This window comes from Caloenas nicobarica, chromosome 24 (assembly GCF_036013445.1).
Source record: "Caloenas nicobarica isolate bCalNic1 chromosome 24, bCalNic1.hap1, whole genome shotgun sequence".
NCBI classification, from domain to species: domain Eukaryota; kingdom Metazoa; phylum Chordata; class Aves; order Columbiformes; family Columbidae; genus Caloenas; species Caloenas nicobarica.
Genome location: NC_088268.1, coordinates 1631628 through 1736081, shown reverse-complemented (window position 1 = coordinate 1736081; position 104454 = coordinate 1631628). Strand labels below are relative to the sequence as shown.

Genomic DNA, 104454 nt, shown 5'->3' with positions numbered 1-104454 from the left:
TGGGACGTCCCATGTCAAGGTCAAGTGCGATGAGAGCAGCAGGCAGGGCTGGGCAGGATGGGGTTGATGCGAGGGACAACTGTGGCTCTCCAAACCCAGGAGAAGCCAGGACCAGGCCAACAGTACCATCTTCTGGCCATGACGAGGCCTGCGATGGTGGGATGAAGGCCATGAAAGCCGAGTGTAAAACAGAAGGGAGGACAGGGGGGTGCATGGGGGGGTGTTTCCAGAGATCTGGGATTGGGCTGATCCCTACAGACGTGGTACCGAGCTGCAAAGGGGGAGCCCAGTCCTGGGTTTTGGGGTGCTGGAGGTCCTGGTGCAGGCTGGTCACGGTTGTCCTCGCAGCAGCAATGCCAGGAGGATGAGGCAGGGGAGCATCCTGCTCACCCCTCATCTCAAGCCCAGAGATGCCCCTGGAGGTGGTCGACCAGCCCAGGTAGCTATGGTCCCTTGGTTGGGGGACTTGATGGCTCTTACCTGCTCTTTTGGGCCAGACCTGCACGACTCAGCGCTCGTCAGGCCACACCTGGAACATCGTGTTCGGTTTTGGTCCCCACTGCACGAAAAAGATGTGGCCAGGCTGGAGACGGTCCAGAGAAAGGCCAAGAAGATGATCCAAGGACTGGGAGGCCACCATGTGAGGAAAGGCTGAGAGAACTGGAGTTGTTCAGCTTTGAGAAAAGAAGGCTGAGGGGAGACCTCAGCGCCATGTTCCAGTATTTAAAGGTGGCTACGAAGAAGATGGAGGCGCCCTTTGTACAAGGAGTCCCATGGAAAAGACAAGGGGCAATGGGTACAAGTTACTGCTGGGGAGATTCCGACTGGACACAAGCGGGAAATTTTTCAGGATGAGAATAATCGGCCGTTGGAATAATCATAGAATCGTCAAACCATTTTGGTTGGAAAAGACCCTCAAGATCGAGTCCAAACATAACCCAGCCCTGGCACTGCCCCATGTCCTGAGACCCTCATGTCCGTCTGTCCGACCCCTCCAGGGATGGTGACTCCAGCACTGCCCTGGGCAGCCTGTTCCAATGCCCCACAGCCCTTTCCAATGATGACAAGGCCACCTTGATGTCTTCGTGGCTGCGGGTCACTCCTCACGGCCTTGACCATGGCTCCCAGGTGGGACATCTCCCAGCAGAACTCACCTGCTTTCCGTTCCTCCCATGTTTTCAGCAGGAGAAGTGGATTCCCTGCTCCAAGTCGGAGTAGAAACTCCTTAGAAACAAATACACAAACAAAAATACTCCATATTCCATCCATGGCATTTGTTTTCCCTTCCCAGAGGAACAGAGGGAGGATGAGGAACCCTCTTCTCCTCCACTGCTCTTCTCTTGAGGTTCGCACACACCATATCCCAATTTTTACCCATTATCTATTCCGTGTTTTCCTCGTTACACAGACCCTGAACTCACACGCGTCCCCTGGGAAGCGAGCTGAATGCCTCTGAGCCGCAGATGATAAGCAAACACCAAGTTATGTATAATCAATCCCTTGATGAGCTATTTACCATGCGACATTACCAAAATATTTCTGTTTTGGAACTATGTTTATCTTCATCTGTTTTCCAAACTCATCGCAGCCCTGAAAATCCACGTCCCAGGACTCCAGACATGAGCTTTTGCTCTATAATCCTGTGGTTTACACTGTGAAAACTGATTTACCTACAGAAGCAGCTGATTTACCCACAGAAGTCCCACATTTCTTCTCCTCCTCACGGCTGAACACATTAAAACGCGTGCACGAGGAAGCGATGGACTAAATGAGGAGTGGAGTTAAACCTGGAACTCATTACAGCCACCGAGAAATTCAGCAGCACTGAAAATGGAAATCCAATCTCAGCATCTCAGAGGCAAAGGAATTAAGATCCTTCCATCAAGACAGACTCTTGGGTTGACCTTCACTGCGGCCACATGACTTCAGAATTGGTCTTCAGATCAGAAATTCTCCGTCGAGGCAGAGAGGGAGAGCACTGCCCTTAGGGAACCTTATTTTGGGCCATGCAATCTAAGTCTAGGAATGCTTTTTTTTGGATGAGGAAATACTGCCTGGGTAGCTCTTAACATCAAGAAACGGTAATTTTTTCGTGGACCTGCAAATTCAGGGGGAAAAAATGGAACAGTGTGATGTCCTGCTTGGGTGTTTTCCAGTGATTTGAAATTAATTAAGAAAAAAACCCCTAAGTCTGAAGTCAGCCTTAATATATATATAAAAAATTAGCCCTGGGCACATGTTGAAGGCAATTATTGGAACGCTTCATTTCTAGAATGCTTTTTTAAGGACTATTATAGCAGGGAGCAAGCAGCCACCACGTAATTTGAATTGGCAGGTAAAAGCCTTCATGTATCACAAGTCCAACACCAGAAAAATGGTGAAAGGAGACATGAGAGTACAGGGACTTGGCAGCATCAGACACGGAGGTGGTTAAATGAAGAGAGAAGCTGCAGGTGATGGAGAAACATCAGCAACACCCGACCCGCGATGCGCTTGTCCCTCAGCAAAGCTCTCCGAGCGCTGCGAGGTGTCCTCACCTCCCACAGGGCATGGCCAGGTCCCAGCCGGGTTCTGGGGTGGTCAGGAGGCTCTTGGTGGTCACAGAAGCTCAACCACCATCACCCCAAGGTGCAGCACCCAGGGTGGGTCATAGAATCACGGAATTCCGGGTTGGAAGGGACCACAAGGATCATCTGGTCCAGTGTTTTTTGACAAAAGCATGATCTAGACAAGCTGAGTAGAGGAAAGCGTCAGCTCTCTCCGGCTGCTGGCAAAATGTTCTCTAACACAGCCCAGGCCACCATTCACCTTTGCAGCAAGGGCACATTGCTGGATCATGGTTGACCTGGTGTCCACCAGGATGTCAGGGTCTACTTCTGCCAAGCTGCTTCCCAGTTGGGTGTCCCCCAGCACGTACTGGTGCCCGGGGCTGTTCCTCCCCAAATTCTTGTTGAAGGTGAGGGGTTCCCAAAACCCGATTTCTGCCCAAGCTGCCTCTTTAGAAGGTTGGAGGTCACCGAACAGCTTCTGGGCCCCCTCCAGCCCTGCTGGTGCCATAGTTATCCCAGAAAGGGTGGCCCAGGTGGGGAGAAAACCTGGTGCCAGCTCCCAAAGGGTGGACGCAGCTTGGGCAGCTCTTTCCCTCCTCTCCCAGATAATTTTTTGGGGGGAAAAAATGAGCAGCACAAGGAGTGCAGAGATCCTCGTTGCTTTATTGGTGAATGTCTACCCCAGGTGGCCATGCAGACAGGAGCACTGGCTCCTTGCTAGGGACAGCAGGCGTGGCTGTCCCCACACCAGAGCTCATCCACAGGAGAGGACCCTGGGGTCTGGGTCTACCCCAGGCTGGTGGGGTCATGGTGTGAGCTGCTGGATGAGGTTTCATCCCCATTGCTCCCTGCTCCTCGCACACCAGCTGCTCTAGGTGGCCCTGGGCTGGGGTGGCACGGCCACGCTGCTGCTCGTCTCTGCTTCTCCTGCGGCCACAGAGCTCCCATCTTCCTCCTCCTCTTGGTTCACCAGCTCCGAGGAGCTGTGTCCTCGTTGGGGCAGAGACCCGGAGGTTTGGTCCTCCAGGCTGCAGCCTGGCTCTGCGGGCAGATGGACAGAGGGAACGGTGAGGAGATGGCAGAGTTCAACCTCCCTCCTCTGCTGGAGGGACATGTGGCACCCATGGGCCAGGTCCCATGGGGATCAGCTCTGGATCACACATGGATCCCACCACTGATGGGTGGGATGTGCCTGTTCCAAGGCTGCAGAGATAGCCCCTTGGGGATGAGGATGGAGAGGAGCTTGGAGCAGTAATGTCACACCGGGGACAGGTCCAGGTGTTTGGTGGCAACAGGACAGATTGGAGCAAAAGTGGGAGAAGCTGCACAGGAGCAGGAGTCGGGGGTGGTAGAGCAGAGGATGGGTTGATGGGATGCACTGGGGATGATGCATCACGGGCCATCACCTTCCTCATCCTGACTCTCTGACACTTTCCTCTCCGAGTTCTGGGACAGCAGGGTCAACCTGTTGAGGGCCAGCAGAGCTTTGCCTGTTTTCTGGAGAGAAGAGGAGCAGCGCTGAGCCCCACCAAAGCCATCCCCATCCCCACATCCTCATCATCCCCCCAGGTACCTGCCACTTCCGACGTGTCAGGAACTGCTTGATCCTCTCCTTGGACAGGACCTTCGTGCTGCTGGGCTGGGGCTGCTGCAGCCAGGGGTGCAGCAGAGCCCCCATGCTGGACAGACGGTGGCTGGGGACAGATGGGGTGGTCATGGGGGGCTGCACCACCTCAGCAATTCGCATGGCCACATGGAGCATCCCCTCTGCCAAATGCATTGAGCATTTTCCCCCCATCCCCCTTGGCACCCCAGAACCCAGCCCAGCTCTGACCCCACAGCCACCCCCAGGTCCTACCGGGGATCCTTCTGCAGCAGTTGGCAGATGAAGTCTTTGGCTTGTTGGGAGATCTCCGAGAAGGTCTCCTCCTCAAAGTCCCACTGGGCAGCTGTGATGTTGCTCAGCGTCTCCATGTCATTGTCCCCTTGGAATGGGGACTCCCCGCTCAGCCTGGAGAGGTGACACGAGGACATCAGTGAGAGCTCAGCCCCCTCCAGCCCAACCTGCTGTCCCCAGAAGGCCACTCACAGGATGTAGCAGATGACACCAACGCTCCACATGTCCGTGGTGAAGCCCACGGGCTCAAAGGCGACCACTTCAGGAGCCATGAACTCCGGGGTGCCGTACAACACCGTCACGGGGGTGTCCGGAGCTGCGGAGAAGATGGAGACCCTGGGGCAGGTGTCCAGCTAGGACCTCCCCAGGGCAAGTGTCCCCCTGGGACTCCCTCAGGGCAAGTGTCCAGCTGCATCCCAACATGCGCTGGGTGGATAAGCACATGTCTAGGTGGAACTGCCCCCTTCCAGGACCCATCGCAGGTCTTGGTGATCCCCTAGAGCACCTCTGGGTACTGGGCACCCACAGGGCTGGAGGTCTCAGGTGTCCCCACCTCAGAGGCAGGGCTGGGGACATGAAGGTTTCCCCAAAGCATCTTCAGGTCACCAGGATATGCCCTGATCTGGTGCCACGGGGGTGACCATCCCAAAAGCATGGGCAGAAGGATGTCCAGCTCCTTGTTCACATGCCCAGTGGGATCACGTCCCTGTGATGGTGACAGTCCCTGCCCTGGTCCCCCAGGACCCCCCATCCTCACTCACCCAGCTTCTTTGCCAAGCCAAAGTCAATGATCTTGATCCTGTGGCTGCCTGGGCTGACACAAACAATGTTCTCGGGTTTGAGGTCAAGGTGGACAATGGCTTGGCCATGCATGAACTGCAGCCCCTCCAGGATCTGCCGCATGTACTGAGTGCTGTTGGGCTCCGTGTGCTCAAAGTCATCATCCACAATGCGCTCAAAGAGCTCCCCGCCCGCCACGCTGGGGGAGGACAAGGTGCTTGGGACCCCACTGGGGTCTACCAGCCCAAGGAGGAGCAGCCCCACTGGGGAACCCAGACTTGGTGCTCTGGGAGGGTCTCACCACCCATAGCTCCAGGGCCTGCAGGTTTTCCATGTACCCTACATCCCACGCCAGCATCCCATGTTGAAGGGACCCCTCCCCATCTGCCACACTCTGGGAGGACAAGGCGATGGGGACCCTGCTGCGGTCTACCAGCCCCAAGAAGCAGCAGCCCCACCATGGAACCCAGAGTCATCGTTCTGGGAGGGTCTCACCACCCATAGCTCCAGGGTCTATAGGTTCCCCATCCATCCTGCACTCCATAACAACACCCCATGGTGCAGGGACCCCTCCCCACCTGCCACACTAGGGGAGGACAATGTGCCGGGGACCCTGTTGAAGTCTACCAGCCCAAGGAGGAACAGCCCCACCAGGAGCCCAGACTCAGAGCTCTGGGAGCATCTCACCACCCATATCTCCAGGTTCCCCATCCACCCTACGTCCCATGCCAGCACCCCACGGTGCAGGGAACCCTCCCCACCTTCAGTGCTCTTCCTTGCAGGGCCCAGCACTGTCCCCACCACCCAAAAACGTGACTCTGCCCCCCTACTCACTATTCCATGACCATCACCAGCTCGGCGGGGCGCTGGAAGGCCGCGAGGCACTGCACGAGGCGCGGGTGATGCAGCAGGTTCATGAGCTCCACCTCGGCCCGAGCCGCCTGCTTCTCTTTGGCTGTCCGCGTTCGGAAATATTTCCCAGCGCGGATTTTGCCGGTGGCTTTTTCCTGCAGCCGGTACACCGTCCCAAATTTCCCCCTGGGACAGAGCGAGGATGAGGAATGGAGGAGCCACCACCACCACCCCACAGGGACAGCCACCCCCAAGAGATGGGGACGTGGGACCCCCACTTACTCTCCCAGCTTCTCCAGCTGCTTGTACACGTCCGAAACCTTGTCCTGGGTGTTGATGACCACATCACAGTGTTCAAAGGTCTCCTTGTCTCCTGGGAGGGATGGAGCGGGGTGGTTCATGCATGGATCCCTCATGCTTTGGGGACCAGCTGCCTCTGCTTCTCTTCCAGTATTTATTTCTGTGCCCCACTCCCTGCCCAGTTCCATCCAGGTCTGACCACCCTCCCCATATGGTGCGGATGGGACCTGGGAGGGACACGAGCTCCTGGAGCAGCCCAGCACCCAGCAAATCAGGGTTTGGGGTGGAAGGTGCTTTTAGAATCGAAAATCCAAGTGAAATGGGGCGATTCAACAGGATGGGGTGCAGACTAGCACTGATTTTGGGGGGTCACACCAGGACTGGGGTCCCCATGCAAAGCCTGTGCTTCCCCTGGGACAGACCGAGGGCTCAGCCATACCTTCTGCCTGGGACATGTTGGTGCCACCAGCTCCTCGCCGGGTGCTGGCACGGTCAGGACAGTGCTTGATGTGTCCCCAAGGCTCCCGGCAGCCCTGCCCTGGGACAGGGGGACCGAGACAAGCGATGTCCGTGTGTCCGCTCCCCAGAGCCCCGCACCTTCTCCCTGCCACAGGAGACCACCAGTACCTCTCCACCTCCACCCAACCGCCTCGCCCTACCCAAGAGCTGACATCTTCATGGACCCAAAGACACCCAGCAAGGGGCCAAACTCGATTTTAAAGTAGGTCCCTTCTCGTCAGGTGGGGACAACCTCAAGTCAACAGCAACTTGGGCTCAAAACTGCTGTTTTTCTCATGCCCCGTCTTGCATCAGCCAGGAAATCCCCAGGAAAAGCCACATTTCAAGGGCAAAGGACCTGTTTCCTTATTTGCATCCCCTCCCCACTCCATCTATGCGAAGGATAGGGCGATGACACCCAAGGGTGCTGGGCAGCAGCACCCAAACCCCAACAGCCACAGCACTGACCTGTCACTGTCCTGTTCTGTCCTGTCCCAGGCCACCAGCAGGTCCCTGATCCCTCCTGGTCACCACGGAGCCACCACAGACCTGGGTGGGGAGGAAGGGGCGATGCTGGGGATCAAGGACCACTAGGAACACAGGGATGGGGAGGTCTCGGGGCACAACCAGCAGCATCCCCCCCACTGCAGCGCTGGGAACAGCCCCGGCTCTCCCCTCCCTTTCCTTCCCAGCGGAGTTTCCGGACTTGAGGAATAAACAACCACCAGCATCATCCCTCCCCAAACCAGGTCCGGCATCACAGTCCCAAACCCCCCAACACCCCATTTGGCACCACACAGGGATGTGACACGGGGGGTCAGCCAGAAAAATCCCAAGTGGGGGGACCTGCAGAGACCTGACACACCTCACGACACAGCAGAGAGTTCAGCCCTCCCAGGACAAAGCCAGGCTTTGAGCCTTCTCAGGAGATAAATCCCCATTCCCAGGCACATACCATGCTCTCCCCACCCACGGGTTGGCTCCCACGGAGGGGCTGAGCACCCACACCTGCTCCCTCCCAGCTCCACCTGCAGCCAATATCCTGCTGGAGCCACCGCTCTCCCCAAAACCCGTCCTGGGCTTTGGGCTTCCCCAGGTGAGCTTGGCTCAGGGGAGCGGGGTGTAACAAAACTCCTCCAAGCTCTGGGCTTTGGAACAAAAATGGGGTTTTCCAGCATTTCTCCCCCAAAAGCGGGACCGCGCGGTCACCTTGGCAGCCGCCACACTGCCGTGCCTCAGTTTCCCCTGCTTTAAAATGCTGTGATTTCCTCCTGGAGCTGCCTCCAGATCCGCAGATGGGGCAGTGATGCCACAGGGGGACCCGTCCTCCCTGGGGAGCCCCATGTCACAGCCCCCCCCGAGCAGAGGGGCTGTCACCCTGGTGTTACCTGCTGTCCAGAGCCGGGTCTCACGGGCGATCTGGGGCTCTGCCAGCGCTGGCAGACATGTCACTGCCACCACCGCCGCTCCCACGCTCGGCACAAAGTCCACAGCCGCCGGCAGGGTGTCAGAGACAAGCGTCCCCAGCGCCAGGGCGGTGGCAGGGCCACCACAGCTGTCCCCGTGACCTTGCCCCCGGCCGGGGGGTCCCCGCGGGTCAGGGATGCAGCGGATGCTCCCAGCGCGGTGATGCCGACAGCGCGTTCGGCTCGGCCTGGCTGGGATATCGACTGCTGGGGACGTCGGGACAGGAGTAGGACACTGGGATGGCCTGGGAGGGGACAGGCTGGGTGACGATGGGGGCAGCTGTTCGCACCCTGCCCGCTGAGGGGGATGCAGACCCGGCCGGGGAGGTGTCGGCACTGCCGGACGCGGCTCCTGACCCCGCGTGGGCCCCTCGCTGGGGCAGGGTGGGGACATGCGGGTGACACCGGGCCGGTCACAGTGCAGGGGGAGGCAGGATTTGACCCCGATGTGCGGGGGGGGGTCTCAGGAGCCACTCCATGCCAGCGTTGGCCTGATGCTCATCCTGGTGATGAGCAGTAAAAACGAGCAAAACAAAGGGCAGGAGAGGAAAAATGATCTGGAGCATTGGGGGACCAGTGCGGGGGTGGCAGCACCTGCTGTCCCCACGGGGACACACCGGGATCCAGCGCTCGGCCGGAGGGTGGATCCCTCGGGAGCTGCTGCCCATCCCTGTCCCACCCGTCCGGGACCAGCCGGGGTGGAGGCTCACACGGGGACACCCCGGTGACACCAGCCCGGAGTCCCTGGGGGTGCCGTGGTGACACCTCGGCAGCGACAGGCCACCACCACGGGCACCACCCGGGCACTCGGGGGACGTGGGGCGGATACGGGAGACATGTGGGGACACCCAGGGGACCTGGGGACACCCAAAGGTCAGGGGGACACCCAGGGGACCTGGGGACACGCAGGAGACATGGGGACACGTGGGGACACACGGAGACTCGGGGGACACGTGCGGCCCCATGTGACCCGGCCGAGGTCACCCGGGGGGCGGGGCCACGCCCCGGCTGCGCCGCTTGTGGGCGGGGCTAAGAGCGGGGGCGGGGCCAATACCATTGCGTGACGCAGTGGGCGGAGCCAGAACGGTGTGGGGTGCGGTGGGCGGGGCTATAGCCGCCAGTGGGCGGGGCCAAGCGGTGGTGCGGGAGCCCGGCTCTGGCGCCCCCCTGTGTTCGGCACGGGGTAGCAGCTCGTACTGGGAGCACTGGGAGGTGGGAACTGGGAGATGGGTGCTGGGAGACGGGTACGGGGAGATGGGTGCTGGGAGACGGGTGCTGGGAGATGGGTACTGGGAGATGGGTGCTAGGAGACGGGTGCTGGGAGATGGGAACTGGGAGATGGGAACTGGGAGATGGGAGATGGGTGCTGGGGAGATGGGTGCTGGGAGACGGGTACTGGGAGACGGGTACTGGGGAGATGGGTGCTGGGAGATGGGTCCTGGGAGATGGGAACTGGGAGATGGGTACTGGGGAGATGGGTGCTGGGAGATGGGAACTGGGAGATGGGTACTGGGGAGATGGGTGCTGGGAGATGGGAACTGGGAGATGGGTACTGGGGAGATGGGTGCTGGGAGATGGGTGCTGGGAGATGGGTGCTGGGAGATGGGAACTGGGAGATGGGTACTGGGAGATGGGAACTGGGAGATGGGAACTGGGAGGCGGGTACTGGGGAGATGGGTGCTGGGAGATGGGTGCTGGGAGATGGGAACTGGGAGATGGGTGCTGGGAGATGGGAGATGGGTGCTAGGGAGATGGGTGTTGGGAGATGGGAACTGGGAGACGGGTGCTGGGGAGATGGGTGCTGGGAGATGGGTGCTGGGAGATGAGAACTGGGAGATGGGTACTGGGGAGATGGGTGCTGGGAGATGGGTCCTGGGAGATGGGAACTGGGAGACGGGTACTGGGGAGATGGGTACTGGGAGATGGGAACTGGGGAGATAGGTGCTGGGAGATGGGAGATGGGTGCTGGGAGATGGGAACTGGGAGATGGGTACTGGGAGACGGGTACTGTAGAGACGGGTGCTGGGAGATGGGTACTGGGTGATGGGTGCTGGGAGATGGGAGATGGGTACTGGGAGATGGGTGCTGGGAGATGGGTGCTGGGAGATGGGTACTGGGAGATGGGAACTGGGAGACGGGTACTGGGGAGATGGGTGCTGGGAGATGGGTGCTGGGAGATGGGTGCTGGGAGATGGGAGGTGGGTGCTGGGAGATGGGTACTGGGAGACGGGTACTGTAGAGACGGGTGCTGGGAGATGGGTACTGGGAGATGGGAACTGGGAGACGGGTACTGGGGAGATGGGTACTGGGAGATGGGTACTGGGAGATGGGAGGTGGGTGCTGGGAGATGGGTACTGGGGAGACAGGTGCTGGAAGATGGGTGCTGGGAGATGGGAGATGGGTACTGGGAGATGGGTACTGGGGAGACGGGTACTGGGGAGACGGGTGCTGGGAGATGGGAACTGGGAGATGGGTGCTGGGATGCTGGGAGCTGGGGTGCTGGGTGATGGACACTGGGTACTGGATGCTGGGAGATGGAGAAACTGGGCTACGGATGCTGGGAGCCAGGTGGTGGGCACTGAAGTGCTGGGAGATGGATGCTGGATGCTCAGGTGCTGGAGAGATGGGTGCTGAGGACTGGGGTGGGTGCTGGGATGCTGGATACGGGGAGCTGGGTGCTGGGAGCCGGGCGCTCGGTGGCCGTGGGTGTGAAAGCTGTGCTGGTGCTGGGAGACATGTCACATCAGCTTCAGTCTGAAGAGAGACACAGAGCAAAGCAAACCGCCCTGGGTGACAGCCGGGTGACAGGCTGGGGCTTCTGTGCCCTGGGGACAGCACCGGGGGATGTGTGGGCACACAAGGGTTCCCAACTGCAGCGTGTAGGCAGGGGTGCAGGCAGGTGGGCCCCTCATCATAAGAAGGACATTGAAATACTACAGAGAGTGCAGAGGAGGAGACAGAGCTGGTGAGGGGCTGGAGCACAAGTGTGATGGGAGCGGCTGAGGGAGCTGGGGGTTCAGCTGGAGAACAGGAGCTGAGGGGAGACCTTCTGATCTCTGACCTGCCTGAAAGGAGCTTGGAGCCAGGGGGGGTCGGGCTCTGCTCCCCAGGAACAAGCGCCAGGACCAGAGGAAACGGCCTCAAGTTGCGCCAGGGGAGGTTGAGGTTGGATCTGGGGAACAATTTCTTCCCCAAAGGGCTGTGGGGCATTGGAACAGGCTGCCCAGGGCAGTGCTGGAGTCACCATCCCTGGAGGGGTGTAAAAGGCATTTAGACGAGGTTCTTAGTGACATGGGTTAGTGCTGGAGTTGGGTTATGGTTGGACTTGATGATCCTGTGGATCTCCTCCAATCGAAATGATTCTATGATTCTAGGTGTGCAGGCTGTCCCCGGGCTGTCCCCAGAGCAGGGCTCTGTGTCCCGGCCATACCACCCGCTCCCTGTCCCCGGTGCTGCCCACAGTGCCCATTTGCCTGCAGCAATGACAGGACAGGCAGGTTTGGGAGCTGGGCCTGGGCTGGGGGCTGTTTGCAGCCGCACTGGGCTCCCCTGGCTCCACCTCTGCCCCAGCACTAAGAGTTTTGCTCAAGCTCCGGCTGGTCCCAACACGCAGCTCCCTGCCCCATCCAGCCCAGCCGCCGCTCTGCCTCACCCGCAGCAGCGCAATCCTGTGGCTACGGTGTGAAAAAACCCCCTCTGACTGCAAATCCAGCCCCAAAACTGCTCTGGAAGGAGACATCCCCCCCCATGTAACCAGTTTAAATCCAGCCTGGGGTGCTCCTGGTTCCTGCAAAGCCTGCCCGAGGGGTGGGGGCAAACCCAGCCCAGTCTGCCGGCCTGCGGGAGGCCAGTTCTGCAAGATGAGGGTTGTAAAGTGACATCTGGTGTCCCCAAAATGTTCCTGAGGGGTGTGGAAAGGGCCACAGCATCCAGACTGTTGGGTGCCATGAAGGGTGGGAGGACCCATGGGTGGCAGATGGATCGGTGGCTGCACCCAGACCACTCAACTGGACACCCTGGGGTGTGGAGGGGGCTAAGACACGCTGGAAAACACCCAAATTCATAGGAAAAAAAAATCAATGTGAGGCTATAAACCACAAAAACCTCTGGCACCAGCAGTGTGAGAGTCAGCCCTGCATGGGGTTTCTGCCAAATCCTCCAGCTCCTCCATCCAGCCTTGACCGCGGCACCACCGGGACCTGAGCCCGGGGACAGCGGAGCCGCTCGGGACAGGACCGCGGAGCAGCCGGGGCAGCGGGGTTCTGCCTCCAGATCCTTCCAGCCACCCTGTGGGCTGCCAGGGCCAAAAAATAACGGCGCATTGGCAAAAAATAATGGCAACCTCGCTGTTGCTCCTGCTGTGTCATGTACGAGGTGGATGGAGCTGTGCGCTGGCTGATTTGGTACAGATGTGTGGCTCAGTTGTCCTGGGACGGCTACGGGCTGGAAGATAAGTGCAGCGCCCAGCGAGGTGTGTGTTATCAGCATGTCAGGCTGTTCCCCTGCTCCTGCAAACCCCTCCATGTCCCTGCCTGGCGCTCGGTTGTGGGTGTGGGGGTCCCACCGCGAGGACACCCCTGACCCAGGGGCTGTGGTTGGGCTCTGAGCCTCTGAAATCACAAAAATGTGGGAAATGGGACACACAGGGAGGCAAAACCCCTTGCACCAGTTGGGGACTGTCATCGCCTTGAGTTGCCAAGGTCACAGCTACCGAAACCTTGCACAGAAACCCCCACAAAATGGGGATCCTCTGCCCTGTAGGGGTGTGCGGGCACCAGGAGCTCCCCATGAACTCGGGGAGCACTTACGGAGGATGATCCCCAGTGCTGACAAAATAAAGAATGCTGCTTAACAGTAGAATTGACTCTGCTGTTAAGTGTATTTCCCTGTTTGACCCGAAGGGGAGACGTCTGCTAATTGTGATCCATTACTGCTAATTGTGACCTGTGTCTCCCAGTCGCCATCCGGGGCCGGTTCTGATGCAGGATCAGGGCATTGAAGAGTTAAGCACCTGAGGGTTGAAGCAGAAGGCCGGGCCTAGAGTCGGGTACCGCTGCAAGCCGGGCGGGCCCCTCGGAGCAGGGCCCCCCGCCCCGCACAGGCCGCTGCAGCGAGACCACAGCCCCCCAGTGTCCGGCCTCTGCAAGGCCCCCGGCCGCGTTAGGCCCTGCGGGAGCGCTCCCCGCCTCGCACCGCATCCATCCCCCCGCCCCCGCCGTGAGCCGGGCCGAGCCGGGGCCGCTGGCGCTCGGCAGCGGGACGGGCCCGCGGGCCGGCCCCGCTCCGCCCGTCGCCATGGCAACGCGCTCACCCGGATGCGGCGCTCGCCGCTCAGCATCATGGGACAACGAGTCTGCAGCCGCCCCTTCCCCGCGGCCCCGCCGGAGCGCGGGACCACAACCCCCACAAGCCCCCGCGGCGGAGGCGCTTCCTTACGAGTCTCGTTTCCATTGGCTCCGCCAAGCCGACCAGCAGCAGCACGGCGGCTCCTGATTGGCCGCAGCGCAGGCGGGCCGAGGCACCGGCTATGGCGGCCGAGCGGGCGGTGGGGGAGCGGCGCCCGCCGCCATTTTGTGTGTGTGGAGCGCGGCTCCGGGCCGGGCCGCCCGCCGCGGAGGGGCCGGGGAGCGGCCGGGGAGCGGCGGGGGGGCCGAGCCGGCAGCGCGGGGCGGCCCGGCCGGGCCTCCCTGTCCCCGGGAGCGCAGCGCGGCTGTCCCCGCCGGCCCTGAGGCGGTTGGCGGCGCCGCGCCCGCCCCGCTGTGAGGGCTCGGGCGGCGCGGGGAGCGCTGGCCCGGCCCGGAGCGGCACCGGCGGCTCGGCCGGCGGCTCCGCGGCCTGTTCCCGTGCCGGCCCGCGCGTTCCCGGCCCCGCTCTGGGCCGCGCTGGGCGACACCTCAGGCAAAACCTGCCTGGGCGGCGTCCGGCCGTTGCTGTGGAGCGGAGCCGGTTCGGCCCGCAGGGGTAGAACGGGGCAGAACGGCGCAGGTTTCTGTCAAAAGTGAAATTTGGGCTCGGAAACACGTTTCCTGGAAAGGGCGGGAGCCGCTCGGTGTCGTCGCGCCATCGCGCAAACACCCTCACGTACAAAAAAACAGCTCGTCGGGTTTAATCCTTTTGTTCGGCCGTTCCAACCGGGTTCCCGGGGGGGATCTCGGAGGGATCCAGTGGATCCCGTGGACGTGACCTCCAGGGGCAGACGGGAAAACAAAAGCGTTGGTTGCGGGGGCTGGAGGGGCAGCCCTGGGGAGCCCAGAGCAGCCCGCAGCCCACCTGGTGTTGGAGGCGTCGGCGCCGCCGCTGGGAGCGAGGGCTGTGGAAATGGCGAAGTGGCGCTTCTTCAGTGCGAAGGCGAAAAAAACCTAATAAAAAAACCCCAAACAACTAATTTTTTTTTTTTTTTTTTTTTTTTAGAAGAACTATAACGGGGGAGTTTTCTTGCCGGCGGTTCCCTGGTGAGCCCGGGCCGAGCTCCCGGTACCGGCTGAGTTTCCCCCAGTGGGTGGCTGGGCCGCGATCTCTCCCCTCTGCAGATAATGGCGGTTCATCCCCCGGTGTTAACGAGACTCAGTTTTGACATAAACCCATGAGATTTTGGGGGCTGCTGGTATAAGTGCAGGTTGTGCCATCAAACGTGGACTCTTCACTTAAAAACCAGGTTATTTTACATTTCTGCACTTGCTGTTCTGTTTATGAAGGAAGGTGCTTAGTTGTGACGACTGCTGACAATTTTTGACTCCCATGTTGCTTTATTAGGTCCTGATCTCCAAAGCTGCTTATTTTTATCAATTGCCGCATTATAAAAACTGGGAGGTTTATCATGTGTGTCTTTGTGTGCGCGCGGCAGCTGAAGATCCGATTTCCAGTTGATTTTGCCAAACTCCTCGTGGTTCCGCCTGGTCATCGGGGGTTTGTGGAGCGAGAGGAGGACGGAGCGAATGCGAAGGGGCTGATCCTCACTTTGATGTGTTGCAGATGGGCCCAAACCGGCAGCTTTTCGGCGATGGCGTCGCGGGCGAGCGCAGTGAAACCTCTCGCCATGACGCAGCTTCTCCTCTTTTCGTACCTTTGCGATGTGAGAATCGCTGGGACGTCCCGACCGGCGCTGTGGGTATGTCCTCGGAACGCCACGCTAACGAAATTAAACGCAATTAGCTGAGTCGTGGGCAGGAGGACTGTTACTGTCAGCACCATGTGTCTCTTTATAAAACCTGGCACGTCAAGCAGCCGGGTTTAACGGCATTTGGGACCTGCGGGGAGCCCGGCTGCGCCTTCCGCCGTTCTTTGGGGTGCGATTCGGGTTTCGCTTACCCCAACATTGCGGCGTTAACAGGTTTTCACCCAAACTAGTTCCTTTTTTTTCTTTCCTTGCAGCCAGCAGCGTTTTCAGGGACCGGCGCCGCTTCGCCCCTGCGTCAGAGAACGGCCGTAACCGAAGCTTGGGTGTTTTACCCCCTTTTCTTTGCCTTAGCGCAACATTTCTACCTCTCCCCTGGAACAAATACATGGGTTTTTTCCTTAGCAAGTAGGAAACCCTTGTGAGGGGGAAACTTTGAAACCCTGCAGCCCAGAGTGTCTGCCCCGTGGTGCTGCCGTGCCCGCAGCCATCTGTGCTCACCGGAGCAGCCGGGATTAAGGCAGGAAAACTGGAATTAAGGCTGGGAAAGCCTAAAGTGGGGGCAGGAGCGAAGGGACATTCTTCCAGGTTTGGCGGATGAGCCCTCAGCTCGTTAAGGCAGCGCTGCCCCCTCATCAGGAGGCACTAATTGGTACGGTGTTGTTTCTTGAGCTGTGTTGAGCTCTAGGCCCGGCTCTGAGCTCACGGGGAGGCTCAGGTAGCGAGCTCTGCCAGGGACCAGCTCTGCGTCCCTCACCGACCTGCCCAGACGTCCCCAAGGTCCCCGAGTGCCATCGGGGCCGTGTCTGCCAGGCGGTTGGGCTGCAGGAGCTGGAATGAGCCTTTGCGAGGAGACGGGCTGTTGTTAAACCCCTCCTGGAGCGGGATCAGCGGGACCTGGTTTGTATTAAGACTCAGCTTTGTTAAAACAGGCTAAAGCAGGAGGAGTTGGTGGAGTTGAAGCAGGTTGGAGAGTTGATGATTATGGTGCTTTTAGGGTAATTTTAAAGTCCTATTAAAGTATTTGCGGATAAATTATTATTCTTAGGAGTTAAATGTAACAAATTTGGGGTAAGTAGACAGAGGGCGAACCCCATGGGTGCCCTAAACCCGGTACCAGCCATCGCTCCGTGACAATCCTGGCGCTACATGTGACTAATATTTCCTGTTACAAAGCTTTTCCCATTAACCAGGTGCTGAGACCTGCGATTCGTGACCCCGGTGGGCGCAGACCCAGGGTGGGTGTCACCGAACACGCACCCGTCCTGCCCCAGGCACGGAAAACGAGGGGCATCACTCGCTGGGGACATGAATCGCTGGGAGGGCGGAGGACGCAGGGCTGGAGCAGCCGGACCCCTGTGCTCAGTGCTGCGGCCGAGGTGGGGGGAGCCTCGGTGGCTACCGGGCCCCTGGGCAAGTAGCCCTGGGTAGTTGCCCTTTTCCCTCCCCATAGGGCTGTTGGGTTTTGCCAGGCTTGGCTTAAAAATAGGGTGTGAGCCTTAAAACTGAGTCGTGTGACCCCCCCCCATTTCATGCCATCCCCCCCAGCAGAGCCCAGAGCTGGGGACACCTTGATCTCCTCCCCCCAAGATCTCAACCCCCCTGTTTATTTATAAAACACCTTTAATAAAACACAGCTTTTTCCCCTGTTGTAGCATAGTCGGAGGCAGGGGGGGCGGGGGTGCCCCAGCCCATCCCCAGGTATGAATTTCACTCCCAGTTCTAAACCCAACATAACCACAGCACCAAGCCCTGCAGCCTCAGCCCCCCTTACCTCACCCTTCATTTTACCTGTTTTTCCCCCGAAAAAAACCCCAAATCTCACAGCCGCCTGGAGCTGCTTCTGCTTTTCTCCTCCCCCCCAGGTAGAACAGGAGAAATCGAAAGGTTCGGCTCCCACCCCTCGTCAGCCATTTCAGAGCAAAGCACCAACAGCCAAAACTTTTCCCTGGGCTGCTCCAAAACTTCACATTTTCCCCCCCTCGTTTGTGGTTTAAAAGTCCATTTTCAGGCAGTTTTTGCCCTGATTTCATTTAAACTGACCTGGAAGGAAACAAGAGTTGAGTTTAACTGAGCCTTTAGGCAAAGAAATTGATATTTAATGCACCGGAGAGGTGTGAGCACTGTCCATTATACAAATTATATCAAGAGCTGTTTTCCCCTCTTCCAGGTGTTTTAACTATTTCAGCTCATGGAGCAGGATTAAAAATTAAAATACAGGCAGAAAAAAATAAAATAAAAAGGGCTAAGTGGGAAGTTCTAGCTAATTTTAATCAAACACCACCGCAGATGAGTTAGACCATCATGAAAACAATTCGAAATGTTTTCCCTCCTGGAATGCCATATTTCCTAGAAATCACACCAAAACAGTTACAGTTACAAGTAATTAAATTTATTAGACCTCTATATTTTTTTTATAGTCAGTTTTGGCCAATTTACAGCTTTCCTGGGGATTTTTTTCCTCTTTTTTTTTTTGGTTTAGACACAAAAAAAATAAAATCATAAATCAAATATCACCAATACATCACCCCCCCCCCCCCCCCCCGTCACAGCCCCCTAAAGAGCTGGGCAGCCCCACCAGGGCCCCTGCTCCCCTTTATTCCCGTTAAAAAGGGTCCGTGGCATCTCTGTACAGCTCCATGTCACACCCCCCCCCCCCCAACTGTAAAAAGTCGTGTGTGTCCCCCAGTGTCACTCCCCCAGCTCGCAGGGGTCCTTGTCCTGGTCCTGCCGGGCCAGGTCCATCTCCCGCAGCAGCTGCAGGTTCTCTGCTCTCAACCTGTCCACCTCCAGCTCCAGCTGCCGCACCCGCGTCGCCTCCGCCGGGTCCCCCCCGTGTTTTTTGCTCTCCATCCTCAGCCGGTTGTTCTCCTCCTCCATGCGGGACAGACACTTCTCCAGCTCCAGGTACTCCTTGACCAGCTCCTGCTTGCTCATGTTCTGCAGACTCTCCACATGGTACCGCTCGTAGGTCTCCGAGAAGTCCCTCTGCAGAAACTCGCTGCCGTCGCCCCCCATCCCGTCGCTGCCCCCGTCCTCCTCAGCCGCCTCCTCCAGGAAATCCTCCTCGCTCGTGTCGTCCGACTTGGCGGCCGCTCGCCGCGGGTACAGCCCGGTTTTGAGGTCGGGCTCCTCCTGGTCGTGGTCCTCCATGAGGAACTGCGTGGTGTTGTACGGGGCCACCGGCTGCCCCTTGGCGAACATCTCAGCGCGCAGCCGGGACGCGCGGTGGCTCTGCCGCTCGTCCAGCTCCTGCTTCTCCTCCCAGCTCAGCTTCGAGTAGGGCTTCCAGCGCCGCTTCTTCTTCGACGGCCGCCGCCTGTGCTTCTTCTTCACCGGCCACCGCTCGCTGCGACCGACCGCTGCCCGGTACCGCGGGCCCAGGCCGGGACGCGCCGCTCCGCCCGCCGCCGGCCGCCCCTCGGCGCCGCCCGCGCCCTCCGCTGCCGCCGCCTCCTCCGCCCCGGGGGGCGGCAGCCGCTCGGCCTCCCCGGGCGTGTCGCCGCGCTCGGGCTCCGCGTCGGGCTGGGGCTCCGGCGGCGGCTCGGGCTCGCAGCGGGGCTCCGCTTCGCACTGGGGCTCCGGCCCCGGCTCAACGGGGGCCTCGTCGGCCATGGCGCTCGGCTCCGTTCCCTCGGGCACAGGCGCTACCGGCGCCACATGGGGCCGCCCCCGTCCCCTCTCCTCCCCTCAGGCCGCCCGGGCCATGGCGCGGGGCCGAGGCCCCGGGGGTCACCGCTACCGGTCGCGGAGGGGTTAACGCCGCCGGGCCCGCCCCCCCGCGCGCATGGCACACGCCGCCGCCTCCCTCCGCCGCGCCCCGCCCCGCGCTGCCACCCGCCGCCGCCGCCGCCTGCTCCGAACTGCCGCTCCCCGCCCGCTCCCGCGCCTTAAGTACTCGCGCGCGCCCCGCCCCGCCCCGCGCAGGCGCGCTGCCGGCCCCGCCCCGCGGCACGCGGGGACCCGCCCCGCCCCGCCCCCGCCGCGCGCCCGCCGCCGCCGCTACGGCGCTGCGCACGCGGGCGGTGCCGCCCCGCCACCAATCGGCGGGCGCGGAGGGCGGGGACACCCGCTGGGCCCCGCCCCCTGGCCGTTGCAGGAGAAGGATCGCGATTGGTGGCGACGGACGTCGCTCATGCGCGGCGCAGCCAATCGACGGAGGCGAGGCGGGGCCGGGCCGTACCACGCGCGGAGGGGCGGCCGCCGTGCGCAGGACCGCGCGCGCCCGGCGACCTTCAGGGCAGCGCCCCCGCCCCCCCCGCGGCGAGCCCGTGGGGCGGCCCGAAAGGAGGCCCCGCGGCGCGGAGGGGTCTCCGGGTTGTGCTGCGGCTCCTCGCCCCGGCCCCGCACCGGGGGGATGTAACGGGCCGGGCGGGGGGGGGGTGGGCACCGGGCGGGTGGGGGCGGCGGAGCTGGAGCGGGAGGGGGCGGGCGGAGGAATCCCGGGACTGAGCTCGGTGCGGCGGCTGTAGCCGCGCGGAGGGAGATGTAAACAAACCCGCGAGGAATGAAGTCCCTTCTTAAAGCCACCGCGCCCCTTTTCCGGGGAGCCGCGTTCACCAGCTCCCGGGGCCGCCCGCGCCCGCCTGGGGGGGTGGGCCGGGGGAGCAGGGGGAGGCGGCACGAGGCCTGATGCCGGTGCTGCCACCCCCAGTGCCACTGTCAGCCCCCCCAGCCGCGATGTCACCCCCGCAACGGCCCCCGGGGCGGGGCTGTGGGGGGGACACATGGCGGGGGTGACCCTGTGGGACACACCACCTGGGGTCCCACGGACCGAGTGGGCCCGTCCACGGGGGACCCGCGGCCGAGGGGGTGGTGACAGCCCCGGGGTCCCTGCCCGACCCCCCTACCCGCGGGGAGGCCCCTGGGGACCTCGGGGTGGCACCTGCCAGGCCCCGGGGCGAGGGGGGGTCCCCGCCACCCACCCACCCCCACGGGCACGGGGCCACCGTGTGTGTGCCCGTTTGGAAGCGCGGCCGGGGTGGGTCCCTTGGTGACACCCCTGCCGGGTCACCCGAAGCGGGACGGGGTGCTGGCAGCCACTGGTGGCACCTGAGGCCTCCTGCCTGATCCTGCCCGCGCTGGGTGCCACCAGCTGCCCCCTCTGCGGTGGCACTGCCACCTGTGTCACCAGGACCCTGCGGATGGGCGCACCAGGGACCCGGCAGGGCCAGGCAGCTGCCAGCGTGTCCCTCTGTGTCCCAGTGGGGTGGCCAGGCCGGAGCGCGGTGACCGTGGTGACACCACTGTCCCCTTCCCGCAGCAGGGCAGGCCGGGCTGGGCTGGAAAGGCAACTTTAATTCAGGCAGGTTCAGATGTCCAAGCGCTTGATGCACTGGGTCTGTGGGGACAGGGACGGTGACAGTGTCCCCACGCTGTCCCCCTGTGCGCAGCAGTGAGGGGATCCCCTGGGATCCCATTTGGGGCACGGGGACAATCCACCCCCCACAGGCGGCCGGTCCCTTCGCCATCCCGGCGGTGCTGGCGAGACCCTGAGCGTGACGGTGACAATCGGTGCGCGGTGGCTGCTCCTCCGGCGGGGCCGGGGTCCCGGCTGGGTACGGTGACACCCGCGTTGATCCCGTGGATGCTTCCCCGGCTCGTGACAAGCAGGATGGGGAAGGAGCGGTGGCAGCGGGGACACGGCGGTCACCTCTTCCTGCCCTGCCAGCGGCGCAGCAGCCACTGGGTGACGAAAGGCCAAGTGAGGAGGAAGAGGAGGGTGCGCGGGGAGATGGCCAGGGGCCACGGGGACATTTCCTGGCAAGAGGACAGAGAGAGGTGGGTTGGAGAGGGGGACAAAGGTGTCACCAGTGCCACCAAACATCCCCTCAGCCCTTTGCAGAAAGGGAGGTGGCAGCAGGCGCTATCACAGCCCAACAGTCCTTGTCACATCTACCATCCCACGGAGAGCTTGCGTCAACATGGTCGTCCCCGGTGCCTGGACACTGGGGATGTGTCCCCAGGGATGTCACCTTCTCCCCAACTGAGGGGCCCAACCTGTCCCCTGCATGGTATCTGCAGGTGCCTGCAGGACAGCCGAGCCCCGGGCGGGCAGTGGGGGTGACGGGGCCGGCACCCGTGTCACCTCCGCCTCCAGCTCACCTGCTGAGTGTGCGGCTGGCCTGGGTCGGTCCCAGCAGTGTCCCCCTGCAAGACAGGAGAGGTTTGGGATACAGGCAGCACTGGGCACCCCCTTCCAGTCCTCACAACCCGAGAGGGAGGGAAGGGGCAGGAACAAGCCCACGTGGGGCTCCTGGCAGGGATCTGGGCGCTGCAGCAAGGCTGGGACACAGGGGCCATGGGGACGGTGAAGCCAGTGGATCCCTGCCTGCACCCTGCCTGCACCTCAACTCCCCGCCAGTACCCCAACTGCCTGCACCCCGGGGCAGGTCAGAGCAGCACCCACCTCTGCCCTGCCAGGACATGTCACTGAACCCACCGTCCCTCCACACCTGGGCCACCCCAGGCTGCCTCTTTGCAGGGCTGGGAGCCAAGCCCTGCGGCCTGGCCTGCTCCGGCACGGGCACATGGCAGCTCCCAGCCCTGCCAGCCCCACGGCAGCTCCTAGCACAGGAACTGCAGCCCTGCCAGCCCCACAGCAGCTCCCGGCACAGGAACTGCAGCCCTGCCAGCCCCATGGCAGCTCCTGGCACAGGAACCGCAGCCCTGCCAGCCCCACGGCAGCTCCCGGCGTGGCACAGTGCGTACCTGTGCGGCAGTGAGTGTCTCCAGCTCGCTCAGGCGCTCCAGCACTCGCCGCATGTCATCCTGCAGCGCCCGGACGGTGCCAGCCACATGGGCCTCCAGCTCTGGCGGCAGCTCCAGGGACAGCTCAGGGACACTCCTGGCATCCTGCTCCCCCCCAGCGAGGCACAGATCTGTGGGGTGCAAAGACAGGCAATGCCGAGGCGAGGGGGGCAGGCAGTGCGTATGGGAGTGCTGCCCGTGCAGCTCGGGCTCTCCAAGGACCCTCGGCACTTGCTGTCACCTGTGTGCTGTCACCAAGTCCCCGTGTGCTGTCACCAAACCTCTGTGTGTTGTGACCAAACGGCCAGCACTGGATCTCATCAGTGGCTGCCCAGACGCTGCTGGCTCCAGGCAGAGCCGGGAGCTGCCAGCCCACCCCAGCATGTCCCCCCTCCACCAGCCACCACTGGGCCTGTCCCCAGGGACACAGGCCACCACGTCACCCCAGTGCAGTGGTGGTGGCAGTGGGTGACCTCTGGCTCGCCGATGCAGTGGGTGCAGCCGTGCATGTGTGTCACCTGGCTTCACCTGGCAAAGGTGGGACACTGAAGGCCCCACACCAGCCCGGCAAACCCCCGGCTGATCCGTGACATGAGCGAGGACTCAATGCCCGTCCCCTGTGCTGGCAACCCCCTGGACAGCCAGGCTGAGGGGACAGCCCAGCCCTGGGGACAGCCCAGCCCAGCTCCATCGGCCTCACCACACCTGAACTCCCAAGGTCAAGCAGCCAGGTTGGTCCCCAAACGCCGGCAGCAGTGATGGGTGACATTAAGCGAGTGGTACTGCAGGAGCAGGACGTCCCCGTGCCCAGTGTCACCCTCTGTCCCCAGCCCCATCCAAAGGCACTGGGCAGACGCTGGCAGCGGGACTGTGGGCAGGAGCCGGGTACAGGCAGCGGAGACCCACACTCCCTGCTTGGCAATTAAAAATTTAGATAATTTAGCACCGTTGTGAGAAACTGGCAACCCAGGGGATGTGTCCTGGACAGGTAATGTCACCGAACAGCTTGGGGACCAAGTGACGAAGAGAGGGGGCACTTAGGACTTCTTGTGGCTACAGAACAACCCACCCCGGGTGCTGGAGCCAAACGCTGTCCCCTGTTGGGGGGCGCAGCCCTTGCCCCTCCGCTCAGCCCCCCACTTGCCAGGAGGTGAGGGGAGCAGCGGGAGGTTGGGGGAGCCCAGCGCTGCACCCACCTCTCTGGGAGCCACGGGCTGCAGAGCCAGCGCTGCTCCTGCCCGCGCGTCTTCTGCCTTCGCCCCGCTCGCCCTGCCCAGCGCCACGGGGCACCAGGGGCTCAGGCCCGGCCGTGACGCCGGTCGGGGACAGACCCAGCGGCTGCCCAGCCTGCGCGGGGGGAGAGAAGCACCCTGAGACCCCCGCTGCCCTCCCCGGGTGTCTCTGCTCCTGCCCCGCAGTGGCATTTTTAGTGGCAGAGGGCGCGTGGGGCTGAGCAAAATCAAATCCCACCGGTAACACCATCGGTGTCTGGTTTGGGAGGCAACAGAACTCCAGGACCCCAAAGGAACATGAGGCGCCCAGGCTGGAGATGGCAAAAAAGCTCTGGGGAGTAGCCAGGCGGCCCCTGCCTGCCCCCCGGGTCTGCTGGGCCTCTCCGGTGCCAAACGGTGCCAGTGCTGGCCCAGCTGCACCGTGGCAGGGAGCAGAACCAGGGCAGGGCTGTGAGAGCAGCTACTGCCCATCGGGGGCTACTGGCCCCACTCCCGGTGCCCACCAGTGCCCCACAGAGCCACACCACAGCAACGAGGGGCTGCGGGTGGTGCCGGGGCGCACCAAGGGCTCCCCAGGTGATGGGGACCAGGTTCTGCAGGGATACAAAGTACAAAAGGTGCAACTGGGTGGCCCTGTAGGTTTTGGGAGGCTCGCTGGGTGCCCAGGATGGCAGTGCCATGGTGCTGTGACAGTGCCGCGGTGTTATGGCAGTGCCATGGTGATGCACAGAGCCGGGGGAGCCGACAATACGGAGGGATCTGCTTCCCAGCCCTCCGTTACCTGCTCCGGCTCCATCTGCTCCAGGGAATCACAGTACACATCCCCCTCGGAGTCGCTGGGCACCTGGTGACCCTGGTGCGCCTTGGCGGCAGGAGCCAGCCCACCTCCTGCAAGGGAAGCACACGGCTCAGCCGTGGGCAGCGCCGGCATGGCAGGGAAGCGTTGTGGCCGTGTCCGCAGGGCAGCAGAAGCTCAGCACAGCCGCAAGGCAATGGGTTGGCGAGCGGGCAGGAAGGCGTCGGCATGCACAAGGTGAGGCAGGAGAAGGAAACTGAGGCACAGAGGGGGAAGGAACCGGCTCCGTTACCATCACCCAGGTTGTTGCTATCAATCGGAGGACCAAATTCCCCCTTGTCCTGCCTGTGGTGTCAGGCATGCCCCGACACGGTGCCATTTTAGGGGGTTTCCTCTGCCCACACATGGCTCCCACCTGGGGAGGGGGCTTCTGCAGCGGCCAGTGAAACCCCAGCATGGCAGGTACTGTTCACACAACACAAAACAAGACCAAGGCATCAGCCACGGCACAGGCCGGGAGAGCTGGGGATCGGCACTGCGGCTCCCGGTGCTGCAGAAGGGGCTTGAGCGATGCGGGACACCCCCTCGGAACACAGACCTTCCAGGGCGATGTTTTCCCAGTCCCCAGGGAAACCCCCTCACCTTCCTGCTGTGGTTTGGCTGAATCAGGGCCCTTTGCGCAGGTAAGAGCAACACAGAGTCAAACCACCACGCCGGGGGTTACCCCAGCTCCAAGAGCCAGACGCACGGAAAGCTCTGGCTCGCTGTTGCTCCGCCGACACCCCAGACACCAGCGGGCTCGGACCCATCGTGCCTGAAGCCCACGGCTCTGTGTGCGGCAGAGAGCCCAGCCCTGCTGCCGGTGCCTCCTCTGCGGGGTCTCTGCCGGGTGCCGGCCACACCAGAGAGACCAACCTGGCGCGTGCTGCCCGTCCTGCTCCACGGACACAGCATCTTCGGGGCGCTCCGGAGCCAGGCTGCTCACTGGCTCGTCCTGCCCAGGCTCAGCCATTGGCTCCCGGCTGCCTGCACAGAGGAAAGGGCAGAGAATTAAAGTGTTACAGGGGATCCTTGCAGCGCTGCTCTCTGCAGGCTGGGTGCAGCGCTGCTCCTCTGCCAGCGTGGCTTGGGGACAGGGATGCGGGGCCACCCTCCTGCCAGCAGCCCCTGGACATGAGAGGGAGGATTGTTGCTGTTTCGTGACGGCTGGGAATTAACGTGAACTCAACCACTCTGCAGGATCTACCCCATGCAGAGCGTCGCGCTCACCAAGGGGGTGTCCCCAAGCCCCCGTGGCAGCAGACAGAGGGACGAGCATGGGCCAAAAGCTCGGCAAACGTGGACAGGTGACAGGCACCATCCCCTGGCAGGGCACAGGGCACACCCACGCTAAGGAACAACCAAACACAAGAAGCTGGGGAGAGCTGCGAGGGCTCTCAGCAGGCAGCAGCACCCTGAGGGGACCCGGGGCCTCCCTGGGGATCCAGCCCCCCCACCGCCCTGCGGAGCCCACGGGGTTAAACACAGACACGTTCCCCTGGGACTTTGCTCCCTGCTCCTGGCCAGGCAGGTATGTGGCAACACCGCCCTGCCTGCGCCCTGCCTGCACATCTCCACCATGGGACCCCCCCAGCGCCCGGCCTACGTGACTGAACCCCCTGGGGTGGGGGGGACAAGGGCAGCCCCCACCCCACAGAGGAGTTTGCACCAGGGCTGCTCTGCTCAGGGACTGTTGCCGTCCCCAAATCTCTCTGTACAGTGTGTGCTGTGACCCCTGGGCCTGCCCCATGGGGTGGGTGGCACAGGCAGGGTCTTGTCACCTTGCATGTCACCATCGGGCTCCAACACCAGCCCACCCACGCCTGCCGGGCTGGCAGAGTGGCATTGAGCCAGAGCGTTAAGGACTTAATTGTCAGTTCCTTCTTACTCCAGAGCCTTGGCCTGTGTGTACAAGACGCTGGTGAAATCTCTGCTGACTGGAGACCCACTGGGACACTGAACCGGTCACGATTCGGGTTCCAAGTGGCACTTTACAACCTGTTGTCTTTGTAAAGACAAACGAAACCAAACCTGCCCGGGCTTCCTCCACACAGCACTTCTGTCCCCAAAAGCTCCACGGCCGCCGAGTGCCCTGCGCCTGCCATGCTTGGCCACAGCATCTAAAATCACCCGTTTCCTCTGAATTATCAGTGACAAAAGCTGCAATCGCACAAAATCTGAGGCAGGTTTGAGAACCTTTAACACAAATGACTCAACAGCTGCAGAAGTTCAGCGGTTTAAACCACCATTTCAGGCACTTCAGGCTCATTCGCTCTGCAGATGCTACCAGGTTTAGATTTAAGTGACAGTGTCATTTATAAGTTACGGTAGTGCAGGGTGGCACTCCCAAGCTGGTAACAACCAGGAGTTTAGAGCCAATTTTTACATTCTAAAGAAAAATTAAATCTATTTTCCTTTTAAAGGGATTCAACATCAAAACAGAGAACAAAAGCGCCCTGGGACCACGTGAAGGTGCAGCCACCCTGAGGCCAAGCCCTATAGGCCACGTGTGTTCGCATCCTGAATGGAAGCAGGGGGTGACAATAGCTGTCAGACGCAGGACAGATGCCTGGGGCAGGCGGGGAGCGAGTGTATTTGCCAGTGCTCTTCCAACATTAGCAAAGCACTCACAGTTTACAAATACACCCAGAAAGCTCGTCTGCTGCTGAGCTAATCTACCGGAGACGTGGCACAGCCAGACGTGCAGCCAGCAGGTTCGCTCCGCAGTAGCTGACACCTTTCTGAACAACCACGCCCAGCCCCTCGGACAGTTGTCACAAGTCAGAAGCACCAAGGACAGCCCTCCTCCGGGGATGGGACAGGTTCCCAGCCACCCCTCAGCACGAGGTGGCAGCCACAGGCACAGAATTAGCTGGGAAGGACTCAGGGCAGTCCCCGTACTCCTGTTTTCAAGCCCAGTTTCTCCATGTCCCCTCCGCTGCAAAAACTGGCTGGCCTATCCAGATGTTTACATCAGATGACCTGCAGTCTCTGCCCGGCGATGGGCCAGCGCCAGGAAAAAGCGCAGCCTCCCCGCTGCGGCACCTGCTCTACCACGTAGTTTGGAAGCCGTTTGGAAGCCAAATCTCAAGTTCTTGCCTCAAAGTTTTGCGGGGACGCCCAGAAACCTGCGTCACTTGAAGAGACACTTGTCCGCTGGTGCCCAAACAGGCAGCGCAGCGGTGGCTGTGCCACAGCAGGGGAGGCAGATGGGACGTGGTGTGTCTGTCTGCACTGGTTCCCTCTAAGGGAGCAGAAGGATGTGCCCTGGAGAAGTGCAGAGCCCAGAGGAGACAGCTGTACCAATGGAGAAGGGAACAGAGAACAGTGACGTTCCAGGAGAGAACAGCGTGGTGGGCAGGCGAGGGATCTGCTGGGCACAAGCGGGGCGCAGAGGCTCCCACTCACCCCCTTTCCTCTTGAAGAAAGCCTCGGGGGGCCGGGGCATGTCATGGATCACCTCGTAGAGCGGCTCGAAGTACCCGAACATCTCTTCTGTCGTCTCGTCCATGGGCACCGTGTCAATGATCTGGGGGGGGCACACGCAGCTCAAAACGGGTGCCACTGAGCACCCCGCCCGCTCTCCCCCTCCCCAGTACCTTCTGGGCCACCTTCTTCATCTCGGCCACGTACGCGGCCATCGCCTCCTCCTTTGACATCTTGCCCAGGCTGTGCCAGGCGTCCCTGCGGTGACAGCGGCCGTGGGGTGGGGGTGACCCGGGGGTGACCCGGGGGTGACCCGGGGGGTGACCCGGGCCCCAGCTGGGACAACCCGCCACCCCCCGCAGGCCTTACCACTTGTACCGCCCGATGGGGTCCCAGAAGCCCGGCCTGGGGCCCTGGCAGCGCCCCGCTGTCGCCTGCTTGTAGTAGCTGTAGAAACGCAGCATCTCCTCATAGGAGGGTCGGTACGAACCTGCGGCGGACGCGGCCTCAGCGGCGCGGGGAGCGGGGCCGGGGCCGCCGCCGCCGCCACAGCCACAGCTCCCCGGCCCCGTTCCTTACTCACCGCTCCGGGGCAGCCCCTGGATCACCTGGACGGCGGCGCGGAACTGCGCCCCGCACTCCGGCTCCTCCATGGCGCCGACACCGACACCGACACCGGCCCCGACACCGACACCGGCCCCGCTGCGCGTCCCTCTCCGTGAGGGGAGAGCGCGGCGACCAATCAGCGCCCGCCTTCCATCGGCCCCTCCGCCCCGCACCCAATCAGCGCGTCGCTTCCGAAACGGGCCCCGCTGCCCCTTTCCCGCCCCTTCGCTCCCCGCGGGCCGCAGCCAATGGTGCGCGCCCCCTGCTGGCTGGATGGAGCGTTCGCACCGCGGCGCCCCCCTGTGGACTGCCGGAGGGACTGCAGCGCGGCGGGGACACGGCACGGGGCGGAGCGACGGGACAGCGACCTGTGCACCGGGACAGCGACCTGTGCACCGGGAGAATGCACCGGGAGAATGCACCGGGACAGTGACCTGTGCACCGGGAGAATGCACCGGGAGAATGCACCGGGATAGTGACCTGTGCACCGGGACAGCGACCTGCGCACCGGGAGAATGCACCGGGACAGCGACCTGTGCACCGGGAGAATGCACCGGGAGAATGCACCGGGACAGCGACCTGTGCACCGGGAGAATGCACCGGGACAGCGACCTGTGCACGGGGAGAATGCACCGGGAGAATGCACCAGGGCAGCGACCTGTGCACCGGGACAGCGACCTGTGCACCGGGAGAAGGCACTGGGACAGTGACCTGTGCACCAGGAGAATGCACTGGGAGAGTGACCTGTGCAACAGGTGACCTGTGCAAGAGGACGGTGACCTGTGCACCGGGAGAATGCACCGGGATAGTGACTTGTGCAATGAGAGAGTGGCCTGTGCAACGGGACAGTGCATCTGTGCACTGGGATAGTGACCTGTGCAATGAGAGAGTGAGCCCATGCAACGGGACAGTGACCTGTGCACTGGGACAGTGATCTGTGCAACGGGACAGTGCACTGGGACAGTGACCCTGTGCACCAGCACAGTGCACCTGTGCAATGGGACAGTGACCCTGTGCAATGGGACAGTGGACCAGGACAGTGAGTCTATGCACTGGGTAGTGCAACAGGGCAATGCACTGAGACAGTGCACAAGGACAATGCACCAGGACAGTGCACTGAAGCAGTGCACAGAAACAGTGCTCCAGTGCACCAGGGCAGTGCACTGGGACATTGCAATGTGACAGTGCACCGGAGCACTGGGACCGCACTGGGACAGTGCACAGAGACACCAGTGCACCAAGACAGTGTTCCAGTGCATTGGCACAGTGGACTAGGACAGCACACAGGGACAGTGCAGTGGGACAGTGCACTGTGACATTGCACCAGGGCGCAGGGCAGCACACAGGGACAGTGCACAAGCACAGCGCAGGGAGACACTGCGCTGTGCAACCCACCGCAGCGATGCTGTGGGGTGACACAATGGGGCAGCAGGGCTGTGCTCTGGGTCAGCGGGGCAAGGCAGCGCTCTGGGGCACTGGGACAATCATCTAGACGTCCCCATGGGGACATGTGTGGGGACACCGCACATTGTGACATCGGGACAATGGATTACGACAATGCACCAGGTGTGGGGACAATGCACTGGGGCCAGAGGAATGCACTGGGGGACAGGGACATTGCAGTGGGACAATGTCACCAGAGCACTGGGCAGGGCCACTGTCCCATCGCATGGGGCAGGGAACAGCTGAGTCTAGCAGAGCAATTGATTACTATTAATTATTATCAAACTTTATTAATTATGATACTTAAGAAGGGGCAGATTTTGGGGTCCCTGAGCCCCCGAGGTGTAACTCCTTCACCTGCTGCTCCGAGTGCCTTCCTTGAAGGCAGGATGGGGACACGGGTGACGTGGGGACATGAGTGACCTGGAGGTACAAGGTGCCCTGGGATATTATGGGGTTCCCTGGGGAGCCTGGGCTGGGTGCTGGAGCAGGATGACAATCAGCTTTTGGCATCCCCATGCTCCAGTTTTCCTGCATTGAGGGGAACTTCCCTTAATCCAACCTCTAAATCCCAAATCCAAGTGGGGGAAAACGCCCTCAATCTCCCTTATCCCCATCCCAAGTTCACTCGGGAAATATTCACTGAATAAATTCGAGAACCAGCAAAAAAAATTTTAAAAAGCAGCAAGGCTTTTAAAACCTCCTGCCGTTTCCAAGCTCTGCCACAGGATTTCTGCTCCGGCCGGCGCGGTGGGGCCTCGCTGGCTCTGACTCACTACAGAACCCAACCCGAGTCCCGAGCGCTGATTCAGGGGACACGTGCTGTGCTATAAGCGGCCGGGAATGCGAGTTGCTGCTTTCCATGGGGCTCCTTCCAACTCGCTCGCGGGCGGGAGAAAATAGCAACGCCACGGCAGAGGGAGAATCGCAACCGGGATTTATTTTTGCTGTGGATTTTGCAGTGAGAGGTGTTAATCCCGGTTGTTTCACCGGGTCGATGCGTCCGTCGCTGAATTCCTGGCAACGCAATTCCTGTGGGAGGAAGAGGAATTGGAGCAGAGCCCGGTTATGAGTTTGCAAGTGCATTTTTGGGGTGCTTGCTTTCTCTCAGGGTTTTCAGCAAAGTAAGATACATTTTGCATAAGTAAATTCAATATATTTTGCAGTTCCTGGGGTAGAAAAAGCCTTGACCCTAACAGGATGGGACATTGCCCTGGGCTGAGCCATCCCTGTGAAAAATCCCCGTGTCCCCAAAGGATTCAGGGACAGCTGTACCAAGCTCCTCACCAAGGGGCTGCCCATATGTGGCCCCAGCTGTCCAGATGCTGCATGGACAACCAGGTCTTGAACTGCAGCGCCCAGATTTTGCCCTTAGTGCCCAGATGTTGTCCCAGGATACTCAGATATCACCCAGAGTGCCCAGATGTTTTCCTAGGTGAACAGATGTTCCCATAGGATATTCAGCTACCACCCAGAGTTCCCAGATATTGCTCCAGGTATGCAGGTGTTGTCCCAGGATACTCAAGTGTCACCCAGGGTGCACAGATGTTACCCCAGGGTGCTCTGATATTGCCCAGGATGCCCATGTGATGCTCCAGGATACTCACGTATCACCCACAGTGCCCAGAAGTTGCCCCAGCGTGTCCAGATGTTGCCCCAGGGTGTTCAGGTATCACCCAGGATGCTCGGGTACCACCCAGGATGCCCAGATAACCCCGGGGTGCCCAGATATTGTCCCCAGCTGCCCTGCCACCACCCCCGGGTGCTCCACTGCCCCACGCTGGTGTCACAGCTGTTGGCAGTACCACCGCTGTCCCGGTCCCAAGGAAAGTCACCTCCCGCTGTCACGGTTTCTTCTCCCTGTGCTGCAGCTCCTGGTCCCCATGGCCCAGCCAGACGTGGAGTGGCCTCTGTTGCACTCCCCTGACACCACAGATTTTTGCAAGCAGCCGTGTTGCACAGTCAAAAATAACTTCTTGTCATGGAATTGTAGAATCATAGAATCATTTTGGTTGGAAGAGATGCTCAAAATCACTGAGTCCAACAATTCCCCCACCCCTGGCACTGCCCCATGTCCCTGAGAACCTCATCTCCGTCTGTCCAACCCCTCCAGGGATGGTGACTCCACCACTGCCCTGGGCAGCCTGTTCCAATGCCCCACAGCCCTTTCCATGTCAGGAAATCAGAGCCCGGCTCTGCCTCTGCTCCATCACTCATCGCCCTGGCCAGGCTGTGGGGATGGGGACCCTTGGCTGGGGACAGGGGGTCTATCCCCTCAACCACTCATCTGTCCCGTCCCCACCTGCCCTCAGCAAGCAGGGGCTGTGGGAAAGGTGGGATGTGTAAAACTGAGGGGATTTGGGGTAAATTCATGCACATGCTCGCATAGACACGTGTGCAGGTCCAGCCACACAGGCGGGTGTGTGGGGCTCTGGGACTGGGGACAAACTGGTGACACTGCCCTCCCCTCTGCCCAGAACCTGCTGCTGTCCCAGCAGTGGGGACAGTCACCTGGGGGGTCACACTGGCTGCTTGCAGCCCCTCAGCCCCAGTGCCACTGTGCCCATGAGGTGGGGACACAGTAGGCTCGGCAGGACTGGTTCCCCAGCTGTGATGGCAGAGGGGGGTCCCCTGGGCCCCCAGTGCCCCCAGGTGTGATGGCAGAGGGTGTCCCGAGGGTTCCCCTGCCCCCAGGCTGGTGGAGGGGGTCCCCTGGGTTCCCACCGGTGACATCGGCAGCCGTGACCCCGCGCACACCAGGGTTTGCTGACAGATACCGGGGTGTCCCCTGGTCCGGTCCCCGGTGCTGGAGGACCCCCGGGGGGTGGTGGGGACCCTCGGTCCGTTCCGGGGCGGACCGGCCCTTGCTCCGTTCAGAACGGGAACGCCCGTGCAGAGCAACTCCTCCGGTGCACTCTCGGCCCGTTCCCGGTGCAGCCCGGACCCCTGTGCAAACTGAATCCCGGTGCAGCCCGGACCCCAGAGCTGCCCCGTCCCGGTGCAGCCCGGACCCCGGTGCAGCCCCCTCCCGGTGGAACCCGGACCCCGGTGCAGCCCGGTCACCAGTGCAGCCCCGTCCCGGTGCAGCCCCGTCCCGGTGCAGCCCGGACCCCGGTGCAGCCCCCTCCCTGTGCAGCCCGGACCCCGGTGCAGCCCCGTCCCGGTGCAGCCCCGTCCCGGTGCAGACCGGACCCCTGTGCAAACCGGACCTTGGTGCAGCCCCGGCCCGGTGCAGCCCGGACCCCGGTGCAGCCCCGTCCCGGTGCAGCCCACCACCGGCAGCCCCCGCTCGGCCCGGGCCGGCACAAACGGTTAACACCACCGGGCTGAAATGTGGCTCCTCCCGGTACCTCCCCGCGCCCGGCCCCGGTCCCGGCGGGGCCGCCCAGCCCCAGCCCAGCCCCGGCCTCCGCCACCGCCCAGCCCGGCTGCACCGGCCGGGGGCACCGGAGGCATCGCCGACACCGGGAGCATCGGGTGTACGGGGCAACCGGGGAAAGCGGGGATCCCGGGACACCGGCCCCGCACAATGATCTGCGGCAGGAAGGCTCGTCCCGCCGCCGAGCAGCCCCGCTCCCCGCCGGCTGGCTCCGGTGGCCCCCGCCGGCCCGGGAGAGCCTTGAAAAAAATGGGTGAGTCCCGGCGCCGGGCCCGCCGGGGGGGGACCCGACAGGGCGGGCGGGGGGAGCCGGGCAGAAACTCCAGGGGGGCTGCGCCAGCCGGGGACCTGGGCGGGTCTGGGTGAGTGGGAGGGTCCCCGAAGTGGATGGGGACCCCCATGGCAGGGGTCGGTCCCCGTGGCTGGGAGGGGTCCCCAGGATAGCCGAGGTCCCCATGCGGGAAAATGTCCCCAAGGTTGGATAGCTGGGAGGCTCCCCCATGGCAGGGAGTGTCCCCGAGGTTAATTGGGCCCCCCATGCCAGGGAGGGGTCTCCCAGGTGGATGGGGTCTCCTATGGCAGGGAGTGTCCCCAAGGTAGCCATGGTCCCCATGGAGGAAATTGTCCCCATGGTTGCGTGAGGTCCTCACCATGGGGAGAACTCCCCATGGCCATGAGGGTCCCCATGCCAAGGAGTGTCCCCATGCCAAGGAGTGTCCCCAAGGTGGATGGGGTCCCCCATGGCCAGGAGAGCCCCCATGGTGGGGGGTGTCCCCGAGGTTAACGGGGTCCCCTGCAGCAGGGAAGGGTCCCCATGCCTGGGAGGGGTCCTCAAGGTAGCCCCAGCATAGCTGTGTATTGCCCCAGATGCTGGGGGCCAGCGGAGTAGGGGTTCAGCCGCATCATGGGTGACAGGAGCCCTCCTGCTCAGGGTATTTATTGTCCCCAAGGCTCAGCTCCAGCTCCCTGGGACCCTCACCTAACACCCTGCCTCAGTTTCCCCACACAACAGTGCTGCCCGCAGTGCTGCCGGCTCAGGGCCCCGCTGGCCCTGAGTGGTGGGCAGGGGGAGCGGCTGCCTGGACGGTCACGGTGCTCCCGTGGGGGCAGCCGGGCCCAATCCCGCGTGGGAGCAGCGGGCAGGGCTGGGGCCGGCACCGTGCCACAGGGTTTGGCTTTGCTCCCACCGCTGCACAGCCCACGCGTGGTTTGGACCTGCGGCTGTGTGCCCGAATTTGCAGGGCTCGATGTGTCCGTGTGTCTGCTGCAGCTCCGTGTGTCCCTGTGCCCCCATGTCCTACGCACCTGTGGGTCTGTGCATCTGTGTGCTTGTGTGTCTGTGTATCCACGTGCCCAGGTGTCTGTGTGCCCTTGTGTCAGTGCACCCATCTGTCCCTGCGTCTCTGCATTGCTGTGTCTGTACATCCATGCGTCCATCTGTCCATGCATCAGTGCATCCATATGCCCATGCATCCGTCTTTGCATCCATGTGCCTATGGATCCATACACCCCTGCATCCCTATGTCCATGCACCTGTGTGTCCATATGTCCATGCATCCATATGCCGGTGTGTCTGTGTGTCCTTGCATCCATGCATCCGTGTTTCCACACATCCCTGCATCTGTATATCCATGTGTCCATGTATCCATACACCCCTGTATCTGTATTTCCATGTGTCCATGGATCCATATGCTACTGCATCCATGCATTCACGTGCCTGTGTGTCCTTGCATCCATGCGTCCCTGCATCCATACATCCCTGTGTACCTATATCCATGTATCCATACATCCCTGCATCTGTATAACCATGTGTCCGTATGTCCATGCATCCATACACTTGTCCATGTGCCCAACTATCTCTGTGTCTGTCCATCTGTGTACCCGTGTGCCTGTATCCATACATCCACACACCCATATGCTTCTGCACTATGTGTCCATACCTGCCCTCTGAAGGTGCCCTCAGTCCTGCACTGCAAGCAGCTGTGACCCTGCAGGATGTGGTGGCAGCTGGTGCCGCGTCCCCAAGGCCATGGCCAGCTCGGGATGTCCCTGCTCAGCCCCAAACCTGCCGTTTCCCAGCCCGGGAGCAGCGTCTCGGGCCGGAGCGCAGACGCGGGCGCTGAGGCTGCTCTTAGGGAGCAGTTGCCAAAGCAAAACGGGAGGAAATAACTACTAATAACTGCTTTTTGGAGAATGGACGGAAAAGTCCCTGCCCTGCTGTGAGACCGGGCGTGAGCCCGCATGTCCCCTGAGGCTACCCTGTCATCATTCCTGGCCTGGCCTCTGCTGCCAGCACCGTCCCAGTGCTCCCCACGTGGGATCTGCGTGGCTTTGCTGGGATTTAGCAGCTGTGCTGTGCTGTGTGAGCTGGGCTCTGCCACCGCACTGCTGTGTCCTGTCCCCTTGGCCAACTGCAGTGGCTTGTCCTGCATGTCCTGTCCTCTGTCCCATCCAGTCTCATCCTGTCCTGTCTACCCTGTCCTGTCATGTCTGTCCCATCATGTCCCATTTTGTCCTGTCCCACCCTGTCTGCTCTGTCCCATCCCATTCCCTCCTACCCCATCCCATCCCATCCCATTCCCTCCTACCCCATCCCATCCCATCCCATCCCATCCCATCCTACCCCATCCCATCCCGTCCTGTCCCATCCCATCCCATCCCATCCTGTCCTGTCCTGTCCCATCCCATCTGTCCTGTTACATCTCATCTGTCTCATCATGTCCCATCCTGCCCCGTCTGCCATGTCCTGCTCTGTTCTGTCCTGTCCTGTCCCATCCCATCCTGTTTGTCCCATCCCATCCCATCTCATGCCATCCCATCTCATGCCATCCCATGCCATCCCATCCCATCCCATCTGTGAGATGTACAGGGGTGTACACATGCAGATGTGCATACAGATGTGCACCAAGCCCCCACTCAGTACACCAATACACCCCCAGAGCCTCCAGTACCCCCAGTACCCGCACAGTACCCCACGGGCTTGTCCCCGCAGGGCTGACGGAGGATGAGGACGTCCAGCGGATGCTGCGGGGGTCCCTGCTCCAGAAGGTGAAATCCCGGGGGGGACCCAGGGAGCGACTCTTCCGCCTACAGGAGGATGGCGTGACCGTCTGCTTCGAGGGGGGCTCCAGGCGCAGCCGCTCCCGGCAGAGCTGTGAGTGACACTGCTGGGGACCGTCCCCCGGGGGCTTGGGGACCCTGGACTGCGCCCTGCACAGCCCCGAGCTGCACCGAGGGGTTTGGACTGGGGCAGTGCCCCAAACCTGCCTGTGGGGACCTGAGCGTGAGCCGGGACCCAGACCCCCACCCAGACCCCCAGTCAGGACCCAGATTTCCCCCCAGGTCCCAGATCCCATCCCAGGACCCAGACCCCAGCCCAGGATCTAGCCCACAACCTGGGACCCAAACCCCCACCCAGCACCCAGGCCCCCACCCAGACTTCCTCCCAGCACCCAGATCCCCACCCAGGACCCAGACCCCAATCTGGGACCTGCACCTCCAGCCTGGAACCCAGATCCTGACCTGAGACGTGGACCCCGGTCCAGAACATTTACCGCCCCCGCCAGGACTCTGACTCCAGCCTGGGACCCAGAGCCCCATCCAAAACCCAGACCCACACTCAGACCCCAGCCCCCTGCACCCGGTGTCTCCCAGTGCCCCCCAGGGTGGGTGCCCAGAGCCCACACCCTTCCCCATCCCCCTTGGGACCAGCACGAGGTTCCGTCTCCATCCCAGCCAGACCCTGTCCCCACTCCCCAGTGTCACCCATGTCTTTCCACCCCCTCATCTGGGATGGGTGCCCAGAGCTGGCGCTGCTGCCACACAGCTCCACCCTCCCCGGTGTCCCTGTCCCCATCCCCGCAGGGGACAGCGGCCTCCACCCCGTCTCACCTGGGATTAGCGGGTTAAGCCGGGCTTTGGCATTGACAGCATCCACTCCCTGGTCCCTGGGATGCCCCTGGGGACACGTAGGGTGGCCTGGGTGTCCCTCAGCAGCCGGCGTGTCTTGCAGGATGCTCAGGGGGTGTCCCCATCACCGCGGTGTCCCCGCAGTCTCGGTGACACACATCGAGGGGGTGCGCGAGGGACACCAGTCCGAGGGTCTGCGCAAGCACGGAGCCGCCTTCCCCGCGGGACTCTGCTTCACCCTGGTCTTCAGGGGCAAACGCAAGAACCTGGACCTGGTGGCCCGGGGCGAGGAGGACGCGCGGCACTGGGTACAAGGGCTCACCAAGCTGATGAGGCGGCTCCAGGCCATGAGCCAGTGGGAGAAGCTTGACCAGTATCTTTTGTCAGCGCTGGGGGAGCTTGGGGTCAGGTTGGGGATGGGCGTGGGGTGATGATGGGTAGTTTCCTTACCCTGGTGCAGCTGGATCCATGGGGTCCTGCAGCGAGCGGACAGGGACAAGGACAACCAGATGTCCTTCCGGGAGGTGAAGAGCATGTTGAGGATGATCAACATCCACATGGACGACAGCTATGCCTACAAGCTCTTCAAGGTACCCACCCTGCACCCCGTCACCTGCTGTCCCCAGGAGGGGACGCTGGGTCCTTCTCTGCCTTCCCAAGCACAAAGAACTGTCAGACTTGTCACACCCAAAGCCACCTACCATGACCACCACCAATGGTTGGATCTACCGGTGGCTGGATCGACCACCAATGGCTGGATCGACCACCAGTGGTTGGATCCACCATCCATGGTTGGATCTACCACCAGCGGTTGGACCGACCACCAATGGTTGGATTGACCACCACTGGCTGGATCCACCACCAGTGCTTGGATCTACCACCAGTGGTTGGATCGACCACCAGTGGTTGGATTGACCACCAATGGCTGGATCGACCGCCACTGGCTGGATCCACCACCAGTGGTTGGATCTACCACCAATGGTTGGATCCACCACCACTGGTTGGATCCCATTGTGAGCTCCTGCATGGTGGGGTGAGCTGTCCCCCCGCACTGCCCTGTGGGTCCCCAAGGTGTGATGTTCCGCCCCTATGGGGTGCTGTCCCCATGGGCATCTCCCAAGGTCCCCTTCCACCTGGGGAAACTGAGGCACGGTGCTCTGCTCTGCTCCCTCACGGACCGTGGGATTAGAGCATTGTGGAGTGAGTGGGGACAGAGGGGACATGCCCCACACCCCCCCAGGCACAACCCACCCCCCCCCCAAAACTCATCGCACGTGCTGCTAACCGCAAGGGACAGGCAGGAGGAGGCAGGATGTGGCCATGGGCAGGTGACAGTCCCCAAGGTTGGGTCCCCTCAGGAGTGCGACCACTCGGGTGACGAGCGGCTGGAGGGCCGGGAGCTGGAGGAGTTCTGCCGGCGGCTGCTGCGGCGGCCGGAGCTGGAGGAGCTTTTTGGGCGTTACTCGGGCGAAGACCACGTGCTGTCGGCCGAGGAGCTGCGGGACTTCTTGCGGGACCAGGGCGAGGACGCCAGCCTGTGCCAGGCCCGTGCCGTCATCCGTGCCCACGAGCTCAACAACACGGGTGGGGATGAGGACGGGCAGTTTGGTCCATGGGTGGGATGGTGGGTGGTGGATGGTGGGGTGGTGGGTGGTTGATGGTGGGATGGGAGGATGGTGGATGGTGGATGGTGGGATGGTGGGTGGTTGATGGTGGGATGGTGGATGGTGGGGTGGTGGGTGGTTGATGGTAGGATGGTGGATGGTGAATGGTGGATGGTGGGATGGTGGGATGGTGGATGGTGGATGTTGAGGTGGTGGGGTGGTGGGATGGTGGATGGTGGGATGCTGGGATGGTGGAATGGTGGATGGTGGATGGCGGGATGGTGAGATGGTGGGGTGGGTGCTGCTGTGGCCAAGGGAGGTGATGGGTGGCGTAGGGATGGGGGTCTACTCGGTGGTGTCACCTCCCCAAGACGGTTCTCCAAGGCTCGGGTGAGTGTCCCCATGTCCCTTCCCTGGGGTGGCATCTGGTGCCGGTGGTTCAACATGTGGCCTTGTGGACATGGCACTGTGGGGACAGGGGACATGAGGATGGGGATGGGCCTCCATGTGATGCAGTGCCAGCCTTAGCACGAATGTGACACTGCCAGGGGACCTCCATGTCCCTTGGGTCCCACAATGGCAGGTCTGGGGTGAACGTGGCACTAGGAGGAGAGGGGACATTGTGGTGGGGATGAAGGACCTCCATGTCCCCTGGGTATCACAGTAGCAACCCCAGGGTCGATGTGGCACCAGCAGGATGGGGGACATCAGGGTGGAGGTGGGACACCAAGGGGGCCTCCATGTCCCCTTGGTGCAACAGTACTGCGCCTGGGGCGACCATCGCACTATCAGGACAGAGGACATGAGGGTGGGGACAAGGAACCTCCACATCTCATGGATGCCACCATGAATGTGGCACTAGCAGGATGAGTGACATCAGGATGGAGATGGGACAGCCAAGGGGGCTTGCATGTCCGCTGGATGCTGCAGTGCCAGGCCTGGGGCGAACGTAGCACTGCTGGGAGACAGGGGACATCCAGCTGGGGACAGTCCCCGGGGTGTCACCATGCCAGCAGCGTGTGTCCCACAGCCAGGCAGCAAGACCTGATGATGCTGGATGGCTTCATGATGTACCTGCTCTCGGCCGCTGGTGACATCTTCAACCAGGAGCACGCGCGGGTGCACCAGGACATGGGGCAGCCCCTGTGCCACTACTTCATCTCCTCGTCCCACAACACCTACCTGACCCGCCACCAGCTCGGTGGCACCAGCAGCACCGAGGCCTACGTCAGGTGGGTGCCTGTGCTCGGGAGCTCCACGGTGGTCCCACGCCTTGGGTGACGGTGACGGTGGTGGTGTGGTGGCAGGGCGCTGATGGCGGGGTGCCGCTGCGTGGAGCTGGACTGCTGGGAGGGCTCTGATGGAGAACCCGTCATCTACCACGGCCACACGCTCACCTCCAAAATCCTCTTCCGCGACGTCATCGAGAGCATCCGTGACTACGCCTTCAAGGTCGGTTTGGGTGCTGGTGGCCTGGGACGGGTGGTGGGTCCTGGGTGCTGAGCCTGTCCCTGTCCCCAGCAATCGCCCTACCCTGTCATCCTGTCCCTGGAGAACCACTGCGGGCTGGAGCAGCAGGCCACCATGGCCCGCCACATGAAGGCCATCCTTGGGGACATGCTGCTGACGCAGCCGCTGGAGGGGCAGGACCCCCACAGCCTCCCGTCCCCAGAGGTAAGGCCACCCGCCCGCCCACCGCGGTGTCCCCGTGTCCCCTCCCAGCCCTGAGCTCGGCCTTTCCTCCCACAGCAGCTGAAGGGGAAGATCCTGGTGAAGGGCAAGAAGCTGCCAGAGTCGTGGCACCATCTCCAGGGTGTCACCTCCCTCCAGGACCCTGAGGAGGAGGAAGAGGAGGAGGAAGAAGAGGAAGAGGAGGAGAAGCTGCAGGAGAGAAGCAGACAGCGGGTAGGTGGCTCTACCAGGGCTGTGGTGCTGGGGGACCATGGTGTCCTAGTGATGCTAGAGGACCATGGTGTCCTGGTGGTTCTGGAGGACCATGGTGTGCCAGTGATCATGGAGGACCATGATGTCCTGGTGGTGCTGGAGGACCACGGCATTCCAGCGGTGCTGGAGGACCATGGTGTCCTGGTGGTTCTGGAGGACCATGGTGTGCCAGTGATCATGGAGGACCATGGTGTCCTGGTGGTGCTGGAGGACCACGGCATCCCAGCGGTGCTGGAGGACCATGGTGTCCTGGTGGTGCTGGAGGACCACCATGTCCCAGCAGTGCCAGGGGACCGCTGTGTCCCAGCCACACCAGGGCCTGGGGCAGGTGGGCGCTGCCAGCATCCCCAATGTTGCCCTGTTCTCTCCTCTTCCAGTCGCTGCAGCCGCTGCAGGAGGTCAAACCTCTGCAGGTGGGTCGTGTGATGGAACTGAGAGGGCTGAGGGGTTGGGTATCACAGGGACAGAGGGGCTGTCACTGCCCAACAGAGGGGATCGTGCTTGGGGACTCCTTGGCTCTGCCACCTTCTTCTCCTATTGGGTCGGGTGCTCCTTTTTTGGGGTCTCATCACCTTGGGGTCTCCATTGCTTTGGGAACTCCATGATCTTGGGTGCCCATCACTTTGGGGTCTCCATCACCTCCAGGGTGATCCCTCAGGCTTTTCATTGCCTTGGGGGGGTTTTCTCCATTGCCTCAGTTTTCCATCACCTCAGGGTCTCCATCACCTCAAGGTCTCCATCCTCTTGGGTTGTCCATCACTTCAACATCTCCATCACCTTGGGGTCTCTAACATCTTGGGGTGTCCACTTTGGGGTCTTACTCACCTCAGGGTCTTTACCTACTTGGGGTCCCCATCACCTCCGAGATCTCCATCACCTCAGGTTCTCCATCTCTTTGGGAGTCTCCATGGCCTTGAGGATCTCAGCACTCAGCACTGGCAGGGTAGGGGGTCTGTAGACCCTCAGGCAGGCAGGTGACCCCCAGAGCCATTGTGGTCCTGACACCGCGGTGGCTCCCGCAGGCCAAGGAGGTGCTGCAGGTGGCCCCGGAGCTGTCGGCCATGGTGGTGTACTGCCAGGCTGTCCCCTTCCCCGGCCTGGCCCAGGCCCTGCGCCACCCCCGGCCCTGCCACGTGTCCTCCTTCAGCGAGAGGAAGGCACGGAAGCTCATCAAGGAGGCGGGTGAGGGTGACAGGATGGGGACAGGGATGGGGACTGGGTAGTTCCATGCTCCTGACCTCACTGGGGTGCAGGATGGGGCCGAGACCAGTGGGCTCTGTCACCAGGGTGGCTCCACAGGTGATGGTTGGGGATATGGTGGCTTGGCCGGGCTGCCCTGGTCTGGTGGTACTGGAGTTTGGGGCCAGAGGCCAGGGTGAGGATCACAGGGTCTTGGGTCAGCGTGAGGTCAGAGTCAGGGTCAGAGTTTGGGATGTGGCATTTGGGTCCTGGGTCAGGTCTTGGGTCTGGGGCTGGGATTAAGATCTTGGTCAGGGTCCAGGGACTGAGGTCTGAGGTCAAGGTCCGGGGTTTGGGTTCAGGGTCCAGGGTCAGGATTTGGGGTCAGGGGTCCAGAGACAAGATCTGGGGTCCGGGGTCAGGATCCAAAGTTAAGGTCTGGGTCAGGGTCTAGGGTCTGAGGTCTGAGATCAGGCTTTAGGGTTTCAGTTCAGGGTCTGAGGTCCGGGGTCAGGATCTGGGATCTGGGGCTTCGGTTCAGGGTCCGGGGTCCAGGGTCAAGGTCTGGGGTCTAAAATCAAGGTCTAGAGTGAGGACCCAGGGTCAGGGTCCGACGTCCAGGGCTGGGATTAAGATCTGGCTGAGAAGCCAGGGTCTGAGGTCTGGGGTCAGGGGTCCAAGGTCAAGGTCTGGAGTCTAAGGACAAGGTCTGAGGTCAAGGTCTAGGGTCATGTTTCAGACCCTGGGTCCCCCCAGCCGGGCAGGGTCTGTCCCTGTCCCCAGCACACGGGTGCAGCAGGACACTGTCACCCATGGGTGCAGGGTCCCCGCTCAGCCGTGTCCCCCCAGGCCCGGCGCTGGCCCAGTACAATGCGCGGCAGCTCAGCCGTGTCTACCCGGGAGGGCTGAAGATGGACTCGTCCAACTACGACCCCCAGGAGATGTGGAACGCCGGCTGCCAGCTGGGTGAGACCCCCCGGGGGACACCCCGTGACCTGGGACCCTCTCTCCTGGGAGGTGTCACCCACCCTGTCCCCTTGTCCCTGCAGTGGCCCTCAACTTCCAGACACCGGGTTACGAGATGGACTTGAACGCCGGGCGGTTCCTGGGCAACGGGTGCTGCGGTTATGTGCTGAAGCCCCCCAGCCTGCGCAGCCCCCCTGGGGACTTGTCCCCTGCATCCCCACACCTGGCGCTGCACATCAGGGTGAGGACACCCCGTGTTCCCCGCCCCCATGTCCCTGCTGGGGGACACTGGACCTGTCCCTGTACCCAGACAGGTGCCACCTGCAGAGGTTTTGCCAGGTGACACCAGCCCCATGCCCAACCAGGTGCCACCCATGTCCCTCCTGGGTGACACCAACCCCATGTCCAGCCAGGTGTCATCCACAAATCTCCTCCCGAGTGCCACCAACCCCACCAGTCTGTGATTCTGTGATTCCTGAGTGTCACTAACCCCACGTTCACCTGGGTGCCACCCACCTCCCTCCTCCTGGGGACACTGACTCTGTCCTCACATCTGTTTGGGCACCAGCCATGTCCCTACTCCTGGGTGACACCGACCCCATCTCCATGCCCAGCTAAGTGCCACCCACATCCCTTCTCCTGGAGACACCAAACCTGTCCCCAAACCCAACTGGTATCAACCACGTCCCTTCTGGGTGGCACCATCCACCTCCATCCTCCCCGCGCCATCTCCACACCCGGCCATGTGCCACCATGTCCCTTCTCCTGGGGACACCAGCCCTGTCTCCACACCCAGCCATGTGCCACCACGTCCCTCCTGGGGCCCGCCACCCTGAGCCACTGTCCCCCACCCCGCTGTCCCCAGGTGATCACGGCGCAGCAGCTGCCCAAGCTGTCGCGGGAGACCGGCAGCTCCATCGTGGACCCGCTTGTGCGGGTGGAGATCCACGGTGTCCCCAGCGACCGCCAGAGCCACCAGACCCGCCACCGACCCAACAACGGTGAGTGCCACCCGGCCACCCTCCCTGGGGACACCCCGGGGTGCCATAATCTCTGGGGACACCCCAGGGCACCCGGTTCTTAGGGACACCCTGATCCCTGGGGACACCTCGGGGCACCTGGTTCCTGGGGACACCTCATGGCACCTGATCTCCAGGGGTGTCCCAGGTCACTCTGATCCCTGAGGACACCCCAGGGGACCTGATCTCTGGGACACCCGAGGACACCCAGTCCCCTGGGGATACCCCAGGGCACCCTGACCCATGGGGACACACCCAAGGCCACCCCATCCCCAGGGACAATCCCGGTCCCCTGGGGACACCCCAGAGCACCCTGTCCCCAGGGACATCCCAGGGCAGCCAGTCCCCAGTCCCCCCAGTATGGCTTAGCCCAGCCCCAGTATGAACCCCATTTCCCCCAGATAGACCAGCCTGGCCCCAGTGTCACCCACATTGTTCCAGTATAGCCCAGTCCAACACCAGTTTGACTCCCATTCTCCCAGTATGGCCTAGCCCAGTCCCAACATGATCCCTTTTTCCCCTAGTGGCCCAGTCTGGCCCCAGTATGATCCCTGTTCCCCCAGCATAACCCAGTCCAGCCCCAGTATCACCCCGATTTCCCCAGTATAACCCAGTCCAGCCCCAGTATCACCCCGATTTCCCCAGTATAACCCAGCCCAGCCCCAGTACCACCCCCATTCCCCCAGTTTAGCCCAGTCCAGCCCCAGTACATCCCCCACCCCCCAGTGCAGGATGGCAGCTCAGTCAGGGCCGGGGCAGCACAGGGGACGGTCGAGCCGGTCCCCACACCCCCGGCTCCCGGTGTCCCTGGTGTTCCCGGTGGCAGCGCCCACCCCTGTGCCGGTGCCACAGGGTTCAACCCGCGCTGGGAGGAGACGCTGAGTTTCCAGGTGCGGGCACCCGAGCTGGCGCTGCTGCGCTTCGTGGTGGAGGATCATGACAGCACCTCCTGCAACGACTTCGTGGGCCAGTTCACCCTGCCCCTGGCCAGCGTGCGGGAAGGTGGGTGACATCCCCCCCGGGGATGGGGACGGTCCCCCTGCCACCCGCTCAGCCCCCGGCTCTGTCCCCAGGGTATCGGCACATCCATCTGCTGTCCAAGGACGGGACGTCCCTGTCCCCGGCCACGCTCTTCGTGCATATTCGATGCAAGAGGCTGTGAGGTCCCCGTCGTCCTGGTCGTGTCCCCATCTGGGGGACAACATGGTCCTCCATGGGGTGGGCGCCCTCCTGCACCAGAGACACTGCGCTCCCGGTGCGGGGAGAGCCTGGGGACATCGCTCGCCCGGCTGTGGTGACAGGAGGGTGTTGGGGACACCATGGGGGTTGGGACCCCCTCTGTGTCCCATAGTGCCACCCCATCTGCTGGCCTGTGCCCCACTCCCCTCCCTGCCTGTGACCCTGAGGGGACGAGGACACTGTGACAACTAGGATGGGGTGGCCAGGCCACCGAAAGCCCAACACAACCCCGGTGGGGTGAGATGGGTGACAGCAACCCCCAAATGTCACCACCCCCAGCCACACTCAATCCCACCCCCTGGGGCTGCAAGGATGATGCCATCACCATGAAGTCCCCAAGGGACCCTGTCACCACGCGCCCCATCATGGTGTCCAGCCCTTGTGTGGCTGGGGCCACATCCCCAACACTCGCTCTGGCCACGGTCACACATCTGTACCCAGTGTCACACCAGTGGAATAAAGGTTTTATTGTAACAGAGCCTGTCCCGTGTCCCTGTCACCTCCTGGAGTCTCTGTCACCTCCCAGGGTGGGTAGGGGGGGAATCAGGGCTGAGCCCACCCCCAAACACAGCACTGACAAGCACCTATGGGTGCTGCACCCTTGGGGACTGGGGAGGGTCATGAGAGCAGCCCCCAAAACAGGCGCGGGGACAAGGGGAGGGTCCCAACACACACACCCCCTGCCCCAGGACACTGGGAACACAGGGGAGGATGTGGGAGGGAACGCAGAGGTACTTGCATAGGTGACACAGGACGCCGAGCAGGGTGGGTGACAGCGCTGCTGGGGGGGACACGACAGGCCCCTGGTCCCCACCGAGGCCCCTGGGGGTCCATGGTGCCACAAGGGGACACGCAGGGACACAGAGCCGGGGGGTGCATAGACGTGCTGCTCAGGGAAACTCTGGCGGGGACGGCGGGAGCAGCCGCAGCTCTTTGGGGACACAGCAGGAGGTGACAGGCTGCCTGGTGCCTCTTCCCAAGATGTCTTGATGGGACAACAGGTTTCCGTGAAAGAAAATGATTCCTGCACCTTGGAGGGTCCCGTACACACGGTGACGAGCTGCTGGATGAGGAACCGGGGGGGCTGGAGCGGCTGCAGCCCTGCGGTGATGCTGATGGCACGTTGTCACATTGTCATAGCGGTCGCTTTGCGTGTATCTGTATTTCCAGAGCAAACAGCCAAGCAGAGATCCCCGAGGCACGGCGGCAGCGACGGATCATCCCTGACCCCGCAGCCCCGGCGTCACGGGGGTGACAGATGGGAACGAGCGCCGGCAAGCTGAGCAGAGCGGGGGACGCCGGACACGATCCCCCTCGATCTTTGGGTGCCGCTGCACCTTGGTTCAGCGCTCATCACGTTGAGCGGGAAGGATTCGAGTCTTTGAGACCGGGGAGGAGAAGGGACAAGGCATCGCTTGCACAAATAGCCCTTAGAAAGAAAATTCGACGTCCCGTGCCCACGGGGAGGGCGGGTGCCATCCTCCCGCTCCAGGCACCCGCGGGACGGGCTGAATGTGACAGAGGGAGCAAAGCAGGGGACAAACAGCCGAGCAGGGGATGGAGCCACAAACACTCTCCGGGCTCGGCAGCCTGGCCACCACGTCCCGGTGCTCTGCCACGCCGGTGCCGAGCCCTTCAGCACAGCAACATCTACCTCGGTCGGCCCTGTTGAGAAGTCATGGTCCAGCGACCCAGAGTGGCCTTCAGCAGATGAATGCGACTTGTGTCAGTTGGGAACAGGAAAGATTTAAAATATATATAATATATATTTTTATTATTCACCCGTTAACTCCATTATATGCCAATCATGAGCTAGTTTCAGCAGTTACATTCCCTTGATCACGTCTTTATGAGGATGCAATTAAATCAAAACAAACGGAGGCGGCTGACGCTGGCGCGGGAGCGGCGGCCGGCGCTGCGGGACACGGTCGGTGAGTCCAGGCGGTGAGCAGCTGCGCGGCTGCTCCGGTTCCACCTCTCCCGGTGCAGGTCCGGCTGCGGCAGAAAGGACGAGGGCAGCAGTTCCGCCGGGCCTGGCTGTCCTGACGAGGGCTCCATTACTGCAACACCAGCCCAACCTGGGAGCCAACGGAGATGGGAGGTCAGGATGTGCCCCAGTGTCAGAGAATCAGAGTCTCAACAAATCACAGGAGAGTTTGGTTGAAGGGACCTTCAAAGTTTGTCTAGTCCAAACCCTGCCATGAGCAGGGACATCTTCACACAGATCAGGTTGGAAAAGACCCTCAAGATCAGCGAGTCCAACCTTAGCACTGCCCCATGTCCCTGAGAACCTCATGTCCGTCTGTCCAACCCCTCCAGGGATGGTGACTCCAGCACTGCCCTGGGCAGCCTGTTCCAATGCCCCACAGCCCTTTGGGGAAGAAATTGTTCCTAAATCCAATCTCAACCTCCCCCGGCGCAACTTGAGGCCGTTTCCTCTGGTCCTGGCGCTTGTTCCTGGGGAGCAGAGCCCGACCCCCCTGGCTCCAAGCTCCTTTCAGGCAGTTCAGAGAGCAGAAGGTCTCCCCTCAGCTCCTGTTCTCCAGCTGAACCCCCAGCTCCCTCAGCCGCTCCCATCACACTTGTGCTCCAGCCCCTCACCAGCTCCATTCCCTTCTCTCAACTTGCTCCAACACCTCAAGGCCTTTCTTGGCGTGAGGGGCCCAGAACTGCCCCCAGGATTCAAGGTTTTTCCTCCCCAGTGCCCAGCACAGGACGGTCACTGCCCTGGGCCTGCTGGCCACACCAGTGCTGGCACCAGCCAGGATCCTGTGGCCTTTTTGCATCTGTCACCCCGCAGCCCTCTGCCTGCCTCCTCTCTGTACCCAGCCTCCTGCCACAGAGGGAAGAGCTCGTCCATGTGGATGCGCACGCAATTACGGACCCTGACCCTGCACTAGTCCAAGGGTAGGACGAACCGGGGGAGCTGAACAGTGAACGTTTCTGTCCCCAGGGACATCCCCTGTGCAGGCACAGCGGGAGGAGCACAGAGGAGCTGTCACCGGATTCACCCATTTCTCTCTTCTCTGCGCTGGGAATGCTGAGGTGCGTGTGACAGTGAACTCGTCCCCCAGCGGCTGTGGGGACAAGACCCCTCGCGCACGCTGGAACCCCCCCACCCCGAGGCACTGACCTTCTCCGGTGCCATGCTGGGACACTTCCAATTGTACAGGTAATACTGCAGGTTCCCGTCCCCGATCCCAAACTTCAGCTTCTCCAGGAAGGTTTTGTTTTCCATGAGATCCAGTGCATTGAAGACATCAAATCCTTTCTGCACAGGCAAGACACGAAGCCATCAGCTCCTGCTCAGGTGCTGGGGAGTTGCCCCCATCCCGCTGCCAAGCTCTGCACCCCTAGAAGTGAGCTAGGCCAATGGGGGAGAACTTGGCATCAGTGTGTGCACCCTCAGCCCAAGCGCTATGGATGTACAGCAACAGTTTGCTGTAAGAATCACAGACTGATCTGGCTTGAAGGGACCTTCAGAGCTCACCCAGTGCCCCCCCTGCCATGAGCAGGGACATCTGCACCAGCTCAGGTTGCTCAGAGCCCCGTCCAGCCTGGCCTGGGATGTCTCCAGGGATGGTTCAGCCACCACCTCTCTGGCCAACCTGGGCCAGGCTCTCACCACCCTCAGGGCCAACAATTCCTTCCTCATGTCCAGCCTGAACCTCCCTCCTTTAGTTTCAAACCATCATCCCTTGTCCTGTCACAACAGGCCCTGCTCAAAAGTCTGTCCCCATCTTTCTTCTTGGCCTCTTTTAAGTCTGGAAAGGCCGCACTAAGGTCTCCCCAGAGCTTCTCTTCTCCAGGTTGAAGAAATAAGCAGACACCCTGAGTTCAGCTCAGTGCTGGCCAGGGGCTCAGGCCACCCTGGTGCCCGGTGAGCTGCCCGGTGCCGCCCCGCCTCCACCATCGCTCACCGACTTTGCGAGGATGAGGGCGTCGCTCATGAGGTCGAGCAGAGGCGTCTTGGTGTGAACGTTGTAGAAGGAATAAGCAGCTTTCAGGCTCTTGTGAGTCGGGTGGTTCATGATGGTGGAGGGCAGTGTGTAGAAGCTCAGGAAGTCTGTCACCTCCCCTGGGGCGCTCTGCAAGTGACACCGCAACGCGTCAGAGCCGGGATAAAGCCCGACCACAGCCTTAGAGGGGCTGTGCCAGCCTGAGTGACGTGTGGGCTCCCTGTGAGGAGACTCAGGGCAGCCCAGGATGGAGACACCAACCTCCAGCAGCTCAAACCTCCCCCCAAGAAGAGCATCTCCCTGCCCAGGGCAGCAGATCGCTCCCACCACTCCCTGCACACTCCTCTAGCGGAGGCAGAATCCCATGAAAACACCTCCCTGACCCCTCACCTCCACCACAAAGGTGTCGATGATGTTCTCCTGAGGTAAGAACCAGTGTTCCACCTCCTCTCGGCTCATGACGGGCGTCAGGTGGAACTGCTTCAGGTACTCGGTCAGGAGCTTGTGCACTGCGGAGACGTCTCTGTGCTCCATGGGCCGCAAGCCGGGAGTCTTGGGAGTCTACAGAAAGTGGGATAAATCATTTGTGTTGCTTGCACGGTGGCTTTTGTCACCCAAGGGCTCTCCGACAAGCAGCACGGAGACCATCTCTGCTTAGATCAGCCCATTTTCAGCCCCACAACCCAGCACTCTCCCCTCCCGGCAGAAGGATGGATGCGATCGGCCATGACAGCGATGGCAGAGCCTGCAGAGAAGCCCAGCGGGTCCCAAAGCCGCACGTGCCAGGTCAAGTCCTGCTGGACGTGGCCTCCTGCCCATTAATGACACAAGATCTGCTTCCCTCCAGGTCTCTGCTCCCATTCGCCATCACGACGGGCTGGGAACTCCAGGCGCTGCAAGGAACCACTTGACGTCACTTCCAGATGTGCTCAATTTCTAATATAGGGTTGGGTTGGCTCAGCAAAGCCCAGCTCAAGCAGCACAGGCTGCTCCTGGGTCTGGGTTTCTGCACAAAAAACGAGTAACTACGAAACAGCCGCCAGTGCCTTTGCTGAGGCAGGAGCCACGTGCGCTGAAGCAGCGTTCCCCGACCAAAACGAGCAGCTCAGACCCGCACAAGGAAGGTCAGGGAAGGCGGCGGCAATTTTCACACTTTGTTTTTCTCCCCTCTCCAGCTGGGGAAGTTCCCCAGCAGGACACCACAGTGACAGAACCCATCAGCCTGACTGAGGAACGAAGGATTGACCCAACTCAAGGTCGCGGCAGGGCTGCGTTTGGACAGATGACAGCTGTCACATCTGCGCTCTTGTTTTACGAGGAGGACAGAAGGTGACTCACCATGAAACAAAAGCTCACGGGGTCCTCTAGCTGCAAGAATTTGCCCTTAAAATGCAGGTACCCAGGCAAAAGATAAATAAAGATTAAGTAAAGTGCAATGGCTTGAGAGAGTCATTTACTACATGAGCCAAACCCAGTTCTCCTGGCAGGAGGACTCGACCTCAGCTGAAATGTCTATGTCTCTCATTCCAAGCTCACCCCTGCTCAGCGAGGAGCAATTCCTGAGCTCAGCCCCCGCTCCCAGCCCTGGCTGCACCCACCTCGGGCAGCCGGTAAAGCTTCATGGTGCGTTGCATAGTCATGTTCCTGCTTAGGTGGGAAAATTTGACCTCGATGAGTTTCCGAGGGTTCAGGGAGCGGTGCCAGTACCTGCAGAAACACACTCGCGGTGGGAGACTCGTTCTGGGGCGGCAGGACGGCTGCGCGGGCACGAGCTTCTCGTTGCCGCCGTGAGAGGGCAAGTGAGAACATCTCAGCGGCTGTGAGAACATCTCAGCGGCCGGTGGATCCCACAGAGAAAAACAAGGGCAGCCTGAAGCGCTTGTGCCACAAAGTCTCCTGTCTTGTGAGACATGAGCAGCTTAAGCAAAGCTACTGGGCTTAGTGGTGGAAGGATGGTGTGGGGAGGAGAAACCTGGGCTGGAATCGGTATCTTCTGTCCCGGGGAATCCCACATGTGCTACAGGATCCCGGCAAGGACCAAAATCTCCTTGGAGAAGCGCAGACACTCACCTGCAAGTCCCCACAGGCTTGGGCAGCACCACCCCCGCGGTGTAAACAGCCTGGAAAATCCCCTCCAGATGCACCCGCCGCGTGATCTCACGGATCAGGACTGGAGCCACCCGTTTTGAGCGCAACTTTTTGTGGACGCACAGGAAGTTTATCTCTACCATCTTCTTCTCTCTTGGGAAAGAAACAATGCAGAGCATGAGACCTGACCGTCCTGACCAGGGAGGATTCGTCCAACTCCCTGGGCAAATTATCTCCAGCTCCCTTCAAGAGAAAGAGGAGTAGAAGCCTTGAAGGCCTGGGCTTGGAGAACTCTCCTTTAAACTGTTACCCAAGGTTTTCACAGGGAAAATGGGCACCATCCAGCTTGGGAGGATTTCTCTGTAAGACAGAGCTCTAAGCTGAGCCCAGTCGTTGAGGAAAACTGCATTCATGGCTTCTGACCTGCACAGAACTTCCCTGCCCACCTCAAATATCCCCCTCTCTTCCAGGCAGCAAAGCCTCAAGTTGCACCAGGGGAGGTTTAGATGGGATATCAGGAAAAAATTCTTCCCGGAAAGGGCTGTCAAGCATTGGAACAGGCTACCCAGGGAAGTGCTGGAGTCACCATCCCTGGAGGGGTTTAAAAGGCATTTAGATGAGGTTCTTAGGGATATGGGTTAGTGCTGGAGCTAGGTTATGGTTGGACTTGATGATCCTGAGGGTCTCTTCCAACCGAAATGATTCTATGAAGCGTCTCCATGGCCAAACAGCACAGGTCATGGACAACAACACAGCCAGACCTCCCGGGAAACCCCACGTCACATCATAGAGCAGGATAGAACGCAGCCAAGCAGCACTCACGTGTCGTAGATGTGCATTGTGGCTGGAATCGCGCTGATGAATCCAACCAGCTTCTTGCTGGAGACGACCCTGACCCCACAGTGCCACTGCGGCAACCAGCCCGGGGGACGCAACGCCCTGGGGACGAGACACATGGCAGAAGTCACCACCCATCAGAAGTTCCTTGTGTACCTGCTCCCACCTCCCTATGCTGCCCTGGGACACCGTGCCCTGCTCCGAATGCCCAACACGGCCGTGGTTTGCAGGCAGGAGGGTGAGGGTGACAGTGGTGTGACACAGCAGGGCCACTGGGACCCAGGGAAATTCCTGTGCTCTGTGGCCAATGCAAGTTCTCACTAGTGACACAGGAGGGAAGTCATGTTCCTTGATTTGCACTGTTCCAGGCTCAGGGAAGCGCAGCTGGAAAGGTGGAAAAGGATCTGGGGGTGTTGGTGACAGTGGCTGAACATGAGCCAGCGTGTGCCCAGGTGGCCAAGAGGCCACAGGATCCTGGCTGGTGCCAGCACTGGTGTGGCCAGCAGGCCCAGGGCAGTGACCATCCTGTGCTGGGCTCTGGGGAGGCCAAACCGCGAATCCTGGGGGCAGTTCTGGGCCCCTCACGCCAAGAAAGGCCTCGAGGTGCTGGAGCGAGTTGAGAGAAGGGAACGGAGCTGGTGAGGGGCTGGAGCACAAGTGTGATGGGAGCGGCTGAGGGAGCTGGGGGTTCAGCTGGAGAACAGGAGCTGAGGGGAGACCTTCTGATCTCTGAACTGCCTGAAAGGAGCTGGGAGCCAGGGGGGTCGGGCTCTGCTCCCCAGGAACAAGCGCCAGGACCAGAGGAAACGGCCTCAAGTTGCGCCGGGGGAGGTTGAGATTGGATTTAGGAACAAATTCTTCCCCAAAGGGCTGTGGGGCATTGGAACAGGCTGCCCAGGGCAGTGCTGGAGTCACCATCCCTGGAGGGGTTGGACGGACGGAGATGAGGTTCTCAGGGACATGGGGCAGTGCCGGGGGAAGGTAACGGTTGGACTGGATCATCTTGAGGGTCTTTTCCAACCGAAATGACTATGGTTCTATGATTCCTGAATGCCACGAAATGGCAGCTCTGCTGCAGCAGGGCTCCAAGAGTTGTTGTTGGCAGCATGACCTGGCAGCTGCCTTCATCCTACAGCTCCAGGGCACGGGGAAGCTCCTCAGCTACCAGAACTTTTACAAACACTCAAGGGATCAAACCGAAGAGGAAAAAAACCCTGGTTTAGGCTCCCATACCTCAAAAAAGCTAGAGGCAGGGAGGACTGGGTGAGATGCCCTTCTCGCAGTGTACCTGGGACACCACCCAAGGTGACAGATGGGGAAGGGAGATTTTGGGAAGAAGTGAGACGGGATAAGCACAAACAGCTGCCAGGCTGTCACCGGGATCGGACTCGCCGGCGTCCCACAGCCTCTGTGCTGCGGTCATAGTGCCACTCACCACAGCAGGAACTCGGGAGAGTAATCGAACCGAAACATATTGTCGTCATCCTCCACGTAGTTCTCGTTCAGAAGTGTGTAAAGCTCTTTCAGCTAAAGCAGGAGACACCAAGCAGGTCAGGAGGGTTATTCAGCCATCACAGACCCCAGCTGCCCTGAGATGGAACCCTCAACACTTTTCATGTGGCTGCAGTGATGGCAGCCACCTCCCTGTCACCAGCATGTCCCCCTGCTCGCAGCAGGGTGAGGAGCAGGACACACGGGTCAGTCCTCCTGCCCTCAGGTCATCTCCCAGGGTGCTGGTCATGGTCTGAAGGGTCTTTTTAAGGGAAAACTCCTGGCTTCAGGCATCCTTCTGCTTAAAGGGCATGTGGAGAAGCCCCCGTTCATCCCCGTGAGAAACTAGACACGTTTCCATCCCCAAAACCATCGCTGGCGGTGCAAACATGGAACCACTGACTGTGCAACAGAGGCACCCTCCCAACACGTGTGCGGAGCTGCCTGCACTCACCACGCCTCTGTCCCCGAGGTCCAGGGCATCCCAGGTGAAGCCCTGGGGCAAGGTGTAGGGCTCCTGACGGATATTGTCTTTGTCCGGCTCGACGGGACCGTGGGTGTTCACCACTTCTCCTGGAAGAGAGAGCAGGAGCCATGAAGCTTCTTCCTGCTGTTTGAGACCAAGTCCCCATGACACCTCGATCTGGTGACCAAGGTGTCCCACTCCCCAGCACCATCTCCCAGCCCAGGTCCCCAGCGTGGGCAGCCGGGGGTCACCATTGCAACCCCCTGGTTTGGGATGTGCCATGTGTTCAGTGTGACACAGGGGCAGAGAAGCAAAACTCCTCTTCCATGGGAAAGGGCGGAACCCATCGGGCAGCAGAGAGGTGACCAAACTGCTCAGAGCTTCAGAGCTACATCCTCCAGGTCCACACGCAATCATAGAATTATGGAATCATTTAGGTTGGAAAAGACCCTCAAGCTCATAGAGTCCAACCATAACTGAAACCTGGCACCAACCTGTGTCCCTGAGAACCTCATCTCTGGTCTGTCCAACCCCTCCAGTGATGGTGACTCCACCACTGCCCTGGGCAGCCTATTCCAATGCCCGACAGCCCTTTGGGGAAGAAATTGTTCCCCAGATCCAACCTCAACCTCCCCTGGCGCAACTTGAGGCCATCCCATCGCAGAGCGACTCTCTCGTGCCAGCGCTGGCCCCGGCACTTGCCAAGCGTCAGGGTTTCCTTCCCACTGCACTCCAAGAAGAGCTCCAGCGAACAAGACAACTTTTGTTGCAAAACCACCGACTCCTAAAGCCCCTGATTCAGCCAAGAGATGTTGGCTTGAGCACCGGCTTTCTCAGGGGTGTTAACACAGTGGCATTGCTTGAGTCCTGCCAAGAGAAGCGAGCCGTGATAATTAGGAATTCCTTTAAAAAGGGGCTGAAAAGGTTTCCAGGCAATGAGGAGGTGAAGAGAAGCCCAGAGCAAGAACTGCCCCCATCACACCCCGCCAGGGCGGGTTCCAGAAACGCTCACCCTTGGCCGTCCTCTCTGTTCTGAGCAGGTGCTGAACTGCTCTGAAATCCAGCCCACAAATCCCACCGCACTTTTGTTACCCGACCCCAAACAGCCTCATGTGCGTGACGCCGAGTGCCAGAGCGTGTTCCTGCGCGAGGACCACGGGACGCTGGGGACCGGCGAGTGGCCGCCAGCCGGGGCACAGCCAGCGATCTAGTGTATGGAGGAGCAGGGTGTTTTGTGCCTCTCCTTCCCCAGAAGACACGTTCTCCCCTTCCTCCAGGGTTCACACAAGTAGAAATGATGTTGGCCATGTTCAGGATCCTCGAGAAAAAGGGCAAACATAAGATGAGGCTTTGCTGTCTCACATAACGCTGTGACTTCTCACTGGGATCCTCCCAGCACAAAGCTGAGACCGTCATAGAGTCACACAACAGTTTGTGTTGAAGGGACCTTCAGAGCTCACCCAGTGCCCCCCCTGCCATGAGCAGGGACATCTGCACCAGCTCAGGTTGCTGAGCCCCGTCCAGCCTGGCCTGGGATGTCTCCAGGGATGGTTCAGCCACCACCTCTCTGGCCAACCTGGGCCAGGCTCTCACCACTCTCAGGGCCAACAATTCCTTCCTCATGTCTGGCCTGAATTTCCCTCCTTTAGTTTCAAACCATCACCCCTTGTCCTATCGCAACAGGCCCTGCTCAAAAGTCTGTCCCCAAATTTCTTCTCGGCCCCTTTTAAGTCCAGAAAGGCCGCACTAAGGTTTTCCTGGCGCTTGTCTTCTCCAGCTGAACACCCCTGCTCTCTCAGCCTGTCCTCCCAGCAGAGCTGGTCCAGCCTCGGATCATTTCTGGGGCTCCTCTGGCCCCTCTCCAGCAGGCGCAGATCAGGCTGTGCTGTCTCACATAACCCCGTCCCATCTCACAAACCTGAGACCGTCGCTCCCAGCAAAGAGTCTCTGAGCCCAAAGAAAAGCCTTGGGCTGGTGCTGATGTGAAAAGGGAATCACACGTAGCGTTTGCAGCAAGAGGCGCTGGACACAACCCCATGAACGCAATTACTGAAGAGAAGCGAATCTGAAGCCACGACAAGCTTTGGGTAAAACTAGGAACTACGGGCTTGGACTCATTCTCTAGTTCTCCTGAGCTTTGTGTGGATTTTGCTGGGGGATGCAGGGGCAGAGATGAAGTGAAGCAGCCCCGGGAGCTGCTCAGCTGAACGCTCCTGCCGCACTGAGAATCGCCCGTCACCGACAGCAGATCACCGGTGACACAGGCTGACAGCGGCACGAGCAAACGGGGGAAAGTGCTGGACCTGGGAAGCACAGCCGGGCTGTTTGCAGGGGGAAGAGGGGACAAAGGGACAGGATTCCCCATCTTCAGAGGGACGCGGCAGCTCGGGGGTGCAGATGCTCGCGAGGTTTGTGCCTCCCGGGCTCTCCCGGCTCAGCCCCAGTGCCTGCCTGTGCCAGAGGCTGATGTGAGCCCAGCAAAACGAAAATGTGGCAGCTCAGCCCATGGACCTGCTTCCCCGAGCGGCTCCGGGCCCCATCGCACCCCGAGTCACCTCCCCCGGCAAGGAGCCCTCGCTGGGCAGCTCCAGCCCCCAGACAGGGGAACTGGGCAGCTCCACGTCCCCAGGACTCGGCAAGGGGACGGATGGCAACACCTGCATGAAACGTGGGCACAGAGGGCTGGGGAGACCCAGCCCAAGGGCTGAAGACTGAGATTAAGGGATGCCCAAACGCAGGAGGCATCAAATCAATGTCAGAAACGCCTCCTCGTCCCTCTCGACATCCCCAGCTGCCTGCACAGCTCTCGGCCGCTCGGTCTGTGACACTGAATGCTGGACAAGTGTCGCTGATGCCTTTGAGGCCCAGATAGGACAAGGACTTGCCTGCTGGCCAGAGATCAGCTTCTCTGTGCCTCTTTGGGCTTCTTTAAGCAGCCTGGGGACCACAAGGCCTCTCCCAAGGAGCACGGAATGGCGAGGGGCTGTACTTACCCAGCTTGGGCACCGGCTGCGTGTCCCAGAACTGGTAGCTCCTCTTGCTGGCTTCCTCCATGGTTTTGGCAGGGCCCTGACCAACTGAGAAGAGCTCGATGGCTTTTTGAATCTCCTGGATCCTCTCGGCAGGTAATGAGTTCACCTGAGGGCACAAAAGGAAGGTGGAGAGACAAAATGAGGGAGCTGAACCAGCAGGTCTGTATTTCAGCTCCTCATTAGGGGAAGCAGGAGCTGAGCCTGCCAGGAAGGGTTGAGCAGGGAGAAAACTCACTCCCCAGCCCAGACCCTCTCACAACTCCCTACGGGATGGACAAACCCTTTCACCAGGCACCTCCACACACCTACACCTGGTTTCTAGGCACTCCTGGGTCAAAGGGGTAGACAAAATGCCATAAAATGCTTTAAGTTTCAGTTAAGAAGGGCACGGTGAGCCCAAGAGCAAACCTCCTTGCTTCACTGTGGCTAAAACCCACACAGGGACACCCCAGGTCACCCCTACCTGGTGTCTGGACTTTCTGCGGTGGCTTTTCTCTCCCTTCAGCCTCCTCCATCTAAGCCGGATCCGTATCTGCAAAGTGCAGCTTCCAGAGGAGTCCCTGGGCATCGCGGATCAGGGCAGGGTGGAGAGGCTGAGTGAAGATGAAGGACCCTTCGTCTTCCTCCTCCTCCCCAGGCAGAGCTCGGCAGGTGAATTCACACCCCCAGCTCCTCCCCGATTCCCAGTGAAGTCAGTTTGAAACACTCAAAGCCCAAATTTAACGCTCTGCACGGTCAGAAGGACAAAATACTAGAAATATTTGGATGGGAACCAGATGTTGGACAGAAAACAGCCTCTGCTGATGTGCAGATCTGTGCGTGTGTCTCCTGCCACAGGACCAGAGGGGACAAGAGGGGTGACTGGCAGCACCGTGAGGGACAAACCTTGAGGGACAAACGGTCCCACGCTCCTTCCCGAAGCGCTGGCTGCCAGTCAGGACCACACAAAGCCAGGAGGGGTAACACAGGCTGGGAAATTACTCTAAACTGTAAGATTTTGAGCAGCCAAGTGCCTAAAACCAGGAGCGGGAGACTCTTTCCTTGCCCTGAGGGACACGGGAGAGGTTCAGCACAGGGCTGGCCGCGGTGGGGACAGTGACGCTGGGAAAGGCTCGGTCACCTTCACTGCCTGGTCCTGAGCCTGGTCGGGCTGATCTCCTCCTTTCTCTTTCTTCCGTTTGGGTTTCTTTTTCTTCTTTTTGGCTCCGCTGTCATTTGCTGGACTCAAGCCGCTAGGGGATAAAAGAATCATCATTAGAGCCTTTTCTTAAAAATAAAAACCAACATTTATAGGGTTTTCAAAGCTCTCTAAAGAAAATACAAGCTCCCTGCTTTGAGTCCCAGTCTCCAAGAGGAGGAATATTCAGCAGGTGGGAGGTGCAGCCACATGTCCCATGCCTGGAGACATCCCAGGCCAGGCTGGACGGGGCTCTGAGAAACCTGAGCTGGTGCAGATGTCCCTGCTCATGGCAGGGGTGGCACTGAGGGACCTGGGAAGGGCCCTCCAACCCAAACCGTTCTGTGATTCGATGTCATTGCTTTGTCACATCACCCCGCTCAGCCCCACATGCTCAAATCCACCCCACGGAGCAGCCGGGATGCTCAGCTGAGGGATTTTCCTCCTCCCCGAGCCCAAGGACGGATGTGGGAGCAGCAAACGCTGCTCCAGCCTTGGAGATCCGGCACCGCAGCGGGTCCAGGCACCACAGAGGGGCTGGTGGCCAAGGACACTGCACCGAATGTCACCCACCTGCAGAGGTGACGCTGCAGGGACACGGGCGGCTCTTACATTGGGAAATTATTCTATTGTTACGGCAGAGCTGGAAAAATGAGACTTGAGCAGCAAATCTCTTTGGGAGCACAGGGTGGGGAGCACCCGTACCAGGGCAGGGCTCCTTAGGGACACAGGGCACCCCCAGACATCCAGGTGTCAGCCACCCCAAAGCAGTTGCGGGCGTTAAACCCTGTGCCCACCAACGGGCCCGTCTGGCAGTGACCTGACCCCAAACATGGGAGAGGTGCCCGTCCCCGCACAGCGGGTGTGTGACCTCCCCCTGCGTGACAGCCCGACGCAGGACAGGCCATGTCACCGCTGCAGAGCTGGGACACCCCAAACCGCTCCCCAAAACAGGGTCACGGATCAGGTGGAAATTCAGACCTAGAGATGGCTGGAGCGGGACCGAGCGGAGGGACGAGAGGGGACGAGATGGGGACACCAGCCCCAGGCGCTTTGTGAGCACGAGGGACCTTCTGCAAAGCAAGTTGGGGGACACCGCTTGTGTCACCAGCGTCGCTCAGCTCTGTCCCTATTGACGGTGACAAGTCTGTTTTGCAGGAAAACCGCAGCACCTTCTCTCTTCTGTTTCCACTGAGGACGATAACTCATGTCTGGCTTGATGGGCAGAGGACGGAGCGATGGGGAGTCCAGGGCGGGAGCATCAACCGGCACCTCCGCGTCCTCTTCTTTCCCCAAATCTCAGCTCGGGGATCCAAGCTGGTGAATTTTTTCACTCTATGACACAGAGGCAGCTCCTTCCTTGCACCCCAGACCAGCTGAACGTCTTTACAAACACAAGAGAGCAGTCACAAGGGTGCAGCAGAGAAAGGGAAGAAGAAGCGTGCTGGAAAATACGTTGGAGCAGCGTCCAACTATTTATTTCAGCAAGGCCAGGAAAAGGAGAGAGTTGGGAGGGCAACGGGATTTATAAAAATCTCCGGGCTGAGCAGCAAGTGAGTTCTGAAACCAGGAAAAGCAGATTGAGAAATGGTTTTGGGGGGAGATGAAGGCGCAGGGATGCCTGCGGACGGTGATGCTCGCGGTGCAGAGACCCGACGTGCTGAGCAGTTGTCACCCCGCGGAGCAGCGACGTCTGGTCTGCAGGACACGGAGCAGCCACGGGGGGAAGATTTTCTTCCAGACAAAACCCCAACAGCAGCGGCTTTTGCCAGGGAAAAGAGTCCCCTTTATCAGCAGCGCCTCAGGTGAAACACCGGGACCCAGTGTTTGCTGGGCATGGGGAACACGCGTCATGCAGGACGAGCTGCTCCGCAAACAGGGGCTGGAGGAGCAGCCCCCCCTCTTCTCCAGAAGCGCTTTAAGCGCTCGGAGCAGAGCAGAGAGGCCGCAAAGCCGCAGCTCTGTGGGGATCAGCACCCCCGGCGCTGCCGAGCCCTCCCAGGGGGAACATTCACCTTCCCCCCACCCCGGGAAAGGGCTTTACCTTCATCCGCCAGCTCTGACGCGACAGCGAAAGTAATTACAGCAAAGCGGCGCTGACAGCGCTATCGATTGTGGTGACAAATGCACAACGTGTTATTTTTTTAATTCCTTGCAGAGGAGCTCGGGCGAGCGCTGGATCCCCAACCAGCCGGGCTGGCCGCATCCCAGCTCTGGGAGGAGCGAAACCATCCGTTGGGAAGCTGTAATAAACTCCTTCGGCTGATTTCTTACCGGTTTCACCAGCACAAACCGATGGCGCAAGGGGGGTTTGCGAGCACGTCCGAGGGCAGACGCTGGACACCATCCTTCCAAGGGAGATGGACGCGTTTTCTCAGGTCACCTTCTCTTTGAGATGCTGCAGGTGTCAGATGCGACAAACAAAATCCTCCCCAGCCCCCGTGTATTCAATCGGCGTCGCTTCACTCCATAAATCAGAGCTGCCGAGTCTCAGCTTGCCGCTAATGAGTTCAGCCCAACTCATATTGCCTCACCCCTGACGGGCTCGCAGGTAAAAGTGCTCCCTGATTTATGAACGAAGCGGCGTGACCTGGAAGAAATCAGGGGGCGGGAGATGGGACGAGGTTTTGTGTTCCAGCTCCAGCCAGGAGGCGAAAACCGACCTGGCAGAGGAGTTGCCAGCAAAGGAAACGTAGGAAAACGATGGAAAACCTGATGATCTGTCTTGCTACACCTAGGGAAGCAATGGTTAGAGGTATTTTCTATTTTAAGGTCCACTTAGGAAAGCTCCAGCGTAGCTGCAGCCACTCAGATGCTCCCTGAATTAATGGCAACGTCCCGTCGTGTCCCAGGATGAGTTAAAATCCCAGTTCCCGCAGCTGATGTGACGGTGCAGCCGGTTTCCCCCGGGGAGGGTTAACCCGCCTGCGCTCGCAGCGTTTTCCTCCAAATCTCCTCCACAGCCCAAGCTGCTCCCAGAGATAAAGCGAGTGGAGAAGGGCACGAAACGTCATCCCGTCACCCCCGGGACGGCCCCGCGCGTCTTCTGAGCAAGGAAAACAGTTTTCCCTTCTCCCAGAAAAGGTGTCGCTGCCATCACGGCCGTTCCCATGTCCCCGCTCCAGAGGGGCCTGAGCCCCAGGGAAAGGAGCTGGCGCCAACCCCCGCACAGAAAATAACACCCAGAACCCCGGTGACCCCAAAATTAGACTTTCAGAAGCACCTGAATAAACCAGCCGGGGGTGCTCAAGGCGAGACCTGCTCGGACTGACCGTCCCCCACCAGCTCGGCCCCTCCGGAGGTGGGAAACACCAGATGTGTCCAGTAACAAACTGGTGCTCGGCACCCGCTGATGCGTCACTGATCCCTGCAACACTCCCATGTCCCACAGCTTTATTTTTGCAAAATGGGGAGGAAGGGACAGGGGGCACGACTGCGGCTCGGCCAGATCCCTGTGGCTCCCTCGGCTTGTGGGGAAGCTCTGGGTTGGCACAGGGGCTTTGACAGCAGGACCAGAGCGTTATTTCCCACAGTGCACGTGCTGCCACCATCGAAAGGCACATTTTGTTACAGAAATTGAAACACCGCGCTCAGCATCTCAGACCGTCTCACACCCGAGACGGCGAACGGCACCAAAGCTGCCGGTTCTTCCTCAAAACGCAAACTGGAAACCCGGATTCGGACACGGGCTGGTGCACTTTGCGGTTCCTGCGCCTCGAGAGGCGGCAGATGAGCCACAGGAGATTTCTGCTCCCGATTTAGGCACTGGAAAATCCTCCTGCCAAACCTGGGGCTAATCGGGCACGATCCTCGGGCTGTAATCTCGTCAGGGCGGAGCGGGAGGAGGCTCTGCCCAGGCCGGGCAGGTCCCAAGGCAGAGACCCTGTTACCACGCTCCACCCAACACCAACAACTACATTCTCCGTGTCAGAACGCAGGCGGTTGTCCCAGGAACACCCTCCTGAGGTGTAAGTGCAGGCAGAGGAAAGCAGGACAAAAACAGCAGCAGGATCTTTTTAATTTGGGAAACCCCCTCGGACGCCGCAGCCAGAGCCGTGCAGCCGCTGCCCAGCGCCGAGGTGGAGGAAATGCAATTCCTCTTTCCTGGCCTTAAAAGGAAGGGAAGTTTTGCTCTCACTAAGTAATGCTTTTATGTTTTAAAGCTCAGAGCCAAGATCCAGCGACAAGACCCTGTCCGAGAGCAGGACTCTGAGCGCCGCCCACAAACCCTGCCTGGATTGTGGGGACAGTGACCAGAAACGCTCCCTCGCCCCAGCGCGACGAGACAAAATCAACACAACTGATGTGCGCCAAGAAACAAAACCTTCACCTTTCCTACCGGTTCCTCTTCTCCCTCCGAGGTGGATCTCCCAGGAGGTTTTGGGGCCACAGGAGATTTCCCAGAGCACTCCAAAACCTCCCCGGCTCGCGCTTGTTATCACTGCACCCATCAGTGACGTTTTTAACAATATATCCCCAGCAATCTGAACTCTCCACGTGTCATTTTGTACTGGGCATTTCCCAGGCTGCCCGGTTAGCTTGTTGCGCTTCAATGCTCACCCCAGTCAGGGCAGGTAATCACATTTTAACTCCTCGGGGCTGCGGGAGGTGCGATGCCCACGCGAGGATATGAAGAGGGCTCAAGAACACACCTTTTCCTGGCAAAGGGCAGCCTGGACCGCCGGGCTGGGAGATAATTGTGATTAAGCACCGCGGCTCCTCTCTGCTTGGCTCTGCTTTCCACAAACCTAATCATGTCAGAGGGAAAGAAAAGGAAAATCTCCCCCAAGCACGGCTAAACGTATTAAACTGAGACACGGTGCCACACCCGGGAGGCAAATAAAATACAAATGGGCATCTGTGCTGTCATAAAAAAAGCCTCTGTGATATTTCTTCCGTGACCTTTTATTCGCTTTGGTTGCTGGACAGGTGGGATGGGCTCCAAAAGCTGCCAAGGGAGGGAAGAGCTGCTGGAGCCGACGGGCTCCACAGAGCAGGGCTGGGAAAGCAGCTGCGGGGGCACCGGGCGAGCAGGGAGAGCAGCCGGCGAGGATCAGGGGAGCAAAGAACGAGCTGCAAAACCTCTGGAAACATCTGGAAACACAGGATGGGGCACAAGCCTTTGCTGACGTGCCCGGCCGCACGCAAACCTGTCAGGAAGGGGGACGAAGCCTCCTGCAAACCGCAGGTATGGCCAGGCAGCGCTGCGCCTTGTTAATTAAGGCCGTGAGTAATGCAGGTTCTACGTTGGGGATCGGAGATCTTCCCTACCCAGACAAGGAGCTGCCGCACCGCGTGTGTTGGCTCCCAGCCTCATTGCTGCTATTGCACCATTCTGCACCTCTGGAGGCCGCACTCCTCAAACCACAGGACATCAGCTGAGCTTTGGAAACCCTGGGCTGTGTTCAGAATCAGAGAATCACAGAATGGTCTGGGTGGAAGGGACCTTCCCAGCTCCCCCAGTGCCAGCCCTGCCATGAGCAGGGACATCTGCACCAGCTCAGGTTGCTCAGAGCCCCGTCCAGCCTGGCCTGGGATGTCTCCAGGGATGGTTCAGCCACCACCTCTCTGGCCAACCTGGGCCAGGCTCTCATCAATCTCAGGGCCAACAATTCCTTCCTCATGTCTGGCCTGAATCTCTCTCCTTTAGTTTCAAACCATCACCCCTTGTCCTGTCACAACAGGCCCTGCTCAAAACTCTGTCCCCATCTTTCTTCTCGGCGTCTTTTAAGTCCGGGAAGGCCGCACTAAGGTCTCCCCGGAGCTTCTCTTCTCCAGCTGAACACCCCAGCTCTCTCAGCCTGTCCTCCCAGCAGAGCTGGTCCAGCCTCGGGTCATTTCTGGGGCTCCTCTGGCCCCTCTCCAGCAGCTCCATGTGTGTCCTGTGCTGAGGACCCAGAGCTGGCCCAGCCCTGCAGGGGGGTCTCACAGAGCGGGGCAGAGGGGCAGAATCCCCCCAAACCCGCTGCCCATGGGGCTGGAGATGCAGCCCAGGGCACGATCGACCTGCTGGGCTGTGAGCACACATGGTCGTGGCCGATCTCTCATCCCCCAGTGTCCCCGAGTCCTTCTCCTCAGGGCTGCTCTCCATCCCTGCATCCCCAGCCTGGATCGACACCGGGGGTTGCCCATTGGGATAACGATGGGCTGGGTCTGCAGAAGCCTGGGCTCCTTCCAGGCCGCCGGAACAGCCACGGGAGGCCACAGGCTCCGGGGAGCGGGACGAGGTGCCCAACGTGTCACCCCCGGTGCACCGATGCTGGGACGGGGACAAGGCTTGTGCCGGAGGCCCAGGGGAACGTGGGGAGACACGCCCTATCGCAAGGGCAGGCAGAGCTGCGAATTGGGCTCATTTCTGCCAAAAAAAGGCACTGACGGCCCCGCTCTGGCTGCCCCGCGGAACCGCGCACGACGGGCCCGATCCCGCTGCGGGACACGCTCCCACCACAGGCGCGAATGGAGCCAGCGGGCCCGCCCCCCCGCCAGACTGACGGGCAGCTCGACCAATCGCAGCGCGGGATACCGCTCCGCGGCCAATCAGTGCGCCCGCGGGGCGGGGCGCCGCTCACTTCCCGGCCGCTGCCCTCCTCAATGGGCCCGGCCGCCGCCGCGCCGGGCGGCCCGGTCGCCGCTCACCCCCGGTTGGAGCCGCGCTCCGCCTCGTTCTCGCAGTCGCTGCAGTGCTCGTGGTCGTTCTCCTCCGCCGACGGCCGCGGAGGCCTCGCCCGTGACCGCCTCGCTGCTGTCTCACTGTCGTCCGCCATCTTGAAACGGGGCCTCGGCGCCTGCCGCACCCCGCAACAAGGCGCGCCGCGATTGGGCACTGGGCCGCGGGGCATGCCGGGACCGGTAGTCTGCCCGGGCATGCGGGGCCCGGGCGGCGCCGGGACCGGGACTACGGTTCCCGTCGGCCTTTGGGGGCGTCCCGGGGCGGGGCTCGGGGGCGGGAGCGCTCGCAGACCGGAGCAGCCGTGCGGGGCCGCCCGCCGCGGCGGAGAGTTGCGGCCCGTCCCCCCGTCTCCCGTCCCCCGCTGAGGCCGCGGTGTCTGTGTCCCCACCCGCTTCCTGCTCGAGAGGGCGCACCGACCCCAATGAGCGCAGCGCCGATTGGCTGGGAGAAGGACGACGCTTCCTACCAGCCAATAGGCGCGCGGGACACTGCGCTGCGCCTGAAGCCGGGCAGAGGGTGAGTGGGTGAGGGCGCCCTGAGGGGACCCGCTCCGGCCCCCGCACCCCGGGGGCGGTTCGTGGTGCTGGCGGCTTTTTCCGCACCCACGGAACGAGTATTTCGTGATTTTTGCCTTTTAATTGCGGCGTCTTCAAGACAAACACCAGGTCTGTCAGCGCTCCAGGCCCAAATCGGGAGCAGGAGGAGCTCCGGGCCGCTTTTGGGCGCTGCCCTGGGCCCCGCGGGTGGCTGGGGGCGGCGGCCTGTGCTGGAAAACCGGGGAAATGGGGCACGGGGAAGTTTGGGCACCTCGGTGTTTAAAAGCCGCTTCCCCGGGGCTCCGGGTCCGTGTCCCAGGGCCCCGTTCCTCACAGCACGAACCACTCGCTGAGTTTTCCCGCCTGAGCAGCCTCTGGGGCTCCGGGTTCGGTTTCCCGGCCTCTGGCTCAGTCGGCGCGGGGCAGATGCACCAAAACACGGTGTGTTTGGGGGAAAACTCTTTCTTGGCTCCTGCTCGCACCGTCGGCAGGAACGGGCTGGACTCTCCACCGTCGCGCGCAGTTCAAACCCAAGCGCGTTAAATGTTTAGACGTCGTACCGGGATCTTCTATCGGCACAGCGCGCGGTTTCCAGACCAACCCGAGTGCTCCTTCACCCCCCAGCAGTTCTGCCTGCAGAACTGTGTCACGGAGACAGAAATCGCAGGTTTTGGGGACCAGGTCCCAGCTGAGGCTGAGGCCAAAGCGTCGGGGTCGCTGCGGTTAAGCCCTGTGTTTACTCTACATGGGCAGGAGGGGGTTTATGTGTTTTTAAAACCATGCGAGTGGAGCCTCCACCCCTGCGAGGCAGCCAGCGAAGGGCTGATTCTCCTTGTGGTTGTGGCAGAGGGTGGATAAGATCCCGCGGGGAGGGCTGGGTTTAACCTGCCGCGATAAATCCAGCAGCAGCCCCTGTATCGCCCCGAGCCCCCGTAACGCCGGGGAAAAAAAACTGTAGGCGCCGTTCTGGTTCCCTTCGAGTTCCCCTCGTCGTTGCTGGAGGGAACCCCATCCGTTCGCCTGGCGCCGTGGAAGGAAAAGCGCCTGTGGTGCGGCCGTGGGCTGGCGGCGGCTCTGGGCAGCTGCGGAGAGAAGCGGCGTTGAGACGCTGCCGGCCGGTGCCGGGGGCTGTTGCGCCGCCTCCTGCTCTTCCCGCTGCTGAACTGCAGCTGCCACAGGACTTACGGCTTCTGACAAACTGCAATTATTGGAGAGGCGATTGTAGCGTGGAGGGTGTTGGTCTCTTCTCAGCCCCGGCACTGCCCCGTGTCCCTGAGAACCTCATGTCCATCTGTCCAACCCCTCCAGGGATGGTGACTCCAGCACTGCCCTGGGCAGCCTGTTCCAATGCCCCACAGCCCTTTGGGGAAGAAATTGTTCCCCAGACCCAACCTCAACCTCCCCTGGCGCAACTTGAGGCCGTTTCCTCTGGTCCTGGCGCTTGTTCCTGGGGAGCAGAGCCCGACCCCCCTGGCTCCAAGCTCCTTTCAGGCAGTTCAGAGATCAGAAGGTCTCCCCTCAGCTCCTGTTCTCCAGCTGAACCCCCAGCTCCCTCAGCCGCTCCCATCACACTTGTGCTCCAGCCCCTCACCAGCTCCGTTCCCTTCTCTCAACTTGCTCCAGCACCTCAAGGCCTTTCTTGGCGTGAGGGGCCCAGAACTGCCCCCAGGATTCAAGGTTTGGCCTCCCCAGTGCCCAGCACAGGATGGTCACTGCCCTGGGCCTGCTGGCCACACCAGTGCTGGTACCAGCCAGGATCCTGTGGCCTCTTGGCCCCCTGGGCACACGCTGGCTCATGTTCAGCCGCTGTCACCAACACCCCCAGGCACTTTCCAGCCGCTCCTCCCTGAGCCTGCAGCGTTCGTGGGGTCATTGTCACCCACGTGCAGGACCCAGCACTTGCCCTTGTTGAGCATCAATTGGTCTCACTTTTCTTGGTCTGGACTGAGCTGTTATCTGAATTCTTCCCTTTTGTCACTGATCCTCGGTCACCCTCGACAACCCTGCCCGAAATCTCGCTGATTTAGGGTGCTGTAGATGAGGCTGTGGCTCGATGGGTGCAGGTGCCAAAGGGCAGCGGGTTTATGTTGCTGCGGGTAACCCGGCCGACTTGAGCTGCACAGCCAGAGTCAGGAGGGTCCGGGGAGGCTTCATTTAACCCAACACTGTTCTTCAGTCTGTAAAACAAGGGTCCCCAGCTCAAAGAGGTGCCAAAATCATCATAAAGTCTTGATGGTGCCTGGAGAACGTATGAAGATGAGCTTTGAGTGAAGTTGCCTGTTCGGGATTAATATTTGCTGTGCATGGCGTGAAAAAACCGGCCCTGTTCGGGTGAGTTTTCAAGCTTTTTTCTCTTTCCATTTCAGAGCACGATGTTCCTGGTCGGACTCTCGGGCGGAATCGCGTCGGGGAAGAGCACAGTGGTGGACGTGCTGCGGGAACTGGGCTGCGCCGTGATCGATGCCGATGCGATTGCCAGAGAGGGTGAGTTTGGCGCAGTTGATCTTTCTCCCTGCGGTTCCCCTGACAACTGGGTTTGATGCAGGGAAGCGCAGACGGCAGAGGGTGCTCTGGGTACGTTCAATGAAGTGTTTCCCACTCAATGAAGCTGCGTGGAGTGGATGTCTCGGGGGGGAGTGGAACTCGGATGTATTTTTAATAAAGAAAAAAAAAAGATCATGCCCTAATAAACACCTTGGGGAGATCTTGCCCTGAGTTTTCCTCTTCTGAACTGCAACACTTCCCAAGTTTGAAAGCAAATTCTGGGCAAAATAAATGCAGTTTTCTGTAAAGTGGGTTCCCTCAGCTGATCTGGTGTCCCCCACAAGCCCCAGGACACCCGTCCTGTAATGTGGATGATGAACACGCTTGAAAGAGAATTTCCCTCTGTGCTGGATGTTGCTTGGTTGTGAATACTGAGAGATTGGTCCACAAAATGTCTTGTGCCTCAAAAAAAAGAGGGTCCAAATATCCAAACGTGAAAGGAGATTGTAGCATGGAGTGTGTTGGGCTCTGCTACCCAGGAACAAGCACCAGGACCAGAGGAAACGGCCTCAAGTTGCGCCAGGGGAGGTTGAGGTTGGATCTGGGGAACAATTTCTTCCCCAAAGGGCTGTGGGGCCTTGGAACAGGCTGCCCAGGGCAGTGCTGGAGTCACCATCCCTGGAGGGGTTGGACAGACAGAGATGAGGTTCTCAGGGACATGGGGTAGTGGCAGGGGTGGGTTATGGTTGGACTCAATGATCTTGAGGGGTTTTTCCAACCAAAATGATTCTGTGACTCTCTGATCCCGGCTCAGAGGGGATTCAGTCTGTGCTGCTCAGCTCACCCGCCTCTCACCGCTCTGCAAATGTGCTGCCCTGGCTACCGAAAAGCCCCCAAAATCCAGATCTGTCTCCTCAGCAAGGCTGGAGCCGGCCCTGCTCTCCCCGATGACCTGCGTGATTTACGGGGCAAGATGTTAATCCCCCGGTACCGCTGGGATGCCAAGGATGCCGAGGAGAGCAGCGCTGGCTCCAGGAGGGGCTGCTGATTTGGTATGCAGAAGGTTTCGGGTCTGCAGCGGAGCTGTGGTGCAGGAGGTGTCATTTTGAAGTGCCTGCGCTTTTTCTGTTTGGTGAAGAACTTACCGTGTAGCCACCGAAAGCCGTGATGCTCTTAACATTTTATTGCAATGTAATTCCCGTGGAGGTGTGGAAAATTTGCTGGAGGTGCTAAAAGCCCTCGGAGATGGTAGGAAAACAATACAGATACTCAGTGTTGGTTCTCTACCAATCACTTCATTTTTTTCCAATTCCTTTTTTATATGTGTTTATTTCCTGGACAGATTTCACCCATCCTGAAACTGCCTCAGTGTGAAATTCCATGGCAGAAAGAAATTGGTCTTAAAGACTTTTATTAGGTTGGCCTGAGGTTACAACCTGTGGCAACATCCCTGGATTTTGGAGACAAAATTATGTACGGTCTGTCGTGCTCTGTGGTTCTCCTCAGCTTGATCTTAATTATGGTTTTATTACTGCGTCTTTTTTGTCGGTGGGGTTTTTTTTTGGTGGTTTTAAAATTATACATTCATGTCATGTCAGAGTCCCTGCAAATACCTATTGGGAATTGATCTTTTGGGAGGCTTCTGTGTTCGTTCTGCTGAAGAATTCGGTGGCTGAGGCGAAAGACAGTAAAAAAATTTTTAAAAAGAGCCCAGCTGTGTTCACCCAGCGCTGAAGTTTTCAGCCAAAATAAACCTGACGCTGCTCCTGGTCCCTTTAGGGTCTCCCTGCTCAACTCCTGGCCCCGCAGCCCCGTTTTGCCCGATCTGGGTGGGTGTTTTTGGAGACACTTCCCTGCAGCACCGATGGCAGGTGCAGCGCCAAGCTGAGGAGAATCGACTCTGTTATTTAATGAGCAAAACTCATTTGAGGCCGATCACTGGTGCGAACGCCACCTGTGCTGTAGAACCGGCTCTAACCTCTGGCTGTTTAACGTTCTCAGTGGTGCGGCCCCGCTGCAAGGCCTATGGGCGGATCGTGCGTTGCTTTGGCACCAAGATCCTCTTGGAGAACGGAGAGATAAACCGCGAGGCTCTAGGAAACATCATCTTCTCCCAGCCGGAGAAGCAGCAGCTGCTCAACTCTATCACCCACCCGGAGATCCTGAAGGAGATGCTGAAGCAGATCTTGAAGTATTTTGTGCGAGGTAAGAGCCGTGTCCCAGCACCCTGGGACTTCAGCAGGAGCTGTCACCGCTCACTCTGCCTTTGGCTTTAAACTGGGGACAGGGACAGGGAAAGAGAAAAGGAACCAGCGCTGAGAGACGCCCTTTGTGCTCTGCCACCGGTGGCCTTTTGCGTCGGTGTTTGGAGGATTCATTCCTGCCTTTCGCTGCTGCCCTTTGCCTTCTTTTCTGTGGTTTAAAGTACATCTGCAGGGCCTGAGAAAAGCATTGCGAGGCCTCTCTGAGATCACTTACCGGATAATGTCACACCTGCTGAAATGGCCAAATATTCTTCCCTGCCCCCAACCTCTCTCCCTGAAAGCCATGGAGCCCTTTTTAGTCTCGATAAGGTGAGAAACGGGCTGACAGCCGTGCTTTCCAAAGTCCCGCTTTTTTTCCCCTGATAAATATAACAAATACAGCTGTCAAACTTGGTCTAATCAAATGCCAGATAAGATCACCAGCTGGTTTGGAGGTCTCTGCGTAGACAGAAGGACGTCTTAATAGAGTCAGGCTGGTTTTGTGGAGCTTATCAAAGCTGAGCCCTGTGACAACTGAATAGGCCGGTGCCAGGGCACGGCGGGGACCGTGCTCTGCTGCAGGGCGAGGAGGAGGAGGAGGAAGCAACAGGCAGGAAAGCCGGGAGCTAGAGATGGAATCTTGAACCCGGGGCTGCGGGCTCGGGAGGCGGATGCCGTCCTGCCCCTCGGCGAGAGCTCCGGGTGCCTTCAGCAGGCTGCTTTGTCCTCATTAGTCAGGTTTTAATGATTTGGGATAGCTGGATTTTGTCCCTGAGGATCGCTGTGTGAGGAAAGCTCTTATCGATCAAACTGGAGGGCAGCGAGAAGCCTCTCTGGGTGGAGACGCCGGTAAAACAGCGCCTTGTTGGACAATAGTGTCTTTGTCAAGGATTTTGCTGCCGTGCCCAGGTCACTTCGGGGGGTTTGGGTTAGAAAGAGGGGACAGCAGTGAAACTGGAGGTGTCCCTGCGGGTAGGGGACACATGGCGGGGCCAAGTCCTGACTTAGAGCTTTCCCCTACCCTGTCCTGCTCCCCCAGACTCGTCGGGGTGTACCCCACATCCCCAAATGGCGCTTGCGAAGGGCAGAGGCACGTGGGGAGCCTGGTGTGGGCTGAGTGGTCCAGGGGGACACCAAGTTCCCCTTCACCGGCTGCTCCGCGTGGTGCTGGCATTTTAAACCAAATGTGGCCAGTTTTGGTGAGGTTTTGGTGAGGTTTCAGGACCTGGGGCTGTGCCTGGAAGCAGCCCCGCATTTTAGTGTCACAGCTGCACCAGGTCCATGAGGGTTTCCTTGCTATCCTTGGAAAAATGGAACTGTTTAGCCAAAAGCTTTCCAAAAAGGGAAGAAAACTGAGCTGGGAACCGTGGGCTGATATGACAGCAGCCTGGCGAACATTGGAGATGAGGAGAGCGGGTTCTGCTGTGGGCACTGCTCCCCTGGAGAGGCAGCACCAGCGGTGTGTCGGCTGCTCGTGCACAGCTGCTCTCATTTGAGCTTCTCCTCTCAGCTCCTCATTATATTTCTGCAGCTTCACCTTTGGGCTGAGATCGTTCAGGTTAGGGTTTGTTGGTTTGTTTTTTTCTTTCCCTCTGGAAGCTTGGAACTAAACCGTTCCCTCCCTCCAAGAGGGAGGAGGGCAAGCGGGCTGTGCTCTCCTCTCACTGTAACAGCGGAGCCGCAGAGCTCTCCCGCTCGCTTCACTGGCGCAGCCGTGGCCACGGTGTACACGCAGCACGGAGCGTTTGGGAACCCGAGTAACGCCGTTCCCTTTTTTGGGGGGGTGTTGTCATTTCTGCAGGCTACCGCTACGTGATCCTTGACATCCCTCTGCTCTTTGAGACCAAGAGATTGACCAAGTTTATGAAATACACGGTCTTGGTTTATTGGTAAGTGCCACGTGAACCACAAGGACCAGAATGCTGCCACCTCTCTTGGAGGCTGGGGGGACCGTCACGTCCCTCCTGCTCCAGGGAGAATTTGGCTCCAGCCCCGGAGCCTCCTCTTTTCTGTAGACGTGAGAAGCAACACCTTCCTTTATCTCAGTGTACCAGGGGCTTCTTACTGAGGTTTCCCCCAAACCTGGCACCGTCGTATAGGGGAAATCTCTGTCTTTGGGCTTTCCACAGCTGGGGCAAGGTTTGGGGCACTGCCCCGGTGCTACGGGCCATGGGAACACTGAAAACATGCAGTGGGTCAGTGCAGGCAGTGCTGGAGGTGCTGGCTCCACTGATCCGAGCGCAGGATGTTTGCACCAGCTCTGAAATGAAGCGGGGAGCATCGTGGGGAGCTTCCCTCCCCGAGGCACCCCACCTCAGTGCCGCCCTCCCGTCCCGGCAGTGACCCGCCGACGCAGCTCTCCCGGCTGATGCGGAGGAACGGGTTGTCCCGGGTGCAGGCAGAAGCTCGCGTGGCCTCCCAGCTGCCACTGGACCAGAAGCTCGAGCTGGCCAGTCACGTCATCGACAACTCGGGAGACCGGGAGAGCACCCGCCGGCAGGTCCTGTGGCTGCACGCCCGCCTCGAGGGCTCGTGGCACTTCCTCTGGGCACGGCTGGCACTGGGCACGGCGGTGGCCACACTGGCCGGGCTGGCGTACCTCCTTCTCCAGCGTCTCATCTCTTAATTCACCTTTTCTTTTTGTCGCGGAAGATGCCTGAATTCCCAGGTTTGAAAAGGGCACCGAAAGGCCACGTCTCTTAATGAGCTTTGCCGGCTGAATGCAGACGCTGGGATGAGGCGTCTCCTTGCAGACTTCCCAAGGTGAACGAAGGGTGTTTGTTTTCTTTTCCGGCACCATCTCCTTCCTTCCTGCTCAGGTTCTTACCCACCAGCTGTGCCTGTGGCTTGGGACCATTACCTCACGTGGCTGCGGCCCATGGAGGGGACAAGGCCCCGTTAGGACTGACAACCTGTCTTAAGTTATAGTTTATTGAACGGTTACGCTTGTACAATCGAGAGGCTTGCACAAGCACGACAGGGCAGGGCTGTTGCGTGAGTTGGTTTGCTGCTTCTTACAGAGCTTGCTTAGAAACTGCTAATATAGAACTCGCTTAGAAACTGCTAGTACAGAACTGACTTAGAAACTGCTAATACAGAACTCGCTTAGCATAACTAACTCCATTTGCTGTAGCCTTAGGCTGCAAGCTGCAAACTTTCATCTCGATATGTCCCGTTTTTTACTTATTTAAGTAAAGGAGGGTCCCAGAGCCACTTCGAGCCAGGAAAGGGCGCTGGGAATGGCAGCAGAAGCTGCACCCCTCGGAATAAGAAAACAAAGGACACATCTAGAGATGAAAAACAGCAGAATATGGGAACTCTCTGATGTTTTGGCTCTTGCCAAGGACTTTTTCAGCTTCCCAGCTGCAGGTGCAAATAGCAGCTGGGAGAACAGACAGGACAGCACCTGATTGATGTCCAGGCTGGTCAATGAGAGACAAGCGCCTGCAGAGATAATATTAGAATTGGCCCAAATTGGTGCGCGAGGGGTGGGAAACTTGGATTTTCAGGGTACAGTTGCCCAGGGATTTGTTTGTTCGGAGTCTCTCTCCAGGGGCACCGGCTGCTGCACCTTTCAGATAAATTATTTAAGAGGAATCTCTGGAATTTGTGCCTGAGACTCTGCTTTGGGAAACCTGGAGCGAAGAAGCTGCTTTAACGCCTCATCACCTGCTGTGGGTCCGTACGGTGGGACTCTGGTGAATTTGGGCCCCTCGTTTCACCTGGGTTAGGTGTCCTCACCCTCTGTTTCTGCTGTCACCGCTTGTGCGTCACCTTCGGTTTGGATCTCAGGGTCTGATGCCACCTGGGACCCGCCTCACCCAACCTCATTTGCTGCTGTTTGAGTTTCCTTGGGCGGTTTCCCCGGGGCGAAACGAGTGCCGGCTCTTCCCCTCCGTTTTAATAAAACACTCATCGCAGCGGCTCCCGCGGCTCCGCGCCTGCGAGCGCTGCCGGTTCTGTTCCGTCCCCAGCTCGTTGGGATGCCGGGTCACGGCTGCGCTGGGTAAAGTTCACCGCACGCAAGCGGAGCTGGTGAGCGCGCTTGGGCTTTTCCCCAGCGTCCCCCGACGTGAGCTTTTGGGGGGGCCGTGGCTGCGTATCGGCAACGGGCATGTCGGCTGACACCTCCATCCTGCTGCCACCATCCTGTCCTTCTGCCACCCCCTGTCCTGCTGCCACCACCCCATCCTGCTGCCACCACCCCGTCCTGCTGTCACCCCCCGTCCTGCTGTCACCCCCCGTCCCGCTGCCACCCCCTTGTCCCACTGCCACCCCCTGTTCTGCTGCCACCACCTGTCCCCATGTTTTGAGCAAGGTGGGTGTCACCACCCCCTGTGCACAGAGGTCCCCGAGGTGCTCCGGGACACTTGGGCTCTGACTCCCCTTTCCCCCCACCTGGGCTTGTTGTCCCAGCAGGGACACAGCGGAGCCAGGCAGCGTCCTCGCTGTCCCCAGCCCTTGGGCACAGGGACCTTTCCCAGGTGTCACAGCCCTGCCCAGCCAGCCCGTGCCTCTTTTTGGGGCCAGGCACCCATCCCACCCTCTCTGAGCCCAGCCCTGTGCCTGGGGGCCTCGTGTCACTTGCCTGGGGACACCCGGTGCTCCCTGTGCAGGGACAGCAGAGCACCCTAAGCTGGGGCACCCCCTGGGCACCCCAACTTCTCAGGCAGCGCCGGGGGAGCCGTACACAGGTGCTGACCCTCCGCCCATCCTCTGCCCTGATTTTAACAGCCCCTAATTGCGGTGGCGATGCCGGGAGTCCCTCACAGCCATAAATCAGCGCAGGAGCAGGACGGGCGCAGCCCGAGATAAGCTCTGACTGTCACCGTCCCCCCTCCCTCCCACCCCTCCACGATAAATGAGGCTGCGATGAGGCCGGGGGGGACGGAGAAAGCGAGACGGGCACCGTAATCACATTTGGCGCTTGGCTCCTGCCCTGCTGACGTTTGCCACCGCTAACGAGTTTAGCGGGGCTCAGGGGACAGTTCCAGGGGGACAACGGCGAGGTGCAGGGTGTAACCGGGGCTGGCCTGGCCTCGGGTGCCCACTTTGGGGGTGCCTGGTGCTGAGCTGGGGGGTCGAGCCCCCTGGGTGGGCTGCGTGTTGGCACCCACCCCAGAGCCTGGTGCTGGGACACAGAGTCCCCCCTGTGGATGCTGTTGTCCCCTCATGGGTGCTGATGTCCCTCATGGGTGCCGTGTGACACCCAGCCCCAGCATCACCCCAGCACCCCTGGACCACCCCAGGTCCCACTCCCAGCCACCCCCACCCTTGGGGGCACGCTGGCAGGACACCTCGTGTCCGTGGCGGTGCCCACATGGCCCAGGCCACAGCTGTTCCCCCGGTGACGGTGGCTCTGCTCTGTGGCATCGGCAGCTCCATCGCTGGCCGTGGAGGGGACAGCGCGTGTCCCGCCATGGAGGGGACGCCCTGGCCGAGCCCCCTGCGCTCGTGACATGGGTGCTGGGGGAGACACAAAGGTGCTGGGGGTGACCCAAGGGTGTCCCCCAGCATCCCCACATCCCCCAGCCCCGCCGTGTCCCCCGGCCCCGCGCCGAGGCCGCCTCTGCTCGCCGCACCTCCTGCCATCGATCGGGGCTGTGTGAGCAGTGACCCCCCCCCGCACTGCACGCCCCAAATATTTACCTGCTGCAAATGGGATCGATGACACTGCGGCTGGCGGGGACTTGTGACAGGCAAGCGGCCACCCTCCCGCTGCACCCTGTCCCCAGTGTCCCCCTCCCGCTGCATGCCCTCCCCAGAGCACCCCATTTCCAGTGCACCTCATCCCTGGCACCCATCTCGGGGCACCCACCAGGCAGGTGCGGGTGCAGATGTCGTGGAGCTGGCAGGTCCCCCCGCACGGGGCTGTAGGGACAGGGTGACACCCCCGCTGGGGACTGTCCCCAAGGGTGGGGGCCCCAATACCCAGGGGGGATTGGACTCCAAGACGGGGACAGGTCGGGGGGCTGAGTGTGGTGTCACCACATGGCATCAGTGTCACTAGTGTCATTGCATGGCTCCTGGTGTCACTGTCCCTGCACGGTCCTGGGGTATGGCATGGTGTTGCTGTCATTGCACAGCCCCTGGGGTGTCACACAGTGTCACAGTGGCCGCACAGTCCCACTCGTGTCACACGGTGCTGCGGTGCAGCCCTGCGGTACGGCACAGCATCACTGCTGCTCCCCGGGGTGTCACATGGTGTCACTGTCACCGCGCAGTGCACAGGGTGTCACTGTCACTGCAGGGCCGCTGGGTGCCACGCAGCGTCACTGCAGCTCCCGTGGGTTGTCACACAGAGTCACCGTCAGTGTGTGGTCCATGGGATGTCATATAGTTCTATGTCACTGCATGGCTCACGGGGTGTCACCCAGTGTCACTGTCACTGCTGTCCCACAGTGTATCACCCAGTGTTGCTGTCACTGCATGGCCCACGGTTTGTCACCCAGGGTCACTGTCACTGCATGACCCGGTGTGTCACACACCGTGCAGGACAAGCCTGGTGCCACCCCCTGCACATCTTGTGGGCTGTCACCCAATGTCACTGCGCACCCCTGGCTGTGTCACACCCTGTCCCCACTGGCCCTGGGGCACCCTGGGGACAGCACAGCAGGTCCCAGCAGCCCAAGTCCCCCTGGGGTACCCGTCCCCGATCCTGTCCCCTCTACCCGCCCAGCGCTGCTGCCAGGCGAGCAGCCACTTCCCGTCACTCAGCAGCGCTAATTAGCCGCGGTGCTGGCAGCCCTTAATTGCCGCGCGGCGGGGGGGTGGCTGGCCCCGCTGCAGCCATAATGAGAGGGAGTGTGACGGGGACAGGGATGGGGGGGATGCGCCACCCCCACTTTGTCCCCCTGCCTGCAGCTGGGCTCCTGCACGGGACAACGGACGGTGCCTGCGTTGGGCTGGGCTGTGTGGCACGTCCTTGTCCCCAGGGCCAGGGCAGCCAACCAGCCAGGTGGCCAACCAACCTGGTAGCCAACTGACCAGCTAGCCAACCGACCAGTTAGCTAACCAGCCAGTTAGCCAACCAACCTGTTGGCCAACTGGGTAGCCAACTAGTCAGTCTGCCAACCAGCCAGATGGCAAACCGACCAGCCAGCCAACTGACCTGTTGGCCAACTTGCCAGTCAACTAGCTAGCCAGCCAACCAGCCTGTTGGTCAACTGGCCAGCCAGACAGTCAAGCAGCCAACTGGCCAGCTAGCCAACCAACCAGCTAGCCAGCCAACCACTGAGTAGCCATCTAGGCAGCCAGACAACTGGCTGGTCATCTACCAACCAGCTAGTTGGCCAACCAGCTGGCTACCTGCCAGCTAGCCAATCAGCTACCAGCCACCCAGCCAACTGATTGGCCAGCTAACTAGCCAACCAGCTAGCCAAGCAGCCATCTCGATGGCCTTCAAACCAACTAGCCAGTTGGCCAACCAGCAGCTGGCCAATTTTCTACTGGCCAACCAGCCACCCAGCTCTGTGGCTAGCCAGGTAGCCAACTGGCCAGCTCTCTAGGCAAGTGTGCGACCAGCCAATGAGCCACCTGTGTGTCCAATGAGCCAACGAGCCATCCAGCCACCTGCCAACCAGGAGCACCCTCTGCCTCATCCAGTGCTGGGACCCACCATGTTGTCGCCTCCATCCTGCAGCCCTGTCCCCAGGCTCGTCAGTGTGGCCTGACATCGGGGTCATTAATTAGTTCTGCCTCTGGGCGCTAATTAGTGCTGAGCCATCAGCGCCGCCCGCCCGGGGTAACCACAGCAGTGGGGGACACGGTGCCACGAGGGTGCGGGGTCAGAGTGCCCCCGGCCACATGTGGTCCTATGGGCAGCAGCAGCTCCTGCCTGGCTGCAGCACCGGGAGGGGAAACTGAGGCACAGCGCAGCACTGACCCCCCAGCCCCTGTCCCACCCCAGCTGCACTCACCCTTCCCCAAACCCCCTTAATGAGCTTCCCAGTGAGCAGTGGGGGCTTGGGGGGGCTCAGGCACCCCCAGGCTGCGCCTGCACCCCCGAGCATTGATCAGCCCTCCCTGGCCACCGGCGTCCCCCCCGGTGTCACCCACCCCCGTCCCCACGTCACCAGGCAGAGCAAACAGCCCCGGGCCGGGCGCATCGATCGCGGGAGCTGCTGTTTGCTTAACCTTTGCGGAGGAGCTGCCGCGAGTGAGCTGTCACCGCAGCCACCGCTGTCACCGCAGCCACCATAGCCACTGCTGTCACCGCTGCCACCGCTGTCACCGCAGCCACTGTAACCACCGCAGCCACTGCTGTCACCACAGCCACTGCAGCCATATCAGCCACTGCAACCACTGTAGCCACCACTGTCACCGCTGCCACCACTGTCACCACAACCACTGCAGCCACCACAGCCACCGCTGTCACTGCAGCCATTGCAGCCACAGCGGCCACCGCAGCCACCACTATCACCACTGCCACCACTGCCACTACTGCCACCACTGCCACTGCAGTCACTGCAGCCACTGCTGCCACTGCTGTCACCTCCCAGCTGTGTCCCCTTTCCCAGACATGGCCCAGCAGTGTCTGTCCCCAGGGGGACAGAGCCGGCTCGGGGGCTGCACTGCACCCCCATGCAGGGGCTGGGGACAGGGACAGGGACAGGGAGCACTGTGGGGTCTCCAGCCAGAGTCACCTGGGGTGTTGTTGTCCCCATCCGTAGGGTGCTGCTGCCCCAGGGTGACACTGAAGCCATCCCAGCTCTGCCACCAGGTTGTAGGGACACGACTGGGGGACATGGTGGCCATGCCATGAGGACACGGTGACTCATGGCCGTGAGGTGGCCTGGGGTGGTGGCCATGCCATGGGGACACAATGACCCATGGCAACGAGGGGACCGGGGGCTGTGGCCCCAGCATGAGGACACAGTGACCAGGACCAGGGATGTCCCCAACCCTCCGGATGAGACAATCCCCTGACACAACCAGGGCGCACCCATGTCCTCTGTGTCCCCAGCACGGCCACCCTGTCCCCACGTGGAGCCCCCTGCCCACCTGGGCCACCACGGCACAGCGCTGGCGGGTGACTCACGCAGCCCGTGACCTCGCCGAGGCGTATTTTTAGGCACTCGTTAAAAAAGAAAGATAATGAGGGGGGACTGGGGGACAACGGTGGAGAAAAGAACCAGGGAAGGAGCTGGTGACACGATGGTGACAGCTCGGGGGGGGACACGGGGCTGGCAGCACACCCACCCGAAAACACTCTGCCCCCCTGCAAGCCTCGTTAAGCCCCCAGGAATAATTGCCTCCTTAAAGGCGACTAATTGATTTTCGCACGCTGGTTAAATTAAAGCCTCTGCGGGAGCTGAGGGGGGACGCGGGGACGATCGATGTGCTGCCAAGTGTCCCCTTGGTCCCTCCCCCTTTTGGATTGGGGGGGTTGGGATCTGTCCCCCACGTGTCCCCTGGGGTTTGGGGACACTGCCTGGGGGTGGCACTGGAAGGGGACGCACCCCCAGGGTGGGGTTTTTGGGGGGTGATGATGAGGATGCACCCGCTGGGAAGGCCACCCATGGGCGCCACTGGGGTTGATGCCACCTCGGCATTGTCACCCAAGGCCACCAAACCACCGTGGCTCTGGGAGCAGCCCCGGGGCTGCTTTATGCCTGTGTCCCCTGCCTCGTCCCCACCGTGTGTGTCCCCCCCGGCCCCGCGTCCTTCGCTCACCCCCAGTGCTGGCGGCGGCTGTCACTTGCCATCGCGTCCCGCTGTCCCCGCCGAGGCTGATGGAGATGGCAGGCGACGGAGCGGGCGCAGCTGCGTTGTCCCCGTGTCACAGGCCCGTCGGTCTCAGCCCCCCGGGGACGGCTCTTTGGCGTGGCCGTCACCCCTGAGCACGGCCTGGCTGTCCCTGTGGTGGCACTCGTGGGTGCCCGGTTGTCACAGCAGCCTTTACCGCTGGTGGTGGCGTCCCGTCCCGCCACCCCGTGGTTGACCCCAATGGGTGCTTGGCCACGTGGATGTCACCTGGGCTGTCCCACAGCGTGAGTCCCCTGAGACCCGGGGAAACTGAGGCAGGGAGGTAGGGGATGCTGTGGGAATTGTCACCCGTGGGCTTGCCCCTGTGGGGGCACAGGTGACAGGTCCCACCGGGCACGGAGGTGACCGGAGCTCCAGCCCCCGTGGGGTCGCGGCCGCCGCGTCCCCGGGTGGCGCTGCCTGCGCCCCGTGGGGACAGGGCGTGGCTCGGGGTGACCGCGGGGTCCCCAGCGGTGGTGGGACCCGGCGGGGACAGCGGCGGGACCGGGTCCCACGGAGGACGCGGGGGTCGCGGGGTGGGCGGGGCGGGGCGGGGCGGGGCGGGGGGGGGGCTCAGGGGTGGGCGTGGCCGGGGCGTGTCCTCCCGCCCAGTGCGCTGCGTGGGCGGGGTCAGCGTGGCGGTGGGCGTGGCGGTGGGCGTGTCCCGAGCGGGTGGGCGTGGCCTGGGCGGCGCGGGGCGCACCGGAGCCAGCGGAGCGCAGCGGAGCGGAGCGGCCGCCGCCACCCCCGAGCCCCCCCCCGCCGCCGCCGCCCTGCTCCCCCCCACCGGCACCATTGCCACCCCCGGGCGACAACGCGCCCCGGCCGGGCGGCGGCTCAGCCTGGGCCGGAAAACTTTGCTGGCGGCCGCGGCGGGGGTGGTGATGGTGCTGGTGCTGGTGGTGCTCATCCCGGTGCTGGTGAGCTCCGCCGGTACCGACGGCCGGTACGAGATGCTGGGGACCTGCCGGATGGTCTGCGAGCCCTACGGCCCCGCCGCTGCCCCCCCGCCACAACCGGCCGAACGCGGCCCCCTCCCGCCGCCCTCCACCCTGGTGCAAGGTCCCCAGGGCAAACCGGGGCGACCGGGGAAACCGGGACCGCCGGGACCGCCGGGAGAACCGGGACCGCCGGGACCGGCGGGAGCGCGGGGTGAAGTGGGACGACCTGGACCCCCGGGATTACCGGGACCGGGGGCTACAGGTGCGGTGAGCGCGGCGACCTACAGCACAGTGCCGCGCGTCGCCTTCTACGCCGGCCTCAAGAACCCCCATGAGGGCTATGAGGTCCTCAAGTTTGACGACGTGGTCACCAACCTGGGCAACAGCTACGACGCCGCCTCCGGCAAGTTCACCTGCGCCATCCCCGGCACCTACTTCTTCACCTACCACGTCCTCATGCGCGGCGGCGACGGCACCAGCATGTGGGCTGACCTCTGCAAGAACGGGCAGGTAAGGGCTGCCCACCCTGGCTCCCAGCCCCACGGCGGGACCAGAGCTGTCACTGGCCCCCACACACTGGAGAAGGGCTCTGGGTGCTTCCATGGGTGCCCCATCCTTTCCCTAGGGGTGATAACAGGCTCTGGATGCATCCCTGAGGTGCCCCGTCTCCTTCCCAGCCCTGGAGATGCAGCCCCGGGGACCACCATCCTTCTCCCAGTGGCAGTGACGGGCTCTGGGAGCGTCCTCGGGGTGCCCCGTCTTTTTCCCAGTCTCAGAGATGCACCCCCGGGGTGCTCCATCCTTTTCGTGGTGGTGATGATGAGCTCTGGGTGCATCCCTGGGGTGTCACATCCTTCTCCCAGCCTCAGAGATGCACCCCCAGGGTGCTCCATCCTTCCCCCAGTGACACAATGGCCTCCGGGTGCATCCCCAGGACGCCTCGTCCTGCTCCCGGCTCCAGAGATGCGTCCTCGGGGTGTCTCGTCCCTCTCCCCGCCCTGGAGATGCAACCCTGGGATGTTCCGTCCTCCTCCCGGTAGTGATGCTGGGCTCTGGGTGCACCCCTGGGGTGCCACATCCTTTTCCTGGTGACAATAATGAGCTTTGGGTGCATCCCCAGGGACTCCCATCCTTCTCCCGTCCCCAGAGAGGCTCCCCTGGGTGCTCTGTCCCCTTCCCAGCGCTGGGGACATGCTCTGCCACCACAGCCGTGCTGCCCCGATGTGTCCCCTCGGTCCTTTCCTCAGCTCCGCCGTGCCTCTGGGGTGCCTCAGGGTGTCCCCGCCGTGTCCCTGGAGTGCCCTGCCCTCCCCACTGTTGTTCCCGCTGGGACTCCCTGTGGGGGACAGGGCTCCTGCGCAGGGGACAGTGTCCGTGGTGCCCTGGAGGGGGACAGCGCCTGCCCCACTGTTGGGTGCTGCACCCCAGCCCGGAGCCAGCTCTGCTGCCGCTGTCTCAGCAGAGATGTCCCTTTCCCCAGCCGGGCGGCGAGGGGACACCACGGGGGGGACACCCCAAGGCTGCTCCATCCTTGCCCCCCCATCCCTCCCCCCCATCTCCCCCAGACCCACCATCCCCAAATCCTCCCCATCCCGACACGGCCCCTCGAGCCCGGTGGTTTTTGGGTGCTGCCCCTTTCCCACACCGTGTCCCCCCCGGCCGTGACTCAAGGCACAAGACGTGGCTGCGACCCCCGAAATGTCACCTAGGCTTAATCCCCTCAGTGTCACCGCAGCCAGTGTCCTCGCCGGGATTCATCCCGCTCCCGCTTCCCATCATTTTCTCCCTGCATCAAGCCCCGCGGCGCATCCCCGTCCTGGGGGCATATGACACCAAATAACCCCAAAACTCAGTTATCAACCCCCAAAAAAGCCAGGGGAGGGGGTAAGCAGGAGCCCTGGCGTGACCACTGCATGTCACCCCTCGGCTCCGAAAACCTCCGAGCCGGGAGCGCAGTCAAGGCAGGAGCCACTTGCCATTTTTTCTCCATCCAAACAGTTTAATTTTATTTTTTATTGCCTTTTTTTTTTTTGGTCTTTTCCCCACCCCAACCTCAAATTTTGGGGGGTCCCAGCAATGCTTGGCAACACTGCCTCTTTCTCCCAAGTAGCATCTGTATAACTCTGGCCTGAGCGTCCCCCAAAAAACCCACCTCACCCCTTTTTTCCTCTGCCAAAATCCCACCCCCAAAATATTTTTGGGGACCTCCCAAAACCTTCTCACCTCCTCACACCCCCCCACAAGCTCCAATCCCCACAGCTCAGTGGGGGATCGATGCTCCCGGGCGCTACCAGATTAATTTCCAGAAGCTACGGAGCCCTCGTCGAGAGGAGCCGCGCTCGGGCGGGCGCGCGATGCAGCTTAATTAAGTGCTTGTTAATTACTAATGAGGTATCGCCGCTCCAATATTTATAAAGAAGCGGCTTGGAAGGCGGGGGAGTGCACTGGCGGGAGAGTTTAAAAAAATACCCCCAAAATGGTCCAAATAATTTTTAAAAGAGGTTAATTAGGGGTTTATTATGGAAAATCCCCCATCCCGGCAGGGCCGGGTGTGCCGGGGGGTTCCTGGCCAATGGGGGTCGATCCCGAGGGAATTAGAACTTGGGGACCCCCCTGGCTCCCCACTTTCCTCTGGATGCTGCTGGTTTGGGGCACAGCCCATCACCCCTGCGTCGGGGCTGGAGTTAATGAGAGCCAGGGGAGCTGCTCCTGGGGGTTAATTAGCATTAATTATTCGTATTTGTATTAGCCTGGAGTGGGGCAGTGGGACTGGGGGGGAGATGCTGGATGGACGGATGGGGGGATGGAGCCAAGTGTTTTTGGGGGTCCCTGTGGCGAGGGGGGGTGTTCCCGCTGTCCCCACTGTCCCCACTGTCCTGTGTACCAAAGGTGTGGCCGCACTGCGGCTCGGGGGGACACAGCCCCAGGGTGTCCCTGTGGGTGGGGGCCTGGGGGTGGTCCCCAAGGGGACTGCGGGGACACAGGGGTGCACTGGGGGAGCATCCACCACCGTGCCTGGAGGTCTGTGGTGGCACACGCTGCTGCACTTGGGGGTCTGGGGGGGCACCTGCTGCCATGCGTGGGGGTCCTGGGCTGCGGTGGCCAGGACATTTGGTGTCCCCAAGGTGCTGAGTGTCACTGTGAGTGGCTCAGCCTGGACACGGGCGCTCCCCGCTCTGCCCCTGTCACCCCCCATGGGTGCAGCCTTGTCAGGGACCATCCCCAGCCCACGGTGTGCCCAGGGCAGGTGACATCACCCCAGCATTGTCACTGGGGTCGGTGACAGCAGCTGCTGGGGGCCGTGTTCCCCCACACAGTTCCCACCTCCAGGGGCTGTGCGTGGCCATGGCTGGGGGAAACTGAGGCATGGAGCAGGACGAGTGGGACAAGGCCATGGGAGGAGGGATGCGGTGGCAGCTCCCACCTCCTGTGCCGCTGCGGTGCCGGGAGCAGCTCAGCCCGGCCCCGGTGCTGCTATTTATCTTCCCTGGTTAGTGCCAAGGGCTGGCGGGCGCACGGTGACGAGGCAGCTCCTTAACGAGGGAAGACGGATGGCACCGGGCGGCTCTGGCTGCAGCCGGGGGGGGGACAATCGCAGCAGAGCCCGGCACCAAATGGCTTCTCCTGGTTCTCCTTCCCCTCTGCTTTGTCCCCAACTCCTCTTCCTTGGCAAGACCCTGCCGAGGCAGCATCCCCTGGGATTGGAGCGCTGTGACTGACTGAGATTCACTGTCCCCCCCGTGGGGACAGGGACCCTCATGGTGGGCTAGACGTGGGGTGACTTTTAACAGGGCAACAGCGTTGATGATGACACGAGGGATATGGCCGCACGGGCGAGAGCAAGCCCTATGGGACCACCTGTTGGGCCGTCAGTAGGTTCCAGAGTTAACAAGGTCTGACCACGCCCTCACCGGCTGCCTGAGGGCTCGGGGAGATTCAGCTGCGTTCCCGAGGGGGAGGGGACCCCTGGGGCCCCTGTCCTGGGACCAAAGCACAGGAATACCTGGGGACACCCCTCCTTTCCCCCCAGCCCTGGGACCCTGCTGCTGCTCAGCTCTGCCTCCCTGGCGCCAGCCAATTAAGAGCCCATTCTCGTCAGCTGTAATTAGGAGCCTCTTCTCCCCCGTGCATCGCTTTTGCATTTCACTGGGGATTTTACCTGCCGGCTTGTCACTGTCACCCAGCGCCGCGTGATCTCCCCGCGAGGCGCCGGTGGAGATTTGATTACCCAAATAATTCAGCCGCAGCAGCCGGCTCCAGCCGCGGAGCTGCTTTGCCTGGCGGTTACGGCACCTCTGGCTCTGCCGGCACCTCCTGGCCTTGTCCTCCAGCACTGAGGAAATATTTATGGGGGGAGCATCCTGACCCACAGCGGGTTGGGATCCGGGTGAGCGGTGAGGTTTGTTTTTGGGGGGTTTGAGCTCAGCCCTCACCACATGCGTGTGATGCCTGTGAAGACGTGTGGGGATGCGGCGGGCTCAGCAAATTGGTTTGGGGCTAGGAGACGGGGTCCTGTGTTCAAGATGTGGTTCTGCGTCCGAATCCAGAGCCAGGGTCCTGGGTCTGAGCTGTGGTCCTGCATCCAAACGGAGAGACGGGGTCCCATGTCTGAGCCAAGGTCCTGCATCTGAACCATGTCAGGTCTGGTGTCTGAGCCGTGGTCCCGCACCTGAATCCAGAGATGAGGTCCCGGGTCTGAGCCATGGTCCTGCATACAAACCTGGAGTCAAGGTCCCACATCAGAGCTGTGGACCCACATTTGAATCTGGAGATGGGGTCCTGTGTCTGGGCCGTGGTCCCACGTCTGAATTTGGAGCTGTGGTTCCATGTTGGGGCCGTGGTCCCGCACTCAAATCGGGTGACAGTGTCCAACGTCTGGGCTGTGTTCCCACATCTGAACCAAGAGGCAGGTCCCGTGTCTGAGATGTCATCATGCATCTGAACCCAGAGATGGGGTCCTGTGTCTGAGCTGAGGTCCCACATCCCAACCCAGACCCGTGGTCCCACACCTGACCCATGGTCCCACACCTGAGGGTGCCGGCCCGGGGAAAGGCTCTGAGTGATGCTCGGAGAAGCCACCTCCATTCGTGACCCACGGGTGGTGACCGGGGACACCCTGTGCCATCCGGAGCTGTGGGCGGTCTCCCTGGCGGCAGATGAGCTGGTCCCCTGGGAGTCCCCTGGGTGTGGCCTGGGTGTCACCTGAGGCGGGTGCCGCGGTGTCCCCTGCGCAGGTGCGGGCCAGCGCCATCGCGCAGGACGCCGACCAGAACTACGACTACGCCAGCAACAGCGTCATCCTGCACCTGGACGCAGGGGACGAGGTCTTCATCAAGCTGGACGGGGGCAAAGCCCACGGTGGCAACAACAACAAGTACAGCACCTTCTCCGGCTTCATCATCTACTCGGACTGAGCCTGGACCCACAGCATCACCCCACGGACCCCAGCCCCACGGCATTGCCCCATAACCACCCCAAACTCCACGGCATCGCCCCACAGATGTCCAGCCCTATAGCTTTCCCCTGCAACCATCCAGCCCCGTGGCATCACCGTCCAGCCCCACAAGCATTGCCCTGAGGCCCCCTCAACTCCATAGCATCACCCCACAGCACCCTAACCCCACAGCAGTGCCCCATGGTCCCCTAACCGCATAACATCCCCTCGCGCTGCTCCAGGCCACCTATGGGGTCCACAACCCCGCTTTCCCCTCCGCTCACCCCACAGCTGCTAATTTGGGGTTCGGGATCTGCGGGGGCTGGCAAGAGGTTGGAGACCCCCTGCACTGCCCCCCTGCACCCCATCCCTGGCCGTGCACCCGCTTGGCCCCACGGCTCCCACTGCTCCCCACACGGGGCGATGCCGGGTCCCCACCGTGTACATATGTACAGGAAACACGTCTATACGGTTCCTCCTGCCCCGTTCTGTGGGCTGCGCTGGGCGGGGGGAGCCACCCTTGCTGCCCAAGCCCGGGGTGACTCCATGGTAAAGCAGAGCTGTGACCTGTCCCTGTCCGCTGTCTGTGTCCCCGCGGGGGCAGAGCCCTTGTCCCCCACCCCGGGGACAGGGTCCTTGTGCCACCCCCACAACTGACCCCACGTGGCTTCGTAAATCGGCCCAGCCAGGGAGTGCGGGGAGGGGGTCCCCTGTCCCCTCCGCCACCTCCAGTGGGGACGCTGGGGGTGCCACCACAGCCCTGTCCCTGTCCCCAGAGCACAGGTGGGTGGGGGGTGTCCCCTCGGGGACAGGGCGTCCCCACCGCAAGGGGGTCGGGCCAGGCGGGGCCGTGGGGACCCTCCGGCACACGCACCCGTCACCGCTGCCTCGGCGCGGACAGGACGTGGCCCAATTAGAGGTGACAGCGGGTGCCCGGGGCCACCGGCCACTGCTGTGGCTGCGGTGGGGTCAGAGGACGGGAGCCAGTGGGGACACGTGAGGGGCCCTGGGGACAGGGTGCAGGTGTCCACCCCCAGCACCCGGCGGGTCCTCAGCGCTGGTTTCTCAGCGCTAATTAACGGGGATGAGGCGGCCGCCGGGGAGCGGAGGCTCGTTCTGGCCGTGGCTGTCGGGGCTGTGAGGAGACGGCCGCCATTAAGGCTGGTGTGGCTGCCGCCACCCACCCCGGCTGGCACTGGGGCGCACTCCGGGCCCCTGAGCCACTCCCGGGCCCTTGGTTGGGCCCTCTCCACCAGACACCGCTTGAACCGCCGCTTCTCCCGCCCTCAGAGGCTGCCCCGGCCCGGTGCCCACGGCCGCCGTGGGGATGGGGCAGCGGGGAAAGATGGCGGCCAGCGCAGCACGGCGGGACTACAACTGCCGTGGGCACCGCGCGGGGCGGGCGGAGCTCGTGCCGAGGGCGGGGGGAACTCGCGGCGCGGAACAGCCAATGGGAGCGGGATGCGGGAGCAACGGCCAATCAGGGAGCAGGGCGGGGCCTGTTGGCCGTTTGAAAGCTCGGGCGGTGGACGCAGCCGGTGAGTGGCGGCGGCGGCTCCGGGCGGGGCCTGAGGGCGATTTGGGGGCGTCCATGGGGCTGTGGGGGCGTGGGCAGCTGCTGGGCAGCTTCTGCTGAGGCTGGCGGGGTGGTGCAGTGTTCGGGAAGAGGGGCTGTGGTGGTCTGGGGCGGTGGGACCGGCCCTGATTGGGGCGGGATGGCGGCCCTGGCGGGTTGTGGGGGCCTGAGAGGGGGGAAAAGGGCGGGGGGGGGGGGGGGGGACGGCTATAGGGGCTGAAGGAGGGTATGGATGTGGGGGGACTGTAACGGCCTGAGGGAGGGAAAAGGGCGGGAGGCGGGGGACGGCTATAGGGGCTGAAGGAGAGTGTGGATGTGGGGGGACTGTAACGGCCTGAAGGAGGGAGTTAGGGGTGGAGGGTGGCTATAGGGGCCTGAGTGGGGATGAGTTGGGCTGTGAGGTGGGGCTATAGGGGCCTGAAGGCGGGAGCAGGACTGAGAGAGGAGGCTACGGGGGCCCAAAGGGGGACATAGGGTGATGGCAGACATCTAAAGGGGGCCGTGTGTTCTTTGGGGGGGTCTGAAGAGGGTTGTGGGGTCATTGGGGAGTCTTAAAGTGGGATGTGGGGTCGTTGGAGGGGCGTGTAGGGGGTTGTAGGGTCATTTGGTGGGTTGTGGGGGCCTGAAGGGAGTTCCAGGGCATTGGGGGTTATAAAGGCGCCTGTAGGGGCCCAGCGGGTGTTTGGATGGGGGTGGGGGGCCTTACCAAGCCTCAGGCTCCCCCTCCGCTGCTCCACCACCTGGCTGACCCATTCTGCATGCCCAGAGTGCCTGAGGTTTCCTGGACATTCAAGGCGAGAGTGGTGTTCTCCAGGCAGTACTGTGTGCCAGTGTCTCCTGCCACCATGGCGCTGGGCTCCCCTCCGGAGGAAAGCATGGTGTCCGTAGTGGTCCGCGTGCGGCCCCCCGCCCCATGCGAACGGGAGTGGGCCGCACACCCCGTCCTGCACGTCATGGACGAAAACATCATCATCTTCAACCCTGACGTGCCCAGTGGCCCCCCTGGCAGCGCGCTGACCACCCGCGCACCCAAGCACCCAGGCAAGGACATGAAGTTTGTCTTTGACCGGGTGTTTGGGGAGGGGGCCACGCAGGACGAGGTCTTCCAGCACACCACCCGCGGGCTGCTGGACACCGTACTCAATGGCTACAACTGCTCCGGTAAGAAACACCATCGGTCCGTGCATGAGCTCCTGCCCCATCCACTCCTGTAACTGTAGATTTAAGCATTGGAGCAGGCTGCCCAGGGCAGTGCTGGAGTCACCATCCCTGGAGGGGTTGGACAGACGGAGATGAGGTTCTCAGGGCCATGGGGCAGTGCCAGGGCTGGGGTAACAGTTGAACTCGATGATCTTGAGGGGCTTTTCCAACCAGAATGAAACTACGATTCTATAAACATAGAGCCTTAAAATTGTTGGTGCCACTAACAAAGCTGGGGTGATTGCAAGTGTGGTCAGGATGGGGATGTTCCTGACATGGGATTGTCCTCTCAGCAGGTAAATGAGGGGAAGTGAAATATACGCTTCTTTTGTAGAATCACAGATGATTTGGGTTGAAGGGACCTTCCCAGCTCCCCCAATGCCAGCCCTGCCATGAGCAGGGACATCTGCACCAGCTCAGGTTGCTCAGAGCCCCGTCCAGCCGTGCCTGGGATGTCTCCAGGGATGGTTCATCCACCACCTCTCTGGCCAACCTGGGCCAGGCTCTCACCACCCTCAGGCTAATACATTTCTTCCTCATGTCCAATCTAAATCTGTCCTCTGTCAGTTTAAAACTGTTTTCCCTTGTCCTGCCACCGCAGGCCCTGGTAAAAAATGACTTTCTCATAAGCCTCATTTATATACATTGAAAGGCCGCAATAAGGTCTCCCTGGAGCTTCTCTTCTCCAGGCTGAACACCTCAACTCAACTCTGCCCAGCAGAGCTGTTCCAGCCTCGGATCACTTTTGGGATCCCCTCTGACCAGTCCCTGTCTATCTTGTACTGGGGACCCCCGAGCTGGATGCAGCACCCTGGTGGGGTGGGCAGAGGGTCTGAGGAGCAGGTGGGGAGAGAGCTGGCTGGGCTGGAAGAGCCCATGAGGAAGAAGGGTGTGAGGTTTAACACTAGAGTGCAAAGTCCTGTGGCTGGGATGGGGTAACCCAGCGCCTAGTGCAAGCTGGGACCTGCTTGACTGGGGAGCAGCTTTACTGGGAGGGAGCTGGAGGTGCTGGAGCTGACTGTGATCAGCGAGGTGCTGCAACAGCAGCAAAGACGAGTTCTTGGGCTGCATCCAGTGACTTTTCTAGCTGAGATGTGATCATCCCACCCAGCGCTTGTCCAGCTCAAGCCCCTGCAACTTGAGAAGGATGAGAACTTGGTGGAGAGGGTCCTGAGGATGCAAGGGCTGGAGAACCTGCCCTGGGAGGAAAGGCTGGAGGACTTGGGGCTCCTCTCTGGGCAAGACTCGGGGGAAACCTCAGTTTTTGAGCACTTAGCAGCTACAGAGAAGAAGGAGCCTCTCTTCGCAAGAAGAAGACAAGGGGCAACAGACATGTGTTGCACCAGGAGAAGTCTCATCTCAGTATAAGAAAGTAATTTTTGACAGTGAGAACGTTCACTGGAACAACCTCCTTGGGGACATGGCAGAGTCCTCACAGCTGGAGGTGTTCAAGACACCACTGGATAAGACAATCTCCTCCGAGTTCCCTTTCCCAGGAAAGCTGGGACCAGGTGGTCCCTCCAGGTCCTTCCAGACTGGGCTGTTCTGTGGTTCTGCGATAGTTGGGGCTGCAACAGCATTTGGTGCTTTGGGAGATGTGATGCAGAGAGTGGACATGGCTGTTGGGGTAGAAAATGGGGCTGGGCAGGCGCTTTCCCGGCATTTCAAGGGATGAGGGTCGCTTGTTCTCTGCTCTCCTGGGGCAGGAAGGATGGGAAGGAATCAGGTGGATCCATGGCACAAAGAGCGCCTTGGTTTCACCTGCCTGATGGGCAAAGCCTCAAGAGGATACTGGGTTTTGGAGCAGGATTTGGGCTGAAGCAGACACATCTTGAGGTGTTTTGGGGGCTGCTGTGCCCCCTGTGAGATCTCCCAGGCTGGCAGTGCCGTAAAGCTGGGCCTGGAAGCTCCTTGCCTGCTGCCACAGCCCCTTGTGCTGTTAGCAGGCTGTCAGCAGCTGAGTGGCTTAACGAGCACATCAGTTGTGCAAGGCAGGCAGTGAGCAGGAGACAACTGCTCTCCTGTCTCATCACGGGCCGGGCACTGGGACCGCAGGATGCTATTCCTGGCTCTCTGCGTGCTCTGTGAGCCGTTGAAGGCTGCTCTGTCACCGTGCCCACCTGGCAGGCGTGTCTCATGTCTTTATCTGCATAAAATAACTTCAGGAGCCTCAAATGAGAGAGTTGCCAAGTGCCGGGTGCTGCTAATGGGGAAAAGGGTGAGGGTGTCTGGATTAGTGTGTCCTGATCTGATGGTGATGCTCAAAGAGGGCGTTGAAGGATGGAGGGAAAATGAGATGAATTACAAGGTGTGGAAGAAGAAAAACCTGGTGAGAGAAGGGGGAATGGGGCTGCTTGGCTTGTTACAGGGAAGGTTCAGGGGTGACTTGAGCATCTGAGCAGGTGACGGTTTGGGGACTCATTCTGTCTCTGCTAAATTAGAGAGACTGAAATGAGGAAAAGGAAAATTGCACTGAAAGACAGTGTGACTAGGACAGAGGGCAATTAGCTTTGCCTCGTTTCTGCAAAGCGCATGAGTGACCCCTGCCCCAGGGTTTGCTGCTGGGAGATGATCTCTCCCATGAAGAACTATTGTTATGCTGCTCCCATTAATTAACAATCGTTTCAACCCTCCACCCTTTCTGCTCCTAGTGTTTGCGTATGGTGCGACCGGAGCAGGAAAAACTTACACAATGCTGGGCTCTGAGGGAAGCCCCGGCATCATGTACCTAACGATGTTGGAGCTATATCAAAAGATCGAAGCCAGGAAGGAGGAGAAGAGTTGTGAGGTCCTTGTCTCCTACCAGGAGGTATGTTGTGCCTGAGCCGTGTCCCCTTCCACCTCCAGGTCACCGTCACTAAGGTTTGGGGTTGATCCAGACCCCATGGTGCCACACTCCGAGTACCTGCTGTGCTGCTAGGTTGGGGTTGGATCTTGGGAACAGTTTCTTCCCCAAAGGGCTGTCGGGCATTGGAACAGGCTGCCCAGGGCAGTGGTGGAGTCACCATCCCTGGAGGGGTTGGACAGACCGAGATGAGGTTCTCAGGGACACGGGGTAGTGCCAGGGCTGGGGGAACGGTTAGACTCGATGATCTTGAGGGTCTTTTCCAACCCAAATGATTCTGTAACTCTGTGACCTGCTGGTGATCCCTCCCAATCCATCCTTTGCATTTAAAGCACCTCCATGCTCCCAGTGTGACTCTGGGAAGAGGACCCGGAGGTGGTGCTGGGGGTGACACCAGGTTGTGTGTGACCCCGGGTCCAAAGCTGCTGTCCCTGCTGCAAAATCAAACCTCAGCCTCACATTGTGTTCCCTTTTCCAGGTGTATAACGAGCAGATACATGACCTCCTAGAGCCCAAGGGGCCTCTGACCATACGGGAGGATCCCGAAAAAGGAGTCGTGGTTCAGGGTCTCTCCTTCCACAAGGTGGGTGTAAAAACAGGCACAAGCTCTGGGCTATGCTGCGCCCAGACCGGGTCTGAAAGCGGATTTGTGTCCTGGGGACACGGGGTGGGGGTGTGAGGACACAGAGGTGGCATCTCCTTTGCCCCTAACTGGCAGCAAACATGACCTCGAGCTGAAACGAACCCCCAGAGCTGTGGGATCTCTCGGCCTGAGCTGCTGTGGCTGCTCGCTGTTGGGTTGTCTCGGTGCAGGCATACAGGACGCGCTGACACCTCCTCTCTGCTTCGTCTCCCCCAGCCAAGGTCAGCGGAACACCTGCTGGAAATGTTGGCCAACGGCAACAAAAACCGAACGCAGCATCCCACCGATGCCAACGCCACCTCCTCCCGCTCCCACGCCGTGTTCCAGGTGAGGCCACTGGTCGTGGTTTTGCTCGGGAGCTGTGCCGGAAAGGGGCTGGGGAGCCAGCTCATGCCGGGACCAGCGCCACAGGGTTCCTGCAGCTGCTCCTGGGGTGACATGGGGACAATCAGAGCAGTTGTGGCTCGGAACAGAGAGATGCGAGGCTGGGCAGGTCTTGTGCTGCAGTGGGACAGCATGTACTGGTCATACTGGTGGCCACATCTCCTGGACATCCCCCTGCTCCCAGCTTGGTGTTATGTCTCCCAAGAGCTGAAATTTCACTTTGACTCTTGTTGACTTGGCTTGTGGGAGCTGCACCCAAAACCTGAGCCGGAGCGAAGGGGGATGATCATCACCGGCTTCTGCTCGTGCTGCCCCTGGTGCTGTGAGCAGCATCCTACATCATGTCCCCTTGGCACTGAAACAGAAATTACACTTCCCAGGGGCCCATAAATTGTCCCCCCGGTTTCTCAGCACTGTCCTACACGCACCTGCCAGTTGATTTCCATTCCAGCCAGGCCCTTCCCTGAATCAGCAGGGCCGTCACGGCTGCGCAGGGAGATGCGGGGCTCTGACTGTCGTCTCGGTCTGAAGCTGGTGCCATGCCCGCTGCTGCGCGCAGGGGGAAATCCAGGTGTCTGGACACTTTCCCAGCTGGGCTGCTCGGTGGGTGCTGGATCCCTGTCTGCCTGAATCCATTAGTCGTGCTGGAATTCTGCCCTTCCCACTGCTGGCTCTGTCTCCCGGCAGCCAAACTGCAGCCTGGGAGGACGTGAGACCAGTTTCCAGCCTCTCTGTGGCACCTCCAGACTGTGCAGGGGAACTCTGGCAGGGCTGAGGGGGTTATGGGGTGTTAGGGATGTGTTTGTTTCTCTTGGGAGATCTTTAGGGATGCAGATGGGGAAGTTTTGGGTGGTGCAGCCAGGTGAGTCTCATCGCTGTGTCCCTGTGCCAGCTGGGAGCTGGGCTTGGCACCCAAACCCCAGCTGGATGCTGCCCCCAGGTTGTGTCTGAGTTTGCTGGTAAAATCCACAGCTGGAGTCAGGGCTGGGGCTGCTCCTGTGTGTGAGCACCTCCTGGGTCACGCCAGGCTCTGGGTTGGCGTGTTGTCCCTGGGAGACCCGACCAGCCAAACCCTCTTGCTCGCCAAGCGCAGGAGATGCTGATTTTTCTGTAGCTCTATCACTCCCTGCGAGATCCTTCTGTGGCTTTGCTCCTCATGTCATCGACAAGAGTTTCACTTCTTGTCTTGGCGTGCTGAGCTCCTCTCTTCCCCCTGCTTGGCCTCGTGGCCTCCATGGTCCACTTCACCTTCCTTTTATAAACACTGGAACTGGAGATGCTGGATCCAACCAACAACCCCCTGTGTCTTGTGGAGCCACAACCTCACCTGGGGACCTGGAGTTTCAGCCTGGAGAACAGGAGCTGAGGGGAGACCTTCTGAACTGCCTGAAAGGAGCTTGGAGCCAGGTGGGGTCAGGCTCTGCTCCCAAGGAACAAGCTCCCAAGGAACAAGCGCCAGGACCAGAGGAAACGGCCTCAAGTTGCACCAGGGGAGGTTGAGGTTGGATCTGGGGAACAATTTCTTCCCCAAAGGGCTGTGGGGCATTGGAACAGGCTGCCCAGGGCAGTGCTGGAGTCACCGTCCCTGGAGGGGTTGGACAGATGGAGATGAGGTTCTCAGGGACATGGGGCAGTGCCAGGGGTGGGGGAATGATTGGACTTGATGATCTTGAGGGGCTTTCCCAACCAAAACAGTTCTATGGTCTCTGTCCTCACAGATCTGCGTGAAGCAGCAGGACCGCATCGGTGGCCTCACTCGAGATCTGCAAGTGGCCAAGATGAGTTTGATTGACCTGGCAGGCTCGGAGCGAGCTTCGGTCGCCAACACCAGGGGAGAGCGGCTCCGGGAAGGCGCCAACATCAACCGCTCGCTGCTGGCCCTCATCAACGTTATCAACGCACTGGCTGACGCGAAGGTAGTGCTGTTTGTGTGGCCCTGCTGGGCTCCAAGAAGTGCCACGGGATGGGCTTGGTGGTTTCCTTGCAACACAGGATTCAGAGCTTGAGCACCCAAAAGCTGAGCAGACCCTTGATCTCTTGGTACAGAGCAAGAAAACCCACATCCCGTACCGGGACAGCAAGCTCACACGCCTGCTGAAGGACTCCATCGGTGGCAACTGCCGCACTGTCATGATCGCTGCTGTGAGCCCCTCCACACTGGCCTATGAGGACACCTACAACACGCTCAAGTACGCCAACCGCGCCAAGGAGATCAAGCTATCGGTGAGGCGCTGCCGGGTGTTTGGGAGCTGCTGGGGATGGGTGGGAAGGAGCCTGGAGTGCTGTGAGGTGGGTTAGTGGGTCCTTTCCTTTTCCAGCTCAAGTTTTCCAGCCCTGGGGATGCTGGTCTGGGCAGAAAGCAGCTGATGAAACTGCTGATATGCTGTGCCTGGACTTTGCTAAAGCCCCCCAGCCCAGAGCCCAGGAAGGGTTGTGAATGTGGCAACAGGTCCCTGAGTGCAGATTGTGTTCCCTGTGGCCACCCTGGGGCTCCTGGGGACCCTGGAGGAGGCTGAGCAGCTGCTCCAGCATTGGGAGAGTGGAACGTCCGGCCCCAGCACTGCCGTAACCTCTCCCTGTCCCTGTCTCTGCAGCTGAAGAGCAACGTGGTCAGCGTCGACTGCCACATTAGCAAATATGCTGTGGTCTGCGAGCAGCTGCAAGCAGAGGTGAGGTGCTGGCCAGGAGCGCAGGGCTCTGGCTTTAGCTGTGGTTTTCTTGGGACGTGGAGCTCTGAGCTGCCAGGGGTCATGGATCTCTCTGGGCAATGGATGGTCCTCCCTCGCAGGTGGCAGATCTGCGGGCAAAGCTCCGTGCCTACGAGGACGCTGCCCAGGAGGCCAAGAACTCGGTGCCGGTGGTTCCCCTTGGTGTGAGCCCAGCGGGGCTGTGCAGGTGAGGCTGGTGGGGAGGAGGGACAGAGCTTGGTGTCACTTCCTGGTGTCCCCGTGTCAAGGCGTCTGTGAGATTTTAGTGCTGCTCAGAGCCCAGGTGTCTGTCAGAAAGCGGCTGAGCTGCTCTGTGGGTGCGCAGCATTGTCTGGGCTGTGATCGGGTGTATTTATGAGCCTGATGGACTGCAGTGTGCAAGCACCAAGGGTTGCAAAGGTCAAATCTTCTTTGATCCATCCCAAAAATACTTCACCAGCATGATGGCTTCCCCAGAGGATCTTCTGTGCCTCAGTTGCTGCTTCTTGTCCCTTTGGGTGTTGGAACAGGCTGCCTGGGGCAGTGGTGGAATCACCATCCCTGGAGGGGTTGAACAGATGGAGATGAAGTTCTCAGGGGCATGGGTCAGTGCCAGGGCTGGGGGAACGGTTGGACTCTCTGACCTCAAGGGGCTTTTCTAACCAAAATGATTCTGTGATTCTCTCGCTCCTGTAGGTTGGAGGAATCTGTCCCAAAGCCACACTCAGCCCTGGGTGGTGACAGTGAGCAGCATGAGCTGGGAGCTGGGTGGCCTGTCCAGCTGCAGCTGGAGCCAGAGGAGGAGGTGAAAGAGTGGTGGGCAGCGCGGGGGTGCTTGGTGTGAGGAGTGGGGCTCAAATACCCTCGTGGGACACACTGGGGACACTGGGAGAGGGCAGGAGCTCAGCTGGTCCGTGGGGTCATCATGTGCTGGGCTGTGGATTGCCAGCGAAACCCCCTTAACTTCCCAGCTCACAGGGAGTTTGGGTGCCAAACTCAGCTCGAATACGGGTTAGTCCTGGGTGAGGTCAATAAGGATTTTTGACTGATTGCTCCAGGCCCCAGAGGAAATGCTGCACAGCAGCCCCAGAGCCACCCACCAGCTGGAACTGAAGGAACCGAGCCGCCTTCTACAGGGCTTGTCTGGTGGCCGGACGGAGAAGTGAGTGTCCCTCTGCTGTCCTCGTGTGCCACCTCCTCCTGTCTGCCCGTGGAGGTTGGGTTGTCCCCCCTCCTGTTGTGTGTAGCCATCCTGGATGGAGGTGGGGCTGGGTCTCTGCTGGCAGATCACTGCCTGCCCTGTAAAATAAGGAATTTGGCTCCTGGGGATCTAATCCCATGGGATAATCAATCCTGGAAATGCCAGTGATGAAGGCTTCCAGGCACAGCATCTGTGTGAGCCTTAAGTGCGTGTTGTTAGTCCTGAAATTACCTCTGTGAAGTCTTTGCTCCTGGCAGGGCTCCCGTGGCTCCATCTGCTGCTGTCCCTGCCCCGAGCACCTCGGCAGAACGAGCCTCTTCAGAACGGTCTCTGTGTGCCTTGACATCTGCCTCCAGCTGGGCTAACGAGTGTCTGAAACCCAGCAAAAAGTCTGTGGAGGCCATTTGATCCCTTGAGATCAAGACACAACTCTCAGGTCGGGTTCTCCAGTAAGAGATTTACAACCTGAGCATCTCACAGCTCCAAAGTTTGCCTCTTCCTCCAAAACTCTGCCACCAGGCTCTGCCCCACTGGAGGAGGTGTCTCGGCGGTGATGCTGGTGGTGCTGAGCATCTGTTACTGGTGACGCTGGCTCAGGCGCCCCTCTAAGTGGTTCTTGGGTCTGTCTGTCTGTCCCAGGCTCATAGCCACGATCCTGAGCGTGGCCCGCAAGCAATACTCCCTCCTGCGGGACGCCAACCTCCTCACTCCTGACATGGTGGTTGAATTCGAGGAGCTGGAGCGCCTAGTCCATCAGGAGGCTGGTGTGACCCTGGAGCGAGCCGCGTCCCCGAGCAGAGCTACGAATGTCACTGGGGCCAGTGCTGCCCCGGGCTGTGATGGTGAGGACCTGGGGTTAGATTTGTCCCCCTCTCCTTTGTCTTGGTGTGCACTGGAGGAGCCGGGGGGGAGTCACAGCTCCCAGCCATGAGCACAAGGCAGAGAGATGAGTTTCTCCTGACGTGGTGCCTTGTGGTTTATGCTGAGAGCAGCTCCAGCCTCACTTTGTAGAATGATTCCAGCAGCCTGGGGCGCAGCAGGAGCCGTGAGCAGCCCTTGTCCCCGGAGAGCTCAGTGTGTGTTTGAGCTGACTTGCACACACAAGTGATATTCCTGCTCCAGGAGGCCAAAGTGGCACTTCTGATCCTCATTTTTTCTTGTCTTGTTTACTCTTGCATCATACAGTTGCCCAAATCAGCCCAGCTGTAGCCTCCCAGCTGTTGGCCTGCGCCTGCCCGGGGCTGAGCTCTTCCTCCTCATCCTCAGTGCACGAACCCGGCAGTGAAGCTGTGGGCTCTGCAGATCCCACTGGCGTTGCCACGGGACCCTTACTCTGGGACCGGGCTGGTGCCTTTGGGCTGGCAAAGCGCAGGATTATTTGTGCTGGCGGTTTAACATGGTTTGATGGAAACAGCCACTGGCAAACAGCTGCTGTGGCTGTGATGGGGCAGAGGGGGACACCCTGAGGTTTGGGGGAGCCTGGGACCTGCAGACAGGGAGAAGGTGACTCTGTTTCTTTGCTCCTTTAGCAGAGGCGTCTGTTGCCATGCCCAGTATTGCTGTGCCCAGTGCCCCTGTGACCAGCATTGCCCTGCAATGCCTGCAGCAGCTCTCCCCGCTCGCCAGCCCTGTGCCAACGGCTCCCAGCCCAATTCGGAAGAGGAGAAGTGCTGAGAGGAATAGTGCTGCGATGCACAGCACCAAGAGGAACAGCGCCAAGAAGCACAGCGCTGTGAACAGTGCTGAGATGCACAGCTCTGCATTGAACAGTGCTCAGAGGAACAGCGCCAAAACGCACCGCACCAAGAGGAACAGTGCCGAGATGCACAGCTCTGCATTGAACAGTGCCGAGATGCACAGGGCTATGAACAGTGCCATGATGCACAGTGTCCAGATGAGCAGTGCTATGAACGATGCTGAAATGCACAGCACCGATATGTGCAGCGCTGAAATGCACAGCACTGAGATGCACAGCACGGCGTTGAGCAGTGCTGAGCTGAACAGTGCTAAGACACACAGTGCCGAGATGCACAGCCCTGCGTTGAACAGCACTTTCCAATTGGAAACTCCCCGCAGCCTCAAGAGGCGGGCGAAACGCCAGCGGAGCAGCGGGAGCACAGCAGAGACTCCTGGAGCGATGCTGAGCCCCGGCAGCCCCTGTCTGGCAGCAGCAGCCCAGGTGCCCCTTGTCTCCTTGCTGCCATCGTGTTGCACCCCCAAAATCTGCCCGCCAACAGTCCCCAAAAGCCGCGTGCCCCTGGCGGTGTCGGCCGCCCAGAACTGCTGCACTGTGCCTGCCACGCCTGCCCACAAACTCAATGTGACGTTTGAGGTCTGCGAGTACAGCGGCTCACCCGGTGCGGCTGACCCGGCTGCCTTCAGCAGCCCTGAAATATCCATCTGGGAAAATGTCCAGAGCCTCCTCAACAAGCAGGATGTTCCCTTCGTGCCCACGTGAGTGCGGCCCTGCCTGGGGTACCCCTGGTTTTATAGATCCCCCCTCTGTCCTCTGGTTGGGTGAATCATTTCTGGCTTGCTGCAGCCAGTGGGCTGAGCTCAACTGTGAAGTGCTCACAAAGACACAAAAAGCATTCCAAGAAAATCTCCCTTTTGGACATGGAGGAGCATCCTCCAGCTACTGGAGCCCTGAGTGCTGGGGGGACAAAGGGGACATTGAGGACATCACCTCCTCCCAGAGAGGCTGGAGCAAGGGCTGGAACAGTGCAGTGAGGGGGTTTGATGTGGTTTCTTTAATTTTATTGCTGGTGCTTCCAAAAGGCTCTGGCTTTTACAGAGCTGTGTGAATTTTTGTGACCACCCCTGCAGTGCAGGACACCCTTGGGTCTCCCCGTCTCCTCTCGCTGTAGGAAATAGTTCCTATAGAGTGTAACTGGGGAAACTGAGGCACAGGGGAACAACCTGGCCTTAGGGAGCAGCAGCACTTGGGTTGCTGCCACGTCCTGAGGTTTTGGTCCTGTTTGAGTCTTTCTTTTTCCCGCCCCCCCCCAAAAAAAAACCAGGCAGAGTTCCTGTGGGGTGACAGCGTCAGCTTAACTGCCTCCCAGCCCCGTGGAGCAGGTGCTCAGGCTCTGGCCAGGCACTAATGCTCTTCTCCTGCCTGCAGAGCCTGTGTCCCGGTGCTCACTGTGAAGGCTTCATCCATCCCCAAGCCCTCCTCAGTCCCCAAGGCCCCTGCGCAGAAGCGGAGGCGAGTGGAGAGGTGAGACAGTGCCAGCACCCCATCCCCAGAGTGCTCCCCGTCCCTGCCCCTGACATCCAGGGACAGTTGGGGACCTCAGGGGTTTCAAATGGCCCTTTTTCTTGTTCCCAGCACCGCTCCCCCCTCTCTAGGGGGGCTCCAGAGCCACATCGCCAACCTGCCGAGCACACGCCAGAGATGTGTGCAGCCATCCCGCATCCCAGGTGAGCCACATACCCCCCCCCCGAACTGGGGATCCTGCAGCATGCCGAGCTGCGGGGTCTCCCTGCCTCGGGGCAGGCACCAAACTGGTGCTGTGCCAACCCTGTCCCAGTTCAGGGGGTCAAATACCTGGAACTAGAATGAGAGGTGCTGGTGGAAGATGCTGTTTGGGGTTTGCTGCACCCGCAGCCTTGGGGCAGGGTGGTAGGGGCAGGAGGGGTATGTCGGGGGACCTGACTCTGCTGCTTTGCTCCTGGAGCTGCTTCATCCCCTTCTCTTTTCCTCCCCAGCTCATCCTCTGGGCGTTCTGCCCCGCAAAGGCAGGACCAGGAGCACCAAAGAGCCGGCGGCCTCTGGCCGGGCCCCCCGCTCTCGCACCCCCCAGCCAAGGAAGCTCTTATGCTGATGGCTCTACCATCCAGGATCCTTCCCAGGTCCAAACCCACGTCCCAAACTTCTTCCTTTTTTTTGGGAGCCCCGTCCCCTCCTTCCTGCAGCCCCACAAGGTTCTTCTTAAACTGTTGTTCAACCCCAAAGTCACCCTGTGTCCCCACTGATTCCCCTGTTGTGGTTTTTTTTCCCACCCCCCCCCGGCGCAGCCCTGTGTTATTTTTGCAGCAGATGGGTTATTGCTGTTCCCTCTCAGCCCCTCTCGAATCTGCGCCGGGGTGTCGAGTTCTAACAGATGGGTTATGCTAAGAAATAACATGTGCTTTTAATAAATCCTTTCGTTTCCAACCAGAGGGGAGATGTGCGGCTGGTTCTTCTCACCTCCCCCTCGCGCAGGAGCTGGGCTTGGGCAGCAGCTCCCGGCTGAGCGGGGCTGGAAAAGGCCTTTGCTCCTGGAGGGGCTCCAGCCCCGTGCCTCCTCTTCACTCACCAACTCCCAGTGTCATGAGGGCCCCGTGGTGCCTTCTGCCCTGTTTGCTGTGCCTGGGGGGGAACCCAGGGTGCAGGTGAGGGTCATGGAGGTGGGGGAGAGTGTTTCTGTCCTGTTTCCCTCTCCTAAACCCCCTCCCTGTCCCACCATCTCCTTGTCCCCCTGGGGTCCCTTCAGCTGCCTGTGACCCCCTCCCATCCTGGGTAGGGAGCTCTGAGCATCCCAACATCCCCGTAATCCCCTCCCTGGGCACATCTGGGCGCTGCCACATCTGCACCAGCCTCTCACAGCCCCCCCCAGTGAGGTCACCAAGCGTGGCAGGAACAGGATGGGGGGGTGACCCTGCTCCAGGCGCTGCTGTCCCCTGGGACTGGGGTCACCAGCTCCTCCTGCCCCACTTTCCTGCCTGGCAGCACCACATCTCACCTTTGTCTTCTCAGAGGCTGGAAGCTTCTAATTAAAACTTGCAGGCTGCTCCTGGTTCGTTTGGCTCATTAAGGGGGGGTCAGGGAGGAGGAGAGGGGAGGCCAGTGCTGGAGTGACAGCTCTGTCCCCTCTGAGCCGCTGCGTGGGAGCGGGAGGAATGAAATCTCTGGGGAGCCATGCGGGGGCTCTTGTAGTCCCCATGTCCCGCTTTGTCCCCTGCAGCCAGCAAGGGCTGCATCCCCCAGGGGCTTTAGAACATCTATAGGGAGGGAGGTCCCCTGTCACCCTGGGCTGTCACACAGCTCCTGTCCCCAGGGATTTCACTGTTCTGGTGGGCTGGGGACACTGAGCATCATGTAAGGGCTACAGAGGTGCCCCAAAACCCAGTGTTTCTGTGGGCAAAACCCCTGCTTGTCACTGACGACACTGGCCCAGGACAGCTAGGGGGACAGCGCTAGCAGGGGACAAAGAGCTTCTGGAAATTAAAGGGGGAGGTGGCAGCCAAGAGGCTGTCTCTGAACCCTGCCCAGTGCCACCAGTCCCACCACTGTGACCCCCACTGGCTCTGAGTCCTCACAGGTTGTGCCCATGGGGACAATACTGTCACCACGACCCTTCCCCTGCTGCCGGTGGCCCAGCGATGGTGGCCATGGTCCAGTGGGGTCCTGTGTGTGTCCCTGTCCCCGAGCAGGCTGGGAGCCTTTCCCAGCCATTGGCTGCCATCTAGCTGCCAGCCAGTGAGGCCTCTCCCTGTCCCCACAGTGTCCCCACCAGCACCCCAGAGACCCCCTGTCCCCTGGTTTTGTCCCAGCAGCCTCTTGGGGCACCCAACCCAATGCCACTGTGTGTTCTTTATGACCCCAGAACACCCCTGTCCCCTGCCAGGGTGTCCCTAAAGCCTGGCCATGCTCCAGTTTAGTGGCTGTGACACTGTGGCCTGGAGGGGACGGGGCTGGTGGTGGCCCCATGCCCATGGCTGTCACCACCCCTGGATCTGTCCCCAGCCTTTCCCGGCAGCGCGGTGCCCCGGCACAAAGCCGCCCCGGCACAAAGCCACGGCGGCTGTGCTGGCCGCACAAAGCCCCTTTCAGCTGCCGGGAAAGGCCCTGGCAGCCGCCCCTGCGGGGGGGTCCTGGTTCTCACCCCCCTCCATGGGCCAACGGGGGGCGAAGTCCCGCCAAACTCAGTGCATATGTGGCTGGTGACAAGGCCACACAGCTGTGGCAGGATCAGGTCCCCCAGGCTGGGAAGGGACGTGGTGTCCTGGGACCAACTAGCGCTGAACGGACCCACCAGGGTGGAGAGGACTTGGGAGGCTTCAGCTGCCTAATTAGCAGCCTGCCTTCGTTAGCAGCCTGCCTTCGTTAGCAGCTGCCAGGCTGCTGCAAGCGCCTCGGCCCACTGGGGTTTGGTGGCTGGTGCTGAGTGCGGCGGGGAACGCAATGTGGGGAGTGTGGGGGGTTGTCTGTGCATGCACGGGTGTGTGCAGATGTGGATGTGCATGTGTAGGTGTGTGCAGATCTTTGTGCGTACATGTGTGTGCACAGCAGGATGTCTGTGCCCGTGCATGTTGTGGTGCTGTGGATACACACAGGGTTGCATGTGCAGCTGCGTGTACACGTGCATCTGCACAAGTGTTCAGGGCAGGCAGCATGCGTGTGCATACCTGTGCACACGCGTGCATGCAAGTGTAGAAGTTCGCGTGTACATTGCGTGTGATGTGTGTGCACGTGGGCAGGGAGGGATGGATGCGCGTGTGCGTGTGGACATGGGCAGACACGTGTGTGCATTGCTGTAGGAGCACGTGTGTGTGTGTGTGGATGTGCACATGCATGCGTGTGGATGTCTCCTGTGGCTGAGTGCACAGGACGGGGGGGTATGTGTGTGTGTACGGAGCTGTACCAGCCGTGTGCATGGGTGGGTGTGCACAGGGCGTGCGCACAGGGGAGTGTGCATGGCAGGGTGTGTGCACAGAGAAGTGTGTGTACATGGGGTGGGGTGTGTGCATGGCAGCGTGTGTGCATGTGTGTGAATGCACGGGGGTGTGCACACATGGACAGGGAGGCGTGTGTGTGCACAGGGAGGTGTGTACACACTGTGCCCTTGTGGCCAGGAAGGCCAATGGGACCTGGGGGGGATGAGAAGGGGGTGGTCAGTAGGTCAGAGAGGTTCTCCTGCCCCTCTGCTCTGCCCTGGTGAGACCACATCTGGAATATTGTGTCCAGTTGTGGGCCCCTCAGTTCCAGCAGGACAGGGAACTGCTGGAGAGAGTCCAGCGCAGCCACGAAGATGCTGAAGGGAGTGGAGCATCTCCCGTGTGAGGAAAGGCTGAGGAGCTGGGGCTCTGAGCTGGAGGAGAGGAGACTGAGGGGTGACTCATTCATGGGGATCAATATGGAAAGGGGGAGTGTCAGGAGGATGGAGCCAGGCTCTTCTGGGTGACAACCAACAGTAAGACAAGGGGTAATGGGTTCAAGCTGGAACACAAGAGGTTCCACTTAAAGATGAGAAGAAACTTCTTCTCAGTGAGGGTGACGGAACACTAGAACAGGCTGCCCAGGGAGGTTGTGGAATCTTCTTCTCTGCAGACATTCAAAACCTGCCTGGACGCCTTCCTGTGTAACCTCACCTGGGTGTTCCTGCTCTGGCAGGGGGATTGGAGTGATGATCTTTTGAGGTCCCTTCCAATCCCTAACATTCTGTGATCCTGTGATTCTGTGAAGATGGGGTGTGCACACGCCTGCAGGTGTGTGTGCACAGGGGTGATCATGCACCCCCCGACCCTGCCCGGTGTCTTTCTCCCTCGAGCACCCTGAGACGCTGTTGGAGGTGTCATGGGGACAGATCCCTGGGGTGCAAACAGCCCAGCCCTCGCAGCAGCGCCCTGCGGCACCGTGCCCGGCCCCGCACGCAGCACCCACGGTGCTCTGTGGTGGGTCACTCAGCACCCACCGTGTTCCATGGCCTCGCACCCAGCAGCCGCCGTGTCCTGCAGTGCTGTCCCCAGCACCTGCCGTGCCCGGTGTCCCTGCATCCAGTCCCTGCTGCTCTCCCGGCCCCGCACCCACCCACCGGCTGCCCCGTGGGTTCCTGTGTCCA

General features: G+C 60.8%; 8 protein-coding genes and 1 long non-coding RNA gene across 12 annotated transcripts; 5 read left to right on the top strand and 4 right to left on the bottom strand.

Moving 5' to 3' along the window:
* Positions 1 to 3220: 3220 nt before the first annotated feature.
* Positions 3221 to 7510, bottom strand: LOC135998140 (myosin light chain kinase, smooth muscle-like). Its single transcript, XM_065651254.1, has 10 exons — positions 7345 to 7510; positions 6818 to 6916; positions 6361 to 6451; positions 6061 to 6264; positions 5208 to 5425; positions 4639 to 4762; positions 4408 to 4560; positions 4123 to 4243; positions 3956 to 4046; positions 3221 to 3590 (listed from the first exon to the last, which is right to left on the bottom strand). The coding sequence occupies exons 2-10, from the start codon at positions 6831 to 6833 to the stop codon at positions 3421 to 3423; spliced, it is 1188 nt and encodes a 395-aa protein (XP_065507326.1). The 5' UTR covers positions 6834 to 6916; positions 7345 to 7510; the 3' UTR covers positions 3221 to 3420.
* A 7267-nt stretch (positions 7511 to 14777) lies between these two features.
* On the top strand, positions 14778 to 16448 carry LOC135998141 (uncharacterized). Its single transcript, XR_010607518.1, has 3 exons — positions 14778 to 14997; positions 15315 to 15450; positions 15714 to 16448. It is a non-coding gene; the product is annotated as an uncharacterized LOC135998141 (long non-coding RNA).
* A 1675-nt stretch (positions 16449 to 18123) lies between these two features.
* HEXIM1 (HEXIM P-TEFb complex subunit 1) lies at positions 18124 to 19304 on the bottom strand. Its single transcript, XM_065651194.1, has one exon. It carries the CDS (start codon positions 19069 to 19071, stop codon positions 18148 to 18150), a length of 924 nt encoding a protein of 307 aa, XP_065507266.1. The 5' UTR covers positions 19072 to 19304; the 3' UTR covers positions 18124 to 18147.
* Positions 19305 to 20739: 1435 nt separating this feature from the next.
* Positions 20740 to 28416, bottom strand: ACBD4 (acyl-CoA binding domain containing 4). Of its 3 annotated transcripts, none has more exons than XM_065651361.1 (10): positions 28283 to 28416; positions 28069 to 28189; positions 27873 to 27957; positions 27682 to 27802; positions 25150 to 25260; positions 24220 to 24326; positions 23403 to 23553; positions 22168 to 22337; positions 21562 to 21606; positions 20740 to 21216 (listed from the first exon to the last, which is right to left on the bottom strand). In XM_065651361.1, exons 1-10 carry the CDS (start codon positions 28350 to 28352, stop codon positions 21106 to 21108), a joined length of 1092 nt encoding a protein of 363 aa, XP_065507433.1. In that variant the 5' UTR covers positions 28353 to 28416; the 3' UTR covers positions 20740 to 21105. The 3 variants fall into 3 exon arrangements, with proteins under 3 accessions (XP_065507433.1, XP_065507434.1, XP_065507435.1); XM_065651362.1 differs by having other exon boundaries at positions 28308 to 28405; XM_065651363.1 differs by lacking the exons at positions 23403 to 23553; positions 24220 to 24326.
* A 4763-nt stretch (positions 28417 to 33179) lies between these two features.
* Positions 33180 to 45443, top strand: PLCD3 (phospholipase C delta 3). The gene is made up of 16 exons (XM_065650947.1): positions 33180 to 33380; positions 36120 to 36281; positions 37181 to 37409; positions 37497 to 37626; positions 38395 to 38620; positions 39671 to 39872; positions 39948 to 40092; positions 40162 to 40314; positions 40390 to 40545; positions 40962 to 40997; positions 41607 to 41766; positions 42613 to 42729; positions 42813 to 42970; positions 43595 to 43730; positions 44601 to 44750; positions 44822 to 45443. Exons 1-16 carry the CDS (start codon positions 33278 to 33280, stop codon positions 44908 to 44910), a joined length of 2352 nt encoding a protein of 783 aa, XP_065507019.1. The 5' UTR covers positions 33180 to 33277; the 3' UTR covers positions 44911 to 45443.
* Positions 45444 to 46744: 1301 nt separating this feature from the next.
* Positions 46745 to 64822, bottom strand: NMT1 (N-myristoyltransferase 1). The gene is made up of 12 exons (XM_065651340.1): positions 64674 to 64822; positions 57981 to 58092; positions 56822 to 56966; positions 53817 to 53935; positions 53307 to 53398; positions 51857 to 51973; positions 51017 to 51187; positions 50545 to 50653; positions 49337 to 49507; positions 48908 to 49075; positions 48121 to 48258; positions 46745 to 47065 (listed from the first exon to the last, which is right to left on the bottom strand). The coding sequence occupies exons 1-12, from the start codon at positions 64799 to 64801 to the stop codon at positions 47045 to 47047; spliced, it is 1491 nt and encodes a 496-aa protein (XP_065507412.1). The 5' UTR covers positions 64802 to 64822; the 3' UTR covers positions 46745 to 47044.
* Positions 64823 to 64989: 167 nt separating this feature from the next.
* On the top strand, positions 64990 to 73862 carry DCAKD (dephospho-CoA kinase domain containing). Of its 2 annotated transcripts, none has more exons than XM_065651143.1 (5): positions 64990 to 65223; positions 67610 to 67727; positions 69729 to 69932; positions 71772 to 71859; positions 72311 to 73862. In XM_065651143.1, exons 2-5 carry the CDS (start codon positions 67616 to 67618, stop codon positions 72594 to 72596), a joined length of 690 nt encoding a protein of 229 aa, XP_065507215.1. In that variant the 5' UTR covers positions 64990 to 65223; positions 67610 to 67615; the 3' UTR covers positions 72597 to 73862. The 2 variants fall into 2 exon arrangements, with proteins under 2 accessions (XP_065507215.1, XP_065507214.1); XM_065651142.1 differs by having other exon boundaries at positions 65195 to 65372.
* Positions 73863 to 80512: 6650 nt separating this feature from the next.
* C1QL1 (complement C1q like 1) lies at positions 80513 to 86632 on the top strand. The gene is made up of 2 exons (XM_065651214.1): positions 80513 to 81168; positions 85893 to 86632. The coding sequence occupies exons 1-2, from the start codon at positions 80602 to 80604 to the stop codon at positions 86070 to 86072; spliced, it is 747 nt and encodes a 248-aa protein (XP_065507286.1). The 5' UTR covers positions 80513 to 80601; the 3' UTR covers positions 86073 to 86632.
* Positions 86633 to 88498: 1866 nt separating this feature from the next.
* Positions 88499 to 100486, top strand: KIF18B (kinesin family member 18B). The gene is made up of 15 exons (XM_065650866.1): positions 88499 to 88829; positions 91520 to 91677; positions 92192 to 92296; positions 92573 to 92683; positions 94459 to 94656; positions 94787 to 94963; positions 95335 to 95409; positions 95529 to 95635; positions 96124 to 96232; positions 96486 to 96589; positions 97268 to 97470; positions 98158 to 99082; positions 99753 to 99848; positions 99960 to 100051; positions 100340 to 100486. The coding sequence occupies exons 1-15, from the start codon at positions 88514 to 88516 to the stop codon at positions 100453 to 100455; spliced, it is 2892 nt and encodes a 963-aa protein (XP_065506938.1). The 5' UTR covers positions 88499 to 88513; the 3' UTR covers positions 100456 to 100486.
* Positions 100487 to 104454: the final 3968 nt, after the last annotated feature.

Excerpts from the sequence above, each read along its gene's own strand:
- LOC135998140 (XM_065651254.1), bottom strand. Across the intron at positions 5,426-6,060 it reads CTGGTGATGGTCATGGAATA|CGTGGCGGGCGGGGAGCTCT; the intron begins GTGAGTAGGGGG and ends GTCCTCCCCCAG. Across the intron at positions 4,561-4,638 it reads GGTGTCATCTGCTACATCCT|GCTGAGCGGGGAGTCCCCAT; the intron begins GTGAGTGGCCTT and ends TCACCTCTCCAG.
- HEXIM1 (XM_065651194.1), bottom strand. The coding sequence starts at position 19,071 with ATGGCCGACGAGGCCCCCGTTGAGCCGGGGCCGGAGCCCCAGTGCGAA.
- ACBD4 (XM_065651361.1), bottom strand. The coding sequence starts at position 28,352 with ATGGAGGAGCCGGAGTGCGGGGCGCAGTTCCGCGCCGCCGTCCAGGTG. Across the intron at positions 25,261-27,681 it reads TTTCTTCAAGAGGAAAGGGG|GCAGCCGGGAGCCAATGGCT; the intron begins GTGAGTGGGAGC and ends TCCTCTGTGCAG. Across the intron at positions 21,607-22,167 it reads AGACACTCACTGCCGCACAG|GGGGACACTGCTGGGACCGA; the intron begins GTACGCACTGTG and ends CCTGTCTTGCAG.
- PLCD3 (XM_065650947.1), top strand. The coding sequence starts at position 33,278 with ATGATCTGCGGCAGGAAGGCTCGTCCCGCCGCCGAGCAGCCCCGCTCC. Across the intron at positions 40,546-40,961 it reads AGGAGAGAAGCAGACAGCGG|TCGCTGCAGCCGCTGCAGGA; the intron begins GTAGGTGGCTCT and ends CTCCTCTTCCAG. Across the intron at positions 43,731-44,600 it reads CCGCCACCGACCCAACAACG|GGTTCAACCCGCGCTGGGAG; the intron begins GTGAGTGCCACC and ends CCGGTGCCACAG.
- NMT1 (XM_065651340.1), bottom strand. The coding sequence starts at position 64,801 with ATGGCGGACGACAGTGAGACAGCAGCGAGGCGGTCACGGGCGAGGCCT. Across the intron at positions 53,399-53,816 it reads ACCTCGGGGACAGAGGCGTG|CTGAAAGAGCTTTACACACT; the intron begins GTGAGTGCAGGC and ends CTCCTGCTTTAG. Across the intron at positions 50,654-51,016 it reads AAGCCTGTGGGGACTTGCAG|GTACTGGCACCGCTCCCTGA; the intron begins GTGAGTGTCTGC and ends GTGTTTCTGCAG.
- DCAKD (XM_065651143.1), top strand. The coding sequence starts at position 67,616 with ATGTTCCTGGTCGGACTCTCGGGCGGAATCGCGTCGGGGAAGAGCACA. Across the intron at positions 67,728-69,728 it reads CGATGCGATTGCCAGAGAGG|TGGTGCGGCCCCGCTGCAAG; the intron begins GTGAGTTTGGCG and ends TAACGTTCTCAG. Across the intron at positions 69,933-71,771 it reads CTTGAAGTATTTTGTGCGAG|GCTACCGCTACGTGATCCTT; the intron begins GTAAGAGCCGTG and ends TCATTTCTGCAG.
- C1QL1 (XM_065651214.1), top strand. The coding sequence starts at position 80,602 with ATGGTGCTGGTGCTGGTGGTGCTCATCCCGGTGCTGGTGAGCTCCGCC. Across the intron at positions 81,169-85,892 it reads ACCTCTGCAAGAACGGGCAG|GTGCGGGCCAGCGCCATCGC; the intron begins GTAAGGGCTGCC and ends TCCCCTGCGCAG.
- KIF18B (XM_065650866.1), top strand. The coding sequence starts at position 88,514 with ATGGCGCTGGGCTCCCCTCCGGAGGAAAGCATGGTGTCCGTAGTGGTC. Across the intron at positions 95,636-96,123 it reads AGCCCAGCGGGGCTGTGCAG|GTTGGAGGAATCTGTCCCAA; the intron begins GTGAGGCTGGTG and ends TCGCTCCTGTAG. Across the intron at positions 99,849-99,959 it reads AAGCGGAGGCGAGTGGAGAG|CACCGCTCCCCCCTCTCTAG; the intron begins GTGAGACAGTGC and ends TCTTGTTCCCAG.